The sequence below is a fragment of the Nuphar pumila genome, chromosome 1 (genome assembly GCF_984573655.1).
Source record: "Nuphar pumila chromosome 1, dmNupPumi1.hap1.1, whole genome shotgun sequence".
In the NCBI taxonomy this organism is placed as follows: Eukaryota; Viridiplantae; Streptophyta; class Magnoliopsida; order Nymphaeales; family Nymphaeaceae; genus Nuphar; species Nuphar pumila.
In genome coordinates, this window is record NC_143249.1 from 32,218,232 (window position 1) to 32,324,882 (window position 106,651).

Sequence of the window (106,651 nt, forward strand, 5' to 3'; positions counted from 1 at the left end):
ATCTTTTTGTTAACGAGTCACATTACTTCGTAAATAGTAACAAATTTCTTTCACGGTTTGGTACCCATTCAGGGTTATAAAACATAGCTAGAGGGCTACGGTTATGGATATACACAGATAGAAGTGACTCTCAGTTTTTTCTCTCCCTGTTCTCTCTCTTTTTCTCCTCTTTGTGTGTTTTTTGGAAAGAAAAATTCTGCATCTGTCATTCACTGAAGTTGTCTTCGAAGGGCGATTTATTATCGGAGTGCACTGACTCATATCGCGGAGGCTACTGTGTATTGGAGGAAGGACGCCGAACCCTTTTTGCACCAAATGTGGGGGTGAATCTTCTCTAAGGGGAGTATTCTTATACGCCTTAGCCTTTCACAGAATAATAAAATGTTTTCGTGCATATGTTTGATTTGTTACGTTTGTCTGGATTTTGGTTTCAAATCGAATATGACATGCTTGAACCCTGTTACGATTTGAATCAAATGTTTTATTTGCATATCATGTTATATGAAAATCCGATTTATATCATGATTCTGGTTTTGATTCTAACATCATTTGTACCTTATGTCAAAGTGAGGAGTCCTCCCTCCACCTATTTTGGGAATGCGCTCTTACCGAAGTGTGCTTTAGGCTGGTTTGGCAACCGACTGTCCCATAGTGGAGTGCACCCAACAACTTAAGGGATGTGTTAGATGCTTCTCATCTCAATGGCCATGGACAAAAGATCACCTTTGCTTGGCGCTGCTTAGTCCTCATCCTATGGTGTCTCTTATGGCTTCAGAGGAATCGTAGACTGCGCTTGGAAGGCCATCACCACCATACCACTGTCGTCAAGGCAGCCTACCGAGAAATGTGAACTAGATGCAGCTTCAAACGACCAAATTCTCATGCTATGCTCTCAATAGACCCTCGTCCCTCTAATCTATCCCGAGTGACATCTTGTCTTTTGGTTTTTGCTGTAATTCTTCCTATTCTTTGAATAAATGATTGCTTATTTTTCCTTAAAAAGCTCGTCTCTTGAACGGGCCGTGATTCGTCAACGATTTGGTCGATGAATCACCAATCTCAGCTACATTGGGCAGTTATTAACTAATTAAAGAAATATATGTCAGTCAGTTATCTCATCCAATATGGCAAGTATTAACAAGTATACTAAGATCTATTGAACTAACAAATGTTGAAGTTTCCATCATGGTGTGATCAGAATCAGATCCTATATATACTTGTTAGTCAGTAGTAACAACTGTGTTAAGCAGTCGACCGGATAAGTGAACCAAATAAGATGCACAAATCTGGGACCCAATTGTCGGCCATGCATGTGGAACTCCAAAGTTGATGGGTCCAGGAGGATTTTAATTGCTGGACCTCGTCAACTGATCCAGGCCCGTGTCAATCTCAACGATATGGGTCCTTTTCCATCATATTTCATCCCCTACATCCAATAAGCAAAGCAAATTGAGAGTAGGAGGTCAAATTGCTAGCCAGCCTGTTTTTGACAGGTTACAGGTTAGCCAATTGGTCCTGAATTTTGGGCTCTTCAAAGAGGGGGGCCAAAACCTGAGCCCATAGAGCAGGGATCAGGTGCAATGTAATTGCACAAAAGAAGTGCCGCTTCTGAGGGTGCTCAATAATTCGATACAGGTTTGGGCCCCACAGAAGTCTTTGAAATGTTTTGTGGGGCCTAACAACATGTGTCGTGCAGCGAGACCGGGCAGCATTTTCTACTTGTGCAAATTATGTTTCACCTGATCCGAGTTCCAGCCCAGATAGGTAGCAGAGGGGCCCAAATGGAATCATTTTTACTTGATGGACCCAATGGGTCAGCCTGTCAAATATGAGTCCAACATTTAGGCCCCTTCCTCTGCCCACTTGGTTAACATGGCAAGCTTGGGCAGAACTCAGGGCATGATCCTGTTGTTACCCAGGTATATTATGTAATGACATCACTACCTTTTTTCTGGCCCTAAAATCTAGGGCTAAGTAACGAACCATGTAACGTGTGGCTCAGCTTGGTTCTGCTCATTTAAAGCTCATTTGGGCTCATATGTAAAAGTAAGTTCAACTTGGTTTGGTTTTCTATGCAAATTAAGGGTGCTTCGTTGGGCTCATTAACGATGCAATATGTATATTACAAGTATTTTACACAGCAGTTCTTATATTATAGATCGCTTGAGGTGCATAGATTGAGAATAAAATGTTTGAGGTTCTATTCTTAACATATATATATATATATGAGAGAGAGAGAGAGGATGGTCTATCCACCTAGCTCTTACCTTCAAAAATCATATTTATAGAAGCATTTCGGCAAATTTGATCATGTAGATGTAACCTCCATAGTCAAAAACCCACAATCAGACTCTTAGATCAATCTGTTTTTTATGTATAGATAGAATTTTACAAGGATCTAAAAATCAACAGTTTTGAAATTTCTGAATTTTTCTATGTTACACATTTCTACCTACACAGCAAAAAAAAATTGATCAAACCAACCAGGTGGTCCACTCTCACTTTCAAAATTTGTATTTAGAATTGTTCTTCGGCAAATCTGACCATATGTATATGATCTCCATGGTAAAAAATCTACAATAGAATCTTTTATCGAATTTTTTGGTGTGGGCAGGATTTTATAATTTAAACAATTTTAAAAAGTTCAGAACTGTTGACTTTTACATCCCTGTAAAATCCTTTCTATGCATTAAAAAAGCTTGAGCCGATAGACTGTAGGTAGATTTTTTTATCATGTAGATCACATACGGTCAGGTTTGCCAAAAAACATCTTTAGATACGAATTTTGAAGAGTAATTAGGTTTGAGCCTAATTGTGCGGAGCTTAAAGGATCCAATCTCAATTCCTTTGGTCTGTTTAACAATCCAGCTAAAATCACTCCCTCTTACCATTATTTTCAAACACATTTCTAAGCAATTCATCTAACCAATAGCAATGCTAGCTTGATTTTGGGATTCAATTGATATATAGTCAACCTAAACAGTATAGAATATCAGCGCAAATTCAGTATATAGCCTCTGCAAGAGGATGCCTGAAGGTTGAGGGGCATACCTATGGAGTTTGATACTTCTGGCCTTGGGACAGTAAAGTATGGCGCAGTTTAATTATGACCAACATGGTCAAGCCTTCGAGCATGGTTTCTTCAAGTAATAAAAACGGAAAAAAGATCTCATGGCTTCTATTAAATTCTTGCAATTAAGTGCCCCTCGAGAGGACCATTTGTTTTTATTTCATGCCACCTAACATTCTGCATGTTGTGCACATCACATTTATTTACACAAATATATACCTTCACATCACATTATACATAGTTGAAAGTGAAAGGATGGGCTCGTGTGTTAAATGTGACCATCAATGAGTTTGGCACCTTCAAAATCCATGTCCTAGATGTAATGTAAGACAAATCGGCTTCATTCATCACAATCTTCATAACCCTTATTGGGATTCCATTGATGCTAGTTGTTTTCATCAAATCAGAATCCAAGGGTCGATTCTTATTAAATCAACTATGCACACAATCCATCTATAAGGTCAGATTTGATCAAAACAGCCTTCTTCATCATAAGATTTAAGAGGGGAATGAAGATGGGAGGGGGGTGTGAATATTTGAATGTTGGTAGAATAACATTCAGAATAAAATCAGGAGACAATTTTAGCTCAACCAACTTTAGCGCTGCCATAAATTATGCACACACACACATGAACATGCGCTTACACACACACACACACATGTGCGTGCAGCTGGTGGATAATTAACAAATTTTGCCAAACTGCTTTTCCCAACATTAGCAACCAAAACATTGTTATTTAGATAAGTAACATTTACAGATGCAGCAAACTCCAATAGCTAGAGTATAGTGCTAATAATATTCAACGAATTCTATTTTGAATTTTTCATATTTAGAGAAATATATATCCCACACATTTCTTTACTTATCTACACTTTTATGCTAAGGTAGCTTCTATTTTGAAAGTATTCATGCATCAAAATTTGAAATTTGGAACGATATTATATTCTTGTGTGTTGCCATAGCCATTAGGTTAGTGGGTCGGTATCGTTGCCTTCATCATTGTGCATTGAGAGCATTGACACTCCAACGGTCACTTTTTGGTCGGTCCTATACCCTATCATATCTACAACAGGAAAAACTATACCTTGATCTAATATGGATCACATAAACCACGCCCACTACATACCCGGTAAAAATAATATCCTTTTTATGTTTTTTACATTAAAAAATCGCAGATCTTAATTGGAACCCTTTGGACCTAGTTTTGGTATGAAATTTGAGAAACCATATCCGGCTCCGTAAGCTACACAGATCTGATGGTTCGACCAGATCATAGTTACTCGGACCCCACTTTGACACGGACATCGACACCTAAGGGCATTATTTTATTATTTTCAATAATGTTTTAACATTTTTTCATTTTCGGATAAAAATTGTATTTTCTACTAATAAAATATCAAAATACAGTTCTTCATTAATTACATAACTAGAAATTTCTATTTTTCCCCAAATAAAAATTCGAGTTTGCAAATCAAACCACGTCACGTGTCTTCGTGTCCACATATCTTTGTGACATAGCTTTGTTACCCACCCCTGACCCTACCGGACATGGTATTTTTATATTAGGTCTTACCCTACCCATTGACATGCATAATTGGAAGGAACAATCGTATTTATGCTTGAAAATATCGATTTTTTTTTTATAAAAAAAGTCAACTAGGATTAATATCTGCGATGTAGATGGTATATTATATGTGAGAAGAAGTGGACATTAATTTTTTAAGCATTTGAAATAAGTAAGAAATGGACAACAATAAATAAGTATATAATTTTGCATTTATAAAACTCATGTATGCAGATAAGTCCCCCCAAAAAATAGTAGCTAACATATATATTGAGAGAGTTTTATTCAAAGGTTCATCATCTTAGCCTGGATACAGCTGTGGTTAGCTGTTATGGAAGCATCATTGTTTTGGGATCATCTCATAGGCACAAGAATCAAGTGCCAACGTTTTGTATGGAGATGTTGGTTGTTCACGGCATGGTGGTTTATATATATATATATATATATATATATATATATATATATATATATATATATATATATATATATATATATATATATATATATATATATAGAGAGAGAGAGAGAGAGAGAGAGAGAGAGAGGAACTCTAGAATTTTTGCAAAGAAGCATTCCCCACTTGATATAATTGAATTTTTTATGACGAAGAACTCTCGCTCAAGCCAGAAAAAACTGATATAATTGTTGTGCGTACAATCTTTGTCAGATGTTTGTCTAATAGAGTGCACACTTATTCACACAAAGTGGATTTTCACATTCACGTTATGCATAGTTTAAATGGAAAGGATTGACTGTATGAGAACATTAGTCTGGTGTCTTAAATGAGATCATCATCGAGATTGGCTCCTTCGAAACCAACGTTCTAATGAAAATATGGTTAACATGGTCCATCTATTTTTAGGTTGAGGGGGGGTGGGGTTGTAGTTTAAACAGTAGTAGCCTGAAAGTTTAGAGGGCAGTGTTATTCACAGGGTAGGTTCCCGATAACTATAGCCTTTACTAAGCTAGCATCTTAAGAAAGCTTCATGCTCACTACATTTTATGGTCCTACAACTCTACCTTTAAAGAAGAAGTTTGCCCTTAGGCCTCATGCACCTTTTTTTTCTGACAGACAAAGCTGGGGTTAAGCAGACCCCTACCAGGACGTCGCAAGTTTGAACCCGAAATGGTATGGTTGTATAAGGATAGGGGTCTTCCTAACCCCAGTTCTCTCTTTCGAAAAAAAAAAATGAATTTTAGATAGAATAACAGTATGAATAAAATCAGGTTTTGTATAATTTTATCTCAACCAACTTTCATGCTGCCATAAATTATGCACACACACACACATGTGCATGCAGCAAGTGGATAATAATAAAAAAAAAATTGAAAGGCAAGTTGGGGTTAGGCATACCCTATCAGTTATACAACTATACCATTGGGTTTTGAACCTGCAACGTCCCAACACAAGGTGACGAGCACTAACTGGTCCTACCAGACGAGGAGCCCCCGTTGGTGGATAATAACAAATTTTGCCAAACTGCTTTTCCCCAACAGTTTAGCAACGAAAACTTTATTGTTTTGATAGTAAAGTGACATTTACAGATGCACCAAACTCCAATTGGAATATAGTGCTAAAAATCTACTAAATTTGTGTCAATAATCAACAAATTCTATTTTGCATTTGTTTTCATATTTTCAGAAATATCTCACATATTTTCTTACTTAAACACACTTTTATGATAAGGTGGCCCCTATTTTGCCAATATTTATGCATCAAAATTTGAAATTTGGAACTTCATTATGTTCTTCTATGGTGCCATATATAGCCATTGGGTTACTTGGTCGGTAAGGTGGCCTTCATCACTGTGCACCGAGAGCATTGACACTCCAACGGGCACTTTTGGGAAGTGAATTGGCATGGATGTAAGAGTGTCAACGAGTCCAACCCCTGCCAAAATTTGGTGGGTCCAGACCTAGATCCGACTAAGAGGTGCTATTACCATGCCCGGACCTATACCCTACCATATCTTCCATAGGAAAAAACCATATATATACCTTGGTCCAATAAGGATCACAATAAACCTGACCCACTGTATACCCGGTAAAGTAATATTCTTTTTATGATTTTTACATTGAAAAAGTGCATATATTAATTGGAACTCTTTTTAGACCTAGTTTTGGTATGAAATTTATTATATCATATCCGGCCCCGCATGCTAATTAACTAGATCTGATGGTCCCAAAGTAGATGGTTAATGGTCCTATTATGTCACATGGACATGCTGTTTTGGATGTGTGTCCCTGGTGGCATGTTGACATGGACATCGACGTTTAAGACCATTATTTTATTACTCATAATATATAATATTTTAATATTTTTTATTTAAATGTATTTTCCAATGCTATACGATCGTACATCATTCAACCGGACAAGCTAATCAACCACCGGAAGCAATTCAGGTGCACTGGCAGCATTGGCGGTGTCTCAACATGTAGAATCCAATTGCTACTGTTACCATCTTTACACACCAGCAGATATGTTCCAATGCACACTCGACTCCTCCGGGGTAATGGTGGAAGCAGAGCAAGAGAGAGAGGATGCTGCAAAAGGAAAGAGATAAAGTGCATGAGACAGAGAGGAAAGGAGAGTAAAAAGGGAGAGAGAGAGAGAGAGAGACTCACTCATCAAGTCATTGTCCATGGTATTTATGGTTGGCAGTATATGATTTATGGTAGCCAATAACATTAACGATAATGAATATCGTCGTCTGGGTCATCGGCCCTTTGCTGTCATTTATATTACTATTTTCGATGATATTTATATATTATTGTATATTTAAAAATAAATTTGATAATATAATATAATCAAATACTAAACGGTCAGCTATAAAATGTCATCGGTAATAAGAATTAAAGGTGATGATATTTATCGTCAGCTATGTTAATTAAAACCAACGATAAATATTGTTGCCTATATTATTGTCAACCAACGATAAATATCATCAGTGATATTTTAAAAGTCAACGATAATTATCGTCATAGAGATATTGAAAAATCATATATATTCAAATCTCATCAATTATAGTAATTTAATGTGATGATAAATATTATCAAGTAAATTTAATAACACCAACAATTTTTATCGTCGGTTCTCTCTTATGACCATATTTATATTAAAAAACATATATGTCAAAAAGATCTGACGATAAATATCGTCAGTTATAGATTAAACTCAACGATAATTATCATCATATATATATATATATATATATATATATATATATATATATATATATTGAAAAGTCATATATGTTCAAATAGCCAACGATAAATATTGTCGGTTATATTAAGAAAATCGACAAAAAATATTATTGCTAGTAACTTTGACATATTCGATAATAAATATCCTCGGCAAAAGTCTTTTTTTTTAAAAAAAATTTACATTTTTACTGGCATAGTTTTTGCATGAAATCATATGAATTTGCATAGAACTTTCACATAGTTTGATGAAAATTTGCAAGAAAAATTGCATAAAATCGTGCAAATATGCATATAACTTTCACATAGTTTGATGAAAATTCACACAATTAGAAGGAAAATCGTATGAAATTGTGCAAATTTGCATAGAACTTCTATAAAGTTTGATGAAAATTTGCAAGAAAAATTACATGGAATCATGCTAATATGCACAAAACTTTTGCATAGTTGGATGAAAATTCTCACAGTTTAAAAAAAAATGCATGGAATCCTGTGAATTTGCATATAACTTCCTCATAGTTTAATGAAAATTCACTTGATTAGAAGGAAGTGTACATGGAATCATGCGAATTTCATAGAACTTTTGCATAGTTTGATGAAAATTCACACAATTTTTGGGGAATTCACATAGAGTCGTGCAAATTTTTTTGTTCTTACAGAAACTGTTCATCGATTATTAAAGAACACATAAATTATTACAAAATGCATCAATTGTTACAAAAAATATAACACTTCAAATACACTTCAAACTTCAATTCAAATTTTAGATTTTTCTATTATTATAGAAACTGCTCTTCAATTCAAATAATCAAACATATACGATTGAAAACGGTTCACAACAACAATTATTACAATAATTTTAATAATGCACAATAAGCAGTTCCGTCGATAATCAGTAAAATGTAAGAATGTGCACTATATCATCAGACACAAATATCTTATGTTTGCTCAACAAAATATTTTATGTTTGTTCAACCTAAATAGCAAAAACAAAAAATAAACTTCAATTATTACAAACCTCAAATCATCAATCAAACACTAAAATACATCATGAACTTTTCATTCACTTTCTTTTTATCAAAGAAAAAACATGGACAAAACAAAATCTTCCAAATTCAGCATGTATCCACACCCGTATAAAAAAATTTAACATGCAGATCTCAGTGAAATATGAACAATCATAGAACATAGAAAACAATATATATATATATATATATATATATATATATATATATATATATATATAGTGAACAAACTTAAGTAGCTAACTACGTAAAGATACATGCTTCAAGAAAAAGTTATTAAATTGGCATTACAATATCTTTTATCTTATTAAGAAAAACAGTAAAACACTAGTATGTTATTATTCAAAATTGAAATTATTTAATAATACCTTTTAACTTGAACTTCATGATAGCTCTAAAATAGTTGCAACCATTCTCTTAAAATGCATCAACTTAGCTTTCATTCCCTCAAACTGCGTTAGCCAACTTTCATTCCCTCAAATTGCATCAGCCTAGCTTCCATATTAACCACCATACCTTTTAAGGTGCCCAACTCTTCTTTGGTGGTGCCCAACTTAATTATCTTTGGTGGTTGTTAATTCTTTTTTAGTTGATTCAAGTGCATACCTAAGGGTGTTGTTCATCGTATTGGTATAAGAAGATGCTTGGGTAAGTATAGCACAACTCTTCATGCCTTTGACAGGTCATGTACAAAAGACATCTTTTAAGTATCACAAAATCTTTTATATTGGAGTCTTGTGATGCCAATCGTGCCATTTCATGCTGCAATACAAACGTATACTTGAATTAGTTATAATTATATATATAAGGCCATGGAATGATTCAATCTTACATATAAAGAACTCTGAAACAAGTCTTGAATATGCAGACACAGGATTATACAACACATATCTATATTCTTGAGATTTTGGAGTAAAAAAACCTTCTCCTAACTAAGAGACAGACTATCAGCTTTAGGTGTCAATGGTGAAAACTGTCGGTAAGTCCGACTTCGAAGGCCTGAGATCCCTATTGATAATCTTGCAGGCCTACTGCCCATGAATGCCCTTGCAATTTCAGTTGCAGAAGCAGTTGTTTCATCAGCAATTTGTGAAATAAATGGTCAACAAATTTTGAGCATGTTGTTAAAAGTTGAGGGTCTATAATGACTGACAACAATGAAAGATGCACTTTTAAGCTTCAGATGCCAAAAGCAGCAACTCACACGAAAACTACTTCTCTCTCTTTTGCTCAAACAAAAGGAAATAAGTGCAAAAACAAGCTTTCTATCTAGAGTATAGCCTCCATATGGTATTTGAACCTAACATCTCTTAATTAGCATTCAAGACTTTTGATGATGACTTTTGGCAGGTAATTCCCATGCCAGGTTTCAAAACTCTTAGATCATTTATACTTCAAGTCCCAAAGTAGAGAATGTTTGAAAAACTTCGCGCTACTGATGGTCCTATTACAATAATAAAGCATTGATAAGTATGTTTACAGAACAAGAAAGAATAACTGAACTGGCTTTATGAACATGAATAGGCACAAAAAAATGAGGGTCCTCATCTCCATGCATTGAGATGTTTATGTCATTCGTTGTTTCATAAGTGGCTGATACTTTTGATGTATTCACTTGGATCCTTTCGGTTTCACTATCAATAGATGAATCAACTATGTGATTAATTACAAAATCTCTGTTAAGGCATTGAACTCATCCCTACAAAGTGACAAGAGAATATAGCACATAAATTCCAAAACTATTCAATATGAGTGCATCTTAAATATTACATGCAAGCAAAGCAAAATCATGGAGGCAACAAAAATTTGAATATAACCATACAACATCAGCACATGTTTTGGCACCCCTTACACTTCAGAATCAAAGCAAATAAGTAAAAAGCTGCAACTTATAGATAGCTCAGTGGGAGTAAAATCATATTCAAGCCATTACTTGCCTTGACAAGGTTATATCCTTGAGCATGTGCTCAAGCTCATGAAGTCTATTACTCATAGAATTTTTAGTTTCTCTTTCTTCTTGGTGACAAAATTCTTCTCGTTTGCCTCATAATGGATTCTGCACCATGTACAATAGGATATGTAGAATTGCAGAGGCCAGTCACATAAAAAGAAAAGCGAAGCTAAAATTTTTATTGACTGAATACTCCAATTAAATACCTTAAGAGGACTAAAATATGTAAAATGTACAGGCAAGACCATATTACTGCAATACAGCAAGTTGAACATGGAGAGAGAGAGAGACTTTAATTAAGCAATATAAAAATATAAAACATAAGGAAACCGAAGAAAAAAGTGCCTTTGTCTATTGGAAAGTTTTGCATATCATCAAAGAAGAAAAACTGACCAAAATATTTTAACTAGGACACTATATCTAAAAGCAATAGCAAGGAAACAAGATGAGATTTTTTTCTTTTTTTATGGAAAGATGAGATAAAAATGAAGCATCAAAAGGAATATCTGCATTGTATAATATAGGTAATACATTTGTAAGTTAATTTAAGCGAACTGCCGAAGCAAACGGTGTAAAGTATCATAGATAAAAAAACAGGAAGAATTATTTAACATATTCACAACTTCATCAAGAGGTATCAACCCAAGGATGGTCCAGTCAAGGATAAATAGCAACGGTACAAGAACTGGTTTATTTAAAATCCACCAGACAAGTGCGACCTACAAATTTGCTCAAGACATTACCAGCAATTTGCAAAATCAATTAATGAAATGGATTCTCTTTTCAAGATAGGAATCATGAACTTTCTGTAAAAAAACTCCCTACTTAGGAAAAAAATGCAGATTGCTTACATTTTTTTGCAAAAAATAAAAAAATAAAAAACAATAACAAGCTTCAAGTTACCTCAGGTTCTTGTTTGTAACGCTCATGCACTGTCTCTAACTTTCGATGGGTGTTGAGCACTCCTCAAACTCCCTGAGCACGGCCAAAGCCCTGCTCCATTTGGCCTTGCTCTTAAGCTGCCACATAACGAGGATTGTGGCCAACATGCAGGACACCACGATAATTATCATCACCAATATGCTTATTATTAATCGTCATCACTATGTTGAGAATTATCATCGATGATAATTATCGTCGATCACCAACCTTGCCATGCTCCATTTGACAACATATTGATGATGATAATTATTGTCGTCAATATGCTTCTTATTTGTAATCTACTAACAATGATAATTATCATCATCCATAAATTATAAATAATTATCATATTGACGATGATAATTATCATCGTTAATAGATTACAAATTATCAGCATGTTAACCATAATAAATATCGTCAGAGATATAATATTGAAGATGATAATTATCATTGGTTTTAGATTAAACTAGTAGAAAAATAATCACCATATTGACGACAATAAATATCATTGAAGATATAATATTAACGACGATAATTATCATCAGTAATCAGTATATTAATGATGATAAATATCATCAGAGATATATTTATGTTCGATGATAATTATCATCAATTTTAGATTAAACTAGTACATAAATAATCAGCATTCACGATGATAATTATCATTAGTTTGGGATTATATTGACGACAATAAATATCGTCAAAGATATAATATTGATGATGATAGTTATCATCGATTTAAATTTAACTAGTACATAAATAATCAATATATTGATGACGATAAATATCGTCTATGATGTAATATGCACGACGATAATTATCATTGCTTTTAGATTATATTAATGATGATAAATATCATCGGATATAATATTGACAACAATAATTATCGACAATTTTAGATTAAACTAGTACACAAATAATCGACATATGAACTAAGATTTTCATAGTTTTGTTTGCAAATCTAACCCTGCAGATGCATTTAGCATGGTCCATTTGCTTGGAATCGACTATTGAATCATCCTAATCCGATCAAGAAATATAATTTTTTATGCTCGCATATTTACAAAAATTCTAAGTCATTGATTTACAAGCCTTAAAAGATCCGTCTTATATATTGTAATCAGATGATCCAAGAGTTTGTTTCTATAAAACCATGCATCTAGATCGCATCTGTACGGTGAAATTTTAGAAAAAAACTAAAAAAAATATTTAAAAGCTCGGTGCATACCGGTTTACATATTTGATTAGTTTACATATTTTAGTTACCCTTGATCAAGGGAAGCTGTAACATATAAACTGGTATGAATTGAGATTTTTATTGGTTTTTTGCAAATATAACCCTGCAGATACATAGGACATGGTCCATTTGATTGGAATCAACTATTGGATCATCATAATCGAATCAAGAAATGTGATTTTTTATGCTTATATATTTATGAAAATTCTAAGTCATTGATTTTAAAGCCTTAAAAGATTCTTCTTATACATCGTAATCAGATGATCCAAGAGTTTGTTTCTATAAAACCATGCATCTAGATCATATCTGTATGGTAAAATTTTAGAAAAAAAGCAAAAAAAAAAAACTATAAAATGCTTGATGCATACTGGTTTACATATTTAACTAGTTTACATATTTTAGTTACCCTAGATCAAGGAAAATTGTAATATGTAAACTTGTATGAATCAATAGTTTTATTGGTTTTTTTGTAAATCTAACCCTACAGTTGCATTTGACATTTTCTATTTGATTAGAATCGACTATTAGATCATCATAATCTAATAAAAAAATGTTATTTTTTATGCTTGTATATTTATGAAAATTCTAAGTCATTGATTTTTGAGCCTTAAAAGATCCTTTTTATACATCATAATCGAATGATCCAAGAGTCTCTTTCTATAAAACCATGAATCTAGATTGCATCCATATGGTGAAATTTTAGAAAAAAATAAAAAATAACCTATGAAAATCTCGATAAATATCAGTTTACATATTTTAGTTACCCTGGATCAAGGAAAACTATAACATGTAAACTGGTATGAATCAAGATTTTCATTGGCTTCTTTACAAATCTAACTCTGTAGATGCATTCAGCATAGTTCATTTGCTTGGAATCGACTATTGGATCATCATAATCGAATCAAGAAATGTGACTTTTTATGCTTGCATATTTATGAAAATTTTGAACCATTGATTTTTCAAGCCTTAAAAGATCCTTCTTATACATCGTAATTGGATGATCCAAGAGTCTATTTCTATAAAACCATGCATCTAGATCTCATTCGTATGGTGAAATTTAAAAAAAAAAAAATTTGATAATTTTGATGCATATCATCGTATTGATGACGATAATTATCACCATCAGTAGATTACAAATAATCAACATATTCATGATGATAATTATCATCGTCAATATGATAATCATTTGTAATCTATTAACAGCATATGAATGCTGATAATTATCATCGTCAGTAGATTATAAATAATCAGCATATTGACGATGATAATTGTCATCATCACTATGTTGAGAATTTGACAACATATTGACAAAAATAATTATCATCATCAATATACTTATTATTTGTAATCTACTAATGATGATAATTATCGTTGCTCATAGATTAAAAATAATTATTGTAACGCCTCAAAATTTTTAATAAAAAAAGACATGAATTTTTTTTCTAATTCTAATATGTAATTATCCAACAGTTTTGCCAACTGATAAGTTTCAACTATGCCAAGAACTAGACAACCCATCTTAGCGCAAGCGCGAGTGTATCTTAGCCTCTTAGTGTCAGATGCAGTACAAAACACTATTATCAAGAGATTGAACACACTATATAAAAGAATCATTAAATTAAGTATCTCATCAAGGACATCACCTTAATTGAATCGATCTCTAAGGAGTCAGTCTGTGTAAGCACCGACATTTACTAGCTCCCTAGAACAACATTCAAGATAAGATGACCAATTAATAAAACTTGTTTGGTTTGAAATCACAACGAAAATAACATTTAAAATTGGTTAAACAATTTGAGTGAGTTACAGGTATATCAAAATGTATCTATCAAACCAATGCATTCATTCAATAAATCAAATATTTAAAAGTATCAATTAACTGAAATAAATAATTATAAGTCTTAAAACGTCTCTCAGGGATTAATTGTTCACATGGCACCTCTATAGCATCCCGTAACTGCTCCAGCTCAACTATCTGTATCTGTTATTTTTTAAATTTATGGGGCCAAAGTTCCACAGTCTTAGTAGGAATCACATCAACAAGGCATATATACATAACACAAAGTATACATGCACGTGTCATCAATAGTCATAAGCATTCAATTAAACAGACAATTTCAAGGAACATAATATTCAGTTATATCATATAATCAAGAGCATGATTTAAAAATAAATACAACTGTGAATATGCATACAATATTCGTAAAGTGTCCCTATTCAACTAATGCATTATTTCACTTTTAACGGCTGAATGGGTATGCCAAAGAGTCACATAACCTAATCCAAATCACTCGGGGTATATTATTCAATGTGTTTTAATTAAAATCAAGTGACTAGCTTAGCTAAAACCACCAGAAAGTAGTTCAATGCCGAGAGAAACTCACCAGTAGCTATAAACAAGATCGATCTTTACTCTGGAGAAACATGGACATACCAACTAGGACAAGTTTAGGTAATATGACCCCCTAACTTCGTAGATCGAGGACCAAAGAGACCTTTTACCCATAAAATAAAATAGGGTCCATGTAAGTTGTATTGTTGCCCTCTCCAAGGGAGGTCAGAGAAGTCTGATCATGCAAGTTCAACGACTAATTCTACTCGAAACTGCTAATGGGATCCATCATCCTGCAATTTCAATGACTAATTCTGCCTGAAATCGCCAACAGGGTTCTCTTTATTAAGACCATAGGTCAGTGTAGTTGGGTTGTCCACTACACTATGTGTCTTAGGTTCATACTTTCATTACCAAATGTATATTTGTTATTATATATATATATATATATACACACATGTCAAATTCTATGAACAATCATGGTATACTGCACTGAACCATTATCACATGCACATTAGGATATCATATGCAATGATCACATGGGCTCATGCTATATTTCAAAACACTTATGCAAATAAAATCTGATATGCACCATATGCATACTTACTACATGTTATAGCCTTATATATATTGAGACATATCGCATGCATACCATAAACATGTTATTTCATACAAGCACATGTAGTATATCAATTCATATTAATCATCATAACATAAAAGCACAGACAATCTCAAGTGCATATTATAAAGATCAATAACAATACATATTGATATTCAACCATTCATGTATTTATTTGATTCAGTTATAGAACAAAACCATATCCAACTAGTTCACTTTTGAAACCCAAACAATATGAGCACAAGAGTTCCAACTCGGAACTACATAGACTGAATTTTATCAGTCGGTATAAATTATGTTTCTCTCAGATTGCAATGACAAAAAAATAAAAATTTTAACTGTATATGCATGGATGTGTTAGCTAAATACAGACATAAACCTTGCCTCATTTGGAGTTTAGAGCAGAAAAAAATAATTATTTTACTAAAACTAGATTTTCTACTCCTGAACTAACAACTCCGACTTAATCCCACCAAAGAAGCCTCAAATAAGTAACCTTACAGAACCAAGAAAATTCTGCAAAAATTATTGCAAATAGATGGACATGTCTGGAACAATCTCCCATAGAGATCACACACAAACTTTTTCGAATATATGAATTAAAATTCATGAACTGCAACTGATTTAGGTTCTTGGATATGCAGGGTTGCAACAACGTTCAGGTTTCTGGGCTAACTTCCATGATTTATAACTTATAGACTGTAATGAATTTGTATACCAAAATTTTATTGAAACTTTTTTAATATGTAATCTAACGTACATAAAATTTTCAAAAATAACCATGTATAGATTAAGAGAAATAAAATTGGCAACACAGTACAGTCAAAATACAAGATGACTGTCAAGACAAAACTTCTATTTCAACTTTCAAAGACCGTAACTTCTCATTTAGAATCAAACGAAGCTAAGATTTCTTTGGAGATTTTCTCTATAAATTTGAAACATCTCTATAAAATTTGATTTTTTTTCCAAGACGTTTGAGCATACGATAAAGTTCTTGAAAGGTATTTGAGACCATAAAAATCAAGACAGTGTGCCTTTTCATAAAAAACATATATATTTCATATTTTTCACAAAATAAACCATATAAACATGATTTTTATGACTTGATTCATCATTTAATCGTAGTATAAACAAGCATCAACAAATTTTTGTGGTTCATATAAAACCAAGAAACTTGAAATCCCAAAATCAATTTTTCATATTTAGTGTTTTATTTTTTTCCATATTTTATTTGATTAGATACCATAAATATAATTTTTAATATGATTTTAATATGTTGATCACACAAAATACACATTCAATATAATCTATGAATATAAATCATGCTTTTTATGAAATATGATCAAGAAACAAGGTTTTTCATAAATCATTTTTGGTAAAATTGTGTTTCAAGCTTTCGTAGACTTCCAAAAATACCGGATATCAATCCAAGCACATGGCTGTCAATGATATCACCTATAATGCATATATAAAACTGTATTCTAGCATATGGATGCATCCTTGGTGCTACGTACAGATGCACATGTTGAAGGTTCCCTACCTGAAATCGCATAGACGAAAATATTGTTGGACGTTCAACATAAATGCATAGTTTAACCATCAATGAATATACAACCTCACCTATAATCTCTAATGGAGGTCTGGACATAGGGTTTTAGGAAGAAGGAGGTAGAGAGAGAGGGACAAAATTGAGTAACGAGTCTCCTCCACTCCCTTTATAGATTTCCCTAGAGTCTCTTTCCAAGAAACTCCTACCTTTATAAGAATTTTATTCTTCTAAGAGGCTTATAGACATGAAAACTCAATTGAATTCAATGTTTAAATAATTGATTTGATAGCTTTTAAAATGTAGATCATCATGGTGGTCTTAGATTTAATCATACATGCTTGGATCAGTCAAAAAAATTAGTCAATGTAAAAAAACATTGATTTTCGGGCTGCAATTAGGCATGAAATTTGGTCAACGATAAAATGCTCAAATCAACACCAATTTAGGCATGTAGATAGTCGATTTTGATACTCTTAAAAAGAGGAACATCAAGATTGACTTTGATTTTATCAATGAGCTATCAATCAACTAGAATTTTTGCCAGAATGCTAATGATGTTATTCATAGCATCTCACCCTATGGGTTCAATCTATTTGAGATTGGATTAAAAAATCAAATAAAATTTGGTCCAAACTCTTTAATTAAGAGTTCAAACCCAAAATCTAATCCAAACCCACATTGGATCTAGTTAATATAGTTTAGATCTAGATCCAATATATTCAGAATCCATTAATTAATCTAAATCTATATTGGATCTAAATACTAATGTTTGGATCTATATATGACCTATACAAAATCCATTATTTTTAAAAAAAATACCAAATGACTTGGGATCCACCTTGAGGATCTCTACGCATTATAGAATCGTCACTTGGCATAAAGAGGGTGTAAATGATCATTATACCCTTGGCAACCTTCACACCCTCCATGGGCCCCACATTACCACGTGGCGTTCCACTAGGCTGGGCGTGACCCTCTGGGCCCCCCATATGCCACTGTGGCATCCTATCAGGACTCTGGGTTGGGTCCAAAATATAGTCCCATCAATTTTGAAAAATCAATTTATGTATATGATCTAAGTGAAAAAAACTCAAAATAGAGGTCTGTCCAATTTAAAAAATAGATTTTATGATACAACTCAAATCCAAAATTGTCAAATCATATCTTCTACGAGATCTATGACTCATAACATATTTAATTAGAGTCCTATTTCAATTAGAACTCTTGAATTTTGCCCTTATTTAACCTGATTTTAACTCAAAATTAACTTGAATTTTGATTGAATTTAACTTAAATTTTGCTTAAATTTAATAGTTAAAATAAATAAAATTCTTAGGTGTTACAATTATCACATTGATAATGATAATTATCATTGTTAACAGATTACCAATAATCACCATATTGACGATGATAATTATCATTGATTTTAAATTAAACAAATACACAAATAATCAACGTATTGAAGACTATAAAGGTCATCGGTTTTAGAAGCATATTGATGACAATAATTATCGTCGGCTATATTTTTTAGTCTCAAAATTAAAAAAAACTAAAAATTAGACATAACCGATGATAAAAATCATCAGCTATATTTCTTATACCAACGACAATTTATTGTCAGCTATATTAGTTTTGAAATTAAAAAATTAAAAATTGCACATAGCTGACGATAAAATCGTTGGCTATATTTCTTATACCAACGATAATTTATTACTGGTTATGTTAGTTTCAAAATTAAAACAAAAAACAAAAATTGGACATAGCCGCCAATAAAGATCATCGACTATATTTCTTATACCGACGATAATCTTATCATCGGCTATGTTAGTTTCAAAAAAAAAAAATTGGACATAGCCGATGATAAAAATTGTTGACTATATTTCTTATACTGACTATAATTTATTGTCAGATATGTCAGTTTCAAAATTAAAAATAAAAATTGGACATAGCCAATGATAAAAATTGTCAGTCGTATGTCTTATACCAACGATAATTTATCATCCACTATGTTAGTTTCAAAATTAAAAAACAAAAATTGGACATAGCCAATGATAAAAATTGTCAGTCGTATGTCTTATACCAACGATAATTTATCATCCACTATGTTAGTTTCAAAATTAAAAAACAAAAATTGGACATAGCTGACAATAAAGATCGTTAGCTATATTTCTTATACTGGCGATAATTTATCGTCCGCTATGTTAGTTTCAAAATTAAAAAAAGAAACAAAATTTGGACATAGCCGATGATAAAAATCATCGGCTATATTTCTTATACTGATGATAATTTATTGTCAGATATGTCAATTTCAAAATTTAAACAAAAAACAAAAATTGAACATAGCCAATGATAAAAATTGTCAGCTATATTTCTTATACTGATTATAATTTATCGTTCGCTATGTTAGTTTCAAATTATAAAACAAAAATTGGACATAGCTTACGATAATTTATCATTGGCTATGTTATTTTTCAAATTAAAAACAAAAAAATAAAATTGGATATGGCCAACAATAAAAATTGTCAGCTATATTTCTTAATGATACCAATGATAATTTATTGGTAGCTATGTTACATAATTAAAAAAATAAATAAAAATTGAACATAGTCGATAATAAAAATCGTTGGTTATATTTCTTATACCGACGATAATTTATTGTCGGCTATATTAATTTTAAAATTAACAAAAAAACAAAAAATAAACATAGTCAATGATAAAAAACCTCATCTATATTTCTTATCCTGATGGTAATTTATTGTTAGTTGTGTTAGTTTCAAAATTTAAAAAATGGACATAGCTGCCTTATACCAACAATAAATTATCGTCAGTTATGTTAGTTTAAAAGTGACAATAAATATTGTTGGCTGTATAATTTTAATCTGACAATAATTATTATCGACTATTGATTAAAATCTGCGATAATTATCATCTTGGGATTATTGGTGATTATTAAATATAAGCATAATTATAAACGATATTCTCAACCTTAGCATTCAATATGTATTTCGTCGGCTAAGATCACGAGCTGAAGATAAGCGAAGACAACGATTAATTATCATCGTAATTTAAACTTGACGATAATATCATCAGCAATATCTCTTCCCGACCATCTTTCGAGTCTTTCTATTCATACTACTGACGGGATAAGAGTGACAATAAATTTTCATCGGCAATAGATGTTTTTAGTATGACATAAAATATCATCGGGATTAAATTATTATTGATGATGACCATTTATCAGCGCTATGTTTTGGTCGGTAATGACCCATCTTTTTGTAGTGACTCTTGGGCCTCCATCTGATAGTCTTCTACACACTAATGGTGGAAGCAGTGCGCGTGCGAGAGAGAGAGAGAGAGAGAGAGAGAGGGGGGGGGGGGGGGGAAGGAAACACAAAACCCTTTTCATGTTTTCTTTTTTTTTAAACTTCCTTCAAGACATCATGCCGTTAATGATGTTTTGGCAAGAAATGAGAATGCCACGTGGAATAATCGTAGCATCTCTCAACGGACAAGATTGTCAAATGAGAAAAAAACTCATTTGACAAATGATTTGATCCGAACCCTTCAAAATATCATACTTTGTTTATGAAAAAGGTCAACTATGATTAATATCTGTGATGCAGATGGGATATTATATATATATATATATATATATATATATATATATATATATATATATATATATATATATATATATATATATATATATATATATATATATATATATATATGTGTGTGAGAAGAAGTGGACATTGATTTTTTAAATATTTGAAATAAGTAAGAAATGGACTATATTAAATCTATCACTACATAATTTTTTATTTATTTAAAAAAATGATAAGATACTAGGTTTGACGGTTATGTTGGTGTAAATTGGAAAACCAGCATATTCTTTTGTTTTTTGTCCTTGACTAACCTCGACTTTCTGCTAGCGTGAACCAGCACATTCACTACTGCAAAGTGAATAGAAAAGATAGCATCCCATGTGTTCAATCTGCTTAATCAGAGGCAAACCATGGACAGTCAATGCAAGTTGGTACTGAAAAGTCTAGGCTCTACAATGTCCAACGTGTAACTTATCTTTTCATTTGTTTATAACTTTATAATGTTGTATGCTTTTTTTTTAACTCGGAGAAACCATCTCAGGATCATAGACCTAGACAAGCGGAATCTGCCTGCCATATTTACGATAGCTGTACTAGCAGCTTAAAACTCCGAGAGCTTACCCTTGCCCCGAGTTAATGCTGTAGAGGTTTATCAAACGATTTTTTCTTTTTTAATAGACAAGCACGCTAGGTTTAGTCCGACCCTCACCAGTTACACAAAGGAACCATTGGGTTTTGAACTTGCAACGTTCCAACACAAGGTGACGTGAACTAACTGCTCCTACCACACAAACGGGGCCTTGTCTTCCACACACGCAAATTTTCATATTTTTTGTACGGTGGAATTATCTGAGAAAAGTTAAGAAATTCTCTTGGAAAGGACAATTTTTTTATATGCACTATTTTGCATTACAAATATTCAAGTGAACCCTTTGCTTGGTACAGCACTCACTCCTTGTCAACTCCCACTCACTCATCCTCTTGTGGTTTCTACTGAAAGCATGCGCTTCAGGGTTATTGGCCAGTTCAACCCCAAAGAGCCTGACCAACTTTTGCTGCGGCTGTGGGAGCGGCACAGCTGCTGCTGCTGGTGGTGGTGGTAATAGTGACAACTCGATTTTGGGCCGGAACTGCCATACTAAGCAGCTCTTATGTGCTGATAGATAATGCACCTTGCTGGCTGCACATGAGCTTGATGTACAACTAATGTAAAAGACTTTCTCTGGACCAGTGGACTTTGCAAATGTCACTATGTCCCCTTCTTTGAGATTTTTTTCCGTCACAAATCTTCTCCATCCTCTAGTGAAAACATAACTATGGCTGCTGTTCCAATAAGAATACCTAAACCTCCATACACGACCGCTGTCATCCTCGAAGGTCAGTAGCATCCCGTCTCGCTTCGCAGTCGGCAGGTACTTCTCGGCATGCTGCTTCAAAATCACCAACCTATTCAATCGTCCCACATCGCTAGGTGTCATCACCTTACTGAAAAGCTCCTCGCGCATCTTGAATTGACATCCTAGTCCCGCTCTCGCGGACATGACATCCAGAGCACCTGTGTTTTTCTCCCGGTTCTGTTTGGCAATCAATAACTCATCATGATATGTGTGCCTCCTGAGCATCTCCACGATCTCCGCCTTCGAATGCGAGCAGAGGAACCAAGCTTGGGGCTCATCTTCCAAGGAGTACTTGAAGTTGGTGATGGCATCTCTCCCCCTGAACTTAAGTGCAGCAATGTCATAAGCCTTGGCTGCATCAGACTCGGTCGCAAATGTTCCAAGCCAAACTCTCTTGTGCTTCTCATATAGTTGAGCACCCCATCGGCCATTAGGCTGTGCCACAACTCCTTTGCACCGAGATATTAAGAGCTTCCGGGTCGATGAAAACGACTCAGCCGACTCCGAGTCTATGACTGCTGAAGTGATCCCACTACCAAGCTTTTCGACGCCGGACGTGGAGCCGAGCAGCTCGAGGGAATTGCTGCAGAGTCGGAGGCCTACATGCATGCAAGTGTTACTAGCCATGGCAAAACTTGCTAGGAGATAGTGGAATGTTGTTTGGAAGGTCTATGTAGAGAAGATATATATCGGTAGTTACTGGTATCCTTTTTGTCTTGGGGAATAGTATGTGGAAGGGGTCCATGCAACAAGTTGATGATTATCAGATGCCAGTGGAGGTCAAGTGGTTGAGGGTGCATCCCCCCTTAGCTAGCCTCTTAATTCTGTGACTAAGAGAGAGAGAGAGAGAGATGGATGATGATGATGATGACGATGACGATGACGATGATGAAGATTGGATGGTGTAAATCTCCGGCCTCTCGTGTCGGTTTGGTTTGAAGTCTAAAAAATTGATGTTTGGACTAGACCAAGTTCAAGAACTCCTAACTCTCGTGAGAGAGATCGAGATAGAGAGATGATGATTGTGTAAAGCTCTTGTGTCAGTTGGGGTTTAAGTCTACATTCATGTTTGATGTCAAGTTCAAGAACTCCAGCATGTCTGCCTGTTTTGTTCATAAAGTCATTGTCCGGCAGCCAAACGACATGATACAGGTAACAGGACAAACATAAACTGGCTCTTGGGTAAAAAATAAAAAATAGGCTCCCACGAACTTCTCCAGCTGTCGAAAAGGACTCCTCGCTCCTAGGGTTTGCATCTGTACAGGGTGTCAACGGGTCGGGTTTACCCAAACCAGACCCGTACCAAACCTTAATTATAAGATCGGAGTATGGTGATAAATAAGAAGACCCGATTAAGATTCAGGTCCGGGATCCGATGGTCCAATTAATATATGGATCTGGGTATAGTTTGTGAACTTTTATACCAGACTCGGGCACTACCCAAGTTCCCGTTAAGACCAGTAAATTTTCTACTTAACGTGACACGTTTGCAAGCCATTAAAAAATTAATTTTAAGTTTTTTTTTTATATATTAAAAAATAGCCGATTCAAGTCAATATTGTATCGATTTTCTGGCGATGGGATACGTATCGTCCGATTCAGGCCAATACGCACTTATACTGGCAACAGTACTAGTCCATACAGAGAGCCCCACCAGTTACAGCTAAAGGCATACGCACACCTGGTGGGAGTGGAACCTGGGACGAAGGTTTTTTTTTTTTACATTTTCTTTTGTGGGTAGCCGGTGTGGGTTTTTGGTGTTGAGGTGGTTTTCATGGGTTGTTATCCGACCGTTATTTTGGATCATGGTTTATAGCCAATTGAGATCAGGTGCAATGTGATTGCACACTTTAAGTGTGCTGCTGCACCTGTTATCTATCATCCACCATTTGCTGTTGGGTCCCACAACTGACAGACTGTATTTCAATTGGTGAACAGGTGCAGCAGCATGCTTAAAGTGTGCAATCACATTGCACCTGATTCTCCTTGGGACTTGTTCAAGAGGAGTTAGTGAAGCAAGGTCAAGTTATCCAATCCCAAGTTGGTCATAATTATTCCAACTTAGTCAAGGCTTGAGATTCTTGGGCACCAATGCCTAGTCCTCTTCTTTCCAAACAAACCCAGCTTGACCACTAAATAATGGCTCTATGTGCCATCAGTTTAATTAAAGCAATACTCCATGACCTGGAAACCAAGTTGGCTCAGTTGGCCCATGACGTGATTCGGGAAGACTCATGAGTGCAAGGATTCAAACAACTTCAGTCGATTTCTCATCAAGCTAAAAATCATGGCCCCAGCCAAGTCCGAGTCTGGATATAAGGGTGACGCCATTGGACCAACCAAATCAATTGGCTCCATCAAAGTAGTACTACTGCCGACACCTGCTCATCTCACGGACCATTATCGGGTCACCCTGCAAATAGGAGCTTGTCAGGTCTCTCCTTCCTCAAGGGCGCGCGGCCAGTACACATGGCAAGCCCCTATTAGCAGCGGCTGAAAAAGTAACAGTGACAGTTCATGACTCGCTTGTAGGGCTTTCTTGTTTGGTCCATTTCCAACCTTTGTTTTAACCTGCCATGCATGTCTTCGACTTATGGGTCCTGAGCTTTTATTGGTGATTGGTTCAACGTTTCTTGTGTTATTACTGAATATGTGTGTCACAGCATATATATATATATATATATATATAGGGACATGCATATTGGATGAGGCCATCACCTAAAGCCCAGATTTCTTGATCTTGAAGATCAGGCGGTCCAGATAATATCATCATGGTTTTAATTAGGTTGTGCATATGAAATTGATATGGGTCATGCCATATATTCGAATTGCTGGGTTTGAAGGTTGTTAGTCTAGATACATGCATATATATGAACAGAGACCTGAGTGTCAGTGAAATGTATATAGACAACAATAAGGAAAAAACAATATAGGAAAAAAACAAACTTAGTTCCAAGTGGGAGTTCATTCATTGCATGCATACATTTCAGAGAGAGAGAGAGTAGTCTGGTTAATCATGATGGAGATGAAGTTGACAGGATAATGGTGGATGGTATATATGAGAGGACTGATGATGATGATGAATAGTGGTAACATGCTGGATGCATGGCATTTTGATGTTTGACTTCATGGAAATATCTGTAAGATTTGTCCATTTGAGGCTGTGTCATACGGACACGCTATTTTGGCAGCGTGCCCTTGGTGACACGCTCCGATTCGGACACCAATTCTACAGCCATTACTTTAATATTTTTTGTTTTTGTTTTTTGTTTTTGAGATAGAATACAGCCATTACTTTAATATGTTTTATAATATATGCTAATAAAAATGCTTTTTAAAATATTAACTAGATGAACCGCCCCTTCTGATGGGCGGGTAACGGAACGACTATCTCACGATCATAAAAGCAGTGTGTTTTAGTTGCCAAGTCTCAGCACTCATCCATGGACCAAAATCCTTAACATCGGAACTGAATCCGAAAGGTTTTACCAATTTGGTCATAAAAGAATGATAACCTTGCATGAAAGTTCATTACAAACGAAACAAAAAAGCAAAAACGATAGTGTCAAGCAACAAAATAGCATTAATTGTATACAACAAAGAACCACTAATCTATGCCACAGGGATACTTTCCTTATGCACCATTGTTAATGCAAAAAAAAAACTCAAAAATTAGTGTGGCAGGTGTCCCTTTACTGGTGTCCAAGCTGTCCAACACAGGCCATGATACAACATGAAAATTTTGTGCTTCAAATTAACTATGCAAGATGTACTCTTCAAAGTGGTTATATCACTAATTCTTTCCGAGCATCTATATATAGAGGACTTCAAGATTTTCAAAGCTGTTGCCTCTTTTTCCAATCAAATTTTTCAAGGTCTGGAAAGAAAAAATAGCAAATTAGATTCAACCATAACTTTTACATAAAATGACATGATTTTTTTTTCGATGAATAAATGACAATTAAATCCTAATAATATGACATTTCTTACCTAGTCTTGTAACACATCAGTGGGATTCGATGACAATTATCTACTCCAGCAAATCAGCATATCAACTGTTATTATTGATTTATAATCCAAGATGTTGACACCGTCATTCATGATGTCTCCCGCAAAAAAGATTGGCTACTTCCTGGGAACATTTGCATTTTTGATATTTGAAGTCCTACCCATCAATTATATTAAATCAAAATTATAACCAATGTTTAGGAGAATTTTTTCATGCAAATTAAGGACTCGGCACTCATGAAGTTACCATGGAAGCTATACCGGAAGTAGAAGTGGGAAGCGTGGCACTTTCAAAATTTTAGAAAGCGGGAGGTGTGGGATGACTTAAAAGCGAATCAAAAATCATCTCGGAAGCGACCTAGAAAGCGAGGAGGAAGTGAAAAATAAAATAAAAATAAAAATACAAAAAAATATTAAAAAAAGAGAAAAGTGTGAGAGAAGCGAGGAGGAAGCGCGTTTCCCATAAAAGAGAAATGCGTGAGAAGCACGCTTGCCAAAAAAACAGCAATTTCCAGTGCATTTCAGATGCGCTTTGAGAAAGCACACTTTCTCACTGGGCTAGGCGCTTCGGGTAACTCTGGTTTAAACTAGAATAACAAATTAAGGCTAGAGAAAATACTAACCCTTCTTAAGGGTAAGGGTAGTGCAATCTAAAATAACAAAGACAGGCTAGCAGAAATATTTCACAAGAGTTTGTACCGATAAAAAAAATTAAAACCAGGTAGCACCCATCTTTCTCTCAGTTTGGTTGTGTTAAATACTTCACCTTTTAACATTATAAGACGTTTGCCAACCGCGTTACACCCCTGAAATCCTGAAAAGGTCAATAAATACAAAAATGAACAGCATGCCAACATTCATAATATGTCCTTTTAAAAAAGATTGCGAAGCATCAATTGTTTTCTCAACACTACCCTTGTTTCGTTCTTAAGAAGTACATAGAGATAGAGAAATATAAAAAATAAGTTTTTTTATTAAAAATCAAAAAAATCATGGCTTCGTGTATTTGTAAAAAAATTCAAGCTTGCAAATCGAAACCCAGGTCACGTGTCCTCCTATCCTCGCGTCTTTGTTACATAGATTTGAAGTGGTGATGGCCATGAAGATGACAGGATGATGATGGCTGAGTTGGGAGTATTAGTAACGACGATGTTAATGATGATGATGATGATGATGGAGGCTTGACTGTCATTCATCACGTACCGTCAGAGCTGCCTCTGACCTGATGCACTAATGGTACCGATTCAATAATCCAGTAGTATAATGCCCCTCTGTAGTGAAAGCGATCTTGTCTCTTATGCCATTATCTATTTTTAGGCATGCATCACCTTTTATGACCGGAAAAGGATATGAAGGTCAAGCCAATGAAGGTGATGGTGATGGTGATGGGTATGACTATGAGGTAAGGATACTTTAGTAAGCTTGAACCCCAAACACCCCGTGGTTACTTATGTAACTCTCTCAACCATCATAATCATGATATATATATAGATAGAGAGAGAGAGAGAGAGAGAGAGAGAGAGTGGTGAAGACCATTTTCTTAAACGTGAATTAAGCTTAGAGCTGATAAACTGGCTGAAAGAACTGAACAGCACATGTTCAGGCTCTTTTGCCAGTGTTTAACCCAGCCGGCTCTTAAATGAGATGAGCCGGACATGAGTTTGTTCGTGTACAATTAGTCATGCTAATTATTACAAAGAATATATATAAGTTTTTATATTATATTTAAAATGAAAAATGTTGTAAGTTCTGAACACTAGGGATGTCAGTGGATTGGAGCATGTGTGTGGGACAAGGTCTTCATCCCCGCTCGACCTCAAAATAGTGACCTCCATCTCTGGTCCATCCTAGTGACGGGGAGACTTTGGACCTCTATCCCCACCCCATCTCAAATTTATGGTCTCCGTTTAATATATATATATATATATATATATATATATATATATATATGAGTTATATGCAATTTTATCAAATAAACAAGAGTATTTTAATCATTTTATTAACGGAGATCGGTGACAAGGCAGGGCGGGCCAGAATGGGTTTTAATTTTCACCTTCATTCCCGGTCCATTCCCTGTTTCATGTCTTCCATCCCCGCCCCAAACAGGGCAGGTTCAGCTTTCCCCCAATCCACTGCCATCCCTACATGACAATCATATATCTGGTGAATAAGGATAGCAGAAGAGTCTAGAACACTTTAAAACGTTTCCACTACAGTGTGTGATGGAGGTTAACTGAACGTCTTTATTTGATTATTGTCAAAAAGACCTAAAACTATATCAAGAATTTCACAAAAGGTGGTTTTGTATCAAGAAATTAGTGTGCTTCTCAAGATTCAAGGTACCAAAATTTACGATAATAATGGACAGATTATTATTATTATTATTATTATTATTATTATTATTATTATTATTATTATTATTAGGAGATAGACGGTAAGGAACAATACGAGATTGGTCAATCCAAGAAAGGCTACATTTTGGCAAGTTAATTAAGAGTGGCCTCTTAAAAGACATCAGCCTGGATTTGCAGCATAATATTGGTGAGCGACCATTGCTCACCCCGAGTAAAGATGATTAACGACATTCTTGAGAGGGACCTTTAACACCAAAACACGCCAAATTTGCACCTTGGTTCTACCTACCCAATTAATCTACCTAAATCCAACCCACATGGGTCCCAATCTTCATCTGGTTTTGAGCCTGACATTCCAAATAAATACATCAGACTTTGGACCTGCTCGGATCCACTTATTCTTCTCCAAACAGAACTCTATCTAATTAAGTGCAGTAGTCTCCTTCTTTCAATGCTGTCATTAGACCTGAATTAAAGTCATTATACCTATTTTGTACAACATTTTGATGTGTGTTTATCTATAATTTTGCAAGTACTATTCATGTGAGTTATAATTTTTTCAGTGGTGATCTCAACCCATCCGGAGGCTTCATTACAAAACCATAGGGATTATTTGATGGTGTGTCCCTGGAATATTTTTTGGAAATTATTTTGATGTTTTGCGCTTTTAGAATTTTTTCATGTATATTCGATTATCATGTCTATGCGATAGATTTTTCCTTCTTTTTCTTCATTTTATTTATTTTTAGTTTTTTTCAGAAATTAGGTTTTTTTATCAAGTTTTATGGTTTATTTTTCTTATAGTTTATGATTTTTTGGTTTATTTATGATTTATTTTTTCATTTTAAGGTTTTGTGATTTAATAGGGTTTGATAATTTGATTTTTATAATTAATTTGATTTAATGCGATTTGATATTTTTATGATAAACTTTCATAATTAGAAGTAATATGATATTGATTAAATCATTTATAAAAAATATCAATTTTTTCTCAAAATGCTCAAATTTTAAGTATTTTTTAGTTTTAAATCCAATACAAGATTTCAGATTATGAACAGGAGATCATACATTTTTTAGTATGATCCAATTCAAAAAAAATTAGTTTCAAATTTTAAACATTTTTTGATTTAAATCCAATCCAACATTTTCTAGTTTCAAATTTTAAACATTTTTTTGTTTGAAATCCAATCTGAGATTTTTAGTTTTAAATCTGATCTGAGATTTAAAACACTTCAAGTTTTAAATCCAATCCAATCCGAGATTTTAGTCTCAAAATATCAATCAAAAAAATAGTTTGCATATTTGTTTTACGATTGTTTTATTTTTTTTTCATATTTGGACACTACAAAAATAGGTAGCAATAGTAGCAACATTTTAGCAGCAACTCACAAAAGTGGTTGTTGTTAGGTGGGCAATAGCAGTGACATTAATTGTGGCAGTTGATAGACAGGTATTAGCAGTCGATTTCTCAAATGGCCTTTGATAATCTACTAAAGCTACGTTAGTGGCTGCTATTGGTTAAACAATAATCGTCACATTTTTAGTTGTTGCTAATACACGAGTATTAGTAGGAATTTTTTAAATTGGCCACTAGTAATCTATTACAACCATAAAAGTGATTATTGTTGAGTTGGCAATAGTAGTGACATTAAAGGTGGTATTTGAGTTTTAAATCTAACCCAATTAGAGATTTTTGTCTCGAAATATCAATCAAAAAACAGTTTGTGTATTTATTTTATGATTATTTTATTTTTTTTCATATTTGGATACTACAAAAATCGGTAACAATAGTAACAACGTTTTAGAAATGACTCAAAAAAGTGATTGTTGTTGGGTGGCCAATAATGACAACATTAAATATAGTGGTTGATACACAAGTATTAGCAACAACTATCTCAAATGGCCTTTGATAATCTATTTCAGCCACATTAATGGCTGCTATTGGTTAAGTAATAACAGCCACACTTTTAGTGTCTACTAATACACACGTATTAGTAAGAATTTTTTAAATTCATCATTAATAATCTATTGCATCCACAAAAGTGACAACTATTGGGTGGGCAATAACAACGATATTAAAGGTGGTGGCAGATACACAGGTATTAGCATCCACTTTTTCAAGTGTCCTTTGATAATCTACTACAACAACATTAGTGGCTTTTATTGGGTAAGCAATAATGGCTACACTTTTAGTGATTGCTAATACACAGATATTCATAGAGATTTTTTAAATGATCTATTGCAGCCACAAAAGTGGATGCTATTTGAAAGGAAATAGCAGCATCTTTTAAGTGGCTGCTATTAACATCTTTTAGCAACTAGAATGTAATGTTTTTGTTATTTACCTTTCCAATAGAAACCACAAAGTAATGTTGTTGCTATTAATATTATAAAAAAATATGAATTTTTATGCTTGCATATTTATAAAATTTCTGAGTCATTGATTTTCAAGCCTTAAAAGATCATTCTTATACATCGTAATTGAATGATCCAAGAGTTTGATTCTATAAAACCATGCATCTAGATCACATTTGTATGGTGAAATTATAAAACAAATAAAAGGAACCTATGAAAATCTTGATGCATACAAGTTTACATATTTTAGTTAACCTGGATCAAGAGAAACTAGAATATGTAAATTAGAATAAGTTGTAAACTGGTATGAACAAAGATTTTCATAGTTTTTTTGTAAGTCTAACCCTGCAAATGCATTTGTCATAGTCAATTTGCTTGGAATCGACTATTGGATCAATGTAATCGGATCAAGAAATGTGATTTTTTATGCTTGCATATTTATGAAAATTTTGAGCCATTGATTTTTGAACCTTAAAAGATCCTTCTTATACATCATAATCGGATGATCCAAGAGTTTGTTTCTATAAAACCATACATCTAGATCACATTCGTACAGTGAAATGTTAGAAAAAAATGAAAAAAAAAACTATGAAAATCTCGATGCGTACCAGTTTACATATTTTAGTTATCCTAGATCAAGGAAAACTGGAATATGTAAACTAACAAAAGTTGTAAACTGGTATGAACCAAGACTTTCATAGTTTTTTTTGCAAATCTAACCCTACAAATGCATTCGGCATGATCCATTTGCTTGGAACCGACTATTGGATCAAGAAATGTGATTTTTTATGCTTGCATACTTACAAAATTTTTTAGCCTATGATTGATCTATTTTGGGGGACTTTGGGGGTGGGGTAAGCAGTTTCCTATTTTTATAGCTTTCTTTATGTAAATATAATTTAAATATTTAGGTTCTTCTTAGCATCCATACATGTCCAAAGTCAGATGAATGGTAAATTGTAACATGACTCCTTATTACAATATTGTTGTACTATTAGTGTATCTGAACTAGGGCTGGTAAATGAACAGAGCAGCTCGTGACTCGGCTCGGTTCGACTCATCATGAACTCGTTTGTGATCAGTTCATATAGTTGGTGAGCCAAGCCACGAGCAGCTCGTTTACCTTAAACGAGTCGAGCCCGAACACAAGGTGTTCTCATCTCGATATATATATATATATATAATATACATTTTGTGTAATATATAAAAGGAAGATGAATGAAAAAATATATACATAAAATATGGACTATTAAGTGTAATTTATAAAAAGTTATATATATTTTCAAGTATAATATATAAAAATGCATGTACTGTGTATAAATAATGTAGAATGTTTTTACACCAGCCAGCTCGTGTTTGGCGCATCTCATTCAAGGACGAGACGAGCGGCACAGCTAAACAGGAACATGAGCCGAGCCATGATCTCAATTCACTAGTAAATGAGCCGAGCCCAAACATGCCCTGTTCAGTTCGTTCGGCTCATTTACCAGCCCTAATCCGAACCCCTCTTAAGTCTACTTCCTTAAAAATTGTTGTAATATTAGTGTACTCAAACCCATCTTAAGTCTAGTTTCTTTTCTAGTAATGACATTTATCCCTAATTGTTTGATGGCTGCTGAAATATTGTAACATTACTCATGTGACAACATCGTTGTAATATTTTTTTTTTTTTTTAAAAGCAAGCTGGGTTTGGCAGACCCCTACCAGATATGTTGTGGCAGAGGGATTGGAACCTGGGCCTTCAGCTTGGCACAGGACCCCGCTTGCCACATGAGATACCACCTCGGTGGTAACATCGTTGTAATATTAGTTTATGCAATCTAACTCTAGTTTCTGTTTTTCTGTAATGACATTTCTCTTAAAATGGTTTGTCTTGTAGCTATGATATGTACTTGGTTCAAATTACAACTTATCAACCAAAGAGAATGACAGTTATTTTCTGTGGTATGTTGAATGAGTTGTCACCTAAAGTTGTGGATGGAGCACTACTTCCACCATGAGGATTTTTTGTTTTTGTCTTGGTTGCTTGAGATTCACTGATCCATGATGGTTTTGGTATGTACTTGTTTTTGTTGCGGTATGTACTTATTTTTGTTTTTGTCTTGGTTTCTTACGCGTGATGAGTTATAAATTACCTTCACTGATGCATGATGTGCATTATAAATAATTTGTTAAATGTTTGATTTTTGGTTTGGGTTAATTATGCATATTAAATTGCATTGGAACATGTGTACTTTTTCCTGTAAGTTTAAGCTGCTGTAACAAGTCGCTCTTATGTGATCTTTTCAGAGTTTTTTCATTCATTATGCGGAGATCATGAGACTCCTTGTTGCTGCATCAAGCTAAATTTGCTATGAATGTGGCACTTTCATGTTTTCTATTTATTTATTATAATGGTTCTTCTTGCTGTTGATGTATGTAGATGCTTTGAAAGAGATGTTTGCCTCTTTGTTTTGCTGCAGATTGTAGATAAGCTTCTTATCGCTGCTGTAGAAGATGCCGATGTCATTGTTCGACATTCTGTTTTCACTTCGCTGAAAGATAATGGAATTATTGATGATTTTCTAGCACAGGCTGACTGCTTAAGTGCAATATTTGGTGCATTAAATGATGAGGTAAGAGTCCAAGTCTGTAATGTATCAATTCCAAGTCTTTTGAGTATTATTACGAAAAAAAAGCTCTCTCTCTCTCTCTCTCTCTCTCTCTCTCTCTCTCTCTCTCTCTCTCTCTCTCTCTCTCCTGTGCAGTGGCTGGGCCTCCCCCTAGATGCCCTCATCTTCTTCCCTGGATAGCATCGTGGCTGCGGCAGAGGCAGAGTTGGCATCAAGGACAACATTTTTGAGCCCAAGGAGCCCGGCCCGACTCTGCGCCCGATCGGTTCAGCTGATTACCAAGCCATTCTGAAGCAGCGCCTCAATCTCGCATGTGTTGTGGTCGCTCTGGTCCGAGTACGGGTTATTACTTTGATTGCTTTTAGATCTTTGGTTATTACTTTGATTGCTTTTAGATCTTTGATTTTAGGGTTTCCCTTTTTGGGATCTTATTCATTTTTTTGGAAATTATTTTTATGTTTTGCGCTTTTGGAATTTTTTTCATGGATATTCGATTATCATGTCTCTGCGAAGGATTTTTCTCATCTTATTTTTCTTTGTATTTTTTTATTTTTAGGTTTTTTCAGAAATTAGGGCTTTTTATTTAGTTTTGTGGTTTATTTTCTTATAGTTTATGGTTTTTTTGGTTTACTTATGATTTATTTTTTTGTATTTTAAGGTTTTAGGATTTAATAGTTTTTCATAATTTGATTTTAGAGTTAATTTGAGTTAATAGGATTTGATATTTATGTTAAACTTTCATAATTAGATGTAATATGACATTGATTAAATCATTTATAAAAAATAACAATTTTTATTTTTTCTCAAAATACTCAAATTTTAAACATTTTTTGTTTTAAATCCAATCCGAGATTTTAGATTATGAATAGAAGATCATCTGAACATTTTTAGTGTGATCCAATTAAAAAAAATAGTTTCAAATTTTAAACATTTTTTAGATTTAAATCCAATCCAACATTTTTTAGTTTCAAATTTTAAACATTTTTTGTTTTAAATCCAATCCAATTCAACATTTTTTAGTTTCAAATTTTAAACATTTTTTTGTTTTAAATCCAATCCAATTCAACATTTTTTAGTTTTAAATCCGAACCGAGATTTAAAAAATCCGACTTTTAAATCCAATCCAATTCAAGATTTTAGTTTCAAAATATCAATCAAAAAATAGTTAAAGTATTTATTTTATAGTTTTTGTTTTCATATTTGGATACTACAAGAATAGGCAGCAATAGCAACGACATTTTAGCAATGACTCAAAAAAGTGATTGTTGTTGGGTGGGCAATAACGGTAACATTAAATGTAGCGGCTGATACACAAGTAGTAGCTACATTCTCAAGTATCCTTTGATAATCTACTACAGCCACAATAGTAGCTGCTATTGGGTAAGCAATAACGACACAGTTTTAATGGTTGCTAATACACAAGTATTAGTAGAGATTTTTTAAATGATCTACTATAGTCACAAAAGTGACTGTTATTTGAAAAGAAATAGCAGCGACTTTTAAGTGGCTGCTATTAATATTTTTTAGCAGCCAAAATGTAATGTTGTTGTTTACTTTTTTAATAGCAGCCACAATGTAATGTCACTGCTATTAACATTATCAAGAAATGCAATTTTTATGCTTGTATATTAACAAAAAAAATTGAGTCGTTAAAAAGATCATTCTTATACATCGTAATCAGATGATCCAAGAGTCTATTTCTATAAAGCCATGCATCTATATCGCATTAGCACAGTGAAATTTTTGAAAAAAAAAACTATGAAAATCTCGATGCATACTAGTTTACATATTTTAGTTACCCTGGATCAAGGAAAACTAGAATATGTAAAGTAACAAAAGTTATAAAATAGTATGAATGGATATTTTCATAGTTTTTTTTGCATATCTAACCCTACAGATGCATTCGATGTGGTCCATTTTCTTGGAATCGACTATTGGATCATCGTAATTGAATCAAGAAATATGATTTTTATGCTTGCATATTTACAAAAATTTGAACCGTTGATTTTTAAGCCTTAAAAGATCCTTATTGTACATCATAATTGGATGTTCCAAGAGTCTTTTTCTATAAAACCATGCATCTAGATCGCATGTGTATGGTAAAAGTTAAAAAAAAAACTATGAAAATCTCAGTGCATACTAGTTTATATATTTTAGTTACCCTGGATCAAGGAAAACCAGAATATGTAAACTAACAAAAGTTGTAAACTGGTAGGAACCGAAACTTTCATAGATTTTTTTACAAATCTAACCCTGCAAATGCATTCGGCTTGGTCCATTTGCTTGGAATCGACTATTGGATCATCGTGATCATATCAAGAAATGTGATTTTTTATGCTTGCATATTTACAAAGATTCTAAGTCAATGATTTTCAAGACTTAAAAGCTTTTTTTTATACATCGTAATCGGATGATCCAAGAGTCTATTTCTATAAAACCATGTATCTAGATCGCATTCGTTGTAAAACCCATGAATTTTAAAGAATTTTCAATGAAATAAAAATGTGTGTCTACGTGAGATAATATGGTTTATGAGATATTCAATGTGATTTTGAGGCTTGCGGGCCAGTCGAGCGAACCCAATAACGAATACTGGAAAGGGTACTTGGATCCGGACTTTGACGAGATCCGATGATCCGACCCGGTTCACGAGGCCAAGTAAGGAAACCCAATGGTGTCGGGATGATAGCGTGAGATCCGAAACACAATTAGAGTAAGTGAGTGCAAGTTTAGACCAAACAGTGAAAAATCCATGTGAAAACGGAAGAAATCCATCAAGGAAAAATGTCCCAATATGACATAAAAAGAATATTTTTGCAAAAGTAAACACCAAGTAATGGTGTGGTGTTGTGGTAGGACACATGGTGTGTGATACCACAACCCAACTTCAAAATCCCCTGTGCCCAATTTTTTTTTTCACAAGAAAGTGATGATTTCTACCTTGGTGAAAAGGGTAAAAACGTGGGATTAAGTTAAGCCTAATTTTTTGGCTTTTTCATCTAGCTCTACCAAGGATTGAGGAGAATCCCATGTGACATGGAAGAGGGATACTCATAAAGCAAATAGTGAGGGAAGTTAGAGGAAATAATGCCAAAGAGAGGAGGGGGCATTGTTGGAAATAGACATCACCCACCAAAAACGTGAGATTTGGGTGAAGATTTAATGCTTTGAAAATTTAGTAACTTCCCCCTAGATAGAGGAGTTAAATGAGAGATTTTTGGTAAGGAGTTACATTAGATGTATCTCTCTCTCTCTCTTTCTCTCTCTCTCCCTCTCTCTCTATTTCTCTCTCTCTCCCTCTCTCTCTCTCTCACGGTGGTGGTCGGCCTCCATTGTTGGACTGTGTGGACTTCCCTTGCTGAACGCGTGAACATCCATTATCGACGTGGGGTGCCGCTCTAACAAAGAGAAGGGGTTGCAGCCTTGCCGTCGTGAGACTCCAAAGAGGTAAGGAGTCTTGCTATTTGTATGTAAGTGGTTGATGCCTTGTTGCACATCTATGTTGCAATATCATGAAGTTTACATGACAAGCACCACCTGTATATAGGTATATTTAGGGCCTCGAGACCGAGGTGGCATGAGCTGAAACACCTACTCGCCAATAGGTCAATATAGAGTGGTTCAGCCAATGTTTCTCACCCTTGGCCAACATTGGGGCACTGTGGTGTTCTTAGTAAGGGCATTATGTTCCTATGTGTATGCCTGGTGATGTGTAGTACTCATATCAAAATCTATAGTTCAAATCTATGTAGGTAAATGCATATATTATTGATATGGGCGTTAGCCATAACAGATTCAAGATCGAAACAATATTAAGTAGGCGAATGGCGTAGAACCTTAAGTATCTTGGATTATTATTCATGAAATTATTGTTTGGTTGTATTTTTTTATTCAATACACCTTTCATACTTTGTAGATTGAATGGTCTTAATCAAGTCTGAAGTTATGTATACGTGATTGCTATTTCACATCATGGTAAAATAAAGATATATCATTCTTATTGGGTAATTCGATTGGATTTAATGTTTTTGAGTGTGGAATGCACTCATATTTATAGTTGAAAGATTCAATACATTGAGGATGAAAGGGGTGGCAAAACCGTCCATTTAGAATGATCAAAATGTTTGAAAAATAAAAAAATACACCCTTTTAAAAGTTATAGAAAAATGACAAAATTAGTCGACTGGAACAATAGTTAGTCGACTGATAATATGTTCAGTCGACTGATAAGACCTTCAGTCGATTGCTGCTAAAATTTCCAGGAAACAGACATTCTGTTCAGTCGACTGATAAAACCTTCAGTCGACTGATGCTAAAATTTTCCAGAAAACAGACATTTTGTTCAGTCGACTGATAAAACCTTCAGTTGACTGATGCTAGAATTTTCCAGAAAACATACATTATGTTCAGTCGACTGATAAAACCTTCAATCGACTGATGCTAAAATTTTTCCAGAAAACAGATATTCTGATCAGTCGACTGATAAAACCTTCAGTCAACTGATGCTAAAATTTTTCCAGAAAACAGATATTCTGATTAGTCGACTGATAAAACCTTCAGTCGATTGATGCTAAAAGTTTCCAGAAAACAGACATTCTGATCAGTCGACTGATAAAACCTTCAGTCGACTGATGCTAAAATTTCCAGAAAACAAACATTCTGATCAGTCGACTGATAAACCCTTCAGTCGACTGCTGCTAAATTTTTCCAGAAAATGGACATTCTGTCGGGTCGACTGATAAAACTTTCGGTCGACTAATTTTATGATCAGTCGACTGATAAACCCTTAAGCCGACTGCTGCTAAATTTTCCAGAAAACAGACATTCTGTTCGGTCGACTAATTTTATAAAATAGTAATGTTTCTGCTTAAAAGATTTGAAACAAAAAGGTTGGTCGACCGGTGAGTCTATTGGTCGACTAATAAACATGAAAAATTAAGTAAAGGGTTTTCTAAAATGATTTTCATGAAGGGTTCTTTTAGAAAAGTTTTTCTAAAGACTTTTTAGGTGAAATGCAATTGAAATATCTATGAAGGAAATAGTACGATGGTAAACTAAATATGTGATTTACATATGGACTTTAAGAGTATGTCCAATACATGGAACACACATGATACATATATTTGCACAATGAAGATCATTTCTTGTTCAGGATAATATAAGAGTTCAAGAATGAACATGTGGTTTTGCTAAATGTTGGGAGTGCCAAACAAGCACTTAAGAAATGATAAAGTTAGATAATGCCATGTTGCGGCGTAACTAGTGGGGGTACGAAACGTACACTCGAGCTCATAAACAAAACTGAAAATGCCGAATGTTTAAGTACTCGACACAAAGTTGAACCAGAATTATGAGAAATTGTGGTTTGTGCCTTTGAGACATTCGATGGGTAATGTGCATATACTAAGATCAACCTGAGTATGAATTGGGGTTTTGAAAGTCCCCTGTGGTGCAATGACTTGCATATAAGAATAAATAAAATTAAAAATCTGCACACATAACCTAAATATGGGATTCTGGGTATACCTGAAAGATGGTATATGTTACTGGTTTCCCAGGGTTCTGGGTACATCTGAAAGAAGATGTATGTTACTGGATCCAAACAAACAAGAATGAAAATTTATACACATAAATTAAATATGGGATTCTGGGTATACCTGAAAGATGGTATATGTTACTGGTTTCCCAGGGTTCTGGGTACATCTGAAAGAAGATGTATGTTACTAGATCCAAACAAACAAGAATAAAAATTTATACACATATAAATTAAATATGTTGGATTCTGGGTATACCTGAAAATGATATATGTTACTGGTTTCCCAGGGCTCTGGGTACACCTGAAAGATGGTGCATGTTACTGGACCCATGGTCTACCTTGGAGAGGGTAGGTGGTACAAGCTTCGTGGACATTCTTTTTCTTGTGAGAGCTAGGCGTCTTACCCGGTCCCCAGTCCACGAAGTTAGGGGACCAGGACTACCAATATGTCCTAGGTGGTAGATCCAAGTCTTCTGCAGAAGTACAGGGTGCATCCTAATTTTTGTTCTAGGCACTGGGGAGTTCTCTCTCGGTCACTGACCGTCCCCTTTGGATATCCGTACGGCTAGTCATACGGGTTATTAAATAATAGACCCCCGTATGGTCTCGGTCCGCTACGAGATCTATGCCTGTGCGACCCACAGGGTAAGAGTAAGATAAGCATTAAATAATTTAAGTTGACTAGAAACTTATCTCTGAAGAATTATATTCTGTTGAGTTGACTTTAGTAAAACTTGTAGAATCTACAGCTTGTACTAATGTAGATAAATATACCTTTAGTTCAGTCATCTTTTGCACTGTATCAGGAATTAGAAATCATAATTATCTTCTTAGAATGATATAAACTTTCATGCTAGTTATATCTGCAGTTGTTGCACATATTTGTACACAGGACACTGAGCACCACATATAAATACATTGCTTCTTACGCAAATAGGGGAGTCTGACCCTTCTGCTTTAAATGTTTTTTTTAGGCAACGCATAAATACAGCATCGTGGCGTCGTATTTGGAAGTAGTCAAGAGATCTCAGTTTTCAGTGTTTTCTGTTTTAACTCTGATTAGTAGATTTATATTTTTGTAATGAGATGTAATTAATGCTTTAATTAATGAATGGTATGTTTAGTACTTCTTTGTTTTACCCTGTAATGCGCCCGACTTGTATTTTTTGCACTTCCGCTATTTCAAAAAAAAAAATTTACTCCAAAATTTTCACTATAAAAAGTTGGGGCGTTACAGTTTTGGTATCAGAGCAGGACTGAAAAATCTGAGATCTTGGCTCTTCCAGCGACCGCGATGGCTCTGTAAGTATGTAGAAATGTGGTTTTCTTAATGTAGAGATAAAAACATATAATTGCATATTATATTTTCATGGAGTTATAACTAAGGTTAGAATGGCCTTTTACTTCCCAAATGAATGGCTTGGGTAAACCATTGCAATGATTTATGGAGATGCTATATAACCTGGCCGAAGTGGTAGGCCGACAGTCTGCTGCAATGCAGCTGGTGGGTGACAATTTACATCTTGTGACCCATTAGAGGATACATAGAAGATGAGTGCCACCTAAAGTATGATATATATTTTTCTAGATGGGAAACGTGGATGCACTTGAGGGCATAGCTTCCCAAGTTAGTCTCGTGTCAACTCCTGCGAGAGTTGAAGTTCTAGACCGAAACTCAGAGACTGCTTGTATTTTACCTTCTCAAAAATGATTGGTGAATCGTAACTAGTCTCAAAATTATCCCAATCGTATTGGGAACGATGATTGTTTTGATAAGAGTCATTGGATGAGGCTCTAAGTTAATGTTTTTTCTTTTCCAACTTCGTTGGAGATGTTAGTGACTCTATCATTGATGAAGGATACCTTCCCGAATAATCTTTCGGACAGAAGGCGAAAGCCTTGTCTGTGCCCGTTAAACCTTTGAGTTCCTCGTTGGAGGATGTTGTAGATCCCCAGTTGTTCTTGGTGATGAGAACGTGAATGATGTTATATGCTTAGCAAATGGCTTCTGGGTTGCCGATGATGGCAATCGACTCCTGAGAGGGTCATAGTTGGGGACTACATAACACCAGACTTCTGGGTGTTATAGTTTTTAAAAGAGCATTGTGGGAATTCTTGTTTCCCAACCACAGTTGAAAGGGATTGTGGTGAGTTGAGTTGGCCCAGGTGGTGATTCCGGGTAATGCCAACGTTGTCATTAGGGTGGTGATGCTCTAATGATGTCATTAGAGTGGTGATTCTCTAATGAAGGTTGATGGAGTGGTGATTCTTCAGTGATGCCGTTAGAGTGGTGATTCTCTAACGATGCCGCTAGGGTGGTGATTCCCTAACGATGCCATTAGAGTGGTGATTCTCTAATGAAGGTTGTTGGAGTGGTGATTCTCTAACGATGCCGCTAGGGTGGTGGTTCTCTAACGATGCCATTAGAGTGGTGATTCTCTAATGAAGGTTGTTGGAGTGGTGATTCTCCAGCAATGCCGTTAGAGTGGTGATTCTCTAATGATGCCGCTAGGGTGGTGATTCCTTAACGATGCCATTAGAGTGGTGATTCTCTAATGAAGGTTGTTGGAGTGGTGATTCTTCAGCAATGTCGTTAGAGTGGTGATTCTCGAACGATGCCGTTAGGCTGGTGATTCCCTAACGATGCTGTTAGAGTAGTGATTCTCTAATGAAGGTTGTTAGAGTGGTGATTCTCTAACAATGTCATTAGAGTGGTGACTCTCTAATGAAATAGTTGAATTGGTGACTCTTCAATGATACCGTTAGGGTGGTGAGTCTCTAACGATGCCATTAGGGTGGTGATGCCCTAATGATGCTGTTGAAGTGGTGATTCTTCAACAATGTCGTTAGAGTGGTGATTCTCTAACAATGTCATTAGAATGATGATTCTCTAATAAAGTAGTGATTCTTCAACAATGCCGTTAGAATGATGATCTTCTAACGATGTCATTCGAGTGTTGACTCTTTCTTTATGATATTGGAGTGGTAATTCTCCGAATAGTGTATTAGAGCGGAAGTTCTCTAACGTGAGTCATCTAGAATGGTGATTTTCTGACGATAGCGGCCTTATGCGGTGTCGCTTGAGGTCGTTCGAAGAATATATGTATAAAATGAGTTATTGTACCAATAAATTTTATTGTGGCACTGTTTGAATTGCGTATCGTGCATTTGAGAACTATGAAAGATTGCTAAGGATATTACTTAGCAAGCATAATTGTGTAACCTAACGATTAACTATTATTATGCTTCTGTCCTGATAGATGGCATGGGAGGCCAGGTGCAACGACATCATGGACCCTGTGAACAACCTTGCCGAGGTTGTGCAACAGCAGGTGGTTGCAATGCAACAAGTGGGTGCAAACCTTCAACAGGTGGCCCAAGATAGGCAGAATATAGGTGCAGTCACTTACAAGCGCTTTATGGAAATGGATCCTCCTGTTTTTAAGGGCAAGACGGATCCTGAAGCGGCTGAGACGTGGATACGTGAGATTGAACGTATTTTTCGTGTTTTGAATGTTCCAAAGGAACAAAAGGTGAACTTCAGTACTTATCGTTTGAAAGACCACGCTGAGAAGTGGTGAGATACAATCTATGCGGTCAAGTTCCAGAATGAAAAGGTTACTTGGGACGAGTTTATTGAGGTTTTTAACTCTGCATATTTCCCTAAGCATGAACGTAGTAAGAAGATGCAAGAATTTTTAGACCTACAACAAGGGGCAACAACACTGGCGGATTATATCACTAAGTTTTGTTGTCTGGAACGATATTGCCCAAATGTATACACCGTGGAAGAGGATCGAGCAATGAAGTTTGCTCGTAGATTGAAGCCAGCTTTGAGAACCAAGGTGTTCACCCGAGGGCCAAAATCACTCGATGAGGCCATCGAAGTAGCGACCCTATTGGAAGAAGACTGGGTCAAAGAGCAAAAGAACCAATAGAATAAACCCGAGCAACAGATCAAGGTTTATGTGAGTACTAATGAGAAAAATCCTAGTGAAAGGGAGTTCACACCACCTATAAAAAAGAGAATGCGGCAGGAAGGCTACCCGAACCGCCAACAGCAAAGGAAATCACAACAACCAAAGGTTCAACAAATTTGTCGACGGTGCGATGAGGATCATCTCTTCGGAGTTTGCCCTCTCTATAATGGCAAGTGTTTCAAATGTGAGCAACCAGGACATATTGCTAAGTTTTGCCCGAAGAAGTCTATTGAAAATTTAGTTTAAGCTGATTTGACTCCATTGAAAGAAAAGACGTGCCAATAAGTAAGAAATATCATAACCATTTTGTCGAGTGATGTTTGTGATTTCGCGGACGAAATCCTTTTTAAGGATGGTAGGATGTAAAACCCATGAATTTTAAAGAATTTTCAATGAAATAAAAATGTGTGTCTACGTGAGATAATATGGTTTATGAGATATTCAATGTGATTTTGAGGCTTGCAGGCCAGTCGAGCGAACCCAATAACGAATACTGGAAAGGGTACTTGGATCTGGACTTTGACGAGATCCGATGATCCGACCCGGTTCACGAGGCCAAGTAAGGAAACCCGATGGTGTCGGGATGATAGCGTGAGATCTGAAACACAATTAGAGTAAGTGAGTGCAAATTTAGACCAAACGGTGAAAAATCCATGTGAAAACGGAAGAAATTCATCAACAAGGAAAAACGTCCCAATATGACATAAAAAATTTATTTTTGCAAAAGTAAACACCAAGTGATGGTGTGGTGTTGTGGTAGAACACACGGTGTGTGATACCACAACCCAACTTCAAAAACCCCTGTGCACAAATTATTATTTTTTTTCACAAGAAAGTGATGATTTCTACCTTGGTGAAAAGGGTAAAAACGTGGGATTAACTTAAGCGTAAATTTTTGGCTTTTTCATCTAGCTCTACCAAAGATTGAGGAGAATCCCATGTGACATGGAAGAGGGATACCCATAAAGCAAATAGTGACGGAAGTTAGAGGAAATAATGCCAAAGAGAGGAGGGGGCATTGTTGGAAATAGACATCACCCACCAAAAACGTGAGATTTGGGTGAAGATTTAATGCTTTGAAAATTTAGTAACTTCCCCCTAGATAGAGGAGTTAAATGAGAGATTTTTGGTAAAGAGTTACATTAGACGTCTCTCTCTCTCTCTCTCTTTCTCTCTCTCCCTCTCTCTCTCTCTCACGGTGGTGGTCGGCCTCCATTGTTGAACTGTGTGGACCTCCCTTGCTGAACCCGTGAACATCCATTATCGACGTGGGGTGCCGCTCTAACGAAGAGAAGGGGTTGCAGCCTTGTCGTCGTGAGACTCCAAAGAGGTAAGGAGCCTTGCTATTTGTATGTAAGTGGTTGATGCCTTGTTGCACATCTATGTTGCAATATCATGGAGTTTACACGACAAGCACCACCTGTATATAGGTATGTTTAGGGCCTCGAGACCGAGGTGGTATGAACTGAAACACCTACTCGCCAATAGGTCAATATGGAGTGGTTCAGCCAATGGTTTTCACCCTTGGCCAACGTTGGGGCACTGTGGTGTTCTTAGTAAGGGCATTATGTTCCTATGTGTATGCCTGGTGATGTGTAGTACTCATATCAAACATGAAAAATTAAGTAAAGGGTTTTCTAAAATGATTTTCATGAAGGGTTCTTTTAGAAAAGTTTTTCTAAAGACTTTTTAGGTGAAATGCAATTGAAATATCTATGAAGGAAATAGTACGATGGTAAACTAAATATATGATTTACATATGGACTTTAAGAGTATGTCCAATACATGGAACACACATGATACATATATTTGCACAATGAAGATCATTTCTTGTTCAGGATAATATAAGAGTTCAAGAATGAACATGTGGTTTCGCTAAATGTTGGGAGTGCCAAACAAGCACTTAAGAAATGATAAAGTTAGATAATGTCATGTTGCGGCGTAACTAGTGGGGGTACGAAACGTACACTCGAGCTCATAAACAAAACTGAAAATGCCGAATGTTTAAGTACTCGACACAAAGTTAAACCAGAATTATGAGAAATTGTGGTTTGTGCCTTTGAGGCATTCGATGGGTAATGTGCATATACTAAGATCAACCTGAGTATGAATTGGGGTTTTGAAAGTCCCCTGTGGTGCAATGACTTGCATATAAGAATAAATAAAATTAAAAATATGCACACATAACCTAAATATGGGATTCTGGGTATACCTGAAAGATGGTATATGTTACTGGTTTCCCAGGGTTCTGGGTACATCTGAAAGAAGATGTATGTTACTGGATCCAAACAAACAAGAATGAAAATTTATACACATAAATTAAATATGGGATTCTGGGTATACCTGAAAGATGGTATATGTTACTGGTTTCCCAGGGTTCTGGGTACATCTGAAAGAAGATGTATGTTATTGGATCCAAACAATCAAGAATAAAAATTTATACACATATAAATTAAATATGTTGGATTCTGGGTATACCTGAAAATGGTATATGTTACTGGTTTCCCGGGCTTTGGGTACACCTGAAAGATGGTGTATGTTACTGGACCCATGGTCTACCTTGGAGAGGGTAGGTGGTACAAGCTTCGTGGACATTCTTGTTCTTGTGAGAGCTAGGCGCCTTACCCGGTCCCCAGTCCACGAAGTTAGGGGACCAGGACTACCAGTATGTCCTAGGTGGTAGATCCAAGTCTTCTGCAGAAGTACAGGGTGCATCCTAATTTTTGTTCTAGGCACTGGGGAGTTCTCTCTCGGTCACTGACCGTCCCCTTTGGATATCCGTACGGCTAGTCATACGGGTTATTAAATAATAGACCCCCGTATGGTCTCGGTCCGCTACGAGGTCTATGCCTGTGCGTACCCACAGGGTAAGAGTAAGATAAGCATTAAATAATTTAAGTTGACTAGAAACTTATCTCTGAAGAATTATATTCTGTTGAGTTGACTTTAGTAAAACTTGTGGAATCTACAGCTTGTACTAATGTAGATAAATATACCTTTAGTTCAGTCATCTTTTGCACTGTATCAGGAATTAGAAATCATAATTATCTTCTTAGAATGATATAAACTTTCATGTTAGTTATATCTGCAGTTGTTGCACATATTTTTTCACAGGACACTGAGCACCACATATAAATACATTGCTTCTTACGCAGACAGGGGAGTCTGACCCTTCTGCTTTAAATGTTTTTTTCAGGCAACGCATAAATGGAGCATCGTGGCGTCGTATTTGGAAGTAGTCAAGAGATCTCAGTTTTTCAGTGTTTTCTGTTTGAACTCTGATTAGTAGATTTACATTTTTGTAATGAGATGTAATTAATGGCATTAATGCTTTAATTAATGAATGGTATGTTTAGTACTTCTCTGTTTTACCCTGTAATGCGCCCGACTTGTGTTTTTCGCACTTCCGCTATTTCAAAAAAAAAAAAATTTACTCTAAAATTTTCACTATAAAAAGTTGGGGCATTACATTCATAATGGGTAAAATTTTAGAAAAAAAATAAAAGAAACCTTTTAAAATCTCGATGCATACCTGTTTACATATTTTGGTTACCCTGGATCAAGAGAAACTGGAATATGTAAATTAACAAAAGTTGTAAACTGGCATGAATGGAGATTTTCATCATTGTTTTGTAAATCTAACCCTGCAGATGCATTTGGCGTGGTCAATTAGCTTGGAATCGACTATTGGATCACCGTAATTGGATCAAGAAATGTGATTTTTTATGCTTGCATATTTATGAAAATTCTGAGCTATTGATTTTTAAACCTTAAAAGATCCTTCTTATATATCGTAATTGAATGATTCAAGAGTTTGTTTCTATAAAACTATGCATCTAAATCACATTTGTATAGTGAAATTTTAGAAAAAAAAAAACTATGAAAATCTCGGAGCGTACCTTTGCAAAAATGAAACGAACATCCTACAATCTGCAAAACAATAATGGCAGTATCTAAAGCATTGTAATCTACCTAAACATAATATATAAAATCAGCAGTGCTATATGTGATGAATATGCAGAAAAAAAATTTAATATGATGCATGCAATGAATGGTCCTAAACTTCTGGAATGGGAGATAAGAAGATCACCTTGTGGATCGCTTCCAACGGACTAGTTGAGAGGAGAAAGTGGTCTTTCCAACTGCATTCACGCTGCTCCGACGAAGTAGAAGAGGCTGTCGATGAAGAAAGGGTTTGTGGCTTGATGAAACAGAGGCGGAAAAAGAAGAAGGGGAGAAGAAGAAAGGAGAAGAAATCGGCAATAGAGGGAGAGAGCGAAGAGAGGGGCAAGATGGAGGGGGTGTGAGAGCTGCTGGAAAAACAGCCTCCATGGCTGGAAAAGATGAGTTTATAATGATCTATTTAGGTTAAAACAGGTTTTTCAAAAAGAGTCTGAAGATTTTTGCTAATTTCCAAAACAAGGTCTCTTCTGAAAAACATGTTTTTCTAAAAATCAAAACTTACTAAACTAATTAAAATTTAGCTAATATAAGCTTAAACTAATTGAACTACAATTAAGAAAAACTGAATCTAATAAAAACACTAAAACTGCAGAGAAAGCTTTGAAAAACCTGATTTTCTGATAAAATTCAATTCAATGCGGCTTCTCAAAACTAACAATAAAAATGGGTTTTTAGAGCAATTTTAACATGGATCATGCATAAATAATGATTAATAAAATACAAATATTATGCATGATCAATCATGACAGTCATACTGAAACTTATAAAGATATGCGATGAATACAAATCTATTGTCTAAACTATGACGATCATGTTGTAAATCTACTATGAAACTAAAGTTGCCATAAGATTTGCTTATGGAATATGTGTTACATCTGAGATTCACTATTATGCACATAGTCAGAGTAGGTCTGAGATTTACTATTATGCACATACATTGGCTATGGTAAAAGCCCACTTTAGTGCATATGTTTAGATAGCATGATGATTTTATTATATGTTTATGAAAAGAATGTTATATGTTGATGAATGTGGCAAATGAATGAGATATCCATGACATATTCATGTCGCGCATAGTTTTATATGTAATTGACATATGAAGGTTGCGACCAATGTTTCAATGCATGAACTGCTTGTTGTTAAATGCATATTTTTGTTATAATTGCACAAATAAAAAAAACTACAAGGGCGCGATAGTATAAGATTGAAACTGAGCATGCCAAATCCTTGTGGTACCATATCGGCACTTATGATGCTAATTGATTTGCATATAATTGCATCATGATTGCATGTAAATATTATGACATGTCTTATGCCGGTTAATATATGTTTGTTCTGCAAAAATTTGTATAATAAAGGATGTTTTTCATGCCATGATCATGTGAAAGCTCAAAACCGAGCTTGCGGTCTTGCGGGACCATTGTAGTGACATACGAGCACATATGAAAAGTTGTACTTGAGACATGCCTTCAGAGTGCATCGTCAGTGGGGTACGAAATGTACACCCGAGCTCAGAAATGAAACTTTAAAATGCTATAAGTATAAGTACTTGGCTTATGTTCGAGCCAAAATTCTAAAAAATTATGGTTGGCGCCTATTGGGCATTCGATGGGTAATGTGCATACACTAAGATCACCTCGAGTGTAGGTTGGGATTTTGGAAATTCACTGTGGTGCAATGACTTGCACACAAAAACAAACAAGAATGAAAAATATGCACACATAACCTAAATGTGGGATTCTAGGTATACCTAAAAGACGGTATATGTTAGTGGTTTTCTAAGATACTGGGTATTCCTGAAAACGGTATATGTTACTGGTTTCTCAGAGCTCTGGGTACACCTGAAAGATGGTGTATGTTACAAAACCCAAGGTCTATCTTGGAGAGGGTAGATGGTGACAGTTTCACTTTTGTGAGAGCTAGGCGTTTCACTCGGTCCCTAGTCCTCGGAGTTAGAGGGGCCAAGACTACCAATGTGTCTTAGGTGGTAGATCCAACTCTTCTGCAGAAGTTACCAAGGTGGATCCTTATTTTACTTCTAGCCATTGGGGAGTACTTTCTCGGTCGCGGACCGCCCCCTTTGGATATCCATACGGCTAGTCATACGGGGTATTAATTTGAAAAGCATAATAGACCCCTGTGTGTTCTCGGTCCGCTACGATATTGAATGTTTGTGGATACCCACAGGATAATTAACAAAAGAAACATAAAGTCAGTACGCTTTTGTAAAGTCTTCAAGTATACACACAATGCTAGATGTTGCATTTATTATAGAATGATTGAGATTGACTCATGTGATGCATAGCTTAGCAATGTTTTTCTTTATATTCAAAATATGATAACCTAAATGTGATTCATTCATATGATGTTTCATTTATTTATATTTTTCTTTATGTAATAAATCATGAAATGCTTGTATTGAGTGAACTGTACATTCAAAATTTGTTTGAATGGTTGGCATTGCTTATATCAATGTGGTACACATATACTTGTACACATGACACTGAGCACATTCATATTGATATAATGTTTCTTACTCATACACGGTAGTTTGACCCCTTCTGAATTAATATTTTCAAGAAACAGATAAAGATGGGCAATTACAGTCGTCGCTGCGGACAGAGTCATGAGACCATATCTTCTGTGGATGTCTTGAGGAACTCTGACTTTAAGAAATTCATTAAATTTTTTATTTATGACTTATAAGATTTCAAGGCAAGATTTTAATTCGCCTAATGTTATTGAGTCTGTGCTATCACCTGTAACCCGCCCAAATTATTTGACTAAGGGATTAATAAAGTATTTTCACTATGGTTTAAAAAAAAAATTATTCCAAAATTTTTGGGTTAAATATTTGAGGCATTACAGTTATGGTATCAGAGCAGAATGGTTGCACTTTTTGCAATGATATTTTTAAAACATTATTTTCAATAAAAACATTTAGAAAATCATCAACCAAAGATAATAAAAATCGACTTTCCACAGATGTGGCGAGTACGGGTCGAATCCACAAGGAACGGGATACATTCTGAATGAAATCTAAAATATCAATTTATTAATATCAGAAATGTTTACAACTATGTTAATATTACAATTCTAACTAAATAACAATCTAAAAATGAAACTGGACAAAAACAGGTAGCTAAGTCTTCTCCAGATTGTCAGGGGTATTTTTGTCTTTTCACCACACATGCATCTTCACTTCGCATTGTGAATACACCTGTAGACCTGTTTCTAACTTATCAACCTACAACAATGAAAATAAAAAGTTAGTAAATAATCACTAATTAATTCTAAGTACATCTACAAGTATTTCTGAACTAATTATGAAATTAAATTACAATTAATAAACAAAGAAAACTAAGATTATAATTTCTAACTAAACTAACTAAGAAAATGCATTCTAACTAGTCTAACTACAGTTAAGTCACTAACTACATGCTAGAAAACACTAAGAATTACGTAAAATCAAACAACTAGCTAAATGACTGTTTTGTCCCTAAATAGTGCAAAAGTGGATTCTAACAGCTTTTCACAAATAGAGAATTTGAAGAGGCAAATGAAGTCAAAATTTCACGAAATTACTTATGTTCTATTTCTGACAGATTCGAGAATCTGTCAGACTTTACGGATTTGAAAAATTCATTCTGAAACTTCAGATATAAGCGTTTCAAATTTGTAAAAATTCTGGAAATCACAGGTCCCGAAATTGAAAAACCCCAAAAAGCTGATTTTGGAAAACACTTAAAAATCAGACCAAATCAACTCAAAATGAGCTGATTTTTGGTCTGCTGACAGTGAACACACAGTTGAAGAGAATAGAATAAAAATTTGGAGAAAACTCTAAAAATTTGCACATGAAATGACAAGTGCAAGATGCATTAAAAATCTGGTTTTAAAATAAGTGCACTATTCATTTGCACGAATCCACTAATGACACTATGACTTTAAAGCATATACAAAAACAGTCCTAACTACTACAAATCTATTGTTAAACTACAGAAAATAGCAGCAACTAGATTACTTACATAAACATCTAAATGAAATGAACAAAAGATGTTAAATCTAATCTAAATAAAACACTAAACTTACTCTATCCCTAACTACGATGCAATTCTAATTAGAACATCTATACAATTGAAGTTAATTGATTATAATGTACTATATCTAATATAAACTAACTAATTTAAGAAATATTCACAATTAACTCTAAAACCTACTTGAAACATGAACAACAACCTAATGTTAATTTAGCTAGGGTTAGTAACTAACTAAGGTTAGCTAGGGGGACGGTTTAGAATAAAGCTTTGACTTAGGTCCACGCCACCCTAGATGGACTAAACTATCCTAAGAAACAAAAGCTACTTACTATAAAACAAAAATGGAAGAAAAAAATACAAATACTACTTAGTCTATCTAATTTAACTCCTACATGGAATGCAAATTAATATTAATGCTGACCTAACACACTTACTAAATTAGGATTCACGATTTTTGAAAACTTATCTCTAAGTTAGTACCTACAAAAATTAATGCTATTCTAGCTAGGCTATGTCAAGATAGGAATTTAATAACATGGCTATAAATGCTCAGCCACGAATTTGGAAAGGACTACATCCATCCATAATTAAATTAATAACCCAATTGGAAAGCTTGAGAATGGAAAAACGTCCAGCTGGTTGGCCCCACACATTTTTAGGTTGGCATTACAAAGAAATAAAACATTTAAACTCTTTCCCAAAACCGTGTCCAACATTTTTAGAAAGTGATTTGAAATTCAAAGAGTGTTTCCAAAATTGAAAAGATAGATCTCTTCTAACTTGGCTGGACACAAGATTCAAAGCTTGCCTTACTGAAATTCACGAATTTGGATGAGGTATCATTCTTACCAAAATCGATTTTTAACTACAATGCCCAACTGCCCCTTATCTACAATGCAAGACCATTCAATTAGCTAATTTAATCTATTCCTAACCTAATTAAATTAATCCATACATAATTAACTCAAAGAATATGAATAGTAAGCACAATATGAATTGGAACTAGCTAACTATATTAAATACTACATAAAACTCGATATAACTAAATCAATTCTAAATTGTCTAAAACGAATTTCAATGAATCTAGATACTCTAATTAACACATGACTACATCTACTCTAAAATATATCAAATATTAACCTATCATGTTGTTATATACCGAATTTGAACCAAACAAGACACTACATTAATTTACAAAACAAAATGCAATTAGAACTACATTTTAACTAACACTATGACAACAATCAAGACTTTAAATTAAACTACACTAACACACGATTATGACTGAAATTTTAGACGATGAAACACACACACTACTCTCAATAATATGTTGTAAATGGAACAAAAATAGAAATTGCATTTGAGACATCCACTACAATCGGCTAACCCAAAACAAAACAGAAATTCAGCAACAGCTACAACATTAAAACACTTAATTTTACACAGCCAATTAACTAACTGAAACCAATTTATCAAACTAAAATGCTACAGAAAACGCTACAGCCGACTTAGACAATCTTGCAGAAATCGCTATTCAACAAGGCTCGATAATATCAAAAAAAAAAAGAAACTACAAACGAAATCAAAACTGAAAATATCTAATTAACCTAATGTGATGGTCTCAAGCACAACATCTACACTAAGGTTTGGAAACAGCAAAACAGACAGCACTTTCAGAAAATAAAATAAGACAACAAACAACCACACGCACAACTTGGGTTTTAATTAGAAGAAAGGGGAGAGGAAGATCATACCTCAAGGGCGATCCGACGAGTGGATGGGTAGTGGGTGAGCAGACTTTGCCATGGATTCGCGCCACAAGGGACCTCGTTAATGTTGTCCAATATTGATTTGCTGCACTTTGCTGGAATCTACAGGTGGTGGTGCTTCGGAATGAAGAAGAAGAAGGCGCAATGGTGAAGTGCGTAGAGGGCCGGATGGGGGAAAGGACCGACCGACCATGGAGGGGCAGACGACACCCCTACCATGGCTAGAAAACTCCATTGTTGTAGATACCTGCAAAAATGCAGCATGGATGATTAGTTTCAGCAGGGAAAAAAGAAAGGAAAGATGTGGAACAAATAGAAATGGAGGAAAGAAGGGCGGCTTTTCCAAGGGCTGCTGCGATTTCTCACAAGAGACGTCCATGGATGTGGAAGAAGGTAGATGCAAGGGGCGACTGGGGAAGAAGGTGATGAAACAAGAGTCGTGCCCCTAGGGCACGAAAACCTAGGCAAAGACCCCTCTCTATTGGGCGTCATTTACTATTTTAACTAAAGACTCTTTTCTGTAATTTCCAGAAAAAAGATTAAAATGAAAAGTTTCTCTGGGCACCTATTTTGAGAGAGAGTATTTAGAAAATAATTCGCAAAAACGTGAATAGGCTAAAGTAGTTTGGATCTGGAATTTTTGGCATTGGTCCAGGGCCCAGATGGGCCAGTTGGATCCGTTTTTGACCCGGTTTACCCGAAATGTGACCCGCTACACTGTAAATGCAATAACTTCCTTGTTTTAAGTCTGATTCAGACGAAATTCGAATTGTAGCTCCATGATATCAATATGCATTTAAGTGTGGGTTCTAAACCTAAAAATGATGCATTTATGTAGTAAAAATATGTTATAATTTTGTATATTTAATGCATCATCACAGGACAAGAATATATGGTTCACGGCCTTCCAACGACCCTGCAACAGCGCTGTAAGTATATAGTAGTTGTATTAAATTGTTTTTATTACTTGAAGAAATTGAATAAACTATTACATGAATATCGGGAACCTAGATATATTGATAGGAACACTATTAAACTTACATTGTGGTCAAGTTAGATCGAGAAACTTATGATAGTTTGTTTGCTCGACTAGATGGCTTGGGAAGCTAGGTGTGACGATCTCTTGGATTCACTGAATGACTTATCTAGGGTTGTGACACGACAAGCAATCACAATGCCAAGTCAGGATAAATAACGAAGAATCTTTAAATAGTAAACTAGAATAAAAATATAATCCAAGAATTTTTGCTATTTATGTTCTTTGAAAATAAAGTTGAATGTTTGGAATTGAATTTCAATTGGATGATTGTAAGTCTTAACACTTAGATTTGACTAATTTAAGTTCTTAAAGTCTTACGCATAGATATATAAGTTTTGTTGGATGTAGACTTCACTCAAAAAAAAAAAAAACTGAGCCTGAATCTGACACCAAACTTTAATTGAATCCTATCAGGAATATATGATCTGACGAATCGATATTAGATACGCGTTAAACACTGATTTATATCTGAGTCAAATGATATCTTTAGGTCATATATCGCTTCTGATTAAATAAAGGCTATGCCACTATGGATTCAGAAAGGGATTTTATATATCCTGAATAGGACTCTACATACTATAAATGAGACATGAGGTTCAAATTTTAATTTGTTTTGCAGTTTTCATTTGCAATAACACGCATGCTATGGTCCCTTGTATAGTGATAAGGATACCAATTGGATGAGCATTATAAGATTTTGCATAAGGCATAAATGGGAACATTATTTATTAAAAAGGGACAGGCTTCTCTTCTCATATTGTTATAAATAACGATGAAAAAAATAATATTAATAATAATATAGAAAAAAGCACATAGATTGGATCTTTGAAATTACCTGAGAGATTTTTATTAGATAACATACGAGGAAAAACTAAAATTTTAAAATACAAGAAAGATACTCTAGTCTAGTTGTTTAGTCCTTATAACAAATTTTGAGGATGAAATTCTTTTTTAGGGGGAAAGGATGTAAAACCTGCAAAATTTTGGTAATTATCAAAATAAATAAAAGTTAAAATCCTTTAAAATGATTACAATAGTATGATATGAAGTTAATCCAATTGGATCTTGAATTCGAATTGAATAAGATCAAATGAATCCAGTAATTGGATTCAGTTAGGGAAAGTGGATTTGAATCCTTGATGGATCTAAAATCCAATTTGAATTCAATTGGATCTCAATGGATCCAAATACAATTGAATCTCAATCATGATCCAAAAATCTAGTTAGAGAGTTCAAAAGATCTAAAGTATATTTTAGACCCAACTCGGATTTGAGATCTGAATCCCAACCCGATTGCCCATTACTCACAGCAGACCTATGTTGCTGAGTTGAATCAAGGTGACCGAGGAGGGATGGCGTTGTTGGTGCTACGGCTGCAAACTGATAAAGGTCTGTCATACCCAATAAATGGTCAAAAATGAGAAAGGGGAAGAGATTTCAAATGCCTAGATTATAGTCAATCTTTTTATTATTGCCAGATTGCTATCTAGATTAGACTTTCGTCAACTTTGAATTTCCAAACAGTCACAGTTTTAAGTTGGTTATCATTGGATGTTTCTAGCATGTGAATAACATACTTATATGTCACGTACTACGGCATGTTACGATAATGAAGCCATACATGATACTTCAAGTACAAGGTTTTGATGATGAGCAAGTGGAATCAACTGCATTTCAGCTAAGGCTATGAAGAAATTGAAGAATTCGATGAAGAATCTTTGAAGACTAGTGTGCAAATGTTTAATTCATTAAAAAGTCTTAGATTCTTGTAAGAGCTTTACTTAGAGTGCATATTTAGGTTGTATTTTACCTAAAAGTCTTTAGAAAAACTTTTCTAAAAGAACCCCTCATGAAAATCTTTTTATAAAACTCTTTTCTTAAATTTTTGTGTTTATTAGTCGACCAATAGACTTACCAGTCGACTAATGCTTTCGCGCCATATTTTCTAAAAAATCATTTTTATCAAATTAGTCGACCGAAGGTTTTATCAGTCGACTGGACAAAATGTCTGTTTTCTGGAAAATTAGCAGCAGTCGACTAATGATTTTATCAGTCGACTTAACAGAACATATGTTTTCTGAAAATTTAGCAACAGTCGACTAATGCTTTTATCAGTCGACCGAACATAATGTTTGTTTTTCAGAAGATTTTAGCAGCAGTCGACTGAAAGGTTTTTCAGTCTACTGATGATATTATCAGTCGACTAATTTTTCTCTAGTCGACTAAGTTTCAAAAGTTCAGATTATTTCAAACGGCTCGATTAACAGATCAGTCGACCGACGATAACTGTCAGTCTACTAATAACTAACTATTAGTCGACTAACTGATGTTCCAGTCGACTAATTCTGCCGTTTCCTGAAACTTCAAAAAGGTGTGTCTTTTCATTTTTCAAACGTTTTGATCGTTCAAAATGGACTGTTTTGACACTCTTTCATACTCTCAACGTATGGAATTTTTTAACTATAAATATGAGTGCATTTTACACTCAAAATAACAAGAATTCAATCGATTTGAATCATTTACTTCTTGCTTTTCACTCCTATTCATTCAAGTATTTGTTTTCTCACTCACTTGATATTTTCACTTCAGTTTTTCACTCAAATCCCTTTGAGAGATAGTGAATTCGTGAGTATTGTATTTCAACAACCTCAAAAGCCAATTGCATCTCATTTGCATTCAAAAGAAAGGCTGATAGGTTGTATTGTAAGTTGTTACTTATTTTCTGTAAAAAGGACTCATTGGTTTAAAGGAGTTGTTTGCTTTCAGTAGGGTTGTTACTGAAAGTGGGACCGGTTTTGGTCTGTGTGATCTTGTAGTTAACAAGGTTGATAGTGAAAATCTCAAGCGGGTTTTGCTTGGGGACTGGATGTAGGTCGGGATAGACCGAACCAGGATAAAATCTTGTGTTCTTTGTGTGATTGCTTTTCAAATTGCAAAATCCTTTAATATTACGCAGATTATTTTTAAAAGCACTATTCACCCCCCTCTAGTGCTGGTTGCCTCGATCCTAGTACACTTTCATGGTAGATCCTGAGAACATGTAGATCTGAACCACACGACCTGCACACATAAATCTTTTAGAAAACAAATGTGTCCCAGCATGTGAATAACCTGTGTACATGAGAGGTTAGTTGGTATACCTCGCGATTGTGCAGATCAGACCACACAATCTGCATGCAAATTGTTGAATCGATCCACAAAACATTTCCACATCTCAAAATAGTTGCCTACATGACGTGTATAACGATGGATCTTGAAAATTTCATATATGTGGCCTACAATGTGTGTGTGTGTTATAGTGGTATACGCAAAGTCGACTTGGACCATGTCCCAACTATCTCATATATGAATGTCATAGTTTCGCATATGCCACTCCGCCCGCTGTGAACATAAGCTTGCCATCGGATTCATGATAGTCAAGTTACATCAAGTGCATCTCCGTTATGAACTTAAACCTGTCATGGAACTCATGATAGTCATGTTGCAGTATATACGAATTCGCTTTGAACTTGCAGTTGTCATTGAATATATGACTGTCATATGGCAGCATATGCCAATTTGTTACAGACATGAGTCTACCCTTGAAATCATGGCAGCCATACTGAAGCTTATAAAGATATGTGATGAATACAAATATATTGTCTTAACTATGATGGTCATATTGCAAATCTACTATGAACCTAAAGCTGCCATAAGATTTGCTTATGAAATATGTGTTACATCTGAGATTCACTATTATGCACATAGTCAGAGTAGGTCTGAGATTTACTATTATGCACATGCATTGGCTATGATAAAAGCTCACTTTAGTGCATATGTTTAGATAGCATGATGATTTTATTATATGTTTATGAAAAGAATGTTATATGTTGATGAGTGTGGCAAGTGAATGAGATATCCATGATATATTCATGTCGCGCATAGTTTTATATATAATTGACATATGAAGGTTGTGACCAATGTTTCAATGCATGAATTGCCTGTTGTTAAATGCATATTTTTCTTATAACTGCACAAATAACAAAAACTAAAAGGGCACGATAGTACAAGATTGAAACTGAGCATGCCAAATCCTTGTGGTGCCATATGGGTACTTATGATGCTAACTGATTTGCATATAATTGCATCATGATTGCATGTAAATATTATGACATGTCCTGCGTTGGTTGATCTATGTTTGTTTTGCAAAAAAATTCATAATAAATGATGTTTTTCATGCCATGATCATGTGAAAGCTCAAAACCAAGTTTGCGGTCTTGCAGGACCATTGTAGTGTCATGCGAGCACTTATGAAAAGTTATACTTGAAACATGCCTTAGGAGTGCATGGTCAGTGGGGTACGAAACAAACACTCGAGCTCAGAAATGAAACTTTAAAATGGTGTAAGTGTAAGTACTTGGCTCATAGTCGAGCCAAAATTCTGATAAATTATGGTTGGTACCTATTGGGCATTTGATTGGTAATGTGTATACACTAAGATCACATCGAGTGTGGGTTGGGATTTTAGAAATCCACTGTGGTGCAATGACTTGCACACAAAAACAAACAAGAATAAAAAATATGCACATATAACCTAAATGTGAGATTCTGGGTATACCTGAAAGATGGTATATGTTACCGGCTTCCCGGGATACTAGGTATACCTAAAAACGGTATATGTTACTGGTTTTTCAGGGCTCTGAGTATACCTGAAAGATGGTGTATGTTATTGGTCTCATGGTCTACCTTGGAGAGGGTAGATGGTACAAGCTTCGTGGGACAGTTTCGTTTTTGTGAGAGCTAGGCATCTCACTCGGTCCCCAATCCTCAAAGTTAAGGAGGCACGACTACCAATGTGTTCTAGGTGGTAGATTAAAGTCTTTTGCATAAGTTACCAAGGTTCATCTTAATTCTAGTTCTAGCCATCAGAGAGTACTCTCTCAGTCACGGACCGTCCCCTTTGGATATTCGTATGGCTAGTCATACGGGGTATTAATTTGAAAAGCATAATAGACCCCCGTGTGGTCTCAGTCCGCTACAATGTTGAATGCATATGCGTACCCACAGGATAATTAACAAGGAAAACTTAAAGTCAGTACACTTTTGGAAATTCTTCAAGTATACACACAATGCTAGATGTTGCATTTGTTATAGTATGATTGTGATTCACTCGTGTGATACATAGCTTAGCAATGTTTTGTTTTACATTCAAAATGTGATTCATTCATATGATGTGTCATTCATTGATATTTTCTTTTATATAATAAATCATGAAATGCTTGTATTTAGTGAATTGTATATTCAAAATTTGTTTGAATGGTTGGCATTGTTGGTTGTATTTTTGAAATGGTATTTTTAAAAGGATATTTTTAATGAAAATGTTAGAAAATCGACAACCAAATATAAGAAACTGACTTTCCACATATGTGGTAAGTATGGGTCAAATCCACAGGGAACAGGACAATAGTCAAAATTTCTCTTAATAATTCACTTTATTAAAATTTCAAAAAGTCTACAATACAAATTATAATGAATTCACCTAGCAAATTCTAACTAGAAAAAAAAAATAACGCCTAAACTCAACTAAGCAAGCATTCTTTCATCCCAGGGTATTTTCGTCTGTTTGTATGGGATCCAATCAATTCTTCAACACAAATACACCCTTCGTCCTGCAATATACTTGCCAACTTCAGCAAAACAAAAGAGAAAAATTAGTACATAAATTCAAGAATTAAAAAGATTATTAATTCTAATAATTATTACTACCAAGCACTAACTTAACTAAGATTATACTACAATGTAAAGAATCTACTAAAAATTTCCTAATGCACTCTAGCACTAATTTTACTAACAAAAAATTTGGCTTAGTGTTATGCAGCAAGAATTCAATTAAACCAACATAGTAACTACAATACGTACTATGCGCGAACGGGAATCTGGGGCAGATTTGAGACAACTGTGAATTTGAGGCTGCACTAGGTTTGTATTGACGTAAGGCTTGGCTGAAACATTGTTGCAGCCCACTGGAACCAGACCCAAGTGCAACACTCAAAAATTCCACCGAGAAGTATAGAAATGTTGTTTGAAATATAGAACTGCCCCTTTCTTTCACAGCTAGAAGTGTTGCAAAATCCAGTTTTGGGAAATCCGAGTGACTACTAATTCAGGACAACTTTATTTGCAATGACATTGATATGAACTTAGTAGACATCTTGTGACATAATATACTGCATTCTCAAGTCCAGACTTAATCAAATACTACACGAAATGCTAGGCTCAAGTTTGCTGCAACACGTGGTTTCCGCAGAAAAAAAAATTTATTTTAGCTTGACAAACTACTTGCCAATGCTACGCAGCTAAGTACTTATAATTGCAATATATTGGCTGAACACTACAGAATTAAGACCATCTAAACACCAATTAAAAATAAACGTAACTTAGATCAATTCTAAAATTCAGCAAAAAACTGTCAATCCGGACACCACTACACTTCTACTAGTCCCTACACTAAACAAACTTGAGACAAGAAATTATACCTAACAATAACTACCCAGAATGATAATGAAACTAACCTTAATTAATTATCATTAATATTAATACCACAAACTTTAAATTCAATAAATAAATAAAAAACTACTTACCAAAAACCCTTGGGACCGATTGACGCATGTACATACGGTTATGCAAGATATGAAATGGACTTTGGATGTTCAATTACATAACCCCCTTGATTACTAAGGACTAACTGTAATAAGCATTAATTAATAACTATAGAAAGAAAGGATTATACTTAGGCTAAAACGTAAGGCAGCTATTGCTATAAACCTCGGTTAGGCTAAGTAAGGGAACTAGCTAATGGAATTTAATTGTTATTTCCTGAAGAATAAAATATGCAATCTACTTACCTAACGAAGAGGTGATGGGTAACGTTCTAAATACATCATATCTTGACCAGAAAGGTAAGGAACTTAATTGGCCCTATGGGGTTTTAAGAGAAAAATGTTAGTTCTTGAGCCTATACATTTTCTCTTAATTCCAAATGGGTAATAAATATAATGTCCACTCTAATGCAAATTTTGTAAGTTGGCTGACAATTTAAACCACTTACCAAACTTGACATAGGAGGACTCTCTTTAGGCTAACGTATGGAAGGAATAACACCACCTTTTCCTCAATTGAATGGGCTGGACTTAATTAGTTATGCTATGCTCACTACGTCAACTCTCATGCGTTGAAGCAAAAGAATAACCCAACCAAAATTTCCTTTTTCTATACTTGATTCATTTTGCTGCACTTACCCTATCCTCATGACATGCAAACTACCTAATGACTGCTAAATAATGCATAAACATGTTAATGATAGCATAAATCAAAACTTCTCAATCGGCTATGATGAGTGGTCGGCCGGTTGAACTAATATATTTTTTTTTTCGATAAGGTTGAACTATGATCAGTTCTGGCCGTTGCAAGAACTTAATCAGACCTTTAATTCAATTCTAATAATACTCAAAACACACACTTTTTTTTTGTTATAATGGACACCTACGAAAGAACATTTAAATACGAGCAAACAACATCTAATCTACTATGGAAAAATCTAGCTACAGGAAAAGAGAAGGGAAGATTCACCTTTAGGGTGATCCGACAAAGGAGGAGGAAGGAAAGAACAGTTTTTGGCGTTCCGGAAAAGCCACCTACATGTTTCACAAATCTACCATGCCCACCGAAGGCTGCACTCAGTTGGGGATCAAAGTATGATGATGAATGTTGAAGACGATCTGGATGGTGAAGGCCAATTGGAGGAAGAAGCTTGGCCAGTCCTCATCGAAGTAGACCGCACGTCGAACGAAGGAAGATCTCCTCCTGAGTTGCAGCACCTGCAAAGACTGCAGCCAACCACGAAAGAACATGAAAGAGAAAAACACACGATGAGGGAGAAGGAGGAAAAAATACAGAATGGCCCAATGCACATTCGTTCCTCACTTCAAAGGAGAAGAACAAATTAGAGAATGGGAAAGAGAGAGAGAGAGAGTGTAGACGTCTTTTTCCAAGAACTACAAAAATGTCTTCTAGGTTTTCCTCATGCTTATTTAAACTTCTTAAATTTTCTTCTAATTCAAAAAGCTACCTAAGACTAACCTAATTCTATCTAAGAGCTAAAAGTGTTAATATTTTACAACTAACTACCTACTTATGTTATGACTAGTTCAAATACCCCCATGCTTGAATGTTTGTTAGTCCCTTAACAAACTAAGCTAAACTACCTAAGTTATGAAACTAGAAAATAAACAAATATGCAAATAAAAATAAATAAATTGCAAATCCTAATTGGCCTAACTCACTTTCGTAAGAATAACGGTTGCATTTAGCTCATGCAACAAGCCCTTTAAACCCCTGGGTTACCCCAGTAGACGAGTAAGGTCTCGTGAGGGTTTGCAGTGATGCTACCCACAAACATCTATGTCATGCATGAATGAGATTTCTTTTTCGAAAAGTATTAGGCAATTAAGAATTGAGTTTAAGCAAGTATTTCATGTAATTTTCATTCTCATAACACATTTAACAATTTTATGCCTCCACAGTAAAAACCTTTTCCTTTCACTTTTCTAAAAATTACAATTATCTATGATTTCTCCTCAGAAAATCAAGTATTATCATGTTGTTGTTCATTTTTCATCACTTGTATATTTTCTGCACAGTTTTTCATAATTACTCCTAAGCAATAAATTTTTCATTAAGCTCTCATTCTTTTTCTTCGGATTTTCAATTTTTACCTCTTTCAATTTTTTTTCAATTGAGCACTATTTCAAATTTTCAGTTTTCGTGACCCATGTAGCGAGCTTTGGGTTAGTGACTCCTAGGCCAAACGACCTTAAGGCACCAAATACAGAGTATCCCTCGAACTTGCTCGAGTCACTAGACCTTCTATTTCCATAGTTTACGTATAGTCTCCTTCCTACCATATGCAATGTCTATATCTATTAGGCTTTCTATGAAGTCCATGTAAAGAAGTTTCAAGTAGGTCGCTCCCAAACCAGATGGCTTTAAGGCACCAGGTGTAAAACACCCTTCAGACTCTACTTGTTTGAACCAAATAGGCCACAAATATTGACTAGACAAATAAGTGATTTCATTTGTTATCCTTTTCATCATGAGACTCAAACACTTCAACTCGTGTCTGAGGTTTAGCTACTGGCGAGTACAAAGACATCAACAACTAAACGTAGGCTTTTTTTTCTTTTAAGCTCATATTTCTTTCTATTTTTTATTTGCTTAGTAATTCAACAATATACTGTGCATACTTATACTTTGTGAGTCAAAACAAACTTTCACATTCAAATACAATCTTTTCTTTAAAATTCACATAAATAACCACTATTTTTAGATTAGTTCAGAAAAAAAAAATCACATGGGGCTTAAAATTTTCTAAAATGTCAGATTATGTCAAAACATTCATATATGCTAAAAACTTATTTCTTAAAGGCCTAATTTTATGAGTTGTTAGCTACCTGAACAGTATTGTGTATGCATCTAATCCCATCCCCCCATGCTTGAATGACAATGCCCCTAGTGGCATACAAAAATGTAAACATATAATGCATATGCGCACTACAAAATAATAAAATAAATATGAGAGAAAAGAAAGATACATGATTGTGCCCAATGCCTCTTGAGTTGATGATTGCCTTGACTTCGCACCACCACTATGCATGTACAAATGCATAGTTTTCTACTGGTTTGGCCAACGATATGCTTCTGAAAACATGTCCTGTGTCTGGTACCTGCACTCATACACTAAAGCGTCAAATATACCTGCATGACAACAAAGAAGAACCAAGTGAAAATAGACTCAAAACAATAACAAAAATACTGAAAACTAAAAATTCTATTTCTACTATATACATATGATACACCCCATCTGCTTGAATCCTACTCCTTTGCGAGATCTCAGACTTTGCATTCTCCAACCTGCGAGCCATCAGAAATGTAGGGCTTGAGTCTCTGCCCATTGACCTTGAATGTGCCTTTGGTACGTAGGTCATATAATATAACTGCCCCATGCAAAAATACATCTCTTACAGTGTATGGTCCATCCCATCATGATCTCAACTTCCCTGGGAATAAATGCAAACAAGAATTGAATAGCCACACTTTCTGCCCGGGCTCAAACACTTTCCTAACAATATGCTTATCATGAAATGCCTTAGTGCGAGCCTTATAAATCTTGGCATTCTCGTATGCATCATTCCTAAGCTCTTCTAGCTCATTGAGTTGCAACGAACGCTCTCTGTCAGCCTAGGTCATGTCAAAATTAAACTTTTTAATTGCCCAGTAAGCCCTATGTTCCAATTCGACAGGGAGGTGGCATGTTTTCCTAAAGACTAATCGATACGATGACATGCCAATAGGGGTCTTAAATGCAGTCTTGTACACCCATAAAGCATCATCCAAGCGTTGGGACCAATCCCTACAGTCCGGGAAGACCGTCTTCTCTAAAATCCGCTTAATTTCTCTATTCGAAACCTCCACATGTCCACTGGTCTGTGGATGATAAGGGGTGGCGAACCTATGATTGATAGAGTATTTTCTCAAAAGAGAAGATACCTATACATTCCTAAAATGCTTGACATTGTCACTAATCATCGCTCATGGCACACCAAATTGGCTAAAAATATTATGCTTAATGAACTTAAGCACCACTCTATGATCATTGGTCTTGGTTGCCACAGCCTCGACCCACTTGGAAACATAATCAACTGCCACTAAGATGTATACATTGCCAAATGAAGGCAGAAACAGGCCCATGAAATCTATGCCACAAACATCAAAGATCTCTACTATCAAAATCGAAAGCAAGGGCATCATGTCCCTCTTGAACATGTTCCCTGTCTACTGACATCTAAGACACTTTCTACAAAACTCATGAGCATCTCTGTGGAGTGTTGGCCAATAAAATCCAGAGTGCAAAACCTTTACAACCATCTTTCTACTACTAAAATGCCCTCCACATGCTAAAGAATGACAAAAATGAAGGATGGACTCATACTCCTCCTCTGGGACGCATCTCCTAATAATCTGGTCTGCATAATATCTGAACAACTCTGGTTCATCCCAATAGTAGTGTCTCACTTGCGCTAGAAATCGATCTCTCTCATTCCTAATCTAATGCACAAGAATCTCTCTCATCACCAGATAGTTCACGATATCAGCGAACCATGGTAATTGCGAAGTCCTTACTGCCATGATCTATTCATCCAGAAATGTATCGTTGATCGGTCTTTGATCCTGAGTGGAATTCATGACTAATCTGAAAAGATGGTATGTTACTACATTCTTGCTGCCTTTCTTATCTCGAATCTCGAGATCAAACTCTTGTAGTAGCAACACCCACCGAATGAGTCTAGGTTTGGTATCTTTCTTGCTAAGAAGATATTTTAATGTAGCATGATCAGAATAGACAACCACCTTGGAACCAAGAAGATAGGACCTAAATTTGTCCAATGCGAACACTACAGCTAGCAGCTCCTTCTCTGTCGTCGTGTAATTCATTTGCGCATCAGACAGAGTTTTGCTCGCGTAATAGATCACATAGGGCTTTCTATCAATTTGTTGTCCTAAAATAGCCCCCATGGCATAATCGGATGCATCGCACATAATCTCAAATGGTAGCATCCAGTCAGGAGATTTATAAATCGGTGCAGTAGTCAAGGCATCTTTGAGTATCTCAAATGCCTTCATACATTCAGCATCAAAATCAAAGGGTTGATCCTTGGCCAATAATGTGCAAAGCGGTCAAGAAATTTTGTTAAAATCTTTGATGAACCGCCTATAAAATTTGGCATGCCCTAAAAATGACCGTACCTATCTCACCATAGTCGGTAGAGTCAATTGTGAAATCGACTCAACCTTGGCTCGATCCACCTCGATCCCTCTCTTGGACACAATATGTCCGAGAACTATCCCCTCCGGGACCATAAAGTGGCTCTTCTCCCAACTAAGCACAAGATTAGTCTCCATACACCGACTGAGTACTCGAGTAAGTTTATGGAAACGATCCTCAAATGAAGAGTCATACATAGAAAAAACATTCATAAAAACCTTCATGACATCATCCACCATGTCATAAAAAATAGTCATCATGCACCACTGAAATGTCATTGGGTCATTACATAGCCCAAACGGCATACGCCTGAATGCAAAGGTGTCATACAAACATGTGAATGTGGTCTTCTCTTGATCATCAAGATGGACAACTACTTGATTATATTCAGAATATCCATCCAAGAAACAATAGTAGCTCTATCCAGCGAGTCTCTCCAAAATTTGATCTATGAATGGCAACGAGAAGTGGTCCTTCCATGTTGCGACATTTAGCTTCCTATAATCTATACATACTCATCGGCCTATGATAGTCCTCATCGAAATACTCTTCCCCTTTTTATTCTCTACAATAATGAGTTGAGACTTTATAGGTACAACCTGAATAGGACTGACCCACTGACTATCAGAAATGGGGTAGATTATCCCAGCATCTAACCACTTAACCACCTCATTTTTCACCACTTTTTCATGCTGGGATTCAATCTTCTCTACATATCTCGCACCGATTTGGAATTATTGTCGCAATAAATCCGATGCATGCAGAATGAAGGATCTATCCCTCTCAAATCTGCTACTCCCATCCAATAGTTGCCTTGTGCTCTCGCAAAACATCAATCAAACTATGCTCTTGCTCCTCAGTGAGCTGCAAAGAGATGATCACAGGCAATGTCTCATCGTCTCCCAAATAGGAGTACTTGAGTGAGTCCGGCAAGGGCTTCAACTCAAGCTCTGGGGGAGACTCTATCAACGGCCTGGCTGGGGCCTCTGCAAGTGGTAGGAGAGGTTTGAAACTCCTTCTCCAAGAATGGCCACCTGATGATATAGATGACACATCTACACTATCACTATGACTATCTCCTACAGTATAGTACAAATCTAAGGACTCATATATCATGTACATCTCGGGATGTGCCTCCACTAACTCTTGTACAATATCGATCTAGAAGCACTTCTCATCTCCAGCTCGACCCATCGCGGCATTGAAAATATTCAGCCTCACCTTTCGATTGTCGAACGATAAATCCATGGCTTCGGTTCTGCAATTAATGCATGCATTGGCAGTCACCAAGAATGGTCTGCCCAGAATGATCAGAGTCTGGTGTTGGCTATCCACTCCCTCCATATCAAGGATGATGAAATCAACCAGAAAATAGAAGTCCTCCACCTTCACTAGCACATCCTCCAAGATACATTTTGGTACCTTGATGGAACGATCTGCTAGTTGCAGTGTCATCAGGGTCGGTTTCATTTCTCCTAGCTCAAATGAGTCATAGAAATATCCAGGCAGAATGTTCATGCTTGCTCCAAGATCTAGCAAAGTGCATTCTATCTGAATGTTTCCTATGATACATGAAATGATCAGGGCACCAGGGTCCTTGAGCTTTGGTGGAGTCTGGTGTTGAAGCACCGAACTCACCTGCTCAGTCAGAAGGACCTTGGTAGGAACTCTTCCTCTAGATTTTCTCTTCTAAGTGTATAGTTTCTTGAGGAATTTGGCATAAGCCGGCACCTGGTGAATAGCATCTAGCAATGGTAGGTTGATCTGCACATGCTTGAAGATCTCAAGCATGTCATGAACCTTCGTACCTTGCTTTCCTCTGCCTGTTTGAGATTCTAAGGCTTTCGAATATGGTGGTTTGGGAATATACATTGGGGGGTTCTGCTCTTTATGAAAAGGCTCACCACTATCCTTAGCCTCCATAGAGGACGATGACTGAGCTACGAAAGATGGTGTGATCAGATCTGGCTCATCTATCATCGATCTAGACTCAACGTGATACTCACATCTGCTCCTAAGAGCCATAACAGCTTTAGCCTGTTGTTGTGAATCTGCCATGTACAGGCCACCTGATATTTGTTCCTTGCACTTAGGGTTTATGACAGCCTGGCTCGGCAAACTACCCTCAGGCCTCCTATTTAGCGCTTCTAATAATTGTCCCATTTGCGTCTCCAATTTTGCAATGGATTGCGTATGGGAGTTTAGCATCTGGTTACACTTCTCGAAAGCATTTTGATTAGAGGTTTTCACCTCTTGAAATGCTTGGAAAAGTCTCTTCTCAAATGATGTTTGCGGTGCAGACTCCTGGGAAGTATGGGAGGAGTAAGGAGTAGCTTGAGGGTAGCTCGACCTCTGAAATGTCTGAGTGAATGACTGTGGCCGAGCTGGCTGTTGGGGAGAGATCTGAGTGGAAGCCTGGGGATTCTTCCACAAGAAATTTGGATGATTACGCCACCCTGAATTGTATGTAGCTAAATATGAGCTTTTCATGGGTCTGGTGTATCCCTGAGCAGCCTGAACTTGTTCTTGCACAAATTCAGGATACTAAGATGTTGAAGGGCACTCAGTGACAACATATGCTGGACTGGCACACAATGCGCACACCTGATGTGGTTGGGATGGGCCCGCGAGAAGTTGGTCCAACTTTTAAGAAAGCATGTCTACCTTGCTTTGTATCTCAGCAGTCGGGCCAATCTCGAGAACACCACCCTGCTTTACTCCGCTAGGTGTGACTCTCTCAGAATGGGAGGTAGAGGCATGATGCAATGAATTCTCTATAAGAGTATCAAATAAACTCCATGCCTCATCCTCGCTTTTCAGCATAAATATTCCTTTATATGAAGAATCGATCATCTGACTATTCCTGTTAGACAATCCATCATAGAAGCTCTACACCGGTTGCCATTTCGGCACCTGATGATGGGGACATTTCCTAAGGAGATCCTTCATCCTCGCCCAGGTCTCATGAAATTGTTCGTCACCCAATTCAGAGAAACTGGTGATAGCTTACCGAAATTGATTAGTCCTACCTACGGGAAAGTATTTTTTCAGGAACTCCTTTTGCAACTGATCCCATGACCCTATCTCTATAGTATCTAAGGATTTTAGCCAATACTTGGCTTTATCCTTCAATAAAAATGGGAAGAGGGTCAATTTCAATGTGTCGCATCCAAAATTATGTATCTTCACTATAGAACAGATTTTGAGGAACTCATCTAAATGTCGGTAGAGATCCTCATGACTAAGACCATATAAAGATGGCAATATCTGAATAACACTGGCTTTAATCTCATAATATGGCACCCCGACATTGGGTCTCCTAATGCAGGACGCTTGGGTGTACTCTGTGGGAAGGAAGTACTCCCTCAGAGAACAAGTGGGCACTGATGGATCAATATCACCCATTTCATTTGGACTTTGAGAAGAATGTAAAATTCTCTCTAAGTCATCGATAAAAGAATATAATGAGACATCTAACGCCCTTCGGCCTTTCATACACTGGTACTAAGCCCAGATGTATGCACCCAAACCTAATCTAACTACCAAACACAAACTAACAAATAAACAGAAAACACAAATACGAACAATAAACTAGTCTAATCAAGGCAGATTACTCTAATTATGCTAAAGAAATTCAAATAACACAAATAAATCTAAATCACAAAATTAGCACACACAAGAAATCACAAACTATGTTTTTTAAAACTCACCTGTTTAATCGTTCCTTGTAGCATGCAATATAGTGAATCCTAGAAAGGCATTACGTGAATCTTATATGTACTAACTATGTGAAACCTATATTCACTTACTAACCCTAAAAACTAAAAAATAAAAATACTTGAAATTTTAATAAACTAAAATATTAGAGAAATTGTTTATCAAGTGTCGTTCCCCGGCAATGGCGCCAAATTTTGTTGTATTTTTCAAATAGAATTTTTAAAAGGATATTTTCAATGAAAACATTGGAAAATCGACAACCAAATATAAGAAACTGACTTTCCACATATGTGGCAAGTACGGATTGAACCCACAAGAAACGGGACAATAATCATAATTTCTCTTAATAATTCACTTTATTAAAATTTCAAAAAGTCTACAATACAAATTACAATGAATTCAGCAAGCAAATTCTAACTAGAAAAAAAAAAATAACGCCTAAACTCTACTAAGCAAGCATTCTTTCATCCCAGGGGTATTTTCATCCGTTTATATGGGATCCAATCAATTCTTCAACACGAATACACACTTCGTCCTGCAATATACTTGCCAACCTAAGCAAAACAAAAGAGAAAAAATAGTACATAAATTCAAGAATTAAAAAGATTATTAATTCTAATAATTATTAGTACCAAGCGCTAACTTAACTAAGATTATACTACAATGAAAAGAATCTACTAAATATTTCCTAATGCACTCTAGCATAGATTATACAAACAAAAAATTTGGCTTGCTAGGTTAAATCAAGGTGATCGAGGAGGGATGGCGTTGTTGGTGCCACGACTGCAGACTGATAAGGGTCTGTCATACCCAGCAAATGGTCAAAAATATGAAAGGGGAAGAGATTTCAAACGCCTGGATTATAGTCATTCTTTTTATTATTATCATATTGTTATCTAGATTAGATACTTCATCAACTTTGGATTTCCAAATGGTCATAGTTTTAAGTTGGGAATCATTGGTTGTTTCCAGGATGTGAATAACATAATTACATGTCATGTACTACAATAGATCCTGAGAATGTGTAGATCTGAACCACACGACCTGCACATGTGAATCTGTTAGAAAAAAAATGTCCTAGCATGTGAATAACCTATGTACATGAGAGGTTAGTTGGTATACCTCACGATTATGCAGATCAGACAGCACAATCTACATGCAAATTGTTGAATCGGTCTGCAAAACATTTCCAGATCTCAAAATAGTTGCCTACATGACGTGTATTACGGTGGATCTTAAAATTTTCAGATCCATGGCCTACAACGTGTGTGTGTTGTAGTGGTATACGCAAAGTCGGCTAGGACCATGTCCCAACCATCTCATATGTGAATGTCATACTTTCGCATATGCGACTCTACTGTGAACATAAGCTTGCCATCGGATTCATGGTAGTCAAGTTACAGCAAGTGCATCTCCGCTATTAACTTAAATCTGTCATGGAACTCATGATAGTCATGTTGCAGTACATACGAATTCGCTATGAACTTGCAGTTGTCATTGAATATATGACTGCCATATGGCAGCATATGCCAATCTGTTACAAACATGAGTCTGGCCTTGAAATCATGACAACCATACTGAAGCTTATAAAGATATGCGATGAATACAAATCTACTATCTAAATTATGATGGTCATATTCCAAATCTACTATGAACCTGAAGTTGCCATAAGATTTGCTTATGAAATATGTGTTACATCTGAGATTCACTATTATGCACATACTCATAGTAGGTCTGAGATTTACTATTATGCAAATACATTGGCTTTGGTAAAAGCTCACTTTAGTGTATATGTTTAGATAGCATGGTGATTTTATTATATGCTTATAAAAAGAATGTTATATGTTGATGAATGTGGCAAGTGAATGAGATATCCATGACATATTCATGTCGCGCATAGTTTTATATGTAATTGACATTTGAAGGTTACGACCAATATTTCAATGCATGAACTGCCTGTTGTTAAATGCATATTTTTATTATAATTGCACAAATAAGAAAAACTACAAGGGCACGATAGTACAAGATTGAAACTGAGCATGACAAATCCTTGTGGTGCCATATGGGCACTTATAATGCTAATTGATTTGCATATAATTGCATCATGATTGCATGTAAATATTATGACATGTCTTGTGCCGGTTGATCTATGCTTGTTCTGCAAAAAAAAATGCATAATAAAGGATGTTTTCCATGCCATGATCATGTGAAAGCTCAAAATCGAGCTTGCGGCCTTGTGGGACCATTGTAGTGACATACGAGCACTTATAAAAAGTTGTACTTGAGACTTGCCTTAGGAGTGCATGGTCAGTGGGGTACAAAACGTACACCTGAGCTCATAAATGAAACTTTAAAATGCTGTAAGTATAAGTACTCAACTCAGAATCGAGCCAAAATTCTAAGAAACTAGGGTTGGTGCCAATTGGGCATTCGATGGGTAATGTGCATACACTAAGATCACTTAAGTGTGGGTTAGGATTTTGGAAATCTCATGTGGTGCAATGACTTGCACACAAAAACAAACAAGAATGAAAAATATGCACACATAACCTAAATATGGGATTCTGGGTATACCTGAAAAATGTTATATGTTACCGGTTTCTCAGGATACTGGGTATACCTGAAAATGGTATATGTTACTGATTTCTCAGGGCTCTGGGTATACCTGAAAGATGGTATGTGTTACTGGACCTAAGGTTTACCTTGGAGAGGGTAGATAGTACAACCTCTGTGGGAAAGTTTCATTTTTGTGAGAACTAAGCATCTCACCCGATCCCCAGTCCTCGGAGTTAGGGGGGCAGAACTACCAAAGCATTCTAGGTGGTAGATCCAAGTCTTCTGCAGAAGTTATACCAGGGTGCATCCTAATTCTAGTTCTAGCCATTGAGAACTACTCTCTCGGTCATGGACCGTCTCCTTTGGATATCCGTATGGCTAGTCATACGGAGAATTAATTTGAAAAGCATAATAGACCCCCGTGTGGTCTCGGTCCGCTACGATGTTGAATGCATGTGTGTACCCATAGGGTAATTAACAAGAGAAACATTAAGTCATTACACTTTTGAAAAGTCTTCAAGTATACATACAATGCTAGATGTTGCATTTGTTATCGTATGATTGTGATTCACTCGTGTGATACATAGCTTAGCAATGTTTTCCTTTACATTCAAAATGTGATAAGCTAAATATGATTCATTTATATGATGTATCATTTATTGATATTTTTCTTTATGTAATAAATCATAAAATGCTTGTATTGAGTGAAGTGTACATTCAAAATTTGTTTGAATAGTTGGGATTGCTTATATCAATGTGGTGCACATATACTTGTACACATGACACTGAGCACATTCATATTGATATAATGCTTCTTACTCAGATGGGGTAGTCTGACCCCTTCTGAATTAATATTTTCAGAAAACAAATAAAGATGGGCAATTGCAATCGTCACTGCGGACGGCGCCACGAGGCCATATCTTCTGTGGATGTCCTGAGGAACTCTGACTTTAAGAAATTCATTAAATTTGTTATTTATGACTTGTAAGATTCCAAGGCAAGATTTTAATTCGCCTAATGTTATTGAGTTTGTGCTATCACCTGTAACCCGCCCAAATTATTTGACTGGGGGATTAATAAAATATTTTTGTTGTCGTTTAAAAAAAAATTATTCTAAAATTTTGGGGTTAAATATTTTGGGCATTACAATTATGATATCATAGCAGGACAAGAATATATGGTTCACGGCCTTCCAGTGATCCTGCAAGAGCTCTGTAAGTATATAGTATTTGAATTAAATTATTTTTATTGCTTGAAGAAATTGAATAAACTATTACATGAATATCGAGAATCTAGATATATTGCTAGGAACACTATTAAACTTATGTTATGGTCAAGTTAGATCGAAAAACTTATAATAGTTTGTTTGCTCGACTAGACGGCTTGGGAAGCTAGGTGTGATGATCTCTTGAATTCACTGAATGACTTATCTAGGGTTGTGACACAACAAGCAATCACAATGCCAAGTTAGGATAAATAACGAAGAATCTTTAAATAGTGAACTAGAATAAAAATATAATTCAAAAATTTTTGCTATTTATGTTCTTTGAAAATAAAGGTGAATGTTGTGGAATTGAATTTCAATTGGATGATTGTAAGTCTTAATACTTAGATTTGACTAATTTAAGTTCTTAAAGTCTTACGCATAGATATATAAGTTTTATTGGATGTAGACTTCACTCAAAAAAAAAAAACGATCCTGAATCTGACACCAGACTTTAATCGAATCCTATCAGGAATATAGGATCTGACAAATCGAGATTAGATACGCGTTGAACACTGAATCATATCTGAGTCAATTGATATCTTTAGGTCATATATCGCTTCCTATTAAATAAAGGCTATGCCACTATGGATTCAAAAAGAGATTTTATATATCTTGAATAGGACTCTGCATACTCTAAACGAGACACGAGGTTCAAATTTCAATTTGTTTTGAAGTTTTCATTTGGAATAACACGCATGCTCTGGTCCCTTGTATAGTGATAAGGATACCATATGGATGAGCATTATAAGATTTTGCATAAGGCATAAATGGGAACATTATTTATTAAAAAGGGACAGGCTTCTCTTCTCATAGTGTTATAACTAACGATGAAAAAAAATAATATTAATAATAAAATAGAATAAAGCACGGATTGGATCTTGGAAATTACCTGAGAGATTTTCATTGGATAACATACGAGGAAAAACCCATCATTAACGTGGGGTTTTCTTTATTTCCTCGCTTGACGTGAAGCTCCAATCAAGAAGGAGAACGTTGTTTCGTGGGCTCGATCCACCGAATAAGAGTAAGAGCATTTTATCTTTATGTGTGTACTTAGTGGCATGGAGTACATGTATCCAGCCTATTGTTTAAAAAAAACATAGGAAAATATGAAGTTATGCAGCCATGGTTTCTATAAAGTCTGAAATTTACTGTTGCTTGAACGTCTAGAAATTTTATCCGAACCATCATGTTATTGGATGTTAAATCGTCAATTAGTGGTTGCTGAAAATTTTTGTAGTAAGGGGTATAATATCCTTATGCATGTATTTGGTGCTTGTAGTATGAATATTCTACAATATTTTTTGGTATGTAAGAGGACATGGGTTGGTTGTATCAAAGTATGCTCGTGCAGATCATTCTATTAAACGTACTCAAACTGAGCATCCTATTTATTAATGGTGAACGACTAAGTTGTTAGTTGAATACGCAGCCGGACCCTTACGCATGCAAGATGATAACTTTTATCTTCATATGTTAGAGTTAGAGGAATATCGAAATGGAAGGACTGTCTCATGCCTATATAGTTGTTTCTTGTTGCTACGGTTAATCTACTTGAGTCATAATTTATGTTTACGCATAAGTTTGTGTTGTATCGTTGGTACCAAACTTAGAAAAAAAAATCGGCATATGTTAGCATCCTTACAATTAATCTTCAGAGTCATACCCAAATGAAGAATTTGCATATGCTAGTATTCAAAAAAAAAGTATTACAACACGTTGTTCCATCGTTAATGTGAATTATATCCTGATCTTTTGTTATGTACAGGTCTGGTCACATGTCCTGCACACACATATAAACTGTCACAAAAAAATAAAAATAAAATAAAAAGGGTGTAATACCATATCACCTTCACCATGATGCATACATCCATTGCACGCAAGTGTGTGGTCATATTAATGGGAAGTTGGTTTTGCATATACATGTACCCTAATGTGTTTCTATACTTAAATCTATTGAATGTGATTTCTCGTTGGTAGATATAGTGTTAAGTATGACGCCCATGGGCCATGGAGTGGCTGATAGCAAAATGCATGGCCTTAACACGCCTAACAAGCTTGTTGGGTGGGTTTTAGGTTGAATAAAAAAAATAGGATGTGAACCGGCTGGATGATGCATACCCCCAACCGGCTACCTATAATGGTACACCTACTCGATCATGCCTATTACTCGCAGCAGACCTGAGATATTGGGTTGAATGAAGGTGATCGAGGAGGGATGGCGCTGCTGGTGCTACGGCTGTAGACCGATAAGGGTCTGTCATACCCAGCAAACGATCAAAAATATGAAAGGTGAAGAGATTTTAAACGCTTGCATTATAGTCATTCTTTTTATTATTACCATATTGTTATCTAGATTAGATACTTCATCAACTTTGGATTTCGAAATGGTCATAGTTTTAAGTTGGGTATCATTGGTTGTTTCCAACATGTGAATATCATACTTACATGTCATGTACTATGGTAGATCCTGAGAACGTGTAGATCTGAACCACACGACCTGCACACGTGAATCTGTTAGAAAAAAATGTCCCAGCATGTGAATAACCTATGTACATGAGAGGTTAGTTGGTATACCTCACGATTGTGCAGATCAGACAGCACAATCTACATGCAAATTGTTGAATCGGTCTGCAAAACATCTCCAGCTCTCAAAATAGTTGCCTACATGACGTGTATTACGGTGGATCTTAAAAATTTCAGATCCATGGCCTACAACGTGTGTGTGTTGTAGTGGTATACGCAAAGTCGGCTAGGACCATGTCTCAACCATCTCATATGTGAATGTCATATTTCCGCATATGTGACTCCGTTGTGAACATAAGCTTGCCATCGGATTCATGGTAGTCAAGTTAGAGCAAGTGCGTCTCCGCTATGAACTTAAACCTGTCATGGAACTCATGATAGTCAAGTTGCAGTACATACGAATCCGCTATGAACTTATAGATGTCATTGAATATATGATTGTCATATGGCAGCATATGCCAATCTGTTACAGACATGAGTCTGCCCTTGAAATCATGACAGTCATACTGAAGCTCATAAAGATATGCGATGAATACAAATCTACTATTTAAATTATGACGATCATATTGCAAATCTACTATGAACCTGAAGCTGCCATAAGATTTGCTTATGAAATATGTGTTACATCTGAGATTCACTATTATGCACATACTCAGAGTAGGTTTGAGATTTACTATTATGCACATACATTGGCTATGGTAAAAGCTCACTTTAGTGCATATGTTTAGACAGCATGATGATTTTATTATATGCTTATGAAAAGAATATTATATGTTGATGAATGTGGCAAGTGAATGAGATATCTATGACTTATTCATGTCGCACATAGTTTTATATATAATTGACATATGAAGGTTACGACCAATGTTTCAATGCATAAACTGCTTGTTGTTAAATGCATATTTTTGTTATAATTGCACAAATAAGAAAAACTATAAGGGCACGATAGTACAAGATTGAAACTAGGCATGCCAAATCCTTGTGGTGCCATATGGGCACTTATGATGCTAATTGATTTGCATATAATTGCATCATGATTGCATGTAAATATTATGACATGTCTCGTGTCAGTTGATCTATGCTTGTTCTGCAAAAATTTGCATAATAAAAGACGTTTTTCATGCCATGATCATGTGAAAACTCAAAACTGAGATTGCAGTCTTGCGGGACCATTGTAGTGTCATACGAGTACTTATGAAAAGTTATACTTGAGACATGCCATAGGAGTGCATGGTCAGTGGGGGTACGAAACGTACACCCGAGCTCAGAAATGAAACTCTAAAATGTTGTAAGTATAAGTACTCAACTCAGAGTCGAGCCAAAATTCTGAGAAATTATGGTTGGTGCCTATTGGGCATTCGATGGGTAATGTGCATACACTAAGATCACCCTGAGTGTAGGTTGAGATTTTGGAAATTCCTTATGGTGCAATGACATGCATACAAAAATAAACAAGAATGAAAAATATTCTGGGTATACCTGAAAGACGATATATGTTACCAGTTTTTCGAGATACTTGGTATACCTGAAAATGGTATATGTTACTGGTTTCTCAGGGCTCTGAGTACACCTAAAAGACGGTGTATGTTACCAAACCCAAGGTCTATCTTGAAGAGGGTAGATGATACAAGCTCTGTCGGACAGTTTCATTTTTGTGAGAGCTAGGCGTCTCACCCGGTCCTCAGTCCTCGGAGTTAAGGGGTCAGGACTACAATGTGTCCTAGGTGGTAGATCTAAGTCTTCTACAGAAGTTATCAGGGTGCATCCTAATTCAAGTTTTAGCTATTAGAGAGTACTCTCTCGGTCACAGACCGTTCCCTTTGGATATTCGTACGGGTAGTCATACGGGGTATTTATTTGAAAAGCATAATAGATCCCCGTGTGGTCTCAGGTTGCTACGATGTTGAATGTTTGTGCATACCCACAGGGTAATTAACAAGAGAAACATAAAGTCAGTATACTTTTGGAAAATCTTTAAGTATACACACAATGCTACATGTTGCATTTGTTATAGTATGATTGTGATTCACTCGTGTGATGCATAGCTTAGCAATATTTTTCTTCACATTCCAAATGTGATTCATTCATACGATGTGTCATTCATTGATATTTTCTTTTATGTAATAAATCATGAAATGCTTGTATTGAGTGAACTGTACATTCAGAATTTGTTTGAATGGTTGACATTGCTTATATCAATGTGGCACACATATACTTGTACACATGACACTGAGCACATTCATATTGATATAATGCTTCTTACTCATATGGGGTAGTCTGGCCCCTTCTGAATTAATATTTTCAGAAAACAGATAAAGATGGACAATTGCAGGCGTCGCTGTGGACGGAGCCATGAGACCATATCTTCTGTGGATTTCCTGAGGAACTCTGACTTTAAGAAATTCATTAAATTTATTATTTATAACTTAGTAAGATTCCAAGGAAAGATTTAATTCGCCTAATGTTATTGAGTTTGTGCTATCACCTGTAACCCGCCCAAATTATTTGACTGTGGGATTAATAAAATATTTCTGATGTGGTCTAAAAAAAATATTTCAAAATTTTTGGGTTAAATATTTGGGGCGTTACAAGTCGTATATGTTCCCTTATCGTTTTCCTTCAGTGAACGTTTCTCTCGTGTGAAGGTCCTTGACACGAATAGAAAAAGGAGTAAACTCAACTAAAGTATTAATATCATCTACAAGCTTAGAGACAGAAACAATATTTTTCTTGATGTTAGGAGCATGAATGATATTAAAAAAGTGAGCGAAGAATTGGACATAAGAATGACAGATTTTCAATGTAGGAAATATGGTGATGAGACACATCTCCAGTGACTATACTATTTCTACCAACATAAGGAACAAGAGTTAGGAGCTTACCAACATCACCAGTAACATGAGTGGTTGCACCGAAATCAACATATCAAGTGCCCTGATCATTCTATTTTAAATTCAATTCAGCTAAAGCAGATAATAACAACTTCTTGACTTCTCTGCTATTCTTCAATTTATCTATCATTTTATTTGTCTATGATTGTTTTCCTTTATTTTAAGGATTAAATCAGCAATTAGCTTTGATATGACCCCTTTTGTTGCATAGAAAACAAGTGGGTATTGTTCTTTGCCTCTGCGAACTAGGGAGAATATTGAGTGTAGGTAATATTTTATGACTCACTTGTTCATTCCTTTCTTGACCCCCATTTTCTTGAAAATCATACCTACCACATCCTCGCCCATAGGCAACCCTTATGGCAAGAACGTCTTGTGCTCCAATGTGAGTGTGAGTGTCTTCAGAAAATCCCTTCAAAGTCATCTCATATTGCAAGAGCTTGGCACGAAGATCTTCAAATGTAGGCAAATCTGGCAAACACAATAAGGAAATAACCATCATATGATAATCGGGCCCCAATCTGCTCAAAGTTTGTTGCACCATGTCTTTGTCACTAATTGTGCATCCCACGATGGCCAATTGATTTGTAATGATCTTCATTTTGTTTAAATACTCCATGATATTCATGAGTCCTTCCTCAGTATTTGAAACTCTTTCTTTAATAATACTATTCTAGCTTGAGAAACTTGAGAATATGTCTGAACAATTTGATGCCATAACTACATAGTTGAACAGTCATCTGGGATTGCCATAAGCACCTCCTGTGACAGAGTGCAAGTGATATAGGCAATCAGCGCTTGATCTCGCTTCATACAAGATACATACTTTGGATTCCTAACATAAGTAATAGAAATGTCTCCCTCACCATTCTTGTCGTCTTGTTGTATGAATTTTGAAGGAATAGGGACAAAGCCATCCAGATGTCCAGAAAGATTCTAACTTCTTATGAATGGGATGATGTCTCTTTCAGGTTAAGAAATTGGAGTTGTTTAGTTTCTCATACACGAGTTGACTAAGAAAATTTGAAGAAAGACAAAATTGAAGAGTAGGAAATGAATCCATATTTTATTGAAATCGAAATCGAGAAAGAATAAGGTCTTTAGGATAAGAACCCAAACACAATAGGGCCTTCGAATAAAATTCAAAACAGATATTTAATAATTTTAGTGAATCTGCTGCCTTTTTTTTTAATGATCTGCTGACCCGAGGCAGAAAACTAGATTATGCAGTAAAAAACTGTTTTGAATAAAAAATTAAAATTCAACCAGTAAGAGGCATGTTACTTTGAAAATAACATGTTTTCTTTTCCAAATGAGAAAAAAATCCAAAACAGAGAGGAGCTTCAAAGGTGATATCAGTTAATCAAGGCAGATCTGAGATCATGTCCAGATCAGAATATGATGTGATGTCAATTTGGAAAAGTAGAGAGAACAAGTTTGACGTGATTTCAACCTTTGAAATCACGCATAGATCAAATCTGATCTTGCGTGATTATGTAAACTTGTTGTTTGGGTGAAATCACATGCAGCAATATGAAAAAAGAATCGTAAGAGAACAGAAAATCAGGAGAAAGAAAGAATGTCAACGTGAGCAAATCCAAGATTTGGATTTTGGAAGAAAGGGATGCACGTTAACTGGGATAGATTCAAGACGTGATTTAAAAAATAAAAATAAAAAGGAATGAACGATAAAAACAATAGAAAGAAAGAAGGCAGGGAGAATAGATATGAACCGATAGAGAGATACCTTAGAAGAAGACAAATAAACTCGACCAGATGCTCATGAGAAGAACACGATCTTCAAGGTTGGATCTTCACCTCTGATACCATGATAGAAATTGTGGATTTCATTATTCTACCATAAGAAAGGAAATAGAATAGGAGAGAGATCGTGGCTGCAGCAGAATCCTCAATTCAAGATCTGCGTATTAGGCATCTCATTAAGTATAAGGTAATACAAACATTAGGGTACAAAAATACTCTTTACATATAGACTTAAATACAATTGAATCCATCAGTTATGTGTTACATAATAAACTCGATTTGGGTCTGGATTAGATATCCAAACCCAGATATATGAAGTACGATTTCTTTTCACATACATCTCTCCAGCTCTTAAACAAAAATATAACCTGCCCCACTTACACAAAAGCTTGCAACCACCACCACCCATCCCACCAAAACACATGCTCCCAAAAATGCAACTGCATGTTTACCCTACCAAAGTTTCCTTTACACAACTTATCAAATTTTGTTTGTTTTACCCGTGAAAAACCTATTAAATGCTCCTTTTGTGTACATGAAAACAACAAATTTTACATTCACAAGGGAGCTTTAACAGTAGATAAAGAGACGTTCAATGACTTGTGTAGGATCATATGTAGAAGAAAATACCGCCTACTACCTAAGGTTTAACCCTTCAGGAATATTCATCTAGTTGGAAGTAGACTTGTTTTGCCCATGGCATTTCAGGCCTTAGCACCAAAGTTCAGGAAGTGAGATCCAGTAGTGTACGTATCGGCCTGAGTCGCCGGACCGTGTCGTATTGGCAGACAATCAAGACACAAATGACCTGAACTAGCTAATTTTCAAAAAAAAAATCTGAAAATTGGTCAAAATGATTTTTTAATATTTTTTGACACGTGTCTTTCCCTGGTTAAAAGTTGGGCAATTCACATTGATTCAGCTGAATCGATTCATGGCCCGTGAATTCTTAGAACATTGGTGAGACCATTAGCTGGGAAAAGTAAACTTGAGCTCTTATTGGATTTACTTGCAATATGGAGGTGGGATAAGTCATGGCCTGTTTGCTATATCCAGAGATATCAGATAAAAAATTGCACATAAGCCACTAAACATAAATCTAAAAATAAAAGCAAAATTCAAAGAGAATCATACTGCATTTGGTTAAAATCTATGTAACACGGACTCTTCTAACAGAGCAATCCCATAGCACAAAATTTGGGCATTAAGCAACTGATCGCCCTCCATCAGGCTTTGGGCCCCACAACTGACAGGCCATGTCCCAAAGATGGAGGGTGATAAGGTGATTAATGCGCAAATATTTGTGCAATCATATTGGGACTGATCTTTACACTAACCAAGTTCAGTTTTATATATATATATATATATATATATATATATATATATATATATATATATATATATATATATATATATATATTTATTTATTTATTTATTTTTATTTTTTTTTTTTTTAAGTACCCCATTTGCTCCCGCATCTAGGTTAAAATTTATGGCTAGTAGAAAATACCACCACTTGGTGGTTTGTAGAAAAATCGGTTGTAAAGCTATCATAATTTCTTAAAAAACAGCACAAATGACATTTTGGAGTGGCAGGGGGTACTTTAACCTTTTGGCAGGAAAAAGGATCTCAACATTCGTTGCCTAATAATGTGAAAATGCACCATCTTCTTGTCCCCAATAAGTCAAAACCAGAGGGATAAACGATAAATATTTGGTAACACTATAGTGGCAAAAATACTATAAAATTGGCAGGAAAAGGTTCAAATACATGTTTTTCCTCTATCAGCATGCAGCAGAATTGCCTCAAACCAATCAACCTGTGAATGAGCTGAAACCAGACAAAAGGTTAAACACGAAAACATCATGTTCACGCCCTCACAGAAACTCACGAATCTTTCCTTTCAAGAAAATAAAATAGTGGACAACGAATAGCACGAGTGCATATTTCTTTAACCATATTGAGAATAATCTTATTGAAGGCAAAACCATCTTCAGTATATAAAATGCCAGCAAATGAGAAAAGGCCAATAAAGGGGGGTGGGGGTAGGGACCAAACTCAAAACAAAAGAAAGTAACCACGTAAAGAAAGCATAACAGAATAAAGCCCACTAAAGGAAAACAAATTAGAAAGATGCGTCTCTAAGCTACTGATTTGGACATCAAAATTGGGTCCCTCGGTTGTATGATCGATAATTCATTAGCTACTTAAGACTCCCCAACTGGAAAATAAATTCCTAAATCCAAATTTTTTTGTTAGCTTTTATATGAGGAAATATCCAAGAAAAGTGAAGATTCCATTTTTATTCGTCTAAGACCTTCAAGAATCAGAATGAGTTTGAAACACCATCAAGACTTTAATCCCTCATGTATGCATATGGATAGAACTAGCACATCAAACGCACACAAAGGTCCTTCACATTAAATACCTTGTCAGCTTTATGCTTCTGAACGGCAGCATTTAGCTGATCCAACTAACTTCCTAGAAATTAACAGAATCAAGCTCACCAAACAAGGTTCAACCGGTCATTAGACAAAAGGTTCTGCCTTAGCAACAGTGCCCAATTCCTGGAGTTGGCAGAAATATGCAAAACTATGTCTAGAACCTAGGAGTGTGTTGCAGTTGATACCTAAGAATAAAGGCACAATCATGTTGATACCATTTGATAGTTAGGTGCATGAATGGCAATAACAAGACCAAATATACAAACACAACATCTTAATCTATTCTGAAACTGGAAATTACAACAGTTGCCACAAAAGACACAACTGATCTTCTATAAAATAAACATTAAGGAAAGAAGAGAAAAGATAAGACTAAGCAATTAAATATAAGTGTTCAATCAACCGTTAAGGTTGTATGCATAATCACTCTTCTCACCATCAAAAAATGTACAAAAAATTTCTTTAAAGACCATAGATCATAGAGCCCAAACATGAGAACTTGTTATTACAATCAGTCACAAGGTGTTTGAACATAGGCAGAAATGCATTAAAAAACATACTGAAAACAACTATAATGTCAACATTCAGCAGAAAACTTTGTTTGAATATTAAACTAAGCAGTGTGCTTGTATATTTGCAAGTAGGCACAAAAATCTGTTAATAGATATAGTAAACTTTAGACATTGCAGTTCAATCAGGCATAGGATCTGGATGGTTAAGAAAATGAAAAAATAAATGGAGATAACCATGTCTGTTATCGATGCTATACCCCTTGTGAAAATCCTTATTTATCATAATCATATTCAAACTAAATCACATCCCCACACATCTTTAAAAAAAAGGGATACAGATAAAAATAAACAAAAGAAAACAAGCAAAACACCCACAACCTGTCTTATAATGGGGAGGGATAAGTCAACCTGATTGTTGAACTACAGGGTATGAAATTCAGTATTTAGGATATTGTCAGAAATGTTACAGCAACGACACAAAACAAAATATAACACCAGTGTATGGTGAGGGCCATCCTTTTTTTGTACAGAATATATAGTAGATACAGAGGATGCTACCTGATTCCATCATATCACATATTCACAGGAACATTTTATTCTTGGCAGGTAGGGAAATGGGAGGCATACTTATGTCCTTTCCTTCCATTAAAAGGATAGAGTCACATCCAGAAAGCAACATGCTCAAAAGAAAAAAACAATAAAATTGCAAAATTTTACATCAAGATAACCACCCAACTGGCACAGCATACTATTCAGAATTTTGTGGCCTTCCCAAACAATCAAGACCCTCAGTTCGGCTAAGGACGATCCTGTGGAATACATTCCTGACCTGGCGCTCAAGTGGATCAAGCCCATCTCTCAATGCTTCACATACCTGAGCTAGCTCCTCAACTCCTTGCCTAACTTCCTTCTGCCTGCCCTCAGCCAACGGGAAGTGGATGGAGTCTGCCAGTTCTGTCATATGGTGGGCAGAGTTCTCAATCTGGTGTATTTCCTTAAGCAGCCCACAAGAATTCTTCCGATCCCTCTTCTTTGACTCTTCCACTATTCTCTCATGTAGAGAAAGTACAGAAGCGGCCCATGAGAAATGTCGTGGAACCGAGAAATGTATCTGAATACCCCTATCCTGACAAGGAATCGCTGCTACAAGGGCCCACATTACGAAGAGAAGAATTGTGTTCATAGTGTACACAAGAACAGAAAGCCCACCAGTTGCCAATATATCATTGCTCCGAGGTGGGTTCAGGTTGCTCCCAATAGCTTGAAGCTGGCGGGCAGCTGACCAAGAGCGACACACACTCCAAGAGAGGGATCTAAAATGGCCAACTGATCGTTCCTTGCTGGAATTCCGTCCAAAAGACCTATTTCTCTGAGCCAGAACCGACCCTGCTTCCTTCTCATCAAGCATCCCGATTGCCACATCAGTAAGAGCTTTCTTTGCCCTACGAAACTGCCCCTCTCCGAGGGTACAATGGCGTGCATCCAGTGCAGACAGTACAATTTCAAGCTGCCTACGCCATCTTCGGACATTTTCGATTCCATCACGGATAGCGTTGCAGAGATCAAGGGCTTTGACACTACGTTCAAAGAATTCAGAGGTCTGGCGATCAAGAGGGGGTTTAGCAAACTGGAACCGATGGTTATGAAGGATCACCCTAAACTCTTCTTGGCAGGCAAGGAAAGCATCGAGGAGGCAGCGGATCCATGATAAGGAAAGAAGCTCATCAGGGTTACAAGCAGCAAGATCATGAAATTTCTCCGTGACCATCCGCTGGAAAGCCTCAAGCCTCTGCTCTTGTGCAGATCCTGATTCGGAACTCCCTTCCATGGAATGAACCTGGTCACGTCTAAGACTCAAAATCGAACGGCCGAATGTCGCAAAAGGCACAGAAGAACCCTGATAATCCGTATAAGGCATTCTCACAAGAGACAGCTTCTCACCATTCCACACAAAAAGCAAAGACAACCCAGTGCTTATACAGAAGAAATCACGGAACGGGAAGGAAGAAGAATCAGCATCCGGATTGAATCAAAAAGTAACCAAAAAAAATTTGGTAACCCTAAGACAGTGAATGTATGAAAAAAGGAGAGATTTCTAACAAAGAACCGGAAACATTATGAAACATGAACTTCCCCTAATTTGCCAAAAAACGAAAGGAAGAGGCAATATTTCAACCATAAAAAACCTAAATTTTATAGGCATTCACCGTATAAACATCAAAAAAGAGCAAAAGTAAGAATTGGAAGAACGAATTCGATGCTCAGAAGAAGATACTGAACCATCAAACGTGGGAAAAAGAAGGAAAAACCCTTGAATCCCCAAACTCAACACCAAACCCTAAAATCACCCTCACAATCAAATTCCTTCCTATCTCCAACCCATGAACCCTAGAATCAACACAAACCACCGCCCAACGCGCAGAACAACGCCTCCGGCACCCTAATCGCTTAGAACGCCAGAACAAGAAGGGTAAACAAAACCCTATATCCAAGAGCACCGCAAAAATTTCACACAGAACCTGTTCCGGAGCCAAACCCACGCAGAATCCCGCATAGACAAGCTGCCCTATTTGCGAGAGAAACGAAACGCTAAAGTTTCGGAGCTAGGGCTTCGCGATCGCCCAAACTTAGCGATAAGAACCGAGAAAGAGAGAGAGACGCGCAGAGAACCCCTCGAATGAGCAGGAGAAGGTGAATAGAGTTCAAAAGATCCCAGTTTTTCAGAGCGGTACCTTTCGACAATCGTTACTCATCGCCCCATCGCCGAGAGATCGTCTCCTCTCCCTCTCTCTCTCTCTCTCTCTCTCTCTTCGTTGCTTCCTCTACGACCGCTTCCGTCGGCCCCTTCCTCCGCTTTTATACGAGAGGCAAATGTACCGCGTGAATCAGTAAAAAATGGACGTATAATAATTAATAATAAAATAGAGAGCACGAACTTACTAAAATGCTTGATTGCTTTCCGTGAATGACGGTTCCGTCCTTTACATGATGACATAAATGTCCTTTCAAATGGACCGAATTACTTCGCTCGCCCTTCCGTGGCCGTCAAAGTATCCGAGTGGTTCCTTTACGATATGGTGAAATGACAAAAGTATCCTTAGTGGGAAGAGTTTTGTTAGATATAGCCCGTGCCCTTGGGTTTGCTCAATCTCACAAACCTGGTTATCGGAGGAAATTTTCTTTGAAAGAAAATCTCAAAATATTTGAAAAAAAAAAGTCACTTTTTCTAAGAATGTATGAGTATCAGGAAAATATCAAAATATATAAAAATATTAAATACTTTTTTATCACATTGATATTACAATAAAAGCCTAATAATTTTTTAAATATACATAGATAATTAAAATATTTTGTTTAAATATCATAATAAAAACATGATACTTTTAAAATATGTGATATTATGAAAATGTTTCCTTTTGACACAATATCTGCTTTTGAATCTGCCCAAATCGATTAAAGCTGAATGGGGGATGAATTGCCCAATTCTATAAGGATTCAGACCCTTGTAGAATAGATTTTGGGCCTATTCTATGTGAACCGGTCAATTTAGGCTTATTTGCATCCATACTGATAACACTGGTTACAATTTGGGGTGTCAATGGGTCAGGTTTAGTTTGAACCCAGGTGAAACCCTTGATTTTTGGGTGCGGTATCAAGTCTGAACTCAAATCTAATCAGATCCATCATAAGAGAAACCATACCTGGACTGTGTAAGAACTACATGAACTAGACTCGATAAAATAATATTTTTTATCTTTTTTACATTGAAAATTTGTGAGTATTATCTTGGGTTTGGTATAAGATTTCACAAACTATATCTGACTTCATGTATTAATCGAACCTTTGGGCCCAGACTCGAGTCTTAATTGGGTCTTCTTATTTATCTCCATACACGGACCCTCTAGGGTAGGGATGGCAGTGGACCGGAGTAAAACGGAGCCCTGCCCTCCCTCATCCCGTTTGAACTGAGGATGGAAGACATGAAGCGGAGCTAGAGGCAGGAATGAAGGTTAAAATCAAAGTTCATGCAGGGATGGACTAAAGCTTTTCCCTGCTTCGCCTTGTCCTGTCCTGTCCCATCCCGTCCCGTCCCATCCCATCCCCAATCTCCGTTAGTAAAATAATAAAATACTATTTAAAGATGGCAGTGGAGCAAGCAAAAATGGGGTTCTGCCTTGCCTCACCCCATTTGGACAGAGGATGGAGGACATGAAATAAGGATGAAGGAGGGGGTGAAGGTTAAAATCAAAACGCGTGTGGAGATAGAGGCGGGGATGGAGAGCGGAATTTTGGGACAGGGCTGGCGTGAAGACCTTGTCCCCTACTATAGGATTTGGTACCCGTCGAGTCCAGGTAAACCTGACCCGTTGACACCCCTAGTAACAATTATAAGAAGATTCTAAATATTTTGAAATTTTGTGGCAGAAATTTCATTAAGCAGCAAATCATAATAGATTCAATGTCTTACCTAATTATAGTATTTACATGTTTTAAGGGATTTTAATATTCTATATATGTTTTACTGTTTTTTATAATAATAAACATACCATGAATTTACAATATTTTGCCATAAAAAACATTGATATCACAAATCTCCTTATTTGAATTTTCTTAGCAAAGAAAACCCCTACGATAAACTAAAATCCCATGCTTTTTCATAAATTTTTGGAAAGATATTGGCTAGAAAAAGATTAAAATTTAAGATGGTACATAAAACGCACAGAAAAGCTTTCAAATCAGTGTCATGTATTATGTTTTCAAAAAATGAAATAATTTGAAACTATTTGAAATATATATCAATTTTGAGTTTGATTATCACGAGGTTTTCTTTTGCCAAGAAAATCCCGAGAACAAGCTTTTATGATTGGGGGATCATTATAGCCTTGAAGTTTTTTGCACAAGTATCAAAACACGAGGGCATTCGTGATATTTCTTTAGCTTTAGGGGCAGTAAATTAAACTGCCAAGGGGTCATAAAGTTGGTGTCATTAAATGTTTAGAGGTAGGATGATTTCGTAATCTAAGAGAAGTTAGAACATGCCAAAGAGAGGAGGACCGAGTCTGGTGATTGACTCAGAATAGAAGACAACCCAAGCGAACACGGATTGAACGCGATCACACACGTTCTTGTTTACCTGTTCGAAGACGTTCTACCTCTTCTTTTGACATGAATAACGAAAATGCCACCACTTATGTGTTGTTTTGACGGGTCGGATTTGCATATGGGCCATACCGAAATTTAGCATAATTGGATATGGATTAGGCGCAGCTACACTGACAATATCCAGATCCATTGTTCTCCCACACTCATCAGACAGATTAATTACTTCATTAATCAGTTGAGCTGTGAAAAACATAAGTTTTTCACTCTCAAATCTACTCGAATTAGGGATGCAAAATCAGTTGGAGTTTTGACCCAAGTCCATATCTAATCCAACCCATATCCAGGACCCGTAATATATGTCTGAATCCAAATCCAAATCATTTTAGTCAAATGGTTTGGTCTAATCTGATCTATCTCAGGATCGGGTACACATATTATCAGATCCAGATGAAAATCAAGCCACCGTGTGATTGGGACATTGCAAATTTGAACCTTATTTGCATGGCATGGGTGGTTGAATAACAGCCTAGTTGTACAGTGATGCAGTGATCAGGATGAACGCTCTTAATCCCACATATGGATACCAAAACTAGATAAAACTATAATCTATTGAATGAAAAAACAATAAAAATTTCTATAAAATAAGGTTTATCAACCTATGATCTCCTCTCCTCTCTCAAAAAAACAAATAAATAGACTATCTCTATAATGAAACTGAATTTGGATCGAGGATACATACAGAGATTTGAATCACATGATGGACGCTATTCATAAACCTGTTTAACCATGCTGGGTTAGAGTCCAATTAAAGAGGTGAAGAACTAAATGCTCATTTTCTCTACCTTTCATCGACCCCGCATTGGACCTACACACAGGACACTCACCATAACTAGGCACTTAGAATGATCCATTTTGAGAACCACATCGGTAGACTTGCGGTTTGGATCTAAAGTTGTAGAATCAGAATCACCCGGGTCTGATCTGCATCATATAGCCACCAGTAGGACTTGTAGTCTACCGAAAAGGAGGGGACCTTAATTCCTCAGCTGGATCATAAAAAATAAAATAATGAAAATAAAGTCTGAACCAACTCTGTGTTTTCTTCTTAACAGTAAAGTGATACGTTGACCACCACCTTGTTCCAAGGCCCAGGTTGAGAAGTCTATGGGTATTTTCTGTTGTGCACCCGGGATAGTTTTCACATTGACTTGAACCTTATAGCCAGAGATGCACATCCCAGGTATCGAACTCGGGACATCTAAATTGAATACTTTAATTGACCCATCTAACCAGGTGTTTGGGGCCCTCTTGAGATTGAACCAGCTCATTTAGTTGTGAAAATAACATACTAAAAACACCAGCTTTAGATCAGAGTATAGTTGGGTGAGATACCTAACCCACTATTCAAGTATGGCCTGGCCAACACAATATCTGAGCTATCTGCTTTCATGGAAACTAGGGTTGCAAATGGATCAGACCTGGTTGATTCTCTCATCTGAATCATGTTAGATTGTACAATCTGGATTCTTAAAACAAGATCAAATCCCTGAACAGGTTTCAATGTTTGAAGATTTTGGATTTGGGTATGGGTTTGGATTCAAATTTTCAATCCGACCTACATGGGATCATTCATCGTCATTATCATCAACCCTTATCCCAACTACATGGGGTAGGCTACCTACATCGCATCTCGATTAAAATCCATTGCTTTTGAAATCTTCCAAATGTAAAAAGTAAAAAAACTTGTCTTTTGTTTTGGCCTTTTGGATAGGGTTGGGTATGATCATTGAAATTCTGATGGGGTTCAATTCGGTTATACGGATCTAAATCGTTCTTATGCAGACTCAAACCGCATGTATCCAACCCGTTAAACACAAATACCACGGGTTGCACATAGGTGTCTCAACGTTTACCAGGACCCAACCCATACCAAACCCTATAGAGTCCGAGTATGGTAATAAATAATAAGACATGATTAAGACCTGGGTCTGGACCTGAAGGTCCAATTAATACATGGACCTGGGTATAGTTTGTGATATTTTATACCAGACCTAGGCCCAATAGGAGTTTCGATTAAGACCCGCAATTTTTCAATGTAAAAATGATAAAAAAAAAATGTTTTACCAAGTATAGCCAGGGTCTGGTTCACGTAGTTCTTATCAGGTCCGGGTATGAGTTTTCTTATAATGGGTCTGATTAGACCCGAATCCGGACCCCCTGCCATACCCAAAAATCGGGGTCAGGTCTGATTCTGATTCGGATTCGTGCCAAACTTGAAGACACGTGGCAAAATGGACTGCCCAGATCTCCAAGCCAGCTCATTGTTCTGTATTCATATTTATTACCGTACGTGTTTGGTTGACCTCGATAAGTTACTGGATAAGGACTAACCGCTTAACCTGCCCGGCGGTTTGTACGGCCTGTGGGATGCTCGAATGACTAAAATGATCCGAATAAAGAAACAAATGACGATCTGGCAAATAACTTGGGCCCGTTTGATTTTTCTTCGCTAGTGGATCCGATTGGTCCCAATGAATCACAGATCAGATTTTGGTTGTTGGTTCATGGTATGACTCCAAATCTGACCAAACCAAGCTTAGGCAGGACCAGATTCGGTTCAGGTTTGAGTTCGGATAACAAGAAGCAGATCGGAAAATCAATTTTTGAAATGTTTTACATACATAAATCTGGATCTTAGTCAGATATCTGGTCGAAATCCAGGCCAAATTACAAACTCCCACACCAGGCCCAAGCCCATATGACTTGGATCTTGTGGGTTTACCCAATTAGCTAATATGACCTACCTTAGTGGGTCCAGACACTATTCTTTGTCAGGTTTGGTCAGGTAAGACCGGACCCAACATTGACAAACTTAATCTGGATATGCACTATGTAAGACATGTATCTGTCCAATTGCGAATTTTTAGGGAAAAAAAACTTTTACGTGGACCCATATGGGCGCAGCAAAGTGGTTTAGCAAGACTAGGTCCATTTAAGGCTGGATCAAGATAAGGAACTGGACTTAGATCCTAATAGAATCTACTTTTTTGGTGGATACCCCAATGGGGTTTGGCTTAGTCGGATGGGGCCTAGGACGCTAGGCAGGCGGTCTAGGTTCAAATCTCATGGGGGTCACTCCTTGCACAAGCAGAAGAGAAGCATGGTCATACCCTGGGGGCATGGATAAGCCCAAAGAAGTTTTAATCTGTCAGGATAAGTATGGCAATCTGAGCCAGCGCAGCTAGGTTAAATATATATATATATATATATATATATATATATATATATATATATATATATATATATATATATATATATATATATATATATATATATATATATATATATATATATAAAAGGTGGTGGATACCTTTGATAGGATTTGAGTCCCACGGGCAGGGTTGATTTATCAAATTGGACCCGATTAGGATCTAACTTCCACAACTTTATATGGCTCAATTTCCCTCCCTCAATTACCTAAACAAGTCAAAACAATCATTAAGTACATAATTTTAAGGGTTTTTTAATTAATTAAAGGATGAAATGTTTGCCTCTAAGCAGGTAGAGCACATGGATGTACATTGCCAACATTGCACGTGAGGAGTTTGGAAACAATATTCCAGCATTCATGTCAACATCAATACCCTAATGGCTATTGCTTATCCCAAAAAATATTAATAATAGATTTTGTTTCACATCAATAATAGCAATAAAGTTTTCTCGAATAATTTACAAAATGCTTCCTCAATTATCAGTTCTTTATAAAGTTACACTAACATTTTGCTTATTACATTTAGCCACCTGCTTTTGTAATTTATGTTTCAAATACAAGGTTGATACAAAAATCAAATAGTTGCCTTTGTTTAGTCAAACAAAGTGACTAAAATGTCCCTATTGTTGATTTGTTTTACGAAAGACCATAAAAATGACACAAATAAATTGTTTCATTAATAAAGGAAAAACAATGCAAGTTTGAATCCCTTAATGCGCAAACAAAAGGGCATATGCATCATCTGCGCTGCATTTGCGCAAAATGACCCTTTAGCGGCAGTCCGCAACACAGGCTTTGTGCAAAATTTTGTTTGCTGATGATCGCATGCAAGATCAACAGTGTAAGAGTGTTCGAAGATACACCCATCTCTTAAAAAGGGATGGAAATGTCATTTTATACCTTGGGCAGGTATTTCAATGTAAATATTGATTTTTTTTTAAATAACGGTTTAAGTAAGCTGTTTTTTTTTGTAAATTACTCAATTTCTCCTCCTTTATGCCAAATACATGAGGTCAATTTAATTTTTTTTAGAACTAATTTTCATAGGATATAACGCAAGTTTCACAGCCAGTTGCCACTGAGGCCTACCTTCTTAGTTTGTCCAAGTTTGTGACTAGCATTAATAGGGTAAAGCCTCACTATCAATGATGTTTCATAAAAACAAAGGCTATTTGTGTTTTAGTTAAAAAATAACATTTCAATTAATTATATGCAAGGTTAAGGGGCAAGGTGCGGCCATCGAGAAAATTAGATGATTAGGTGGCACTATCATAACTGAGGAGGGGTCTCAAGTTCGAATCCCACTTGACTATCCCCCTGCTTGGCTATCAAAAACAAGGGTCTAGATCACAAGATTTGCCATATATAGCACCCACTTGCACATTTGAAGCCCCTCATCCAGCTATCCAAACTGCCTAATTTTTAATCAAAGTTTTTTTTTTATAGCAAGCTGGTATTAGGCAGACACCCACCAGTTATACAATGTACCATTGGGTTTTGAACTTGCAACGTCTCAAACTTATTTTTTATTATAAAACCTATATATGATAAGTATTTTGAGGTAAAAGGCTTAAAGATGCATTTAAGTAAAAGCACAAGTTTTATCTATTTCTTATGTAATTTTTTTACTTGCTTCCTTTATGGCTTCTTATTTGCTTTCTCCTGTGCTTCACAAACACTTCTATGTTTCAAGCCTTAATATATTTTTAAACACTGTGGTATAGAAAAAAGTTCAAAAAAGAAGTAAAGAATAAAATAAAAGCAGTTCTGAGTTCTTACATTAAATTAAGAGGGATGGAAATATGACACATTACTAGCAGGAAACAATCATTGTATGCTTCTAATTGTTATAATAAAATGCCACATTAAATGTTCTTCACTTTTAAATAGAGATGTTTGCAGACACCAGAGGGTGTCAAATAGTGAAGGATATACTTTTGGACCAACAGCCTTGTCAGTGGTCCTAATTTGGATAACTGGTGATTATATAAAATCTAGTTTGAGGATCATACTGATGATCAAGAAAAACAAAATGTAGGAACCACCGCTAGTGGTGGTCCGCCGGCGTGGCCAGCGGGGTGGTTGTGAGGATGCTGGGTCAAAAAACCAAAATGTATTCTTGAAAAAAAAAGAAAAGAAAGATAAGAAAAGAAAAATAACTGACAACAAAATGAGAAGAACACATTTGTATGTACAGAATGTGTGTCCCATCATAATTTAGACAAGGACATTGATAACCTAACAGATCGTCTTTGGGCCATGAATTCTTGGAAAAGAAAGAATTGAAAAGAAAAATAACTCACAACCAAAGATTTTGTATCCAAAGATAAATAGATCTGTTGGATAATTTATTGCAATTAAGTTGGTCAACGTATTCAAAGCAATTATGATGCCAGCAAAGCTTGTTTTGCTAAGATCCGTGCATTTCTTTCATTTCCTTGGTATCCGGTTTTGGAGGTGGGGCCGTTGAACAAGACAGCATTATTATCAGCCAAGCTTCTTGGTGATAATTTTATCATCATCCATTAACAACATGTTCCATCAGTGTGTATATATATATATATATATATATATATATATATATATATATATATATATATATATATATATATATATATATATATATAGAGAGAGAGAGAGAGAGAGAGAGAGTTTTTTTAAAGGGTTTTTTCATGTTTTTCTTAAATATGACTGTTAAGATGTGTTTGACATTATCAATTTACTAGGAAAAGACACTTGGATAATATTTTTTTAATAAAAAACATGAATATTTATGAAAATCTTAGATCATCAATTTTTAAACCTTATAAAAACCTACAACATTTCGTCGGATGATCAAGAGTTGATTCCTATAAAATCAAGCATGTAAAACACATTTGTATGGCAAGAGGTAAGAAAAACATAAAAAAATGATTCAAAAGCCCAGTTAATATATATATATATATATATATATATATATATATATATATATATATATATATATATATATATATATATATATATATTAGATGGTAGCTGCCTACCATTTTTCTAGCCTACCATGCTATGAATTGTCTGATTGTGGCACAAAAGTAGGTTTTTATAAGATTTAAAAATCAATTACCTAAAATTTTTAAAAATTTTCAATACTTACAAAATTATATTTTTTATCTAAAAAAACATGATTCAAGTGTCGTTTTCTAGCAAATCAACCATGTTGAACCATCTGCAAGGTCAGATTTGCTAATAAACCACCCGAAAATACCTATTTACTGGTAGTATACTCAAAAAGTGGTAGGCAACTATCACTGTATATGGGATGACATTTGCTACCCTGGTGGATAAAGAACCCCTTGCATGGAACTCATAGGAACAAGTTGTTTTGACCAAATCTAACCTCATGGATGTATTCAACATGGTCAAAATAATAGGAATAAACCCCTGGATCATACTTTTTTTACATAAAAATATGTGTTTAAGCTTTAAAAATTTGATATATTGTGGGCCATTGATTTTTCAATCCTCATAAAATCTTACATATACATCAGAAAAACATGATTTGAGGTCAGTTTCTACTGAACTTGCGTGCATAAAAACTGAAAAAATACAAAATATATATTTTTTCACAAGGAAAATTGTTACCCATGTGGGTAGCAAACATTACCCCATTTATATGGGTAATGGATTGGTAATAGCACCATTACGTACCAACCAGTTTCGATCTCTCATGTGCAAGTTGTTTTGATCCAAACAGACCTCATTGATTTAGCATGTTTAAAATAGTGGGAACCGTAGATCATGTTTTTTTTTATAAAAAAACATGAATTTATGACCCAAAAAGTGCCACACATTTTAGGGTATCGATTTTTGAAGCCTTATAAAATCCTACTTACGTATTGTAATTGGACGATTCAAAAGCTGATACCCACCAAGTGAAACATGTAAATCACATTTATAGGGTTGGTATTATGAAAAACAACAAAAAAATGAAAAACAGGACATTTGTAGGTCATAGCGACCCATATGGTGAAATTACTTTTTTCTTCAAAAATTTTCAAATTTTTTTAGATCAAATGTTGTTACAGATGTGATCTACATGGCTTGTTTAGTAAGAAATTTGTTTTGTGTCATGTGATTATAATACGTAATTATGTTCTTAAAGGGGTTCAAAAATCAACAACATACAATGTGCCAAAATTTCATAACTCAAAATATCACACTTTTACAAGCATGATCCAAGGCTTGATCTTTAGCAAACAAACCATTCTGAACACACTTATGTGGTTAAGATTGAGTTGATGCAATTTTCACCTATGATTTCTATTTTATTAGTTTCTTACTTTCATTATTAGTCAATATTTACCCATAATATATATATATATATAGAGAGAGAGAGAGAGAGCTACCTACCACCAGCGTACCAGGCTCTTGAAGAGTTTTTTTCATGTTTTTCTTGCATCTGACCGTACATGTGTTCCACGTACTTGAATTTATAGGACTTGACTCTTAGATTGTCCAATTCCAATACGCAGGTAGGTTTTTATAAGGTTTAAAAATCAATGGTTTACACTTTTTCTAAATATTTAAAAAGGATGATCCAACTATTTTTCTAGCAAATTGACCATGCCAAACACATTTGTAGAGTAAGATTTGTGAAAAAACACATGAAACACCCATTTTCTAGCTGGTGCCAGGCCAAAAAACGTAGTAGGCAGCTACCACTTTTCCTATATACATGTATGTTTGTGGTGGGGGTGGAGGTGGAGGTGGAGGTGGAGGTGGTGTGGAAGAAAAGAGATCAACCGTATTTCTCTTAGACAAAAACCATCTAAATACCTATTTGCTTTGGTAGGAGCTGTCAGTGCACATTTCCTTGTGGTGGGACGTTGAAGGTTCAAACCCCAATGGTACATTGAATAATAACTGATGTGGTCTGCTTAACCCAGCTTGCCTTTCAAAAAAAATATTTTGAGTTTAATCTTTCAAATAATAATTTTCAACTTAAATGCCCGCAAGGGCTCCACACACCTAGCTAGGTAGATGGGCACAAGGCATTGAAGTTGAAGGATGTCGCGAGTTTGAAAGCTGAGGTTTGCATCCCTTGCCACAAAATCGAAGCAACGAAATCTACACTCATTGGGCAAGTAGAGCACTTAGACCATAGACATTAAAATATAGCCACGGTCAATGTGGAGCTTCTTGACCCATAATGAGACATCTGAACCATAACAGTGGTGTCTCCTTGTCATCAACAAAAATAAATAATAATAATAAATCAAATTATAACGTTATTTATGGTTGATATTTCCCCATCACCTACTGATTCCAATGGCCAAGCAACTATGATATTGATGGCTTGATGCCACATTTTCAATATTTGACTTCATTAATGTTTATTGTTTAATAGGAATTCCAACAGTACCATGTCAGAAAGCCTCAAGTTCCCCTCCAACCATTCAAATAATCTTATTGGGCTGATCTTATCTAGGGATGTAAACAGTTGGGATTAGGGTTGGTGTGGCCAATATCAGATCTGATAAATCGGATGTAGCTTAAAAGGATTCGGATCCAGATGCTTAAAAACTTATACCAAATTTTTTTTTAACATGCAATTAGATTCAGATATCTGTCCAATTTGGTCGCAAAAAGTCAAAATCATATCTGTATCCGATTATAATCTGATATGGTTTTGGCTTACCAAATCCAACTAAATGAAATCTGAATCCGTTCAATGCAGGATGAAATCCTATCTGTTTCAATTTTCCTGTCCTTCACTGCCTATTGCCCAGCATAGCCACAAACATTTGTGGGATTTTAAGGAACAATTGTGATTTTATAGATATATTTTCAGAAGGTGATAAAATCCTTATACGATCATGATATTTTCAAAATATTGTTTATGTATAAAACATAATGTAAAATGTTGCTTGATCACCTAGAAAATGACACAAATTTGCTTCAATAGTGTTGTGATGTTGGAAAGTTATTTAACTTTTATACTTTAAAAAAATCTTTGTGTTTATTTTCCTAAATTTTCATCTATGGAAATTTTTTGTATATTTAGAAATTTAAATTTTTGTCAATAAAATCCCAACACCTGTGACATTGCTAGTAACCCTATTGATGGGAAATCACCATAATAGAGTGACCCGGAAATGGGTTAAGAAAGGGAAAATATATTGTGGTTATATTGAGAGATATAGAGAGATGAACAAAGATTTGCATATGGTTTTTATTGATTTGGAGAAGGCATGCGATAGAGTACCTAGGGATGTTCTCTGGTGGACAATGATGAAGAAAGATGTTTCTCTCAAGTACATTAGTATAAATAAAGATATGTATGAAAGAGTAGTAACCACTGTTCGCACTTGTGGAGGGGTGACAACCAATTTTTCTATAACGGTTGGGTTACATCAAGGATCTGCATTAAGCTCTTTCCTATTTGCTATAGTGATGGATGAACTTACGAGATCAATTCAAGAAAATATGTCGTGGTGTATGTTGTTTGCTGATGATATTGTTTTGATTGATGAGTCTAGAACTGGGGTTAATGCTAAGTTAGAATTATGAAGACAGGCATTGGAAGCAAAAGATTTTAAGTTGAGTAAGAGTAAGACAGAATATATGGAATATCGATTTAGTAAGCAACGAAGTAGTGATGGGAGTGTAGTGAAGTTTGGTGAGCAAGAAATACCGGTGGATGACTGTTTCAAATATTTGAGATCTATCATTCAAAAGTATGGAGAAATTGATGGAGATGTAAATCATAGGATAAAGGTTGGATGGATAAAATGGAAAAGTACAACTGGAGTGTTGTGCGATAGTAGAATGCCATTGCGATTGAAGGAAAAGTTTTATAGGACGACAATTAGGCCCGCTTTACTATATGGTATGGAATGTTGGGCTGCCAAGAGACATCATATTCAAAAAATGAGTGTAGTTGAGATGCGTATGCTTAGATGACTGTGTGAAAATACAATAAAAGATAAGATTCGAAACGAGGAGATACGTAAGAAGGTAGGTGTTACATTCATTGAAAATAAGATAAGAGAGAATCGTTTACGGTGGTTTGGACATATTTGGCGAAGGCCTAATGATGCTCCAGTTAGAAGGATGGAGAAATGAAAAATTATATTAGTTAAAAGAGGTTGGGGTAGGCTTAAGAAGACTTGGATGGAGATGATAGGAAAGGATATGAATGCTTTGAACCTCACCGAGGACATGGCATTGGATAGAAATGATTGGAGGAGAATGATTCATGTGGAAGACCCAGAATGATTTTCTTTTTTGGTTCATATCGCTGACCCCAATTGTTTTGGGATGAAGGCGTAGTTGTTGTTGTTGTTGTTACCGTGATACCATAACTAGGACACACCTACTCATGTCTAAATAGATATAGCCCGAATGATAAATCTAACTATACATAATTTTATTTACTATATTAGAAGATTTTTTAATGTCTAATACACCTTTATTTTTGGGACAATGGAAATTAAAGGCTTACAATTCGCAAAAATTAGGGTGATTTAAAATTGGTATAAAACAATGCATATGAATCAACTTTAACATAAAAATAATAACTAGAATATGTTAAACATGATCCAATTGTTAGATTTTGCTTTTGACGCTCAGATCTATGTAAGTCAAGAAGGTACCACCGTACATGATAGAACAAAGAGCACACACCAGGTTAGTTGTACCTCTGATGGTAAGGGTTCCCTTAGATGCCTCTGCCCATTATAGATGTCGTTCATATGGGGGCATCGACGACTAAGAAACTTGTTGTGAGGCCTATCTAGGGCGTAAGTAATCCAACCATGGTTGTCGGATGTTGCTCATCACCATAGATGAACAGCTAGTTCTCCTCAACTTGTGTTGGGACGTTGCAAGTTCAAATCCCAATGGTATCGTTGTGTAACTGGTAGGGGTCTGCCTAACCCTGTCAGGGCCTTAGAGACTCACTTGTGGGACAACTGTTGGTCTGCCGAAATCCTTCAAACCTGGTCTCTCTCTCTCTCTCTCTCTCTCTCTCTCTCTCTCTCTCTCTCTCTCTCTCTCTCTCTCTCTCTGTGTGTGTGTGTGTGTGTGTGTGTGGAAACCACCCTGCACGATCCCTTTTAGCAAAGCATGAATCCCCAAGTGGGTTATCACATGGGTCAAGTGTGGTGCAGAGAATGCCTTTAACAAAAAGAAAAAGAGAAGAAAAAAACCATCTACAATCTGTGGATCATAAAATCAGATTGAAAGAGCAATGGAGAGAGAGAGAGAATACTACACTACAGGACTCCGGCGGAGAAGGCGAGCTTCAAGTGTGGGAAGAGAGAAACCGTGGGGTTTTTTAATGTGAAAATTGTAAATTCATATTCAAGGTAATAAAAGGGCAATAAGGTAGTTTTCTTAAGTCTAATGACTAACCATCATGAACCCACCTAACTTAAGAGAGTGAGTCTTTGAGAATTATTTTTTTAAATAGGGGTGTATTCACAATATCGTAAAAGTTATTAGGTCAAAACTTAAGCGTGTTTGGTAAATTTTTGAATAATCTTTGCAAATCAAACAGGGAATATTTTGTCAACAGTACAGTATGTACTCGTCCCTACAACTACATTATAAGCATTGTGGAGCCATGTGAATAACTTTCAATCATCAATTAATTATTGGTAATTGCTCACACACATGGATGTTGCATGGCATTTTCTCTCCTATGGCAAAAGCAACCAATCCCATCTCAACTCCTATCTATTCTCCCATCTCCCAAATCTGGGCTCCCAAACAGTAGGAGGGATTAGGGGATTCAGTGAATCCTCATCTCTATCTCAAATCGGACTCCCAAACAGTGCCTAAGACTATGTCTAGAAGCTTGTATTCGGTACTGAAATTCCAAATCCAAGGTTTGGAAGCCTTAAGATTTGCCAACATCCACCACTGTCAGGGAGCTTGGAAGCTGGCTGGAGTTGGAATCTCCTCACCAACTACCACCTTCCAAACAACAAATGTACACTAAAAGAGAGCTGAGAAGGGAGGTGACAAGGGTGTTCCCCGTTGGAGTTGCAAACTACAACCAACAAACGTTGTTGCTGGAAGATGGGAGGGATTTGGGGTTGCTAGATTCAGTGTTGATCCCAGCTCCTGGGATTTGACATATCCAAGCTCCCACAGTTGGTGAGTGTTGGGGATTTCATGATTCTCGTCCAACACACACCAGCTAGGGGCTCCCAAACATAGGTCAAGTCTTAGATGCTGATCCCAAATCCGTACAAACATAACTGAAGTAGGTTAACCCTATTAAAGCAATGCTTTAGCCTTCATAGACCTACATCAGGTTCCTCAACAAATCCAAATGGAAAGAGCAGCCACAACCCCTGTCATGGGCTTATTTCCTTCAATGGGCCAATGTGGCGCGATAGTCCTTCCTCACCGCCGCAAGCCCACTAGTCAGCTCGCTTGCCGATCGCGAAAGCTTGTAATCAAAGTGCAAGAGAGCAGGAGAGAATAGAGGGAGAGAAATTGCAATCACAAGAAGCAATCACAACGAGGGTGAACAAAAGAAAGCTCAACACATTTACTTCATTCACAATTTTGCCCGCAGGCTATTACAGTTCAAGTATACGGGCTGCCCCTTCGGGGTATTGATTCACCTGAACCGGGCAGCTTACATCAGACTCAACAAAAGCAAAACAGACTCTAAGCGCAATTGTACAATGTAAGTCGCAAAAGAACATGCTCCCCCCTTCAAATCATGCGTCGTCCTCGGCGCCATCTGTTTTGTGGTAAGCTCTGACTTCAGCCGGGTAGCGGCTGTTCATTCGGAATGCAGGCTCTCACGTTGGTTCTGATGTTTCCTCCCACTACAACAAGTATTTCTTCGCCTCCCCCAAAGTAGTTGACTTTGTGGCGAAGGATCTGACTGAGGTGCTTTTTGATCTGTTGTGCTGCCGGAGCCTTCTGCATAATGGGAGCTTGTTGTGGCACGCTGCCTTTTGGGTCTCTATCATTCGGATGGAACTGCTTGAGGTTGCACACGTGAAACACCGGGTACACCTTGAAGTCTGGGGGCAACTCCAGCTTGTATGCCAGCTTGCCCACCTTCTTTGTGATGGTGAAGGGTCATTCATACTTTCTGAGCAGTCCGCGGTGTCGCCCGCAGAAGATGCATGTACGACCAGGATATAGCTTCACCAACACTTGGTCCCCAACTTGAAACCCCGCAGGCCGACGATGCTTGTCCGCCCACTTCTTCATTCACTTTGCCGCCTTGTGTAAGAATGCCTTCGCCAACTCATTCTGCTTGTGTCAGTCGTGAACAAACTGATAGGCGAAGGATGGCCTTCCCTTTTCTTGTGCGGCAAGAGTGTGCGGGGTCAGTGGCTGCTGCCCCGTGGCTATCTCAAATGGGCTGTGGCCTAAAGACTCGCTCTTCTGCAGGTTGTAACAAAACTGTGTCACATCAAGGAGCTTCACCCAATTTTTCTGATTGGCACTAACAAAGTGCCTAAGGTACTGCTCAAGTATCTCGTTGATGCGCTATGTCTGCCCATCTGTCTGTGGATGGAAGCTTATTGAAAACAACAAATCAGAGCCAAGTAGCTGAAATACTTCACGCCAGAACTTGCCCGTGAAGCGAGCATTGCGATCACTCACAATGCTCTTTGGTATGCCCCAGTGCTTCACCACATGCTTTACGAACAACTTTGCAGGGCACTCCTTAGAAGCTGGGATGAAGGTGTCATACTTTGAGAAACGATCCACCACAACCAAAATAGAACTGAGGCTCTCTACCTTCGGCAGACTAACAATAAAGTCCATGTAGATACTATCCCAAGGACGTTCTGGAATTGGTAGAGGCTCAAGGAGACCAGCAGCTTTCTGGTTTGTCCCCTTATCTTGCTGGCAGATGAGGCATGTCTGCACATACCCCTCAACGTCGTCTCTCATCTGCGGTCAATAGTAGCCGCGCTCAAGGAGTGCTAAGGTCCGCTCCTGATCAGGATGGTTGGCCCATAGTGTATCATGGCACTCCTTAAGTAGTTCTCGACGAAGGCTTCTCCACCGCGGCACAAAGACGCGTCCCCCTTTTATTATAAGGAGGTCATCCTGTAGCCAAAATTGTTGAGTCTTCCCTGCCTGCGCCAGAGAAACAAGGTGTTGTGCAGTCGGATCCTGCTGCGTACCTTCGTGGATGCGGCTCAGCAATGCGCCCTCCAAGTGCACTTCTAAAGGCTCCGCACGCGCATCGGCCAGTTCAGCCCTACGGCTCAGAGCATCCGCCACAACATTGGTCTTTCCAACTTTGTACTCCAAGGCAAAGTCGAACTCAGCCAAAAACATCTGCCATCGAGCTTGTTTAGGCGTTAACTTCTTCTGTGTCTGAAAATAGCTTGTGGCCACATTGCCCGTCTTGACGACGAACTCAGCACCCAAAAGGTAGTGCTGCCAGGTCCTGAGGCAATACACAATGGCAGTCATCTCACGTTCATGCACTGTGTAACGCCTCTCTGCATCTTTCAACTTGCGACTCTCATATGCAATCGGATGACCATCTTGCATAATAACTCTGCCAATGGCAAAGTCTGAGGCATCCGTGTGGACTTCAAAGGGTCTCGAATAATCAGGCAGTCGCAGCACTGGCTCCCTCACTAAGGCTTTCTTCAAGCCATCAAAGGCATCTTGGCACGCTATTGTCCAGAGTCATACTCGATTCTTCTTTAACAAATCTGTGAGGGGCGCAACAATGAGGGAATAACCTTCGATGAAATGCCGATAATAGATTGTCAAACTGATGAATGACCATAATTCTGGCACTTTCCTTGGCGGAACCCATTTCTGGATGTCCCTTATCTTCTGCCCATCCATACGCAGCCCACTACGCCCCACAACGTGGCCAAGAAAGCTAATCTCCTCCTGCCCAAAGAGACACTTCTCTCATTTGACACAGAGGTCATTCTCTTTCAGCACCTAAAACACTGTTCACAAGTGCCCGACATGTTCCTCCATGTTGCTACTGTAGATCACAATATCATCTAGGTAGACTACCACAAACTTGTCTAAGGGTAGAAGATCTGGTTCATTAAAGTCGTGAACGTGGCTGGAGCATTTGTCAACCCGAATGGCATTAGTAGAAATTCGTAAGCACCATAGCGGGTGACGCAAGTTGTCTTCGGCTCATCACCTTCAGTAATCTTCACCTGTCAGTAACCCGATCACAGATCTAGCTTGGAAAAGATACGAACACTGCCTAGCTGATTGAACAAGTCTGCTATCAGTGGCAATTGGTACTTGTTCTTCACTGTGACCTTGTTCAAAGCACGGTAATCCACACATAATCATTTTGAGCCATCATGTTTCATCTGGAAAAGGACTGGGGCTCCAAATGGGGCTTTTGATGGACGAACAATGCCTGTGTCCAACATCTTGTCTAGCTGCCTGCGCAACTCCTTCAGTTCAGCTGACCCCATATGGTATGAAACCATTGCGGGAGGCTTCGCTCCTGGGGTCAACTTAATCTTGTGGTCGACCTCACGTCTTGGCGGAAGACGCTTTGTCAATTCCAGAGGCATCACCCCTAAAACTCCTCCAATAGTGGAGCTAGGGTCGACGGCACTGCTGCTTCTACCTTCCCTTCATCTGCGCGCACTGCCACTAAGAATGTCTGCTCCCCATGCTTGACACCCTTCTTCAGCTGCATTGCCGATAACACCAAAGACTTGCCTTTCTGCGTAAGGCACTGCAATGTGTGGGACAGGTCTGACCCCATGATCGTCAATGTGTTAACCTTTGGCAGCATCATAACATTTTGGCTTCGCAGAAACTTCATACCCAAAATCACCTTGAAATCGTCCAGGGGCACCACGAAGAAGTTGGCTTTGCCGACCCAACTCCCCACTTGAATAGCCACATCTCTTGCTTCGCCAAGGATGGGCTTGGCCTCAGAGTTTACTGTCTTGATGGTCCTCTGCTTTGGCCCATGCTTCAAGCCCAACCGTTCTGCCTCTTCCCCCGAGATAAAGTTGTGTGTAACCCCAGAGTCTATCATTGTTGAAGTAGACTTTTCATTCATAATAACTTCCAAGTACATAAGTTCCTTACTGACCTGCATGTTCTTTGTCATGCAACTTCTAGTTGTGTTAATCGATCGCATGACCCTCATCCTTGGTTGCATCCCTTCATTATTGCTGCATTCTTCATGTGCAGCATTGGCTTGCTCGTCGTCCTTTACAAGGCGCTTTGGGCACTGCCTGGCGATATGTCTATCGCCACAGAACCAGCATGTCACAACCGCACTCTTGTTGTTGTTGTTATGCTTTATGAAGTTCTGTTTCTTTTTTTATTGATAGCGTGTTGATGTCTCACTTTTATCATTGCGTTGCTCATCCTTCTTGCCTCGGTGGTCAGGCTTCTTCCCAAATTTTGTTGATGGGGTGAAAGGCTTACGCTGAATGTCAACTAAGGGCTCGGCCGCCACATATGCATCTTCCAGAATACGGGGGTTGCTCCTTTCCACTTCAGACTATGCCCATGGTTGAAGTCCCACAATGAACCAGTTGAGCATGTCGTCTTCTGACATGTTAGGTATCTCCAGCATAAGCTTCTGGAACGTTTTGACATAGTCTTGCAATGAACCAGAGTGTTTGAGCTCACGAACCATCCGGTATGCCTGTCTCTGCGCATTTCTTGGCATGAAGTAGTTGTGCAACTCCATTTTGAAGTCATCAAAGGTGTTTATCACACATTGACCCCTCTTCATGTCATTGCGCTTCCGCCTTCACCAAGCGATAGCATCTTCATCAAGTAAGGTTGCTGCAGCCTTAATCCTCAGATCTTCAAGGGTCACATTCTGGATATCCAAGTAGTCTTCTACTTGGAACAAGAAGTTCTCAATGGCCTTGCTGTCACAAGAACCATTGAATTTTGCGGGTCTTGGCACATCAATCCTTGATGGTCTCTCACCATTTCCGCCATTTAGGGTCACTGTTCGCTGCAATGTACGATTCTTTAACTGAAGCTCCCCTACTTTAGTCTGCAAGTCGGTCACTGTAGTCATCAACGAAGTGACCTGCTCTATTAATAAGGTTACCTGCTCTTGCAGGCTCGCAACCACATCATTCAGTCCATTGAATGATTCACATGCGCGTAAAATCGCTTTCTCATGCGAAGTCACCTCTTCCATCAGTTTGTTAACAGTTGCAGCCAACTCTTCTTGGCCTCGAGGTGAACCCATCTCCTCAGCTTGGGCAACTGTCTTGCCTTTGGTGTTGCGCAAGTTTTGATAAGGCGCCACGATGTCTTGCTCACAAATTGCAGCATGTCGGCGTGTCTGTCGACACCGACTCCGGAGTCCCTTCCCCAGCACGAGAACGGGCTCTGGTATCACTTGTCACAGGCATATTTCCTTCAATGGGTCAGTGTGACGCGATGGTCCTTCCTCACCGCCGCAAGCCCACTAGTCAGCTCGTTTGCCGATAGCAGAAGCTTGTAATCAGAGTGCAAGAGAGCAAGAGAGAATAGAGGGAGAGAAATTGCAATCACAAGAAGCAATCACAATGAGGGTGAACAAAAGAAAGCTCAACGCATTTACTTCATTCACAATTTTGCCCGCAGGCTATTACAGTTCAAGTATACGTGTTGCCCC

The 106,651-nt window shown here is 36.4% G+C and overlaps 3 pseudogenes across 1 annotated transcript; all 3 read right to left on the minus strand.

Moving 5' to 3' along the window:
* Positions 1-21,956: 21,956 nt before the first annotated feature.
* LOC149848595 (AP2/ERF and B3 domain-containing transcription factor ARF14 pseudogene) lies at positions 21,957-23,102 on the minus strand (annotated as a pseudogene).
* Positions 23,103-61,846: 38,744 nt separating this feature from the next.
* LOC149848596 (uncharacterized) lies at positions 61,847-67,113 on the minus strand (annotated as a pseudogene).
* Positions 67,114-84,078: 16,965 nt separating this feature from the next.
* Positions 84,079-85,954, minus strand: LOC149848597 (protein BYPASS1-LIKE pseudogene; annotated as a pseudogene). The gene has a single exon (XR_016430283.1). The product of XR_016430283.1 is annotated as a protein BYPASS1-LIKE pseudogene (transcript).
* Positions 85,955-106,651: the final 20,697 nt, after the last annotated feature.